At 39.6% G+C, this 144,179-nt stretch overlaps 6 protein-coding genes across 6 annotated transcripts in view; 3 read left to right on the top strand and 3 right to left on the bottom strand.

Moving 5' to 3' along the window:
• Positions 1 to 10,395: 10,395 nt before the first annotated feature.
• Positions 10,396 to 12,132, top strand: LOC149300733 (protein O-linked-mannose beta-1,4-N-acetylglucosaminyltransferase 2). The gene has a single exon (XM_089484943.1). It carries the CDS (start codon positions 10,396 to 10,398, stop codon positions 12,130 to 12,132), a length of 1,737 nt encoding a protein of 578 aa, XP_089341069.1.
• An 18,416-nt stretch (positions 12,133 to 30,548) lies between these two features.
• On the bottom strand, positions 30,549 to 50,271 carry LOC149300732 (uncharacterized). The gene is made up of 5 exons (XM_089484783.1): positions 50,074 to 50,271; positions 43,626 to 45,017; positions 33,838 to 33,960; positions 31,928 to 32,031; positions 30,549 to 30,753 (listed from the first exon to the last, which is right to left on the bottom strand). Exons 1-5 carry the CDS (start codon positions 50,269 to 50,271, stop codon positions 30,549 to 30,551), a joined length of 2,022 nt encoding a protein of 673 aa, XP_089340909.1.
• A 21,027-nt stretch (positions 50,272 to 71,298) lies between these two features.
• LOC149300731 (large ribosomal subunit protein eL14-like) lies at positions 71,299 to 76,535 on the bottom strand. Its single transcript, XM_089484781.1, has 6 exons — positions 76,371 to 76,535; positions 73,255 to 73,356; positions 72,987 to 73,081; positions 72,229 to 72,328; positions 71,674 to 71,727; positions 71,299 to 71,361 (listed from the first exon to the last, which is right to left on the bottom strand). The coding sequence occupies exons 1-6, from the start codon at positions 76,533 to 76,535 to the stop codon at positions 71,299 to 71,301; spliced, it is 579 nt and encodes a 192-aa protein (XP_089340907.1).
• A 7,809-nt stretch (positions 76,536 to 84,344) lies between these two features.
• LOC149300730 (ectonucleoside triphosphate diphosphohydrolase 3-like) lies at positions 84,345 to 91,441 on the bottom strand. The gene is made up of 9 exons (XM_089484898.1): positions 91,316 to 91,441; positions 90,536 to 90,653; positions 88,397 to 88,547; positions 87,992 to 88,151; positions 86,579 to 86,809; positions 86,024 to 86,296; positions 85,589 to 85,699; positions 85,029 to 85,166; positions 84,345 to 84,533 (listed from the first exon to the last, which is right to left on the bottom strand). The coding sequence occupies exons 1-9, from the start codon at positions 91,439 to 91,441 to the stop codon at positions 84,345 to 84,347; spliced, it is 1,497 nt and encodes a 498-aa protein (XP_089341024.1).
• Positions 91,442 to 105,729: 14,288 nt separating this feature from the next.
• LOC149300729 (gamma-glutamylcyclotransferase-like) lies at positions 105,730 to 121,120 on the top strand. The gene is made up of 5 exons (XM_089484780.1): positions 105,730 to 105,867; positions 107,967 to 108,112; positions 108,441 to 108,573; positions 109,362 to 109,514; positions 121,022 to 121,120. The coding sequence occupies exons 1-5, from the start codon at positions 105,730 to 105,732 to the stop codon at positions 121,118 to 121,120; spliced, it is 669 nt and encodes a 222-aa protein (XP_089340906.1).
• Positions 121,121 to 131,571: 10,451 nt separating this feature from the next.
• LOC149300728 (nucleotide-binding oligomerization domain-containing protein 1-like) overlaps positions 131,572 to 144,179 on the top strand; it is a 24,801-nt gene continuing 12,193 nt past the window's right edge. The window contains exons 1-3 of the mRNA XM_089484779.1: positions 131,572 to 131,748; positions 139,534 to 139,708; positions 140,380 to 142,168. Of these exons, the coding sequence (XP_089340905.1) occupies positions 131,572 to 131,748; positions 139,534 to 139,708; positions 140,380 to 142,168 (2,141 nt within the window). The remainder of the gene's footprint in view (positions 131,749 to 139,533; positions 139,709 to 140,379; positions 142,169 to 144,179) is intronic.

Raw genomic sequence — 144,179 nt, 5'->3', positions numbered from 1 at the left:
AAGTTGCAGGTACTGGGATGTCCTCACAAATAACTTGCAGATTAATTAATCTACAATTTACTTTGTGAGTGTTGGTATGCAAGGGCATGCAACCTCAGTTAAGCATGTTCAGACAAGTTAACCCTTAACTCGACTGTCCACCCAACCTCTTACTGAAAATACAGCACAAACTATAGTTAATTTAAATTCAATTATGCTAAAAGCTGTGACTGCAACAAGTCCTCTTAAATACTTGAGTGTTTTGACATTTCTTTCAGTGTAGGAGCTGCACTTTGAGATTGATCGATACGTTCTAGTATAATGTATTCTTTCAGCTTATCATTGTGTTTTAGCATGCATGCATAGTAACATCCAGCACTGTCTAGGCAGAACTGATTAGCTAACCTGTCATTGTCTGACATGTCACATTGTTTAGCAAAGTATATCATAAACTACTTAACCAGAAATATTATATATTATATATTATAAGTATAGCAAGAAACTAAAACTCTTTTTTATCAGCAAATATATGGTGTGAGGTTTTTAAAGAAGTCTTATGTGAAGATATAGACTTACATGTTGTGTACATTCTTAAATGATTCAGGATTTAGTCAGTTGATAAGTATCATAAAGATGTGTTAGAGTAAGAAAAGGGGCAAGATATATTGGTTTTAATATAACCAGAAATACACTGAGTGGCTGGTCTGAGGCAATGACAAGGATGTGCTGTCATCAGTCCTCTGAACTTTCTTATCTTGCATATAAAATTATATATCGGCAATCAGCTGGGGAGATCTACTTGCAAATGTAAAAAGTCCATTATTATGGTGATTATGTCTGATGTCTGGCTGTGGCAGAAGCACTGCCAATATATTCCTACAAAAGCCTGATTAAAATGGACAAGTCGCTTCCAATTTAATTAAAGAAAGACATCCTTGACAGTCTGCCTATTTTATTTAATTTTTACCAAAGGAAGGATTATCTATTTTCATGAAGGTTATATCAGTACATCAGTAGAAAACTGAAGTAGAAACTGAAAGGAATTCTGGAACTTTAGAAAATCAATACATATGCATGAGAACTGGGAGCTTCTATCATACTGGTCACCTAAGTGACCGAGTACAGACTGCACTTCCACTTCCACTCACACTGTAGGCCTGCAGCTCACTCAAGTAGTACTGCAATGCTGTAAGTGGACTTGTGTGCAGTACCTCCACTGGTATAGTGCACTAAAGGCAATGTCTGGATGGGTGAGGGAGATACCAGTGGGAGTACCAGGTTAGGTGTAAGAGGACACTGAAAACCAGAAGACCCAGCAACCCAAGAGGACACCAACTATAGCCCTCAAGATTGTAAGCTTGCGAGCCGGGCTCTCTCCACCTAATGTATCGGTTTGTCTTAGTCTGTCAATTCTAGTCTTGTCATTCCCCTTGAATATATGTATTGTATTAAGCGCTGCATACATTGTTGGTCCTATATAAATAAAAGATAATAATAATAGTCCTCAAAGGAAGACGATTGAAAGTTTTGCTAGTGTGAGATCAAGAGAGCACTAAGGATTCTTTTTCTGAAAAATCTCATATTATGCATGTAAAATTATGGCAGGTGTTGAATAAACACTGAAGAAATATTCACAAAAGTACTTTTTTTTACTAACCGGTTGTTAATTGCCATATATACTACCAGTTCCTTGCAAAAAAAAGTTATTTTTAATGCACATGTTCCCATAATGTAGTAAAAAGATTCTAAAGAGGTAGATGTTTTCTATACATTCCCTTTTCATAAATATGACCTGGAGACGACCATATAGTAGTAAGTACATTTAGCGTTTGCTTTCTTTGGGCTGCTTTATTACTGGGTCTGTTGGCCAGATCAGCCTAATTCTAGTTCGGGTTCAAAGGAATTGAATGCACAATTTTAGCTTTTTGTCTTCTTGCTGTGGAAGATGCCACTACTTACTGTGACGTATAGTTCAAAAAGAAAACAAAAATTCTGCAGGGGTCACAGCGGTAACAGGGAGTGTGAACTTCAGTGAAGGCACATTCATTCATAATTATTATTAGAATACACTGTGACCTGTTGTTTATTTCCTATTTACTATCAGTGCATGCACTTACCTGTTTTTTTATTGCAAATATTCTCACTCTTAACCACCCGTAAGGCACTCCTTTCATGATCTTTCTGCCCTTCATAAACTGGGGACTATGTGGGGATTGTGTGTAATGAGAATAGAGAAGTCAATTTTCTAGAAATTTTTAAGTCTTTAAAAAAATCAGAAAAAAATTTGACATTTTCAGATTTTTTTTAAAAAAAATGCAGAGTGGAGTAGTTTTTACAAATTTTAATTTACACTGGGAACATGAAATGCAGTGTATATAAAAGTATCATGCCTGAAATAAAAGTACAGCTTATTTATTAAAGAATAAACTAAATTTGCTTTTGAAAACTTTGTTTTTTGTTGCAAATGGAACAACTAGATATGTATATGTTAAGAACATTTCAACTATACGTGAGAACAGGTAACCCCACCTTTCCCTCAAATGCAACAAAAAAAAAATTAAACCATCAACACAAAAAACCCAAAAGATCTCCTCTGATCCACCTACATTAATTGGACTGGGAGAGCGATCACAATCGTGAAAGTGCCACTGCATAGTTATTGGCCGCTGGCCTTAAAGTGCCTAGGATGATTTAACTTTGCACTGTACCAGTTACATTTACGTTGCCACTCTTCTGGTATTTTTAAAAGCAGACTAGTGGAAGAAATTGATTAATGCAAATCACACTATGGAACCACATATTTGCCATTTTTTCCTCTTTCTCCTAGCAATAAAAAAACCCCAAAAACATAAAGATAGTTTTATTTGTACATATTAATTACTATATATTCATTTTAGGGAGGTAAAATTTATATTTATTCACCCACAATTCTTTATGATAAGCAGCTAAAAGATACACACATTAACTTCAAGAGAGCTATACTGACACCTACTGGATGCAACATAAGTGGCTTGTGCAAGCTGGACCATTCTTTTAGGTTTATTCACTAATTCAAGAGTTGTGGGTATAACACTTCACTTCACTTAACATTACGAAGGGTTGTCACTCGCTAGTTCCACTGTTCATTCATGCCTGTATAATGTATACTAACTTTCAACTCCACAGAATGTATTTTCAATTAGACAAATCCAGAACATTGAGACTTTTGGGTTTCCAGATGTTCCTATCCGGAAGCTATCCCGATAGAAGATAAATAGACCTGGGCTGGTCAGCAGGTAGCTCCCTCTCTGCTCTGAAGCGAACAATTCACTAAATGTTCAGCTTTAATCCGAAGAGATCATGCCTGTATTTGGCTGAGCGTCACAGAATTCGAAGTGCTACCAGTCATAATACCAGAAATCCACATTAGAGATTTTGTTCTTCTATAAAAGCCTAACATCTGTTTTCAGAGAACAACGTAATAGGTATTTTTCTCTAGAAATAAAATTTTCCACGGTACTTTCGAGATGGATACTGAGATTACTATAATAATGAGATGATAATAATAATGTGATAAGGAGCTTTTTGTATCGAAGAAGGACATGACAGCTGTCTTAGTTCTGCATCAGTTTAGCAATTTGCTATAACAATCATTATTGTTTGAAGAAAAAGAAGATCGCTTGTTATGTATATTTAATCGCAAGGATGATTGAGCCAGCGTGAAACCTTCATTGGGAGAACTCGATATGGACACTGGGCATATTGCCTCACTGTGCACAACGTTAAATGATTAAATAATGATGTAATGTTGCATTAATGCCCACAGATCTAACAAATGACCTCAAGCAGGCAATTTCTGAAGCCGTTACAATTTAACAAAGCTGTTTCATGTGTTTGTACGAGATGCGTAAAGACAAAAACATTATCATTAAATGAATTTCAAATGACTACAGTGCAATTATTTAGCAAAAAATGGAGTCAAATGTTTCAACTCTGGTTACCATCTTGAAGCAGTATATATTATATATATATATATATATATATATATATATATATATCAGCGATATAATCTTAATTTGGTTCAAATGTGGCCCCAGCGGACTAATTCATAGGCATTCGGAACAGATCTCAGAAAGGTCTAAGGATGTGAGTATCCAATGAGCTTCTTTGAGGACAGAGTTGTCATATTAATGATTCAGCACAAAAAGCCAAGATAAAACTGTTCTTGGACAGGGGTGTCAAACTGCAGGCCAGAATTTTAAGATATCCTAAATTGAGGAATGGCAGCTTAATCAAAATGGTTGTAATTGATGGATATCAATTGTGTTCAAGAATTTACCATAATTCTGATATGGCTTGTAGTTCTTGATCCGGACTACAATAAGACCTGTTTTATGTTATTGTTATTGTGGTTTGAATGTGTATATTAAAACACATATCTTTTGTATATAATTCCTATAATGCAATAATGAAACAACAAACTATGTGTATTTGTCTGACTGGATCAGCCTAAACTGACAGACACCAAGATCCAACAGCTGCAAAGAATGCATGAATCTTGTTAAATTGACAAGCTTATCCATTCCATCAAGTGGCGCATTTTAGAGCTACTTAAGTGATCTCACACTATATGTACATCATACACATTCAAACCTTGTTGCATTATGTCACATCCAGGTACATTACAATCATTTCATTGTACCTATCCTGTCATAGTTGCTATGGCATTTTGTACCATAGTTTTCTTGGACTCTGTACTCTGCTATGAACTGTTTCAATTTGGCACCATAGCCCCACGCAGCTGTATCTATTTAACTGCATGACTATTCACACTGTACTGTATAATATATATATATATATATATATATATATATATATATAAATACTTAATATGAGGGTTAAGGTCTGTGTGGAAAATCTACTAGCTCTCTGTGACCTATAAAGATCGATAAAGCACTGACACACAGCACAGCTCTCACACAACTTCGTCAAAATTACACTACTGCTCTGGGAGCAGTGATTGCCTGTGAACCTTTAGGTGAAGACGTAACATAACCGTTACAACGACTTTGAAATGTAAAGTGACATTTAATTGGCTGGCACGGTACAGATGGGCGGAATCGAGAATCAGGAACTAACAGATGCTGGAACAGACCATATGTATTGCAGGGGGATACACAATCACACTGGATCAATAATGCAGTTCATAATGGATTTGAGGTGATAATAAAATGATGTTATACTCAAATAACAATATGTTATAAAACATATTTGCCTCACTGGATGTTTAGACTTTTGTGTTAATAATATGGTTGTTGAGTGTAAGTGGTAGAATCTGCTATGGGGACTCTTATCCAGCATAGAATATTTATTTGTTTGTGTTTTCCTTTTCCCGTTAAAATTCATTTTTTTGAGTTATGAGCAATAATGAGGAAGGATAATTTTGTTTCAATTTTCTTTTTATGTGTAAATTATCAAATTTGCTATTAGTTGAAGCTTGTAGTGATACAGTAGATATTAATTACGACTATTCCCGAAAACGAATACGTTCAAATAAAAAAAAAAGTATAATTGTCGTATCTGATGGGATTTCCTCATTCCTTTTTCATTTTAATACGAATAATGTATAAAGATGGCTGTGATACTCCATTCTCTAACAGGGGATTCATTTCTGAGACCATTTAATGTTTAAAAATAATCACTTTTATTTTTTTTTTTATGGCAGGCAGATTATAATCCACAGCTGATCAAATTTGGACCTCATCCTGAAGACTGGCGCATTGCCAAATGATTAAAACAAAAAAATAAGGTTACCTTTACAGGTAATTAATAACCTGCGTAGATTGTAAGCTTGCGAGCCGAGTCCTCTTTACCTAATGTATCGGTTTGTCTTAGTTTGTCAATTCTAGTTTTGTCATACCCTTTGAATATATGTATTGTAAGAAACACTGCGTAAATTGTTGGCGTTATATAAATAAAAGAAATAATTTGGGGGGCGAAGGACGCTGGGGAGTGCCTTCCCTGCTCGTTTCTTTCCTCTTGATCTTCCTTGCCCTCTGGGGATATTCAGGAGCACTGCAGCAAATTATAGTGCATGAAACGTTGACCTCTGGGAGGCTAACAAATCGAGGTGAGCCAGTTTAAGCACTAGGACATCGGTGACAGACGGAGCATGCTCAGTATGCTCTCGGTTGAAAGAGGGTGAGCGCCGGATGACAGCTCAGGCTGCAGATGGTGCACTGAAAACAGCTATTATCATATGAATGAACCAGGCGCGCAGAGCTTTGTTGATAATTCTCCAATGAGATAAGGGACAATAGGAGTTCCCTTCATCCATTTTCTATAGTCGAGGGACAGGGAAGGAAACTCAGAATAACATTTTCTCTCTTTTTTTTTTTTCCAGCAACATGATCTGTGCCTGCTTGTAATCTCCCAGCCTTGGCAGTCTCGCAATCGTAAATCTGCAGATGTAACAGAGCCATGTGCATCCAACCCTTCTGGTGAGTATTAATGACAGCTTTGAGAACGTTCGCTCAGCTTCGTACGGTCCCTGCCAGGGTTTCATAGTTTTATTTTCTTCGTGTGTGTAACTTAATTCATTTTAATGGGACGTTTTTACTTTAAAATAGTTCTGGCCACATCAGATTGTGCCAGTACGGTGACACATGCAATAGCCCAGAGCCCAATTTTGTTTATGATTGGTGCTGTACAATAGGGTTGTGATTGCATGGTCAATATTATTGTAGTTTGCTTTTGTGTTTCAAATTAGATGGAAAAAATGCAACGTTACATTGAAACAAATTTGTTTACTTTGTAAATCTTTCATAGTGTAATTTGCTCTTTGCCCCCACTTATGAGAAGCTTAATGGGGTATATCATTACTGGTCAAAACTGCTGGGAATCTATACTGAGCTTACATAGGAAGAAGAGCTTCTAACGCTTTGTCGGGGGGAGGGCTGTGTGAATTTATTTACTATGCCTACCGCAACTCCCATAATAGTCAGCCAGCCTTTTTGTTGGGTCCTCCACAGTTTCTTGGGAGGGAGATCAGGTTTGTGTTACGTTTTAAAGCTGCGCTGATTTAGTGTCTATACAGTGGTAGTCCACAACATGGCACTCACTAAGCATTATAGATGTCCATCTGCCATAGGCGTCAGTGGCCGCCCCTTCCTTGGTCTAAATAGTCATAACTTCTTACAGTAAAAATCTAAAACTTTTAGGGTAAGCAAACATTTTAGTAGAATTAATATTTAGTAGATTACTAGGCATTCTATTGGTTTCCATTATTGCTACCTTTTTAGCACCAGAATTGCCCTTTATAATTCCTAGTGCATTCATTGACTAATGATTAATCCAACTACACCTCCATTTTTATTGGGTTAAACAATTACATAAAACTGTGTCCGACGGGAACGCCGACACATAGAGGAGTGCAATAAATAGATTCCATATATGCGCTCAAAAAAATCTTGAAACCAATAAAAAAATAGCTAAAAAAATAATTTTCTGTGCAAAGCACTAATTAAAATAATTTGGTATACTATACATTGGGTCTCAGCAATCCAGCCGTATAATCTGTACGTATAGAGTTAAAAAATTCATTACTTTTGTGCCGGCGAGAAATCCGTTGATGAGGTTAGAAGAATGCTGTATGTAAGATCAAGCTTTATTTTACCCGTTCAGCTAATACTTTATCTCATCTATCATTAACCAAGGTCATGTAGTATTACACGATGAGGATTGTAATGCGACTCCAGGCATGCTGAATATTATATTAGGCTGCAAAGAGTGCATTAATATATGAACATGTGTTGGAGGAGGGGGACATGCTTGGAACCCGCAAGAGATCTTAAATGCTTTACTGCCTATGTGCCACATTATTCCTCCTCTTGCTTGGTTAGAAGTCTTAATACGATATTTTGGATACCCAGTAGCTAACGATAAAATGTTACGTTCTTTAAATACACACCTTGCACGCCTAGAAACCATTGCTGTAACATCATTTAGCATAACTAAAACTTACTATAGCTTGTACATTTTGTTTGTCATCAGTGTCATTGTTTTGGAGATATTTAGCTTAAACATTCATATCATGGAAGTAGGGATATCTATTTTAATGCGGCATAATTAATAATATCTTAATTGATCTCCTCGCCCCACTCTTACTAAAACTGGCTGAACCAATCTTCAGCAATAAGATCGAGATATGTGATGTTCATATTTAGATAAAACATTAGCCGAGTGCTTTATTTTAAAATGTTAAACAAATATGTCTTAGCAGATCAGTAATTTTATATTCAATGGAAACCTCAGTGTCCTATGAAGGATCCTTTTGAGGAAGGAGGCAAATTCGTTTGAGTGATTCTGCAAAGTCCTTCCATGCATTCGCAATGGGGACGCCATGATGGGCTGCAGTGCAACGTCCCCTTCATGGTCCAGTTTTTGTGCCAGAGAAATCAATGTGAGAGATTTCTGTACATGCCAACTAGAGGGACCTTACCTCCAGGATGCAGGTACACAACGTGGGCACAAGCAGCAGGAGATATGTTTCTGCAGAATCGCTCTATGTATTTGCAGTGGGGACCAGTCGGGTATCACAAGCAATAATCACAGAAGAGAGACTAAAAAAGTTAAAATTATATACACTGGAAAAACGTCGTCTTAGAGGATATAATAACATTATATAAATATAGGCAGGGCTAATATAAAGGGCTCTTCAGTGACCTGTTCATTAACTGAAATGTACAAAGAACAAGAGGTCACCCTCTGAGACTGAAAGAGCAGAGATTTCATAGACGACAAAGGAAGGGATTCTTTACAGTGAGTACAATAAAGGTATGGAATTCACTGCCATGGGAGGTGGTGTTATCCAATACATTAGATGCTTTCAAAAGGGGTCTGGATATTTTTTAGAAAGGCATGACATACAGGACTAGAAATAGAATTAATATTTTAGAGCTTTTTGATCCAAGGAGAAATCCGATGACCTTTTGGCGTCAAGAAGGAATTTTTTCCCCTGATGGCAGAATTCAAATTAGCTTAATTAGGGTTTTTTTCCTTCTTTTGGATCAAGAATAGGAAGGTTAGGTTGAACTATGTACTATATATGTAACATTTTAGAAACCTTATTTCAGTGTATATGGCATCTATGCCTTTTGTGTCATATGCCTAGAAAATGTTCTCAGTCAAAAAAATCTGAATGAGGAAATATTTAACACGATTATAAAGTTATCTCTGGGAAGGATATATGCATTTAGCAGGAATTATTTTTCTAAAGCTGCATTAAGTCTCAAAGTGTTTAGCAGAAGAGGTAAGACAGGACCTGTAAAGGTATAGGTAACCATATAGATCCAGTCTACAAGGAGTCTATTTTTGTATATATTAATCACTAAAGACTATTACCAAACAGTTATTTAGCTTACAGGACTGTGATTTGGGGGGAAAAATTACAGATCTACTTTAAACTACAGGGTGGTGTTCCAAAGGCTGTAGACTTGTGTTTGGTATTGTGCTGTATTCTTTGTTAATCCATGGTATCTAATATGGCTTGCCAGCCATCTAAAACTATATTTGCCCCCCTATTATTTAGCTTTGTTATTTTTTTATTCTACTGTAGGGTACTTCAAAACAAAACTACATTAAACCATCCACTGGAAGCATAGCATGTTATACAAATGAATAATTCACAGTTAATACAGTTAAATTCACAGTGATTTTAAAAATTAATATTCCCTTTTATTACTCTTTTTTTTGCCAATGTTCAGCTGCAAAAGGCATAACTGAATTCAGATGTGCAAAGAGATTTTAGAGACAATACTACCTTCAGAAAAAAGTTGGGCAAATTAAGAAACACACAACACGTTTAAAACATTCTGTGCTGCTTATAGGCATATGGTAGTTTATTCATGCATATCCCATTGCTTTTATGTTTAGCTTAAATTAAGCTTAAAGCTTAAATGTCTAATATTGCTGAATGGAGAGACCTTTGTTCACCAGAGCCGTTACAGATAGGGGTTTCTTCAATGAATGAAGAGTTAGCAGGAGAATTTTGGTTTCAACGGCTAACAATGACAAGCTTAGCTGGTCCTGTATAATTCAATGTGTGACGAGACTGACGATATATGGGGCCACCCAAGCTCTTCCTGCAGGAGTCACTCACTGGCGTTGGATCTTCATAATGAATAGTGATGTAGAAACCACAATTATGCGAGGGGCATACTGTCGCTTTAGTGAATAAACTCCATAACCTTATTGTTCTTATTGATTCTATCATTCTCATCTTTGTATATTTTCTATGCTTGCTTGTATTCTAATTTTAAAAATATATAATTTTTTTTGTTTTTAGATACCACCTTCTGCTATGTTCAGCTGAATTAATAATGACAGTCATTTTCTCTGGGTTCCTCCGTGGTGGTCCTAATACAGTGCAGCTACAAAATGAACATATCTGCAGTCTTCAATGCCCTGCTTGTATCAATCTTGGCAGCAGTGTTATGGAAGTACGTTAAGCTATGGGAGCAATACTCTATCATTGAGGAAGAACTGGACCTCACTCGTCAATCTCAAGAGCTGTCTCAGGTTCATATTGACTATCAAGCAGCGCTGTATGCTTTAGTGGAGGATGGCACTAGAATGGTGTGTACTGGCCGGATGCATACAGACCGCGTGTGTCGCTTTGAGTCACTCTGTTATTCCACGGAAGCGGAAGAGTTTGTCTTCTTTCATAGCAACTCTTCAATCATGTTACCTAATTTAGGTTCTAGGCGCTTCCAGCCTGCTTTGCTTGACTTGTCTTCAGTAGATGACCACAATACTCAATATTTCAATTTTGTAGAGCTTCCAGCTGCCGCATTAAAATTTATGCCTAAACCTGTTTTTGTGCCAGATGTTGCACTCATTATGAACAGGTTTAATCCCGACAACGTGATGCATGTTTTCCACGACGACCTTCTTCCCATTTTCTACACAATGCAACAGTTTCCAGACTTATACCTGGAATCCCGACTTTTCTTCATGGAAGGCTGGAGTGAAGGTCAATATTTTGACCTGTACAAGCTGTTGAGCAATAAACAGCCCCTCCTAAAGGAGCAGCTAAAGAATCTTGGTAGGCTTCTCTGCTTTACCAAATCTTATGTGGGCTTAACAAAGCTCACCACATGGTATCAATATGGATTTGTCCAACCACAAGGGCCAAAAGCAAACATTTTGGTATCAGGGAATGAAATTAGACACTTTGCCAAATTCATGATGGAAAAGTTGAACATCAGTTCAGAGCAAAGCTCTGCTGAGGATTACATAGTATTATTTAGTCGAACGCTTAACCGACTTATTGTAAATGAGGCAGAGCTTCTTGTCGCTCTCGCACAGGAGTTCCAGATGAAAACAATAACTGTTTCTCTTGAAGAGCATTCATTTACAGATATTGTGCGCTTAGTTAGCAACGCATCAATGCTTGTCAGTATGCATGGAGCACAATTGGTTACATCCCTTTTTCTGCCAAAAGGGGCTGTTGTTGTAGAGCTCTTTCCTTATGCAGTAAACCCTGAACATTATACACCGTACAAAACACTAGCAATGCTTCCAGGTATGGAACTCCAGTATGTTGCCTGGCAAAACACTAAAGAGGAGAATACTATTACATATCCTAATAGACCATGGGAACAAGGTGGCATCGCCCATCTGAATGCAGCGGACCAGGAACGCATCATGAAAAATAAAGAAGTGCCCCGTCATCTCTGCTGTCGCAATGCAGAGTGGCTCTTCCGTATATATCAGGACACAACGGTGGACATGCCTTCACTTATCGAAGCCATACGAAATGTCGTGAAAACAAAACTTGCCTTTAGAAAGCAAAGGTGGGTTAATGGCCTGTATCCAGGGAAAGTTAGAGAAGCAAGATGCCAGGCATCCGTCCAAGGTGCCACTGCAGCCAAGCTGTCTGTGTCCTGGCAGATTCCCTGGAATCTTAAATACTTGAAAGTCAGAGATGTTAAATATGAAGTATGGATACAGGAACAAGGCGAAAACTCGTATATGCCTTATATCCTTTCTCACCAGAACCACACTTTTTCTGAAAATATTAAACCATCCACTACTTACCTTGTTTGGATCCGATGCATTTTCAATAAAACCCTCCTTGGACCTTTTGCAGAAGTTCTGATGTGCAGCACGTAACAGCAAAAGACAAGCTTGGTTTGAAGTGTGAACGCACTGGTTTCATCTTAGAGTGCAAAAGCTGCACATGCAGGAAGTTTTTTTTGCAGTATTTCTGTATTCTTACAACATATTGTAAACAATGTAGTTCACTATTGTGTTTAAAATTAAATTTATTTTTAAAGTAGTTCAGTGATGTTTAGCCAAGATGAAGAAACCCAGTTGTATATAATGTATGTGTATGCGTATATATATATATATATATATATATATATGTAGTACTTTGTATTCATATGGGCAAAATGTATATGTATAGGTTCTTACTCCAGCAGTAATTCAGTATAAACTAACGCAAAACATGTCCCTTATATCTTAACACTAAAACGTGAAGGTCATGTAATAATGAAAAACAACCAAGTGTTAAGTACACTAAAGGAAGGATTTTTCACAAAATCATATACAATTTTAGGTGGCAAATGAACAGCACTATGTTCAGTATGTTTTTTTTTTTATTACGACAGTTGGGTGGGATATTGTAATTCAAACATATACATGATACTTGTTTGTATTTATCAGAAAATAAAATTCTTATTTATTTCTTTGTAATAATATTAAGCATCCCTTTAATATTATTCAAGAATGTTACATTTAGTGTGTGTTTAGTTTCTTTAGACGACTTCCAGATACATTGCCATGGTTTAAATGAATGTTTCCCCAGAAATTTACAGGAACTGATTTCCATGAGATTCCTTGATTAAGGATTTTTTTCCTTATGCTCTTTTTTTTCTTATTCATAATTTTATTGGTATACATTCCATCGTAAAATACAGTCATATCACGGAAACTAATACATTACATAGTACAAAAACAGGGCCAATAGGAACTCTATATAAATCATTGTTGTATGAACTATGTCCCCAGAAACTTTATCTATATAGAGTTATACATAGCAAGGTACAGTGTTCTTAGGAAGCTGCGGAGAAAAACTATGGTAAACACGCTTAATGGTAGCCCAGAATGGTGGCAAAGTCCCCAGGCAGTCTGTCTCAATGAGGCTCAGCATTTTGTGGAGGAAAGCGACGTTTCCCCCCAGAGTTCGGCCATTGATCCCATATTTTGTGCAATGACTTCATCCTGTCTAGAGCAGTCCAGTATTCCATATCCTTAAAATACTTAATCTTAAATAGTAGTTGTTGCTCTCGGGGTGCCCTTCCAATGGTTACCCAAACATAGTCTAGTTGCAGTGCACACACATGAAACACCAATCTTCTCTCGAGATAGAATGGAGTAATTCTGCAAAATGAGATCAGTGGCCGAGCAATGGGGGCGACTGTTTAGAAGGGCAGTCCAAGGATCCAAGGGCATCTGAATATCCAGAGTTAACCAGCCCAAAATGTAACTCTCTGAGGTCACTCGGAGGCATTGCCCCCAGGCATATGTGTATGAGTCTCTCTGACCACAGACCCTTAAGCATAATCCTGAGTGCCTATGTTCAATCAGAACATTAGCTTTTGTGTATGTAACACTTTCATATTATTTCACTGACTAGCTAAGGGAAGCAGAGTATCGGTACATTGTCAGTGTCCATTAAAACATTTTTTGGTGCCTACGCTTCATTTACTTAAATGTCCACCACAGAGCCTGTTGAAGCTTGCCCCTACAGGGAGTACGTAACTAAACAACTTATGATCAAAAATATCATTGCTATTACTGCACATCTCCAAAATCTTTTAGACCAAGTGTGACCAACCTGTAACCTCAGTCCATTTGTGGTTATTGTAGATCAACAACAGCTGGAAAGCCATACATTCTATCAGATTTAGGTTAAGGATTATGTTGCAGTCTTAATTCTGTCTGGGCTACACTTTCCTATGGGAACATACTGGTGACCAGATGTTGAGTGAAAGCTTCCATGGTACCAAGGTTCAAGCTACAGACAGTAATAAACTCACATGAAATGCCAAACTCCCTACATTAGATTTAATTTAATGTAATTTAAAAGAACATTCCTACCATAACTGTTCTTTAGGACAAATGTAAAAAGTCTCAGATCAGTATTTGACGACTAGATGCTGTTTAATATATTGCTTTGAATGCTTAAAATTGGTTTAAAATAAGAATTAAAAGTACTATAAGGACTCATAAAGGGAAAGAATGGCACAAGGGTTCAGAGGCAATATAGGGACTGAAAAACAGCGTCTATTGTTTCTTGTGCTGCATGATGTTTATTTCTAAGGACAAATAGGGACATTAGGCACTGGTTTTGTGTCTATAACAGACTATGAGTGTTTGCTAATACAATTAAGTATATGCCTCTATTAAAGTATACAGTATTTAATAAAATAGAGACAAGAAAAAAAAACTTAACTCCACAATATTTATGCCTCAGATGGGTGTTTTTTGAGTTTATTCGCTGGGTATGCTCTGAATTCTTGCTTTGTTTTGTGCGCCACAAGGTTTACATTTAATGCACAGAGTTTCTGGACAGCGCTCCAAAGTTTGCTTGGGATGCCTGAATTCACATCGTGATGCATAAATGCTTGCTTCTGGGCTTGAGACCTGTGTAACCCAGCGTGCAGAATCGGCCAACTAAGTCTTTCCCATAAATTTCATCAATGAGCAACTTCCTTCAACGAAATTCTCTCGGCGATATTTTAGAATCCCCAGCCAAGAATTCTGTTTTGATATATTGTGCTGACTTGTCTTTAAACACATTAAATGCAAATGTTGAAACAACATGCTGAGCTCGTAATAAAGATTTAACGCACATTAATAGGATTAAATTCAGATGACTTGTTAAAGCGCTACGCAGATAAATGAATATCATTGCGAGCAGTGAGAGGTCTTTCCTTCACAGTCTATCTAGGTGGTCTGATTAAAGAGCCATCATGCCCTCCCACTGCTGCTATGACATCTTCCTCCTACACAAAGTACTGATATTGCAATCGGCACATAAGCATACATAAATTTATGTATTTAATCTTCTCTGCACTACATTCATTTAAAAAAAATCCAATAAAATGTGGTAAGAACTGCCTGATGAAGCTGAAATTTGCTTCTAGGTGAAGCACCTTTTGCAGTTATGCTTATATTAAGTAAAATATATTCGCATCACTGTGTAGGGACAACTCTGGGATTTTGATGACGCCAGCCAAAAACGATTAATTCCCATAGTTGACATAAATAATTGTGGAATAAGATACTACTTAAATTGTGTATGCTGCCTGGAAACACGGGACAAATGGCCAGTGGAGAGGACACCCAACGTAAATTTGTCAATGGGAACGCAGAAAACCTCCATGTGGTCTGACGCTTCTGAGACAGAGAGATGAGCACAACATACATTTCCGAGTCACCTACTGTATATGGTGAAATTACTGTATGTGTTTCAATGTAACAACAAAAAGAAGGTTAAACACGATACATCCGTACAATTACTGACAAACTCATGGTAGTGTTTTTCTCTACAAAGTGCCACCTGCCATTTCTGGTGCAATTTTATTGTATATTGTACTGCAGCAGTTTAACAATACATTTTTGTTCATATCTGCCTTTTTTTTTTTTTTTTTTTTTTTTTTAACATTCTTGCTAGCTTACTTTACCTTCTAAAAATATACAGCAATGTTCCGTTTATTGGAAGCATTTTTTCTTTATAAGAATCAATAGTGAGTAGGCAACTGAGACATACCATTAATCTCTCCAGTGCAGTTTTCCCAGGTATTCTGTATATCTAAAAATAAAAGTATATTAACACTTTAATGTTGGTTGTGAGTGGAGTGAAAGGTAAAACTATCTAAATGTAGGTTCTATGTAGACACAACAGCTAGATTTTGTAGCATAACATCCGTATTGGTCTGAAAATAATTTCAACAGCAACGCTTTAAAGGGACAGTGTAATGTGAGTACTATGTGAATAAATCCTTACCTTATGGAGAAGCTGCAGATCCAGAGCCATGGTTCAAAGATTCATGGTTTCAGAACACTATGGTAACTCCTTTAACATATCCACATGGGGTGTCATTAGACCCCCCCCCACACACACACACAGCGTTTGCTGATTCAAAAATAATAATAATGTGGGTGGATTAAAGATACAAGGTTGGACTACAATTAAGCCGTTTTGTTCTTGCTTTCTATTATGACTCTAAAACATGGAACTCTATGGAACTCTAGACACCAGCCTTGTCTATCTAGTATGAAATCAGTCTCTGGGTCTGGACCTGGTTCTAGTTCCTCATCATAAAGTGAAGCTGTATTATTAGTGTGTATGTATAACTCCTACATAACACTTACTTAAAGAAGCACTTAAAGAACATTGCCATGGTCAACGTGCTTTCTTTCCGCTTAAAAAAAGCGAGTAATTTGCCACCTGCACGTTTTCAGAGGAAGAAGTTAAATATAGCTGTCTATAGTTTGTTGATTGCACCTGATGGTATATGCCAAAAGTTATTAAAATAGCTTAGTGGTGTCCTAACAAAGCCTTTAACAGAATTATTTAACCAATCATTGTTAACAGAAGTAGTCCCAGAAGACTGGAAATTAGTGGATGTCGTACAAGAAAGTTAGTAGAGAGGAGTCGGTCAACTATAGGCCTATGAGTCTTACATCTGTAGTGGGGAAAATGAATGGAAACTGTTAAAAGGATAGGATTGTTGAACAACTAAAATCACATGGATTTCAAGATCAGAAGATCAAGACTAATCTTATTGATTTTTTTGGATTGGGTGACTAGAATGATTGATAGGTGGTGCAGTTGACATTGCGTATCTGGATTTAAGTAAGGCTTTTGACACTGTCCCAGATAAAAGACTTATCATTTAACTGCAATCTCTGAGTGTGGATTCCAATATTGATGAATGGATTAGGCAGTTGCTGACAGACAACAGAGGTTTGTAGTCAATGGCGTATATTCAGAACAAGGTCTTGTTACCAGTGGGATACCTCATGGATCTGTATTTGGGCTCATCCTCGTTAATATTTTTATTAGTGATATTGCAGAAGGTATTGATAGTAAGGTATGTCTTTTTGCTTATGACACAAGGTAGGTAGGCAGGCAATGCAGTAGAGCAGCAGGTAATGCTAGCAGAATGCTTGGTTGTATAGCGAGAGGTATTAGCAGTAGAAAGAGGGAAGCGCTCACGCCGTTGTACAGATCACTGGTGAGACCTCACTTAGCTTATTGTGTACAGTACTGTATCTGTCATAGTAAAAAAGCCTATTTTCCAGCTTTAAATATGTATGGAATTAACACTAGTGATAGAATGGCTAACTACACAGAGTCCTCACACAATATACTATCCCATTGTATTGTATATGTTACATCATAAAACAATGTGGTAAGGATGTTAAAAAAAACAAAACAATATGCACCAGTATTCAAAAACCATAATGAGTAACAAGATGTAAGTCTGTGTCGGCGATGATGTAAGTGTGAATCGCTGTAAGATAAGTTGTTGCGAAAATGAACAAAATGATAGAGAAATCACGATTGTTACAAAAAGTTAATTGTTACAAGTCATTTTATGCATACTAATATGTAATTGTTATGTAATAGGAATCAGTGAGTTACTGATAAATACTTGTTTTAACGTTATAGACCATATACTAAAATATCCAAATAATATGAACATATGCATCTTTTTAACACAGTGATATGCTCAGACACAAGGGATTGGAACTGTTGAGAAGCAATCTGTTTTTATGCAAACATAGATCACAATCCTATTAAATTCAGTCTGAAAATGAAACTTTTATATTTTCCTGGTAGGCATGTCTCTAATTAGCATCATAAAGTCTTTTGTTCATTATCTTTCTACCTGATAGTTACACATACATGCTGTATCCACCCTCCCGCTATTACGAAGCAGATGTCAGGAAATGTCCACCTGGGACCCATTCCTCTGATGTTTTTTTTATGTATCCTGCAACCTTAAAGAGCATTAACATCTAAAACAGGCTTTTAGCATCCATATTGATTTCAACCGTATTGGCTGGGGAATCAATGAATAGCATTTAGATTGCTGTGATGCAGAAACAAAGGAGTTGTGAAGATAAAAAAACACATAAATTGCAGCAGGGTATTTATTTATAACCAAACGCACAAAGAATTACCTCTTTATAGCCATATTAACACCACTGTGGATTTATTAGGACTATATTACAGTATTGAACCTTTCCGAAAAGATTTAATGTGAAGGTTTATTGGTTTATTGGTATAGAATCTGATGGAAAGTTATTAAAAAAAAAAAGCTCCCCGGTAGCAGAACTTTCTCAATGCTTTTTTCACCCAAACAATGCTGTCAAGACCTACTTGTCAAAGGTAATTATGGAGGGAAATTTTTGGAGCTATGTAGATACGGGGAATAATGTAATGATATAAAACAAACTGGTGCATTGCAGTTTCTGGAATAAGGCACGGAGTCTCCCCCAGTCATAGCTCCGAAGAGAATGGCATCTGGGTTCTAAATTCACAGTAGGCCACTAGGATACACCTTTGCCAGATGTTTCATGTGCAGTACCATAAGAAGTGTTGGGGTCAAAATATAAGAATACCTGAGAACTTCCCAGAGATGCTCCCCTTAGCTGTTCTCTTGCCATTTCATAGGGAGCAGGAAGGGTGTGTGTTTGGGTTAAGGAGGCAGGGTTAGCCTCGAATAGGGAAGGAGCTGGGAGAAGCAATGTATTAACCTTGAGTGTTCTCTGGGCATTCTATGGTGGCTATGTCAGCAAGACACAGTCCTCCATGGTATAAGTGGATCGGTTGAGAAGATCCCTCATGTAACTAGCCTACTGAGCAGTGATGCAGCACTGGGCTGGGAGTAGGTAGGACCACATACCACTCCACCAACCAAGGTATTCATACACAGACCAGTTTTCAGGAGCATTCTTTGTTCTGACTTTAAGATCAGTCTACAGTAGTGACACATAACTAATATGCCTTAGTTTGACAGACACATTTCTTCACACAGAAAGTAACTTCTTTGAAAGTATTATATGGAGAAAACTAGAGTGATTTAATAAAAATAGTGCTTTTCTTCTTTACTTTCTGGCTGCCCAGGCCCATTTTAGCCCTATGATAACTGCTTATTTACAGTTACATCAGCGTTCTATAATGTTATTAATAGTATGTTTTTATAGCTTGATTTGTATAATCTCATCATGAGATTCTCTAGAGTTCCCCTTTACTTGAGGTCCTCTGTGCTTCTAGCTGTATGTCTATGATTTACTCAAATGTCCTTTATCTCAAATCCCTGGCTTTCTAGCAATGCATCCTACCTAGAACAAGCAGGTGTTCATACAGTGCAAACTTTAGTGTATGAAGAGTCAATTTATTCCCTGGTGTTATAATCTTGGGCAACCTGAAAAAATCAATGTAACGTGAAGTCACTATTAGGACCAACAATGAGGCCATCTTTTTTCTGCTGTTTTGTCAAGATAGGCTTTATTGTGGTAAGACATCCTAAGCTCTAAGAATATTTAATTAGTAACGTGAGTGAGAGCAGCATGACATTGCCTCTGCTGTTCAGGGCACTGCATGATTAAGGAATTTGTGGGCCTAGAGCTGAAATTGTGTGGCAGCAAACTGCCACTTCTTGTGTAACTGTGATGTCACAGATTGTAAAAAAAAAAAAAAAAAGGCAGATGCACAATACACTTGAAAGTGGTCAATGAAACTAGAAAGAGACATGGGCCTGGAGTTTTGTATCCATTAGAATAATCAGGGTCAACTCGGCTAAACTGTAGTTAAGATCTGTTCGGAATTACTGGTGGAAAGAGCAAAAATTGCTTACCTAACCCCTATCTTCATCTTCAGAAGACTTAGAGACTGTAGGCTTTGATCTGTAAAAATAATTACAGGATGACCCTAAGGGTAATATATCTCCCTTTATGTTGTTTGCTTTCTTTAATGTTGGGCCAGGTTCATTCCCAAGTTCCTTCACTAAGCAAGTCCACAATACACAGATGGTGTAGTTGATCCTAATATAAGGCTTTTGCTTACAGGTTTATTCACATGACCAAAGGTACCAGCAATGTTTTGGTCTCTCTCTTTCCAAGCAAATATGTTATTAAAGCCATTCCAAAGTAATTTTATTTTGCCCTTTGTAATATCATATAACCTACTTTATATTTAATCTATAAATAACACAAATTAATAATACAATATTCATAGCTAAGAGGATTGGCGGACACATAGCAATTAAAATTTCTAATTGATATTCTTTATTATACCGTAATTTGTAATGTGGAGATGAGATGATAATAGCCTGGCGTCTACCTGTCACTTTAGTAATTAGAAATAATATTTCCCCATTGCTTAAGGGAAGGGCTATATTAAGAATATCGGAAGATCATTTTAAAAGGGTGCTGAGCATATTTACAAGAAGGCTTCATTTTTATGTTCCACCACACTATGGCAAGACGATAGGCTAGTGAAAGAAATACGGTAGCACTCAGTATTGTTAGGACAAGTTAGAACGTTCCACAGTGAATGATGATATACACATTAATCCTGCGAACTGTAGCACACGTTTAGCAAAACAATAAAACCTGACATTACCACATCGATAAATTGAATTTCCACTTTAAGAAAATGGATATAACTGTATTAGCCTGAGCAAATGAAGTATTAAGTTGAAGTTGATACATTTTAGACAAATATGTAGTTAGATTAGCTTTTTGGGATCTCAGGGGTATCATTTTTAGATGAAATCTTTTAATATATTTACCCAATAAAATGTATCAACTCCAACTAAAAACACTTCACTCTTCACTGTAAATCTGTCTTAGTATCTTAGTCAGGCTCTAAGACTACATTCTATTGATTAATTCTGGTGGCAGATGGCTCACAACCATATACTCCCAAACTTTAAGCACAAGGTGTTCCCATGCCTACGGACTTATCTCCAACAGCCTGCAGCATTCTTGGAGCCATTGTGCTCAAAGTCCATAAAACATTGGTTTATTTGGGACAATGTAATATAATGATGACCAATGCTCCCAATTAACCAAAGTTCATGTCCATTCAGTAAAGAACACCTGTATAGCTTTAATGTTTTCTGTAAAAATCCTATGCAGTGTTATAACTCAAGCAATGTTTTGGGTTTTTTTCTTCAAAGAAAAGGTAGAAATCCTGTTTTCAGCATCCTTCATTTTTTGTAATGAAAAAGTGAATTAAACCATTATTTTTAAAGGAAGCATTTTAAACAGTACATATATTGGTTACTGTAAATCAGGTGACATACGGTTATTAGGTATACTGAAAGGAAGATTCTGGAAAGCAGGACTACTTTAGCATAGAGTATTTTTATCTATTAAGTAAGATGTGGGGATGCATGTTTTTCATCTAACCAGTTCTAATGATCTATACAGAGAAGGCAGATGTACAAAAACATGTTATATATATGTTACAGAACCTAATCCTATATAGGATAATGCTGGTTATATCCCTGCTATCAAATACAGTGGTGGGATCTGTTCCTCCTCATAGACGGCCCAAACCACCACCTGGGACACCGACAGAGTCAGGATCTCCAGTACTAGTATAAAAAAGAGAAAATATAATTGCAGGAATATAAATAAAATAATCCCATATTAACAGAACCATGTCCTCCTGTTACAATATCATTAAAATAAATTGCTGCTTAGTTGCCATGTCTGTTGGTGGAAAGCCATCTGAACTGTTAGCTATACTGTTAGCTTTACTTTGTGACGGCACTTTTGAGAAATGGTGCCACACTATATTTATCTGAAAAAATGAATTCCCAAGTCATGCTGTTGGTGTCATTAATTTCTTTGAAACATTGTGAAACATCTTTTTGTAATTTGTTTCGATGAATTACTTGGCCTACTTGCAGCTTAATATTCCAGAAAAGTAATATGCCTGTTCATAATTATTTCAGAAATGCTTTATTAAGAATTTGCCGATTGGAAAACAATTCAAAAAAGTGTTCTTCCTTTAAAATTAGTTCTTAAACATGCAGTCTTCAAAAACCACAAAAAACCACTTACCTGAGGTACAAGCCCTGCAGCTTGTGGCTGTCCAACAATTCTGGCCAATGATTCGCTGCTTGAAGCATCCAATCAGTTGCAGGAAAACATTTCAATGGGAGCGCTTTAGTTGCATGTCCACAGTGGCCTCAATAGTCCTGGAGCTCACTCGCGGTAACTATATCACCTACATGGAGATGTGTTTGACATAACACATCTCCTGCATGGAAAATTAACAGGTGAATTCCTTGTATGTAAATACCCCCAAAAACATGGAAAGTCTGTTGCTCATAATAATCAGACAGCACTGGGTGCGTTGTGTGGTCTTGTACTGTATACCAACATGGAATCCAGCAGGATATGAATAAAAAACAAAAATTCCCTTTTACGGAGATCCTTTAGGTCACTAGAGTGTCCCTCTAACGAGAGTAACTATATACAGACTCCAGCCTCATCCACTTCTAGGATTGGAGAGCATACTGTATTAGTGATCCCTAGACATCTTATCATAGGGTCTGAAATACTATGACAGTGCTGTATCTTAACACTAAAGGTTTAGAGGGGGATATAAAATCTGTGGTTAGTGAGCTCCTGGTTTGCATATGTCGGTGTTCAGCTGTGTTTTACACAGTGTTAGCTCTACAAAAACACATATTGATATCCTGCTCCTCACAGAAACATGCAAACAGTTTCAAAGGCTAGTGCACAGTCTGGACTTGGCCATTGAATGTCACCAGTTAGCCCTCCTTAATTTCATTATTTTGATCTGGTCCAAATCAATTGCAAGCATGCAGAACATCTGCATAAGATTGGATGTTAATTGAAAGAGACATGGTGGTAATTAATGTGGTTTGACACTACAGGGTCACTCACACATTTTTAACTAATTAGTAAGACAGGTATAAAATCTTGGCTGTGAGCTCTACAAGGAAGTAGCATACACCTTATATCTATTTTTCTTTGTATATTTTATTTTTTGTATTTGACAGTAAACTACACAAGTTAGACATGCAACTGCATAGTGTTTTGGGGAATTACCATGACATTCACTAAAAAAGGAGTTGGAAGAAGAGTTTGCAGGAGACACATATTTATCTCAATAACTTCACCTAATATTATGAAGGACAAGTCCAGTAAGCTTCTGTCTCAAGATTAGCTTAGATGGTTCTGTATAAATCATATTTAAATCATTGAGATTTATTGAAAAACACCTCACCGATTGAACTATGCATTATGTAGGGCCAGCTGTCTGTGTGTTGGTGTGAGTGTCTGGGTACGTTAGTGTGAGTGTCAAGGTGGATTTGCCACTGCCCCTGACATTATCAATTTGATACTCCTTAGCAGGATTATCCCCTTCTTTGAGGTCCCCAGACCCTGGTGAATTTTTCATCTTGGCAAAGTTTTATTCTGTTAGATAATTCCTTTTAGGAATATCTAAATGTCTCTGTGACAAAACATGAGACAAAATCACAGCTCCTATGTATTTAAATAGACGTATTTCTGTACAAATCATACAGCACCAAATGGTTATAACGGAATTTGGGTGCAATAGGTTCTAGGTTCTTGAAAATAAAGAAAACATGGCTTCCTTACATATTCGCTTTAGAGAGAAACAAACAGGAACTTGCCCTCCACACGCTTTCCCCAATTTTAACAATTTCTAGAAGATGACTTTAGAACTTTTATGAGATTCATTGAGGTCTGTGTATGTGAGAGACCCTGGCAGTTATTTGTTTTATTGGTAGTATTCCTTTAACTTTCTAAATTCTGATCTATTGGCAGAACCATTGAGCCCTGTCTCGCTTTTAGTAGATGCAATTTCCAGTACAGCAGGGAGACTTTCAGAGGCCTGTCATATGACATATGGATATCTCTGTGTGGGAAGCTTGTTATTCTGGAAGCTTGTTATATTTATCAATGCATGTTTTCAGGACTGGAAAAATATAACTAAGCTTCTCATAGCAGCTGAACATTTTATAGTCAGGAGGGAAAATACGCTTTTACCATAACAGATACTGCAGCCGGGTCAAAGAAATGTCCACAAATTGTTTGCTCAATGATGAGGCATCAACATTCTCGAATGGCCGTTTTCAGTGTTCTGATTGCATTTTTTCAGACATTTGAAATTATTAGAGATTCTAAGCTGGGTTTAACCCTTTCAGTGTGAGGGCCGTGTGTGGTCGATTGTTTCCTGTCAATAAAAGGGTCAAAGTATTATATCTGATGCAGATCATATAAAATTAGACATCAAACCACAGGACTGCTGCTAAAGATATCCCCAGGCGAGGATTGTATCGCCCATGCAAGTTTTGTGGGACTAATTGCTTAAGTCCCCGAAAAATGTGAGTACTCATTCCTTAACTCTTTACCATACGGTGCCAGCCACATATTATACTACTGTGACTTTCTTCTCGTCTATGCGCAACCACTATCCCCTGTGACCTCCATATAACATAACAAGATGACATACAGAAACAGGTGAGGAGGGCCCTGCTCAAAAGAGCTTACAATCTAGGGGGAGTTAGGGTGTATTATACAAGAGGTAAAGCAGAGCGGAGAGACTGGGAAGAAGTGTATTTAGACATGAGTGAGCTTTGAGTAAGAGTCAAAATTTTGAAATGAATCCTGATTATGATCAAGACTTCTTAACCTAGATTGTAGTATCTGTTAATTGCCAGTTGAACACTCGGGAACTTTTCTACTTGATCAGTATTTTTTTAGTTTCCTTTCTATAATCCAGCAGACCTCTTTGTCAGTCCGTACCCAGTGCTGCCCAGTAAATGCTACACTGACTGTCATTTCACCTTCATTTCAAGTACCAGGAGGTCGCTTCCACAAAATGGCAGCCATCGGGAATGGCACCATTATCTTATATCGTAAATAACTACAGCCTTGAAGGACTGAGAATGATTATCGTATGTGTTGAAAACGGATTCACAACTAAGAGAACTGATCAGTAATTCTTCAATTACCACCGCCTATCAAGACCTCAAATCTAATAAACAGGTAGCCTTTCATATTTATGGTTTATCACCATAGACCTGGACAGAGGAGGAGACCACTCAAGAGTTTTACTTTAACCTGAATGCTTCTTGATCAATTATGTCATCTTTTCTCCTCCCCATTGATAAATTTCTATTTTTTTGTATTTTTATTAGTTCTTCGTGGAGTTCAGGAGCAATCGCCTTCACAGAAACTCATTTTATTTTTTTTTATGTTATTTTTGGTCTGTATAAGTAACTCTCTGTCCTTTAAGTCTCCCATTTTGTAATAATGTCACCACAATACCAGCTCTCATATTCTTGTTTCCTAGTATATACATGGTTGCCTAGATAGGAGACCATAAAGGTTTAAACTAATTTATATGTGAGTACAATTTTTGGGTCAGTAATAGTAACACCAAAGATTTACGTATTCACAGCTTTCTCTACCTAAGCAGTCATTCACTGCTGTAGTTATTTAACGTATACAATATTGTTGCCATACTGGCGTCAGTGATTTTGTTGGATCTGATTTTCCTTGCAGTCCCTTCAGTGAGAGACTTTCCCCTTCCATTTCTCTCGCTTCCAGTTTTGCGCTAATTACAGGGGTGTGTAATTAGTTTTAGCACTAAATTTACGGGGGTTGTGATACATGATGTTATCTTGATAAAGGACCAGCTCCTGAAGCACAGTTGATTGGATGTATCAGTACTAAAGAAATTTACATTTGTGCTGAGGTGTCAATTTCTTTATTACTGATACATCCAATCAAGTGTGCTTCAGGAGCTGGTCCTTTATCAAGATAACATCATGTATCACAACCCCTGTAAATTTAGTGCTAAAACTAATTACACACCCCTGTAATTAGCGCAAAACTGGAAGTGAGAGAAATGGAAGGGGAAAGTCTCTCACTGAAGGGACTGCAAGGAAAATCAGATCGAACAAAATCGCTGACGCAAGTATGGCAACAATATTGTATACGTTAAATAACTACAGCAGTGAATGACTCCCCTATCTATCTATCTATCTATCTATCTATCTATCTATCTATCTATCTAGGTAAGTGGGCTGGTTGAGGTGATCATAACCTCAATAAAGTTGAGATTGATGAAAAAGCCTATGTGTTCTCCCATTCCTTCGGAACAGACTTTTTCATCAGTATTCCCCTGCAGTTCTTGTTCAGCTTAGACTTGTAGATCACAACCTGCTGCTCTGCATTATTATTTCCAATTAAACATGGATGTAAAATAAAAATAAAAACATCTACATTCTAGGCTAAGCCTCAAGTCTAGGGACATGTGAGGTACCATCTTATTCTCCATACAGGTAGGTTTTTGAACAATCACCAGAGTCCGGTGGCGGTGTGCTTTACACCTCTCCAGCCTGGAGTTGTGCATATTGTTCTTGAGCTTGTGTGCACTTCTTGGCCATGGAAACTCATTTCATGAAGCTCCTGAAACACAGTACTTGTATTAATGTTGTTTCCAGAGGCAGTTTCTCTAGTAAAGAGATTTTTACACACAATACGCTTCAGCACTCAGCAGCCCCACGCTGTGAGTAATGGTGGTCTACTGCTTTGTGGCTGAGCTGTTGTTACTACTAGATGCTTCAACTTCACTTACTCTACTGCCAATATTTGTCTATGAAGATAGTATGCTTCTATGCTTGATTTTATACACGCAACGGAGAGGCTAACACACTTAAACTCAATAAATAGGAGTGTCTGCATACTTTGGTCATATAGTGTGTGTATATGTACTCTTTTTCCCATTGCTTTTCTCTTCTATCTTTAAAATGCAAATTAAACATTTTTTTCAGTCTTTATGTAAATTTAAGGATCCGCTGTGAAATATCTGCTTCTATTTTCAGAATAAAGGTGTTTTCACACCTCATCACAAAATAGTGAATTGCATATTAAAATCAGCAGATTTTGTGATTGTTAAATGCTTTGCATCTTTTCAGTAAACAAATGTATACGTTTACTAACATTAATTGGGCAGAAGTCACCTGTCACGCCAGTCCTTGTTGGACTCCTTCATAAAAAGTTGTTTAATCTTTTAAATCTTTTACACCGTGAACAACATGGCAGGGCAGATTGTGTGTTGTATCATACACTGCTTTTAAATGAAGTCCTGAACTAGACAGAATGGCTTTGTGGCTTCCCAAAGCTGTAAGCAGATGTTTTAGAAAAAAGTTGATTTGTGTGGTGATGACTAAACATAATTGAAATGTGAGGTCACACAAAGTGATTTAGGTCACATGTCATATGACATAAATGTGGTGATTATTCTAGATGTAAGACTACATTTAAGTGAAGGAGAACTTACTTTTTTATCTGGAGTGAAAAAACTCTCTGCTGGACTTTGCCTCTAAAGACGATTATTTGTTGTTGGTCATAAGCAGGCCTGGACTGGCCATCGGGCACACCGGGCATTTGCCCGGTGGGCCGGGCCAGCCCGGGCCGTGGCAGGGCCGGATTGACTTATGGGCTAATGGAGCTGCAGCTCCAGGCCCCTACCTTAAAATAGACCCAGCCAGGACCGGACTGACTGGGCCTATGCGGCCATCCTTAACGCAGGGCAAAAGGGGTACCTGCCCCTTAAGCCCGCAGCAACTGCGACTGGGCCCGCAACTCTAGCAGCTGGCCGGCTACTTACCTGGCAGACACGAGCGAGTAGCGTCTCTTCTACCGCCAGGGGGACGCAAGAATCCAACAGAGCCATGTGACGTACGTCACGTATGTCACATGACCCTGCTGCGCGTCTGCTTCCCCTGTGCAGATCCGTGGAAGTCTGCGAGCGGCCCGTACATCATCAGTTCAGGTAAGGGGGTGAGGGAGGCTGTATGGAGTATGTGAGATTGAATGAAAGAGTGAATTAATGAGTATCTGTGAAGGAGTGAGTGAATGTTTGTGAATGAGTATATGTAAATGAGTATCTGAATGAGGGAATTAATGAGTATCAATGTATGAATGAATATCTGAATGAGGGAATGATTATCTGTGAATTAGTGAATAAATATTTGTGAAGGAGTGAATTAATATGTGTCTGTCATAGCATGGATGTGTAAGGGGGGGCAAAGATGCAACAGGCAGGCTGTTTTGGTGGCAAAGATGCCACAGGCAGGCTGTTTTGGTGGCAAAGATGCCACAGGCAAGCTGTTATGGGGGCAAAGATGCCACAGGCAGGCTGAGTGAAACGTCCGTGGAAACCCTCCGGATGCAGGTGTCAGTGTGGCAAAGCCTGTCCTGGTGTTTGTGGTTGGGTGTCAGTGTGGCAGAGCCTGTCCTGGTGTGTGTGTGTGTGTGTGTTTGGGTGTCGGTGTGGCAGAGCCTGTCCTAGTGTGTGTGTGGGTGTCGGTGTGGCAGAGCCTGTCCTGGTGTGTGTGTGTGTGGGTGTCAGTGTAGCAGAGCCTGTCCTGGTGTGTCCTCAAGCAGAAGTTGTCTACGCGAATCGCGTACAGCTCTACACGCTGCCCGGACTAAGCACCGGGGACTCAGAAGCACCGGTAAGTTTGGAGGGAGGGAGGGGGAGGGAGTGTAAAATGGGGGGCATAAGGCATTTCTGGAGGCAGAGTGCTCTGTGAAATGCCTTTTAACCCCCTTAATGCCACTCTGCCTCCAGAAATGCCTTTTAACCCTCTATACGCCACTCTGCCTCCTGAAATGCCTTATACCTCCCTATATGCCACTCTGCCCCATAATATGCCTTTTAACCCCCTAAATGCCAGAGTGGCATAAAGGGGTATAAGGCAATTCTGGAAGCAGAGTGGCACATAGGGGTCAAAAGGCGTATCATGGGGCACTGTGGCATTTAGAGGGTTAAAAGGCATATCATGGGGCACAGTGGCATATATATGGGGTATAAGGCATTTCTGGGGCACAGTGGCAAGCCTGGGGGCAGATGTGCATAACTGGGAGGGGGCAGGTTGAAAAAAAGGAAATAAAACCAAAATATTTTTCTCAATCATAGATTTTATTAAGAAACAATTGTTCACATAGTTTACATGAATTAACATTTACTGGTAAAACTTTTTTTCCTATAGGGTCATCTTATATTCAGGCTTTTTCTTTTTTTTCATAAATTAATATTCAGATTTTGGGGTGTTGTCTTATAATCGAGCAAATACGGTACTAAAACTCCATTTTCATAATAAATCAGCTGGAAATAATTATCTCCAGTTGGAAAAAAACCAAAACCAAATAGCACAAACAAGGAACAATACTATATTTTCCTAGAAACCATTTATTATAAAGATTTTAAATATACAAAATTTAGACCGTCTGGGCATTGAGCCAGTACACAGGGAAATAATAAACAAACAATATTTTTACAGGTTTTGAATTAAAGTATGTTTAAGGCTAGAAATGCCTTGCTGTTGTTTGATTAAATACACTTTATTATACATTTTTATTATGAAACACATTTATTTTTCCACTTTAAAAAGCAATGTACAATGCAGTGGTATATTAACTAGAGATGCTATGATTGTTCTTTTTTAAAGCCTGTTATACATGTAATGGCCAATATGTTTTTTCCAAAGCAGAACTGATTGATTACACCTATAGACCACAGGCTGAACGTATCCTACAAAACCTTTCATATGCCCTGAAAATATTGTATAATTCATGAAGTTACATAATTTTTTAAACTGGTATGGCCCATTAACACAATAATCTAAAAGCTATATGTCACACACAAGACCAGATTCTCCGCAGGGCATAATACAAAACTTTACATGGGAGACATGTAGAAAAATAGGTGTTTAGCTGAAGCTCCATAAATTTTTACCCACAAAAGTTATCCATAATCATCCATGCCTGACCACCTACTACCTAGTCTACAAAACATTTTATTTATTTAATTTGGCAGGGGTGGACACTACTACTCTACATGCTTAGATGTAAACTGAACCTTCAGCTTCATGAAAAAGTTTGACTAGTATATTTTTACTCCATTTATTATTCTTGATCCTCTGAGGTATGATATTATTTCAATAGTCAACGATAAACTAGTATGAAATACGTTGCTTCAACATTTAATAGAAAACATGAAACACTATGTATCCTGTTTCCTTCCAGAAGCACATGTCAATTCTGCTTAAATAGCCTAGGTACCTGAACCAATCAACTTCTAAGAGCATTTCTTTTTCTGAACCAAATTCATTCTTCTGTTTTCTATATAAAAGGAAAAAAAATAAAGAACAATGCAGGCAAAGATAAAACAGACTCCATGATCATCCCTGGCTGCTAAACCACATTTTTGCACAAAGCTGATTCTGGTATTTTATATGTTTGTGTAAAGTTAAAATTGTTTTGCTGCAAATTTATTTTTTTACTTTTCAAAAATGTAATAAACCAGTTGTTTTGTAAACAGAAAAAAAAGATTTTTTATGTTGTGGAGTAAGTGATTCATTCATTTCCAGAGTTCTGAACCTATGCATTTCTACCTTATGCTGACAATTGAATTGTTAAAGAGAATTAAAAAGGGGTAAATTGTGGTCTTCTATGTAGTTAGCAAGGATTTTTCCTCTTCGGTTTATGGTTTCAACCAGTTTCTTCACCCCTTCTAAACCTCCTTGGCTTTCCCAGAATACATGATCCATCTGCAATGACTTCAGCAGCATGTTCTCCAAACATCCTGACTTAAGTATTCGAACCGCCAATCCAGGAAACCTAGTTGGGTATAACACAAATAAAGCAACTTTACTCTAGGTTGTACACTGCTAATTGGTACTAACACAGTACCAAACGGCTCTTATAACCAGAGACTCAAAGTACATGTATTCTTCTGAGCAGTAGTCCCTCCATGGGACAATCTAATAACCATGTCCTTTTTGAAGTACACATTGGTAGCCCGCTCTTCTATTGTACTTGCACAATTAGAGGGTGAAAATTCATAATCCTGACACATCATAAAATGGGGAAATACCGTATTTGCTTGATTAAACGATGACCCCCCAACATTTGAGTATTTCTTTAGCGAAAAAAAAGAAAGCCTCAATATAAGACTACCCAAAGGAAAAAAGTTTTACTAGTAAATATTAATTCACATGTAAACTATTTTTTCATATTTAATAAAAGCTATGATTGAGAAAAATATATATTTTTTGTTTTTATTTCCTTTTATTTCCCAACCTGCCCCCCAGGTATCTGTCCCCAGGCTTGCCACTCTGCCCCCCAGAAATGCCTTATACCCCCCTATATGCCACTCTGCCCCATGATATGCCTTTTAACTCCCTATATGCCACTCTGCCTCCAGAAATGCCTTATACCCCTATATGCCACCCTGGCATTTCTGCATGCAGAGAGGCATATAGGGGGTTAACAGGCATATCATAAGGGCAGGATGGCATATAGGGGGTATAAGGCATTTCTCGAGGCAGAGTGGCATATAGGCTGTTAAAAGGCATATCATGGGGCACTCTGCCTCCCAAAACACCTTATGCCCGCTCATATAACACCCCCCCCCCACCCCGACTTACCAGTGCTTCTGACTCCAGCTGATGTCATGCCGGCGTTCGATCATAGAAGCCCCGGTGGAAGTGCTGGCAGAAGCGGAGGTAACCAGAGAGGAGGATCCGGGTCCCCTGCAGCGCTGCAGGGGATCTGGATCTTAGTCTTGTAGTGAGACCTCTATTTGAGGTCTGATTATAAGACGACCTTGATTATAAGACGAGGGGCATTTTTCAGAGCATTTGCTCCAAAAAAACCCTTGTCTTATAATCGAGCAAATACGGTATTAATCTACTAGTTGTCCAACCAGGGTCCTATTACAATTGAAAAATTACCTTTGGAAAATAATATATATATAAATACACACAGAACAGGAAAACATGTACCATCTTACCCATCTATGCCTTCCAGAAGTCTGAAGTTCAGATTGTTTTCAGGGTGTTCAGGTCGCCCAGAATTGTCAATGTATACTAGCCGTGATGGGTTACTTTTACGCACCTTTATAAACCAAAAGGAGATCATCGTTATTGATGTTTGTGCTAATTTCAAAATGATAAAAAAGTTGTATTAACTGGAATTTGGGTACACATTAAAGAGATTATAATTTCCTTAATGGGTAGTAAGCAATAACATCATTACCCCTGATATAAATTTTGGCCTAATAACTTCAAATTTTTTTCTCAGTGTTCTCAGGGCATAGGGGTCGTGCTAATCTGTACTTTTTTTTGTCAAAGCATTTAATTTCCCTCTGCTACTTTTTTTCATATAAAATGGTAAATTGGGAGCTCTACGGCCTAACAATAACAATCACCCACTAGGTGGCACTCACAGAGGATAATTTCAGTCTGTTTGATTTTATATATGAATGCCAATTTTGTGGTATTACTATTAACGGGATTGAGGAATCACACCCAGCTGTCATTTGTAAAACTTTTCTGTTTTTAATTAATTTAAACTTCAATCTCCATATACCACGTACAGTCTAAGTGTTAAACCACAACATCTCAAACCATCTGTCCCCAATACCAAACAGCCAACATATAGACATATAAGTAAGCACAGCACAGCTATATATAGAGATTGAAGTTTAAAGTCTATACAGCATATATGTTGATTTCCGTGGTCCTTTTCTGTTGTTCTAAATATAGCATTTATTCTGGACAGATACTGGCCACCTTAGTTATCACACAAAAGTCATAACTAGTTTGACATCTATCTTTTCTGCAAAACATATTTGTAAAGTAATTTAATTCCATTTAAATTCCCAGCAAGCTACAAATATACAATTATAGGCAACGTATTCCAATTTTACTTTTCAATAATTGTATCTATTATTCAGTATGCTGCTTTTGCATTGACCACGTTGGCCGGATTTATTTAATCATAAGTGCGCTTAAATTATTTGGTCATTCTAAGCATTTGTCATTTGGACGGTTCACTTGGTGCTGTAACATCAGCAGAATGCTACAGATCATAGGCAGATCTGATCAAAGCATATCGCCCCAATATTTGAAATGGACAAATAAGAATACCATTGTTTTAGGGGCGATTAGAAATGCGGCTAAGCATTTAGAAGAAGAGTAATGTATTTTTTTTGCAAAATGTCTAGACACATTTTCTGCTGTTTTTATACACCTTTTAGCGATGTACAATACTGGGATATATTCATACCCACTAAATGTTTGGAGACAATAGATAAGAGGACCATCAGGGAGGAAAACAGCGAAGAGTGATGGGGATTTAGGAACAAAAGAAGAGCCATCCCTTCTAAAGAGGGCCATTTGGGATAAAATTGCTAAAGATGGACACATCAGTGTATTCTTTTCCAGCACACTGGCCACTTCAATTTGCAGAGGATTAAGGTATTTGTATTTGTTGGCTGAAGAAAACAAACAAGCTATTGTAAGCAGATCACAGATGTTACAGAGGCTGTGTGCAGCAGTTATTGTCTGGAAATACTATAAGGCAAAAATTTAAAGTAAAAATAAAAAGTTAAAGTGACCCCAACACAAAAACTATACATCCAGCTATCTAGCTTGGTTCAGTATGATAAATATTATGTATTTTTATGATGAAATGTGGCACATTAGGTGGAAAGTTGTTGTTTTTTTCCTGGATCGGTCCCCACATGCAAATTAAGAGTTCTGAAACTCAGAAGCTGATTTGCATGTGATGAGTTACTGAATCAGAACTAAGTGTACACAATTCCCCTTAAAATATGTATCAGCTGCTAATTCAGCTTTTTGCATTGTAAAATCTAACAAATGTTTACATCTTGCAAACTCCTCCATTAAGAATACTTACTAGGATGTGCACTAGGACAAGTTCATTTGGGTTACGACATTTGTCATGCAGCAGCTCTTCTACACAAGGCTCTGAGGGATCGGGGTTAAATCCACAGCAGTAGCGGTCGAGGCGATCCTGAACCTGGGAAATTAATATTTATAATTATATTTAGAATATATATTATTATGCTGTATGTACACCTACAACTACCAGGCATGCTTCAAAGATACATCACTTCATTCCGGAGATTATTATTTACATAGCACCAACAGTTAACGCAGCGCTTAATACAATACATATATTCAAGTGGTAGGACAAGACTAGAGTAGACAGACTAAGACAAACTGATACATCAGGTAGAGAGAGCCCTGCTCACCAGCTTACAATCTAGAGGGACAAATACCAATAACCTAAAAGTAAATCTATTATAAGAGCATGTTACATGTATCTTTCTTTGGCGTAGTCAAAAAAAACCATTTTGTGTTTGATGAAAAATTTGGAGTGTTATGATTCTCTTGATGGCTGTTATAGAGACTTGACAGGTAATGCGATGCCACATCAGTCCCTTTTTAGGTCTGCAAGTTTACGGACGATGAGAAGCTCTCACATTGAGAAGATCACTGACTGCCAACCCTGCTTTAAGTTTGTTGTAGAATGCAGGGCAGCCATCAGGAAGGTACAACCATTACAGTTGCAAGAGGCCTGGTGGACCCGCTTGGACCACTAATTAAAGGTTGTTTAAGGGGGAGCCCTCACTAGGATGAAAGAGAGTTGAGAAGCCTCTGCTGAGTGCTCTGTGGAATTGTCTGAGACTGCTCATGTTTGGTAATGGAGGGGGTTAAATGTCTTAAATGACTGCTCTATCACAGGGCCAGGCTAATACTTTCGTGTGAAGTGTAGCTTTTATAAGGTGTTTTATTTTATAACCTTCAAAGGAACAATCATGTAACCTGGCTGGAGCTCTTAATCGGTCAGCGCAGCCCTGTCTGCCCAGAAGCCAGCATCTCTAAAGGGGGGATAACACAAGACTGCGCATGTTTGGTAATCCATATATAAACTATGGGAGTTTTAATTCTTTAGGTCAAAATATTTTGCAATCACTTTCCCCATCTTCACATTAACCACCTGCAACTGATAAGTGGGACCTAGTGCCAGTGACTTCTTAAAACATCAGATGGCTTTAAATGTGGGTTGAGCGTTATGTGAGTTGTCTTCGAACAAAGAACCTTTAAAAGCTAACTAATCTTGGATAATAACCACAGCAGACGATGGGGTTCTATCCAGCAGTGATGTGTGTGCAGCTGTAGTTCTTGGAAGAAGGCAGTGTGAATGTGCTCATACAAATATGTCACACTTTCCTGAAACCTAACCACTGCGCGTCAAGACAACCAAAAAAGAAATCATAGAAACTGACAAATGTCCCACAGAGGTGAAGAATTAAACCTCACCGATATTGGCATAAAGCGAGATACATTTTATTTACAGGGGAAATGTTTGCAGCAAACAATTTGCACGATAAATGAAAATAATATTTGTACTCCTGTTCCATTGTTTCTCTAACAATGCACGAGACATAGAGAATCCACATGTGACACTATTCATTTAACAAGACATTATGAATATTGCACAAGCAGGGTACTCCCTACAGCGACATTTGTGAATAACGTCAAATATCCAGATAGGTGAAGGGAAAATGGCAATCAAGAGCGATTATTTCTTATAAGGTGATATTTCACCTACATTGCTTAACGTAACACTTTCATAAATAAATGAAGCATTAGAACCCTTTCCAGAAATAATTCCTTAAGCATGTAATATGTTGCCTTCTTAATATTTTTTGCCAGGAAAAATAAATAAATAAATAAATTTATATATATATGACTAGTGCATTCAGATTCTTACAAATTTACAGAATTTTGATAAGTTTGTACAAAGCCACAGAAACAAGATCAGACCCTCCCTCCTCCACATTCACTCTTTCGTATTCACTTTCTCTAAATGTAACCTCTTATGCCGACCACTTTTGCTTCTGCATCTTCTTCCTCTTCTATCGTTTATCTTCTCCTGTCTCTTCTATCTTCAATCTGCAATCTTCGTCCGCATAACCAGGCGGGAACTTCCAGGCGGGAACTTCCGAGGGAGAGGACATCGCCAAAAGCGCCATCATTTAGGATCAGGGAGAAGGCATCACTGGAAGCACCGCCATATTGGCCTGAGTTCAAATTAAGACAAAATGGCAATGCTTTGGGTGACGGCCTCTCACCTGATTGAAGGATCACGTGAGAGGACATCACCAGAAGCAACGCCATATTGGCCTGAGTTCAAGTTAGGGCAAAACGATGGTACTTAGAATGTAGAATAGAGATTTATTAAATAAAGTTCAGTGAGCTTACATTTGTAAATAGGTTTATGCATTAGACCTCACATAAAGTATCCTGTACAGTTCTGAAGATCCCATCTCCAGCAAAATATAGACAGTCTGTAAAGAGTTCAGAGATGCTTGATGTGTTCCAAACAAACCTAAAGCTTCTGCCAGGACTTCAGTTTCAACTAATTTTAATAGTAACTGAACTCACAAGCTCAGCCCCTGGAAAAGCATGATGCTCTTCAATGGTGTTTGTCATGATTCAGATGGAACCCAGGGATCAACCTCCCATTTTAGGAAACACACTAAATTGAACATTTTGATGTTAATGTGTAGGTATGACTGTGTGTATGGGTATGTTAGCGTGTGCTTCATATGTTGGATATGTTAGTGTGTGCCTCGTAGTAGTATCTGTGACAGTGTCCAACGGAGTCTGTGTCTGCAAGTCGATGTAACTGGCTGCTGCATAACTGTGTTGTTTTGTTGAATTAAATTACTTATTTTTAACTTCTTTAATGTAGAGCCAATATTTTAATATTTAATGGTTTATATTAACTAGTGATATGCTGGGATTTAATGCTCAGCTAATGCCCCTGAATAATTTCCAGGTTATTATTTGGATATGCGATATGCCCTCCATACCTGTATTCTCTTCCACATTGATTTTATATGACTCATTTTTGCCATTTTTATTTGTGTGTGTATATACAGTATATGTGTGTCTATATGTGTATATATATATATATATATACTGTGTGTATATACCGTATATATATATATACATACATATATATATATATATATATACACACATAGAATATTTGCCTTCAAAACCAGAAAACCAGAAACACAGAGGTCTATGACCTTATGGTCCTGGATAAATGTTTAAAAACCGCCAGATGAGACCATAATTCCTCCTATTCCCATAAACATCTTCGAATACTATAAAAACTCAGGCCAAACACTGAAAGCCTGACAGAAACAGAAGCTTGGCTCAAGCGACATCAACTATGTAATCTTGTTGTTATTTTCCAGGATTTCACACATTTCTGTATCTTTTACATTGTAGACTGAGCACTGCTTTCCACGTAATTGAGCATACATAATTACCTTTCATTGAATCTGTTATGGGCTTAATTAAAATGATTCTGGATATATGATTTACAGATTGTTTTGCAATAATTAGACTACAGCTGGAAATATATGCAAGTATAATCTGTGATAATTTTTGCCACACTTTTGATATTTTTTTTATAAGTACCAAATTGTGTGCTGTTCCCCGGGATCTAATAAAAATGTAGATAAACCCAGCTGCAGATGAAATGATATCAAGAATAATTTACTGTGATGTTTTAACTACAGCATGTGTGAGGTCTGCGCGTTCTGCTTGAAAATGCATCCCTTGAATATTTATTAAATATAAATAATTCTATTTATGAGGGTATTAATTGGGTAATATGAGTCAAGAAGGCACTTGACAAGGAAAGTCTTATTAGATCCCCCTACATCATCTGCGTTGCCAAAGCTAGAGTAGACTAGCGGTAAGTGTATCCCGTGCAAAGGAGATGTGTTGGGCCAAACACATCTCCTGCCCAGAAAAATAGATGTTAAATTGTGTAGATGTAAATTTAAAGGGACCGCATTAAAGTGCATATGAACATGGTTCTGTATCTTACTCCTTGGCCGCTACTACATTTTACAAATGTCCTTGGACATTCATTGGTAGGCCAATGATGTGCCAGGCACGTCATTTGGTCCTTAACCGTATGTTTTTCCCTGGCATGCTTGGCACATCATTGGTCATTAAAGGGTTAACCCCTTAAGTTTATTGGTTGTTAAAGGGTTAGCCTACCACTCATCCTCACAGATACAGTCACATAAACAGAATAGCCCAGGGAATATATACTGTAAATTTGTACAATATTCTTAAATGTTATGTCTCTGCACGGTCAGTGGATATTTAACAGCAATCCAAGTCTTCCAATTGCTCTCCTTAGTTTGTGTCCATTGTCTTTAACCCCTTGCTGACAATTGCCGGTCCGGGCACGTCACCGAAAATCGTGACGATTATGACAATTGACGTGCCAGGACCGGCACGTCTTTAAACGGGTGAAAAAATCGATCCGTGATCGATTTTTTCACTCAAACGGTGTTGCTCTAATGCCTCGACATCGAGGCATTGAGCAACACCCAAAAAAACATTCCCGGCCCCCCCCGATCGCTCCTAGGAGCAAATAAAAAAACATGTTTGAAAGACTGCACGTCTTTCAAACATGGCGGCGCCCGCCGCCGAAAAACGGGTTTAGGAAGCGATCGCGAGTCGCTTCCTTTGCTTAGCTGGTGTTGCTAAGATGCCTCAGTATCGAGGCATCTTTGCAACACCTGTTTAGCAAAGGAAGCGACTCGCGATCGCTTCCTAAATGCTCAACTTACCTTCCCGGTGCCGGCGTCTTCGAAACACATGCGGTGTTTCAAGATGGCGGCGCCCATCAAGCCGGGGGCGGAGCCTGCTGTCATCATCGGGGGGGGTGTTGCTGGATGTCATGGACATCCAGTGAATAACACCCCTAGTGGTCAGATCACTCATAAGAGTGATCATGATTTGATAAATCAAAGGCAATGTTTTCTAAACATTGCCTTTGATCAGTATTGGATCTGCCTCCCTCCTTCACTTGCTTCTAGTGAGGGAGAGAGACAGATCAGTGTGTTTTTAGGTATTCTCAATAATATATATATATATTGATCCAAAGGCTCTTATAAGAGCCACCCATTTAATATTAACCCCTTCATTGCCATTGATCACTGCATAAACAGTGATCTTGCATAGTGGCAATTGTTTTTGGGGTTCTTTTTTTTTACATTTTTTTGTACTTTTTTTTTTTTGTACTTTTTTTTTAGGGTTTTTTTTATTTTTTTTATTAGAGCCATTAACCCTTTCCTTCCCCACTATTTTTGCTGCAATTGTTGCCATGCAGCGGTATACGGCTGAGGAGGCATGTTCCAAATTTGGCCCTTTTGCCCCCAAACAATCTGACAAACCCATGCATGTGGGGTATCAATGTACTCAGGAGATGTTGCTGAACACATATCGGGGTGTTGTGTGACAGCAACAACATACCAGGAGCTGTAATTTTACACCTGAAGTACAAAGTATGTTTAAAAAACAGCAAAAACAATTACTATCACAAACTTTGACAAGGGTTGGTGGTAGGATTAGTGCATGGAAAGGGTTAAACTATCAGCATCTAAAATACCCTGGGGTGTCTAGTTTTCAAAAATATATGGTTTGGTGGGGTAAATTTAATTTGCTGGCTTCAAAGATACCCCAAATACCACATGGAGACAGAATTACCAGATTCAGAGAAAAATGGTTTTTAAATAGCAAAACGCTACTTGTACTTATTGCCCCATAACGTGTAGAAGAAAACAAAAAAACATAAAAACATTGGGTATTTCTAAACTCGGGACAAATAGTAGAATCTATTTAGCAGGTTTTTTCAGTAGTTTTTTATGATGAATAAAAGATTTTTCAAATAAAAGTGAGAAATTATTTTTTTTTTTCAATTTTTCGTCATATTTTATTATTTTTATTATAGAAAATTACATCATATATAAAAAATTATGGTGTCTGAAGAAAGCCCTTCTTGTCCTGAAAAAAACAATATATAACTTGTGTGGGTTTAGTAAATGGGTTAAGAGAAAATTACAGCTAAACACAAACACCGCAGAAACGATAAAACAGCCATTGTCACGAAGGGTACAAAAAATAGAATCAGCCTTTGTCACGAAGGGGTTAATCATAGCAGTAAGGTGTATTGTTATTGTGAAACTGGGTCAACTTATACGAAACAAGAAAAAAACCTAAAAAATAAAGACTTCTCTTAGGATTTTAAGATATTATTTTTTAATTCCGTTGACTATAATTACATTTCGAGTAGACCAAGCATATAGGTAAATGTTAAGAATTTACAGATTTATTGCCGACAGGTGGCTGCCGTTAATTTCTTAACATCTGTGAATTTGCTCAAGGGCCATTATTAGCATTCCATGTGTCTGTTTGAAAACACTGAGAGGCCAATAAGAATGCTGCTCTCATAAATGTCAGGTAGTTGTGTATTCCATATCTTCCAACTTCTACCTCCGAGAGGAAGGCAGTGGATGGAGCTTGGGAGGTCACTCAAAAATGGCAGCGCTACTTTGCATGCGCACAATTCTGTGGACGCACAGTATACATTCTCCGGCATAATCATCTAGACATCTGAAAAGCAGGACAGAGGTAGAGCTTGGTGGGACAGAGTGGCAAAATTGAGATTGTTCCACGCAAATTAGTTTTATTATTTTGTATTTAAATAAAAATCACTTTATACTAAAACATTACTAACCCTTAAACAAATAACTACACTAAGATATTATAATTCTAGATATAAATTACATATAGGATACACATATCTAAATGATATTACTAGGACAAACCTGATGGTCACACATAAATTTATTGTATCTTTGTTTTTTGTTTCATTTTATTAAGGACATTGATACTAAGGACATTACTCGTTCTTACAAATGTATGGACAACTCCACGTCTTAAAACAACGTAATTTTAAGTTTAAAAAATACGACATTTGCGACAGAACAAATGGCTAAGTATTTTCGCACAAAGAAGCCTAATTAAACATTTTTGGACAGTCCTCAGCAGTATATGTCCAAAGTATGGTCAAACACTCGAAGAATGAAGGTTTGATTTACTTGGCTGCAAAGTGCAAGCCAGGAAATAGATGTGGCTTGGTCTGACAAGTCTAGACAAAGGATACTTGCTTCTCCAGAAAGATCTCTGTTTAAAGAGCGGTTCGCATGCAAATATCGTCTGCTGGTTTAGGACAGAAGCCATAATTCAGGGCAGCAAGCGTACAAACTGTGTGTTCAGCAAGAAAGTCTCTCATTCTGAGCTTCATTTAGAAAATTACTGGTGGATAGGATTATTTGAGATAATTTGAACAATTACATTTACGTGTGATTACAATTTATTTGTAAATAAAGAAGACCATCAAATCATATTTTAATTCTCAATTGTATACTCAATTTCCTTACAAACCTAAAAACCTGAATAATGGACTCACTTCTGGACTGAAGTTTTGTAATGGGTAAAAAAAAAAAACACCCAACATTTCAGGGGTCCAAATCAAGAAACCTGTGTTGGGGTTTGTGGATCAGAAGCATGACCACCTTGCTCGAGGAGCCACCTCACAGCACAAGTTTGCCACATGGGAACAGCAATAACCCTTTCATACTGTGTGAAATCCACACGAAATGGAGCAATCACTGAAAACCAGAAGACCTCATTCCAAAAACAAAATAGATCAATATACCGTATTTGCTCGACTATGAGACGACCCTGATTATAAGACGACCCCCCAAAATCTAAATATTAATTTAGGAAAAAAACAAAAAGCCTGAATATAAGACTACCCTATAGAAAAAAAAGTTTTACTAGTAAATATTAATGCATGTAAACAATTTTTTCATATTTAATAAAAGCTATGATTGAGAAAAATATATATTTTTTTTATTTCCCAACCTGCCCCTCCAGTTATGCACATCTGCCCCCAGGGTTGCCACTCTGCCCCCAGAAATGCCTTATACCCCCTATTTGCCACTCTGCCCCATGATGTGCCTTTTAACCCTCTATATGCCAGAGTGGCATATAGGGGGTTAAAAGGCATATCATGGGGCAGAGTGGCATATAGGGGGGTTAAACGGCATTTCTGGAGGTATATATATATATATATATATATATATATATATATATATATATAAAACTGCTAACAGCAATCACACTCCTATTAAGCCAAGGCAGCCAGTACATGCTGGAAACTGGGGATGATAGGAGTGTGAGTACAGCCTCCCTATGCCATGCTACCACCACCACCCACCTTACACATCCATGCTATCATACACACACTCATTCACAAACATTTAAATACTTATTCATTCCATTAATCACACATACTTGCTCAAAAATCCTCCCCCACCCCCTTACCTGAACTGCATATCTCTCACTCGAAGACTTCTGCAGGGTCCCGGCCGTGCGAGCAACTTCTCTGGCCCCGCCCCCAGAGGAAGGAGGGGGAGGCAGAATTATGTGACACTCTACTAGCTTCCTGTTCTCCTGCTGCTAGAAGAAGCCTGGCAACCTAATCGAGGTCTGATTAGAAGACGACCTCGATTATAAGACGAGGGGTATTTTTCAGAGCATTTGCCTCGTCTTATAATCGAGCAAATACGGTAACTAGATTTTAAAGTGCTTAGTGTCGCTTCCATTTCCATTCACAATGAATATCCAACATTTTTGCATCCAGTAATACTCCTGGCGGATCAATCTTTATTCTTTTGAAAACCCCTCAGAATGCATCCTATAAGAAGCACTCAACGCAAAGCTTAACATGTGGTCTCATTTTGCAATAATTTTAGTATTAAACACCCACACATGGGTTTACTTCCCCTTGTAGATTATACAACAGGAAACATCATGCAAAGGCTGGAGGCAGAGCTGTCCATCGTGGATGGTCTGGAGTTTGGAACTTTATCTTCAACAGAAACACTGCATCTTGGGCAAAAAATACTTTAAGAAGGAGAAACACTTGGTCCTCTGGCTTTACGGTTGAAGATGGATGAAGCACACGGCACTGCAGAGCCCCCATATATATATAGGTGTGACTCTCCGGTCCTATTCTAGGTGTGCTTTATGGTGTTTTAGTGAATAGTTCATCAGACATTTGTGACAGCAAAAGTATGCATACTGTTCAGACTTCAAAAAATAGGGCTCTGTTTTCCACTGTGGCTCTTGTAGAGTTTGGCACTGTACCTCACGCTTAAAAAAAACAACTATATATAGGTGTGACTCTCCGGTACAAAGCAGCAGGTTCAGTGTATGGAAATGTCCCATGTAACTATGGCTAAGGAATTGTGCATTGGATACTTTGTACATTCTGGAATTTATAGCAGAACTGTTTTTAGATTAAAGATATTTCATTATTTTATATGGTCTATTGAAACTCAAATTTGCACCTAAGGTCTATCAGTTACAGAATGTATTTGAGATAACACAATACATGTAACTTGCATGTGGAGATGAGCAGACTTTCCATCATTCGGTTCACAAAGCATTTCGTCGTACTCAATTGGAAACAAGCATTCTAAAATGTGATTTTTTTTTCTGGTCTCCCATTGGCTGTAACACTTAAATCCATTAATGAACTTCCACGCCCCCACTACAATCAAATGTTTTCAAATTCTAAACTTACATAAAACATTTTTTTCATGCATACAAAGTTAAAGATCTATTAACGCAAATCTGACAATCATGGTGGTTTGTAGTTACTGCAACCATCCGGACATTTTACAAGAGTTTACTATATACAACCTTATAATAAGTATATCTTACCTGCAGGAGAAAGTCAAAAAGAGCCAGCTTTGCCCATTCTGTATGCTCAATGCCAAAACATGGAGGATCAGTAATATGTCCATCAGAGTTCTCCATGCCACACCTGTGTTTCAGCACATGCTGATAGTCCAACCACCCTACTGCATGGGAGTTCTGATCATTATTGGAGTCATCTAAGTGCTCAATGTCAGGGGCCCACCATATCATTGGTCTTGCAGCACCATTGGTATACTTGTAAGGCAATATGTCACTAGTAAATTTGCGGGCTACAGCTGGAAGACTTCTGTTCAGACCTAGGATCCTGTCAAGATGAAATGCAAGAACCTCATATAAATCATTGGGACGCTTTATCAATCCACAGAAGCCTTGCTTACAATGTTTCTCCTGGTAACAACTGTTAAGCAGTGGGTTCTGACACAATGCAACTCTGAGGACCTGTCCATGAGCAGGAATTCTAGACTTTGAAACTATCTGTGCCTGCGACAAAAATGCCATCTTCTGGACATCATCTGAGGTAAACCAGGGTGTTTCAGATTCCGGAAGCTCTCCAATTTTCACTTGCTGAGTTTCCAGGTGGTGAAATTTTAAGCATTCTAAACCTGATTGTTTTTTATTTTTAGCTACCATTTCATGGACAGTGGGCATTTGGTTATCTCCTACAGTCTTCCTGTTAATCATAGACTGTTTCCCATCTGCCCGTGCCAGAACAGAAAACATTTCTGAAAGAACAGTGCGTTCAGCTAGCTCCTGGTGGAGAAAATCAGTCAGGAAACTTGAGTTGTTCCTAGATTTGAGGAGCATTTTAGAATTTCCTTTGTGCATGGAGTCATTTTTCATCACAGCAGGTTTAAGAAGAATCAATTCTTTTTTTTTCACATTCTTACCTGCAAGAATAGCTACATGACTTTCTGAGAGCATGTGTCCCACTTTCTTTATTGGGGTTAAAAGAAAAACATTGCTTGGTTTCATATATGTGGTGTTTTCCACAGTTTGGTCATTTTTGGTCAATGCTCTCCTCTCTTTGGTTTCTTTGTGTTTATTTTTCCATAGAGAGTGCTTGCTAACCTGACCTAAGTTAATTTGCTCCTTGTAATCATGGCTAGTGTTAATGAAAGGCTGTGTTCCATGCTTGGGAATTTCTAGGCCTGATTCCCATCTCCTGTGGTCAGGGATTTGAACCAGCTTAGGGACGGAGTCTGTGGTGCTGGTCCACAACCGTTTGTGTCGGACAGCTTTCCTGTGTTGAATGAGGTGAATAAATTCAGTCTTTCCATTGCTGTCTGTAGGGAGTGCAGGAAAGCTATTAATTAATACTACAGTCAAAGTACACAGGAAGCAAAACCCAAGAACCGGACTTCTCTTCAATCGCATCCTCAGCCATAATTTCAGGGCCTGGGAAAAGGACAATAAACATTAAAGTTTTAATAACTAGAACTTACTACACAATATCATTACCATTAGAATAATTAAAAATACAATTTGAATATTTCAACCAATTTTTAGCCTATTAATTATTTGTAACATATAAAATACTGCAATACTTTTTTTTTTACTATACTTGCAGCTTTTTTGTAAAAATTTTTAAAATAAACTTTTTTTATTTCATTGACAGGCTTGAGTTAAATGTATTTCTTTCATATTCCATGAACATGCAGCAAAGCTAATTTGTTAATTGCATTGTAATTAGAAGAGTCACTAAGACCTATCAGGTCATCTGCCCTGAGGGGTAAGTAGGACAACCTTTTTGTAGCCTAAAACAAGCATTTAATTATACATTATATAGTAAGCAGATTGAAGTGAGAGTTCCCGGGGAGTTCCCAGGTATGTATATGACTAGCAATGTTCACACTGGACATGTGAGTACTGGAATCTACAGTTGTGTGAAAAAGAAAGTACATCCTCTATGGTTTAACATATCAGGACATAATAGCCATCATCTGTTCCTAAGACGGTCTAAAAATTAGGTAAATACAACCTCAGATAAACAACACATGACATATTACACCGTGGTATGATTTATTCAACAAAAATAAAGCCAAAATGGAGCCAAATCAACACACATTCCCTTTAAAGAAAATCATATATATAATTACTAATGTATTTACTCTCTTGTTAGCCTTTTCACATGTCATAATTATCAACGTTTCATTCTATAACCAAATATACCAGTAGGCTGCACAAACAGACTATAGCCTCAGGAAATCTGAACTGTGAATGTAAACTATGAAAAGTATATTTCCAATTTCACAGCATATTTTTACATCACCCACAGGTCTGAACTGGCATTCACACTTCACAAAGATTATAAATCTATATAATGTTATTTCATGATGTATAATGTGCTGAAGTCCAACAGATCTGCTGAGGAACGATGGGCACTGAACGCTGTTACAGGCTCTGTTCACTATCAATTAGTTATCTAATAAATATCCAATGCAACATTAAAGCACTTAACTCTTAAATTATCTATGCAATAATAGAGGATAGCACAACATAAAAAGCATTACAATTCAGATGCCAGGTTGCTGCTAGAATAATAAAGACCAATAAGAGCACAACACAAAGCAAGAATTCAGCATATGCCCAATGAGTACCATCCAAAAATCTGTAAACAGTAGTTGTAATAGTGTAGCTACCTAAAACTAGACTTGGGCACCAGGGGGCTCTTCGTCTTCGTCTTCGGCAAAAAAAAAAACTTCGTATTCCGCGAATATTCGCCTGGTCCTGTCTTCTCTTCGGGCGAATATTCACGGACATTCTTCGTGTTCGGGTTTTCTTCGTTTTCCCCGGTTAAGGGGTTAAAACGGGTTCAAAGCCGCTCTGGCGCCAGGAGTTTAAATGTCTGTATGAGCAACTCTATTGGTCGTCAGCAGGGGGCTCGTCTGCCAATAGGGTCGCTCATTCAGACTGTTAAACTCCTGGTGCCGTAATTGTCCGGCAGATCCCATTGGCTCTCTGTTCTATCTTTATTAACTGATAGAACAGGGAGACCAGTGGGATCTGCCGGGTAAGTTGCAGCATTGGGATTTTAAAAGTCTGTACGAGCGACTCTGTTGGTCGCTCGTACAGACTTTTAGGGTCCTGGTGCTGTAACTTACCCGGCACATCCCACTGGGATTGATGCCAGAGGAGGTCCCTGTAGGCGACCAATAAGCTCATTCGCACTGCCCTGTAACCCGTGACGGCGAACCTGCGGATTTCCACTTCCGGGAACTGCCGCGAAGCCGCGAAGACAAGGTAAGTTAGAAGAGGGGGGGAGAATGGTAGACGAAGACGAAGACAATCACGAAGATCTTCGTGGTGTGTGTCTTCGTCTTCGCCTACGTTTTACCGCCGCCGTCTTCTCTTCGGCGTGTCTTCGGAACGAACACGAAAACGCACTCTTCGTGTTCGTTTCCATGTTCGCCCGAAGACGAATGCACAACTCTACCTAAAACACAACTATGTCATTAACGGAACATACATTACTTCACCCTTTGATATGTATTGTTATTCTTCTAAACACAGCTACAAGGCAAAAAGAACTTTGACATAATTCTTCCTTTAAGATACCATCAATGGCTGACAGTCCTATTTGTAACGTATTATGGTGTTTGCACACGTGTTTTCATTTTGGTAATTGCTCTGCTTTATATTTCAGCGTCTGTGTAGCTTCCAGTCCGTCAATGTTTACGTTTGAGTTGTGTCAGACAGTTGCAGGCCATGTGCAGGGTTTTTTTGTGTTTATCATTGTCATGTCCTCTGACGTAAGTTACCCAGAATACATATTTATTAAGTAGTCTGGCTTTGTATGCGATGGCAAAATACTTTTTCCAGTAAAACCAGTGAAACTCTTAGCAGCGCCTCAGCTGCCCCCCACCACTCCCCTATGTGGTCGCCATGCTCTATGCGGCATTTAGAAGATGCACCGTGTAGAGTAAGATCACTACAGAGCTCCAATTGGAACAAATGCTTTGGGGTATTTGTTTGTGCATTTGTAGATAAGAGTCACAATTTGCCAAAAATATGTGATTCCTGAGTCTTATTGCCCTAGGACAGTGAAGAGACTAACCCCAGGGCATTTATTTCAGTGTGTTGCCGAGAAACCTGAACCTTTACACTTCTTCACCATTTACTGCAGGTGCTCTACACGTTCTAGCTCGTTCTACAGAAGAGAAGCGCACATCATTTCAGGAATTCCATCTGTACTGCACCAGGGAAATACAGGGGCAAACGCTCATCTAAACATTAGTTTATTAACTAAAATACATATACTGTAGGCTCAAACTGCCAAGAAGGGCCACAAGTCTCAGCTGTATCCACCGTAAACATATATTTTGCCTACAGGCAAAACAAATATTATTTCATGGCACATGACATTTGGAAGCAGACACATTTAGAAAGGGGCAGTGTGACTAAATGTTAGGGCATACAGGGCCTTTACAGCCCTTATATTACAGACATTGAATAAAAGGCAGCTGTACTAGTGCCCCAGGGACCTTAATGTTACTTATCTTCCTCAATATGGTTCAAGTGGTTAACTGGGGAGTTATTGGTAAGAACGGTAATTATTATTATTACCTTTTATGTATTGAGCACCAACAAATTACGCAACGCTGTACAATTATAGCAAATATACATTAACACATACAGAGAACCCTGCCTGTAAGCTTGCCATGTACCCTTATGGTACTTTCACACAAAGTTCCTGCCAGGAATGGTGGGTTTATGAGGGCCGCTACATGAGGTCATAAAAAAACACAGAGAAGCAACCTTAGTTGGCTCTGTTCAAACTTGACATAGTCTGTTTACAATGGAACCAAAGTAACCTCCCTGAATATTCCAGACATGATGATATCAGCGTTCTGTAACCACATATTTAAATATTTATTTCCCTAAAAAGGCAGTGATGCCATTTGTTTTTCTCTCTTAAGATATCAAGAGCCTCTGCGCAAATAAACCAGTGTACATAAGAGTTAAATCCAAACCTCGGTTTCCTCCTTTAGGAACACTGGATGAAGAATGATTTTAATTGGCAAGATTGTATACGTTTCCAAAAGCTCCGTTGAATGTTCACTATGGGCGCTAGCCATGATACTAAGGCTTTATCTTTAAGTTGTAGAGTTTTGTTTATTTTTTTGTTTATCATCAATAAGATTTGGCCTTCCGACAAATTTAAATGTTAAATAATAATGTTTTGCAGCAAAAACAAAGTAATTCTTACACTGTAAATAATAATGATACGTGAATATACTTAAGACCGTTATATCCTTTTTTTTAAACTCCACATAAGAATGGTTAGTAGAACGTTTGTGATGTCTGTTATATTTATTAAAAGTATTGCTCCACCTAGGAGGCCTCCTATAAGTGCATTTATCAATACTTTATGTAATATATAATATATATATATATCTGTATTATTTATTAATACTTGTATGTAATATATATACACACACATACATACAAATCCAGGTACATCTATTCCTGCCTTGATATGGTGAGACACTGGATTTTCAACGTTGAGTTCTTACTTCTTCTTCTTATCATACCTGGAAGCACCGGGTGAAGCACCACTTCTCCGGTTCTCCGATTCTGACATTTTAATGCTCCTCAAATCCAAATAGTACAGATCTGGTCTATACTACTAGTTGTTTTACATTTAATTATAAACGAATGAGGGCAAATGTTTAACTTTCCATCCAGAGAGGTTATTGTGCATTTGGGATAATGAGCTGTACTAATGTTTAATAGGGAGAAAAGTAATTATTTTTCCAGCATGTATAAAATAACCACAAAACCAAACATGAGATGAGAAACTTAAGTTTTCTTTTCTATACGCAGAAAGCTTAGCTTTGACCAGAAGGTTTATGGCTGAACTACCTGAGTATTATATTATGACTCTATGAGGCATAAGATAATTCTTTACTACTACTAGTTATTACAACTACTTTTATATGCATCAGTAAAAGGAAACGGTCACCCTGTTAACTGACTGGTTAAAGTAGTCTCTTGCCAAATTTTTATTGGGATTTCATAGTTTATTGTGATCAGTAACTGACTTGAGAAATGCTTTTGTAAACAAGCAATAACCCTGCCATCTACTTTTGGATTGGGTGAAGAAAGGGTCATCAACATGCAAATGTGCTGAAGTGAGTGGAAAAACATAAGTGATCCCAGGACAAATGGAGAGGTGATATGAGTGTGAGTGGAAAACCAAGTGTCAGTTGTGCCACTAAAGCTATCAACGTGTCTTCTGTAGTAAATGAGAGACTGAGTACTACTGTGTAAACATACCGTAATTGTAAGATGTGTGGACAGACTGACCACAAACCCAACTCAGGTTTGAAAGATACCAAATGTATTATTATTGTTCTTTTATAAAAATTCACATGTACACCATTATTCTGTGTTTGTTTCTGGTGCCAGCAGTGTAGCCTGTTTAAGAGGTGTTAATGCCAATCGCACAGACCTCGAGCTGCATATGATTTGCAGACCTATATCTTTCCTGGATGTGCCAATGTGTTCCATCTCCACTGCTCCACAAGCAGATGTCTCCTATGAGCACATCCACCCCAACGGTATTCTCACGCCTCACTGTCTCACGCCTTACAGTGGTAGGGGAAAGTAACGGGCCAATGTCTGTAGAATTTAGGAGCCAAGCAGACATACTTGGTAGTCAACCTATCCCACTGGTGCAACTACCAGGGTCTCAGCTGCGACTGGGCTCGTGCCTCTAGGGAGCCCACTGTGACCCCTTCTTCCTGTCTCTTTGTACCGGTTCAAAATTGTATTATTTCTGAAAGTTAATTGCATAGTCCCATCCTTTTGAATGTACCTGATGTGATATTTTAGTTTGGTCAGGTGCTGCTGAAGGATGAGATTTTTGTTTTTTTTTTAAAGCTGTTGCAATCATTTTTGTAAAAATTTAAATTTGACTTATTCAAAAATAATAAAAGTTAAGGCAAAATGATGCATGGAGAAGAATGGACCTGACTGCCCCTTTAAAAAGACTGCATCCCTACCCAAGGTTGATGTGAAAAACTACAACACATTTTGCAGTCTACTGACCTAAACAGACCATTGTCTATAGACCGATGATGCCTGCGTGCGGCCGCATATTACATTTTTATGCTCACATAGCGTGCGGCCGCACATATTCAGATGTGCCCTCCAGCACCTGATGCGGCATTGGAGCAGCAGATACGGCGAGTCTGTGGCGCTGTCGGCCAGCGGCCCAGCTGGCATATGCCGGTGTTGTAGATGGCCAGGCCAGTTTTCGTGAGATTTTCAGGGGATCTAATGAGACTACCTCTGAATTGCAGCCAAAACTAGTGGGAGGGCAATTTACGCTGCAGATGGGTTTTAACAAATTTAACAAGTTACAACATCAATACTAAAGTACTTACTAAGTATTTTAACGTGCGTTGTCAGTGAGATTGCGGCAGTAGACTACCCCTTTAAGTAAATCACTCCAGGGTTTCTGAACAGAGTTTAAAGTGCTGTTCCACTTATAAAAAAATACAATTCTGCGCTCTTAAGCCTGCTTAGCAAAAAGCATAAAAACTGTTTTTTTGGGCATCCAACAGTACAATTCAGCATTTAATAACATTAAGCATATTTTCTATTGATTAAATGCATAGCTTTGTTACTTAATTTCAAGTTCATTAGAAAAATTATAATAAAATATACCATATTTTTCACGATATTTATCACAATTTTTTACCATCTGTGAAGCGGGGCACTTACTGTACCTTAATGAACAGAAGTTTCTTTAAAGAAGCAATCACGGCCATTTTGTTATTTCAGTCATCAGTGAAGAACACACCGTTGGATTCACTCGTCCTTTTGTAAGTGAAATCTGAGAACCATTTCACAAAAAGTACTCTGAAAGGTATAATGGGGGCTAAGGGGACTTTATTCTATAAACAAAAAGCATTCACTTTTTTATTATGTTTATTCTCGAAAAATAATGTTTTTCTTTTAAATTAAAAGGCCTGGGTATTAACAGTTCATAAGAGTAACTACCTTGGCAGACTCAGCTGTGCACACACCGTAGTTTGATCTTTGCGCATGGTCATGGATGGACAGTATTGACTCAGAACCGATAAGGAGAAAAGGAATGCAGGAAGGTTGGACTATGGTTTAGTAAATCTGATTACAGCAAGGTGTTGGTACATGTAGGCCAGACCCCAGCGCCAAATGTTCTTGAAACCCTTTTCTTCTGTGTCATGTTTAGATTTTAGATATCGCCTTGGAGTGTTTCTGGGATTACCTAGTACTCCTAAAGAAAATATTCTTAAAATAATAATGTATATTCTACCAAGATTTTTAAAATGTTATAGTGTTAAAATTCAAATTTAGGGGTCTCCTTGCTTAGTATACACCTATTATTCAAGTATTGGGCACTACTTTCTCCTTTAGCAGGATAGTAATCTGAAAAAAAATCAATTTATTATAATGACACAAATTTCAGGCCTTCAAATGTATAATACTGATGACTTATGCACGAATAGGCACTTTAAAGATGTTAAAAGTACTGGAATGAAAAGGAAATAAAGAGGGACCCTAATCGTTTAAATACTCGCTAGAGGAAAAAGTATCAAATTTCCACAAAGGCATCCAGGAGCTCAGCTAAACTGTAACGTCTGCAAGTTCAGTTTTCCAAATTACTTTTCTTTTTGTAGCCAGTGACCTGGAAAATGCGTTCATGAAATTCCAGTCTTTTCCTAGACAGGAAAGTAAACAATACTTTCTCAAAACTATTTTTATTAACGAATGTGCAGGGGGGCAGAAGACTGTAGATCAGAGACTGCAAACTTCTAAGAACCTGAGGGGTCAGTGGGTGATGGAAGTTGTAGGGGACATCAGATGGTTTTATAGATGTTACGAACACGTGTCCTAGAAGGTCGCTATAAGAGGCTTTAATATTTTTGTTTACATGTGCCATGTTCTTTTAAAGGTCAGAGGATGTGTATCTATGACTTATTGGTAAGATAGTGTTATTTTGATTGCCCAGATATTACAGTTGGATTTTTGGAGAGCCTCAACGTGCAAGCTTACGTTAGGACTAATGGCAGCTGAAAATGTTACAATCCCTGAAGCAAAGAAGGGTACATTGCATGGGTGGACTCAAGAGTAACCTCAAGTACCATGGGGATTGGGGATGCCCCATCGCTAGGACACAGCATGATCGTGAGTATACAGGCATAGTATTCCAATGTCTATAACCCTAGTTCTCAAAGTCCTTTGTATTTATTTGCACAAATGCCCGTTTTTTACCAATGGTGGGTATATCAGAAGGACTGGCTGCACAGCATGAGCAGACTTGAAAGAATAAAAGCCTCAGCAGTTTGGAAGCCTTGAGCACAACAGTTGTGGACCAAGGCTCTGGCCCACGCCTCCACAAAATCAAAATCTTTGGCACTTTCTACAACATAGATTATATGACAATAAGGAACATACTGATCAATACCATGAGGGTACAGGTGTCCGCTGGGCAGCACTGGTGCACAGCCCGAAAGGTTTTTCTTGCATGCACCGTGGCACAGACTGTAGAGGTGATCTGACACATAGCCTCTTGTTCTGTCCTGAACAAAAGCATTTTGTGTGCTAGAACATAGCATGCACAATGCACAGACTGTTTTTCGGCATTGATGAATATCATGGCTTATCACTCTAGATTGGTATATGGTTTGTGAGTATAATTCATGTGCCATAACTATCTACAGCTTGATAACTTGATAGATTCAGCTCATGGAAACTGAGATTAGCTGTTTATGACACAGCCAACCTTATCTAATCAACCTCCTGTCAAGAAGTTCTCTCTCATCTCCTCACCCACCACTACAGATGCTGCCTGCAACAATCAATGCTGAGTTTGTCTTGTACTAAATATTTTATAGGTTTATTTAGTGCACAGAACTGTACAATATAGGATGTAGAGGTGCATATAAGAATGAATAGTGTTGCAAGGAAAGAAACGGTTGTACTTTCAATATAAACTTTGCTTAGTTGTCCCTAAAACAATCAATTTTGTGTTTAAAAGCAACCTGGCATGACCCTTCTGAAAATCAGCCAACTTACAAAGTTTATGCGCAGGGTGCTTCTCCAATTTAATGGACAGTTTAATGTCCCAGATACCTTTATTAAAGAATGCATATTAAAGTATTTTGTCGGTACTTTAATGTGGATTCTTCAAAACAATATATATATATATATAAAATACTTTCCTGACCTAGAAGCTGCCATCCTGTTGCTGCAGCTGCCCTCCTCCTTTCTTGCCACTGATTAGGTGCTTGGAGGAGCCAATTGGTGGCAGGACAGTGCTCCCACAATGGGAGTGCTTGCCATGCAAAGGGAGTATATCACACGCAGCTGTATTGGGGAAAGGGGTATATGGAGCAAAAAGACAAAGCAGCTATCATATGCATTAAAGTGCATATAATGGCTGGAGTGTCCCTTACAAGTGCAACAAAAGTGCTACAAAATGTAATAGTGTATCTTTATGAGCTCATTGGAATTGCAAATAATGCTTTCATTGAAATATTGTTTTTGTGCGCACATGATAAATAAATAACCACATCAAATTAAATGTTTTTTAAAAAATCGAACACAATGGAAATTAATGCCAACATGCATATAAACAATAGCAAAACAGAGACGTTCCATGGAAAACAATATACTGATCATACTTATTTGCGATTTAGTCAAACTTTGATAACTCCAAAGTATCGGTAGATAGATGTAGCTACACTATTAACCCACCGGCACTCAATGAGTTAAATGACATATGTGACAAATGCTGCAGAACCAAGTCCACCATGGCTGCAGCACCATTCACTCACACTAACCCCCAGTGCAGGCAGCAGGCACAGAGTCCTACCATGTCTTAAAGTGCAGTGTGCAGGACAAAGCAGCCATCCATGAGCCCGTCCTCTCCAGGAACCTCCAGACCTCCTTTCCTTAGGATCCTGCAAGTGCTTCATGAGCTGGGAGTATCATATTCACATGGCTTCTGCTTAGGTCCAGCACTGAGCTGGCTGTTTTCCTTTTCAGTAAATGCTCTCCAGATGCTTCCACCCCTCACCAGCGATCTGCTTCAATTTGAAGTTCACTTTTTTTGTGCTGAGTTTGCATTTTTGTTAAAAAAAAAAAAGTTTTGCTTTCCCCAATAAGCTACTGTAAAAAAACCTTCAGTCCTTTAAACATCTTCCTTCATGTATTATATTCCCCTTGGGCTCCACATGTGCAGCGATCATCTGGGTTCATGCAAGTGTGTAGTATGTGACAGTCACTGCATTTTCACACTGCACTGATCTTTACAGCCAGCCCAGTCCAGCCCCCAGCAGGAGAAGGAGAGGGTGGGATTGAGGTAAAGCAGAAGAGGGGGTTGGTAAGGTTTCAAAGGGGTCTGGCACAGGGAAAGAGAAGAGGCTCCTTCATTTAATGAAGATGCTTCCTTTTCTGGAAACAGCAAATTAGTGAAAACGTTAGTTAAGATGGTACTTATAGTTTTGCATGATGATCAATGTTGTGATTTAATATATTTTTTGGATATCCTTTCTACCAGGAATGTCCAAGAGATCATTCTAAAGCTGTTGTGGAACTACTACTCTCATAATGCTAAGCCAAACAAAGCAAACTTTAAGGATGATATTAGGCATTATAGGAGTTGTAGGCAACCCATGCTTGAGTATAGGTATGCTAAATCACTCAGTGGTACCTAATATCTGTCCATTTAGGTTTTTGCATTATTTTCAGGCTCTGGTAATTGGGACTGATAAATTAACCCCCTAAGGACAATGGGCGGTCCCTAAACCCATTGAAAACAATGCATTTTAAGCCCGTACATGTACGGGCTTTGTCATTAAGGGGTTAAGTTGTTCAGCGTGTAAAATGATTGTGTGTATTTATAATGCCTGACACATGCTAGCTTCTCAGCAAATATTTTTGTCCTGGTATGTGTATAGTCATGTTCAAAATGACAAGCTCAAATATGTGGAAGGATGGAGGATAATAACTTATATAATTAAAGGGACACACAATCCGTCGTATACAATTTAATGTGTTTCATAGCTAAGTGGTCCCTTCAAATATCCACAGTCCTCCCCATGCAAATACATGGATTCTGCAGAATCGCACCCACTATATATTTGCCTTCCCAGCTATTTGCTGCCACATTATATACTTATAGTCAGCTCCAGCTTCTCCAATGAGAACCCCAAGCACATGCATAGAAAGTGGTGTTTTCCTGCCGCTGGATAAACCTTTTATTATTTGCAGGTTTAATCTTGCGAGTGGCCCCATTCACCTGTCCCATGTGTATCACAATCCTTCAATATATAGCCGTAAATGATATTCGCTAAGGGGAGCATACGCAGAAGAAGCAAAAAATAAAAAGTAATATTTAGTAACCTTAACACCAGCACAAGTTAAAATAAAATACAGTTCCATACATATATATATCATAAACCATTCTCCCAGTGCAGCAACAAGTATGTGCGTCCACATGTGTAAGGGCAGTATATATGTGTGTAAGGGCAGTGTATATGTATGTGTATGGGCTTCCACTGGGCAACATCATATCCCTGCCTGCCGGACTGCAAGCAGCTAGTGCTCCACTGTTCCCTTACATATGCATATTTCTGTTGTTGTTAAGGCGGCCCTGCTCTTGACCAGCCTGATGTTAAAAACCTACCAGCAAAATGTCAGCTCACCTATCATGTTTCCTTACGTCTTCCAGTTAATATTTCTGATGAGAAATATTTTGATTCAATAAAAATGTACTTATTAGAAAATGAAACTTTTAAGGAATGTGTGTGCCTTGAGCAATACCTAATGGAAACCAATATTTTCATTCTTGTTTAATCATGTTTATGAATGAAACTTGCTTAGGTTAGATATGGAATTACAGAACGAAAGAAAAAGTTCTCTTAGAAAAAAAACAATAAAGCTATTTGTTTTAAGAGGTTAAACTGTTGGCTGGTTCTAAGTGGACCACCTGGACCAGACCAGAAGAAGCTTCTTCAGAATAAGTGTTAATACCGTGCATCTATATAATATAAATAGAACTGGTTTATATGTGTGCTTTTGCAATACGTCTTTCTTTGCACTAATATTCGTCTTTCTTTGCACTAATATTTGTACAAAGAATTAAACAAATCCAAAATCAAACAAATTTGGTGTTCACAGACTGGTATCTAGATTTGCTTTTTTCAATAGTTTGCTGTGCATTTGATATGCTACTGGATTATGTAGCTGACCCTCTAGCTAGTATTGGTTTTGTTCTCATTCATTTACATGTGGCAGTGACACAGTCCTACTATAGCATCCATCCCAAGTGCTTTGGATTTTGCATGATAATGAGATTTTGCAGGTAGGGAAGATCATGGGCCGTTTGGGGAGATCAGTAGCAACACTTTCATTGTAGCTCCAATGTGGCCACTTTGTGATGCTATGAAGCCAAGCGCTGCAAGTTGGTACATTGGGTAAAGTGGGTTAGTGGTCTTTCTTACCGCTAGCCATACCCCTACCACCGGTCCTGGTTTGTGCAAAACTACAATTGATTTGACCTTCCACATGGAAAATTGAGCTCCAACCCCTAAACTATGGGAATTCTCAATTGAAGTGATGCAGAAAATAACTAAAGAATAAAAAAATAACCTTGTAGATTGCTGCTGGTTCACTATTGTTTCACTTATAGCAAAGAAAGCAATAAAACATACGTAGGTGCCAAGTGAATGTGAAACCAATGGTGTAGTATATCAAAACAGGGTATATCAAATATAAATGAACGTGGACCCTTACGTTTGGTGGGCATACCCAAGCCCATAATACGCAAATACAGCAAGCAGGGGGATCTTTAAACTCCCAAATTAACTTCTCTCACCCCTTTGTGACGGCAAATCCTTCGATGGGGCGTCAAGCACAGACCGGTAGTCAGAGGTAGTTGAAAACAATTTTAATAAAATCAATGTGGAGAGTTCGGTCTTTCAAATAGTGACCACTCTTCCGTGACCTGTTTGGGGAGATCATCTTATCACCCCAAGTCCAGCCCAGGGAGCTGTAAAATTGATGGTCGTCAGTGTTGTTGCAACACAGACATCCATCACTGCTCCCACGTGGCCACCTTGCAACAGTCTTGAGTTCCGGCGAAGTTGCTCTTCAGTTAAGGTAGACGGGAAGTCCTATCCTTGTCCTGCCTCTGGTCGCACCTGCTAATTAAAGTGCACCAGTTTAGCTATCTGAGATGTTGGGCGAGTACGATGTAGCTCCTTCATAACTTAGAGCTTCTTGCATTGCCTCCTGTTCTACCGGGGGTCTCATTACATATACTCCCCCTCGTCAAATGAGTGAGACATCACATACCATTCAGCTATCATATCCATTAACCCCTTAATGACAATTGCCGGTTCTGGCACGACATGGAAAAACAAGTCGTTTACGACAAATGACGTGCCAGAACCGGCACGTCTTTAAACGGGTGCAGAAAGCGATCTACGTTCGCTTTCTGCACCCAAACGGCGTTGCTGTAATGCCTCGACCTCGATCAGCCAGGGCGTCAACAACCGCCATACATTGTATGGCAGCGGACGCCCGTTTTAAAAGCGTTTAGGAGGCGATCAACGATCGCCTCCTAAACTTAAATGGTGTCGCTGGAATGCGTCGATCAGGAGGCATCCAGCGACACCAAACACTTACCTCTAGATGGACTGTGACCGCTCCGGAGAGCGGTCACAGCCGCAGCTGCTGGTGATCTTCGCCATCAGCAAGATGGCGGCGGCCCGGGAAAAAAAAAAATAAAGATGAAAAAGTTCGCCAGACCATCTCCAGACCCTCTAGAGAACTCTGGCTCCACTTGCAGGTTGAATACAGGTACTGCATTCAACCATGCAAGTCAATGGAGCCCAGCTTTCTAATCACAGTGTGATTAGTAAAAATAAATTAAAAAATAAAATAAAATTAATAATAATTAGAAAAAAATAGTAAAAAAACAGTAAAATGTAAAAATAATTTCCCACTGATGTCACTATCAGGGGAACCTTCAAGTTGAAAAAAATGTTTAAATTTTTTTTTAAAAAAAGGCAAAAAAAATAAAATATATATATAAAAAATATATTTTTGTGAGCAACTCCTAAAATTAGCACATTAGCTTAAAACAATTCTCGCATTGGAAAGAGTTAAAATATTGGCATATTAAATGCCCATGGGGTGTCTACTTTAAAAAAATGTATGATTTGATGGGGTAAATTGAATTGGCCAGGTTCAACAAGGTCCCAATTAACACGGGGGGAAGGATGGCCACACATCTAATTTCCAATTAGAAAAATGCACACGTACCAAATGTGGCCTTTTAGTTCCCCCAAAAAATGACAAACCCATGCATGTGGGGTATCACTGTACTCAGGAGATGTTGCCGAACACATATTGGGGTGTCGTGTGACAGCGGCATATACCAGGGGCTGTAAATTCATACATTACATAGGTGTGCATGCAAAGAGTTAAAATACCAGCATTTAAAATACCCTGGGGTGTCTAGTTTTCAAAAATATATGGTTTTGTTGGGCACACTGAAGTGGCCCGGCTCAAAGATGTACCAAATAGGGCATGGGCAGTAGATCCCCATATGCCAAAGTTCAACATTGAAAAATGCGCATGTCCCAAATGTGGCCCTTTTGCCCCCAAACAGCCAGGCAAAATCATTCATGTGAGGTATCGCTGTACTCAGGAGATGTTGCTGAACACATATTGGGGTGTTTTGTGATAGTGACATATACGAGAACCTTTTAATTCATACCTGAAGTAAAATGTGTGTGACAAAACAAATGCAAAAAAATGACTACCACAAAGTTTGACAAAGACTGGTGGTAGATATGGTGCATGGAAAGAGTTAAAATACTAGCATTTGAAATACCCTGGGGTGTCTAGTTTTCAAAAATATATGGCTTTATTTGGCATACTGAAATGGCCCGGCTCAAAGATGTACCAAATAGGGCATGGGCAGTTGATCGCCAAACGCCAAAGTTCAACATTGAAAATGCGCATGCCCCAAATGTGGCCCTTTTGCCCCCAAACAGCCAGGCAAAATCATTCATGTGAGGTATCGCTGTACTCAGGAGATGTTGCTAAACACATATTGGGGTGTTTTATGATAGTGACATATACCAGACCCTCTTTATTCATACCTAAAGTAAAATGTGTGTGAAAAAACAAATGCAAAAAAAATTACTACCATAAAGTTTGACAAAGGCTAATGGTAGAATTAGTGCTTGGAAAGGGTTAAAATACTAGCATTTGGAATACCCTGGGTTGTCTAGTTTTTAAAAAAATATAACTTGATGGGGTAAATTGCATTGGCCGGCTTCAAATATACCCGAAATGGCACATGGGGGGAAGAATTACCGGATTTGGAAAAAATGGCTTTGAAATAGCAAGACGCTACCTGTACTTATTGCCCCATAATGTGTAGAAAAAAGCAAAAAAACATAAAAATATTGGGTATTTCTAAACTCAGGACAAATAGTAGAATCTATTTAGCAGGTTTTTTCATTACCTTTTCTAGATGAGTAAAAGATTTTCCAACTAAAAGTTAGAAACAGTCATTTTTTTCAAAATTTTTCACCATATTTTATACTTTTTTTAATAGTAAATAATATGATACAATCAAAACAATGTCATCTAAAGAAAGCCCTTCTTGTCCTGAAAAAAACAATATATAATGTGTGTGGGTTCAGTAAATGGGAAAGAAGAAAATTACAGCTAAACACGAGCAGCGCAGAAATGTTAAAACGGCCATTGTCACGAAGGGTACAAAAAGTAAAATCAGCCTTTGTCACGAAGGGGTTAAAGAACATATGATGGCTGGAGTGACCGTATTAAAGATGGTCCTACACTAGATTTATCCTGCCATACCTTTCCCATCCTGCCTACATTATTGGAATTCAATCTAAATAAAGTTATCTTTTAAACTAAAATACGTGCCATTTTTGTATATAATAACACAATTTCCGTGAGCATGTTTATGCTGCATAAATAGATAACATGAATCACTTTGGCTGCAGTTGCTGGCAGCTGCCTTTGTTATATCGTTAAATGATTTCAAATAAATCCTGGAAGAAAAATATGTTTTGCTGAAAGTAAGGTTATATAACAACATAAGAATTGTGTTTTTATATTTTTTATACTGCTAATTTAATCTCTAACCAATGCTTTATTAAAGCTGGGGATGTGGAACATCTATAACAGAATTTGACGTTGAAAGATGATGTGTCCTGGGTCATCAATGCTGATTTAAATCATTTGAGAGAAAAAAAAGAATGGGTTCCTAATTCACTTCATAAAGGGAGAGCAAATCATCTTTAATGTCAATATTGCTGTCACGTCCACTCTGGATCATACATATGTCAGTAATTACATGAAGAGATTAGTAAACTATCGTCAAAGACACATTCACAATGGGCTATTTGCCCTAGGGCCACTGGGGGCAAAGGACTCCCACTTACTATTTCACTATGTGTGGACATTCACTTGGCTGATTAACATTCGTGCAGCTTTGTGGGAACAAAAACTTGCTTTGTATGATAGCCTGGCTTTGTCTGGGGTCCCCATTTTGTCCCTAAAATATGATTTCTGGGGATGCTAGTGATTATGGCTTGCTAATGCACTATATATATATATATATATATATGTAATTTTAGGCAGGTGTGAAAAAATACTGTAAGGTTCTTAGTTAAATTATGTGTGCGCTGAATGCTTGTGCAAATGTTAACCTCAAATTCTTTCAAGATAATTACTTTCAAGATAATTTTGGCACAGCTTCTCTCTCTCATGGCTAATAAGACTGTATTGCCATGTTTTAATATAATACAAAGGATATTGAGGACGAGACACATATAGATACGTCTTAGATCAAAAATGTCACACAATCACAAAAGCACTGCCGTTTCTGTTTGATGGACACATTAAAGTCCCATGCTAAACCTTTTTTCCCTATCTTAGGTAAAATGCAGGCCACAGAAGAATACTTGAATACTAGAATCACAAGCTTTTCATGCAGCTAACCCAATTTTCATTGCTTTCTATACGTTCTCTCATTTTCAATCTGATCCTGTCAAGAATCCCAATTATCCTTGGCATCCACGCCTCTTGTACTTGGCATCATGCTTGCATTTTGTATAAATATGGTTATGATTTTGCTAGAACGTGAAGGCATTGCAATGAAGATTGAAAAATGTAATAATCAGAGTTATATTCGGAAGAACTCAGCCTTTATGTGCCTAATCTTTGAGCAATGACAAATGCCTGTGTAAAGGAAGGAATCTAGACTGGGGATGTAATAAAGTCCTTGCTCAAATATAATGGCTTTATGTAAATTAACCTAGGATATAAAAATTCCTACAATACAAAATGTAGCGCTATGTGCTCCTCCAAAAGATTCTTATAGCTATATAGCTGCCAATAGTTCAAAATCTCTTCAACATTCCTGAAACTCAGACTTACAACCAGTGTTCCCTCTAAGCTGTGCGCTTTCAGAGGGAGCGCACACGAACAAAAATTGTGCGCACAACCAGTAGCGTACCGAAGGGGGGGGGGGCGGTCCGCTACCGGTTGTGTGCACAGCACCCCTGCAGAGACGGACAGTAATGTCCGCCGCTAGAGGAGCAAGCTCGGTTGGGGAGATCAAGGATCTCCCACCAACCGGCTTAAAATCAATCAAGGGAGTGGGAGGTCTGTTAATACAGACCTCCAATCCTGCTCCCTTGTGACAAACTGAATGTTTGTGAATGAGTGTGTGTGTGATAGCATGGATGTGTAAGTGTGTGGGGGGGATAGCATGGCATAGGGAGGCTGTAATCATATTCCTATCATGCTCAGGTTCCAGCATGTACTGGCTGCCTGGGCATGATAGGAGTGAGATTGCTGGTAGCAATTATATATTTTTTTTGTTAAATTTTGGTGTGTTAACCACACCTTTATTAAATAAGTAATAAAGTAACACACCAAAATTGGACAGAAAAATTCGATAACAATATTAATTTATATATATATATATGATTGCTAACAGCAATCCCACTCCTATCATGCCCAAGCAAACAGTACATGCTAGAACCTGGGCATGATGGGAGTGTGATTGCTGTTAATCATATATATATATATATATGTTATTGATTTTTTTTGTCTAATTTTGGTTTTACTTTTAATAAAAGTGTTTTTTTTATTTTTGTTTTTAAAGGTGTGTGGGGGGGTCATTTTCAGTTTCAGTCAAATGAATGCTAAATTTTCAGGTCCAGAATTTTCATTTCGGTGCATCCCTATATAGATTTATATAGTATATATATATATATGATACTAGGCCAGACACTAAAGTGGTAGGCCTACACCACATCAATGTTTGGCTTAGTATATAGTGATTGGGGTTATGCTGCATTATTGTTAATGTCTGGCTCAATGTATAGTGATAGGTGTTATGTTGTACCACGGTCAATGTGTGCCTCTCTATATAGTGATAGGTGTTATGCTGTACCACCGTCAGTGCTTGCCTCGGTATATAGTGATAGATGTTCTGCTGTACCACTGTCAATGTTTGCCTCAGTATATAATGATAGCAGTTATGCTGTACCACCGTCAATGTTTGCCTCAGTATATAATGAAAGCAGTTATGCTGTACCACCGTCAATGTTTGCCTCAGTATATAGTGATAGGTGTTATGTTGTACCACCGTCAATGTCTGCCTCAGTATATAGTGATAGGTGTTATGTTGTACCACCTTCAATGTCTGCCTTAGTAAATAATGATAACAGTTATGCTGTACCACCGTCAATGTTTGCCTCAGTATATAGTGATAGGTGTTATGTTGTACCACCGTCAATGTTTGCCTCAGTATATAGTGATAGGTGTTATGTTGTACCACCGTCAATGTCTGCCTCAGTATATAGCGATAGGTGTTATGTTGTACCACCGTCAATGTCTGCCTTAGTAAATAATGATAACAGTTATGCGGTACCCCTGTCAATGTTTGCCTAACGATAGAAGCTATGCAGTTTTAAAGTGTGTGTGTGGGGGGTCCCACGAACAGGATCCGCCCCAGGTGCCAAATACTCTAGGTACGCCCCTGCGCACAACAGTTTTTCCCAATTTTTTTTTATCCTTTATGCGGCCTGGAGCCTCCGCTCGTGATCCGCTCATAATTTACTTATGCAGTGAGAATTTCACCTTTAAAAAAACATTACAGTAAGTAATACTGTTGTGTAACTAATACTACATTATCACACTATAATGTAGTGTTATTAACCATGAGCGAGCTGTTCCAAAAATATAGAATAACAATTTAAATTTAACGTTTGCAGAAGCATATTGTGCGCACAAAATTTTGGCTCTGGGAAAAATTTTGCACAAGAGAAATTTTCTGCGCACACCACCTAAGAAAAATTAGAGGGAACATTGCTTACAACCCATAATCAGGTTGTTTCAGTGTACAATAATTATTAAAGAGTTGTTACTATGATATGTCCACTAATTTTGTCTGCTCAAGGCAGCCAATTACTGTGAGAAAAGCCAAAAATGCATGTGTGCAGAAGGACTTGTTAGACCCTCTGAAATTCTAGTGTGTGATCGCAGGAGCTGGCTGGTAGCTTGAAGTTTGAGTACCGTGTGCTTCAAGTACATATGAGGGCAGAAATGTATCTTAAAGCGCTGCCCATTGTTGATTGGAGGTCCAAATAAATAGGGTCAGTTGCAGTTAGTTCCCTATAGTAAAGATGTCAGTGTTAATTGTGGCTCTGGGTGAGCCTTCAAAATTACATCTTTCCTCATTTCAAAATTAGGTATTTCCATCATAGCATCATGTCTCAGTATGCTTTCCATGCCATCCCTCTATTTCTGTGCCCCTTGATCTTTTGGTAGGTAGTGCTCTCCCAACCTACCTAAAGCCAATGGCATTCCAATACTCTTTTCCAAAAATATAGCAGGAGACCATATGGTAGTAGTTACTCTAGACCTTTCTTGAGAGTTTGGAATCTGAACAGCGTGTTGGACCAAGTCCCCACTGAACATATTGTGGACTCAATGAAGCACTCTCAGTGACTCAACGAAATAATTTACTAAAGAAAATCCCCAATAGGTTTCGTTGTGAGGTAGGTCCATGTTTACCTAGTTCAGCTGCCAAGGGTCCTTTAGTAATCATCAAATCTTAATGTTGTTTTGTAACAATTAGTAGATCGCCCCCCTTATATTCCAAATGCTCTTACTGATTAAGTAAATGTTCATCCTCATTTATCGAGGGAATAGTCTAGAAGGTTTAACTCTTTGACACTAGTAAAAAACAAATGCCTTCTAAAAGTTAAATAGCTGAATCTGGCTTGCTGGTTTGCTAACGTGTCACTGCATGAGAAATTTTGTCTCAAAGCCAAAGCATTTAAAACTTAGACATATAAAATGCTTCTTCCTTGGAGGTCTCACAGACATATACGCAGACTCACAAGAAAGCATGTATAGCCTAATCGTTTTGGCTGGAGCAGCAAATCCCCAGACGTCCGCAGTGGTGCCATGCATGGACGATGGAACATCGACTGGAGAGTTTTATTTATAATGTGTTGGACCAAATTCATTAACAACAACTTGCCTGAAATAATGAGTCATTTATCTCTCCCACCAAATAAATAAATAAATACATATTTTAATAAAAAAGATACAGAGCTGAGAAACATTTACAGAAATTTCATATTAAAATGACATAGTTTCACATGCTGAAATTAATTCAACAGCATAAAAGTGTAAACAAAATTCTGTAATGCAAGATATCTCATTTCTGTAGCCAAATATATTTGTCAGTTCACCTATTTTTCAAGCGTAGTCTCATCAAGCTCATAAATGTTACATCCCATTCACCTTGTAGACTTCACCAGCGACTAAAGCTTCTATCTCTGTGTCCACAGACAGTGCCTTGCAAAAGCACTCACCGTCCGTTGGCATTTTTCCTATTTTGTTGCCTAATCTGGAATTAAATGGCTTTGTAGAGCCACCTTTTGAAGCAATTACAGCTTTATTATTTTATTTTTTGTTCTTTAAGCTATGTCTTTTCTGTCCACTCTTCCTATGGCCCTATGGACAGATACTCCAATCTCCGCTGAGGAGCTTTGCAGAATTGTCTTTGGTCTCTTTGTTAATGTCTCTCTCTAATTAATGCCCTCCTTGCCTGGTCCATGCGTCTTGGTGGGCCAGGAATATGGTACCACAATAAACCTTTTTAGCTATGAAGAATTAAACAATATTTTATGATGGGCTCATTTATGTCCTTGGAAAAGTGAGTGCATTACTTACCTGTAATACTGCTAAGCTCTTATTTGCATACAGGGGTTACAGTATTTCTTTTTCCCTATGTGGGTGTGCGCCCCATTTGGAAGAGTTGTATAGAGTATTAAGTGTTGGAGGAAAGCTTATTTGGGTGCTGCTGCCTAATTAGGGAAAGTATTATTTATTCATGAACCCCAGTTGTGCGTGTTTGCTTTTCTTGAAAGTTATTGAACTGTACATTAAGAAATGTTTGACAATTATTAAAATTTTTAAATCATGATAGGCTCTTTGTATGGCATGTTAACTATTTTTGTAACTAAAGATTATAATTAAAATATGATACAACTAAAATTGCAGATCTCTATACTAACATAGGATTGGTAGGGCATAGAATAATGTTTATTGGTCCTTCATTTCCTACTTTATAAGGCTAGGTTTCCACTTGGGTTTTTGTCCTGCGTTTTTTTTCTTGATGAAAAACGCCAAGAAAACTGCCACTGCATTTTTCTGCGTTTTGGCGTTTTTTTCTGGAGTTTTTTCTGGCGTTTTAGCCTTTCTGTGGAAATTGCTTTTTTTGACCAGTTTTTCCAGCCTTTACAAGTTAGAAGTTTCACCCAGCTAAAAGGGATTAGGATAAATGGCAAGTATCTGCCCCCTGATGTCATTTACTTGGTAGAGTTCTACTTAAACACCCCGGCGGACCCTTTTGTCACTTTTCTGTGGTTTGTAAGGCATGCTTTATTCCGAATGTCTGCTCCTCTAGGAAGATTGGCCCCAAATGATGGTGCAAATTGTTTGCTGTTGCTTTTGGCAGGCAGGATCCAGTTGGTTTGTTTGTAATGGCATGTTTGTTCCAAATGGTGTAGAATTCAATATGAACTTTGTTTTGTGTGAAACTGTTTGTTTCCAGCCTATTTCTCGTAGGACACACAGATACTGGGTCCATCCTCTGCATTGTAACTGTGGAAAAAACGCCATAAAAAACGCCAAGGCAATAAACCCACATGGCTTTTTCATGGCGTTTTTTCTCTCCCATAGACTTCTATTGGAGAAAAACGCCAAGATTTCCTTGCAAAAAACGCCAGAGTGTCAACATGCTGCGATTTTGAAAAACTGCCACAGAGCCCAAAAAAGCAGAAAAACGCCAAAGAGGACTGAAAAAACGCCGAACAGAAAAACGCCAAGTGGATATGGCATTCTGCGATTTCCTATTGAAGAACAGCTAACATCTGGCTGCAACGTTTTTTCACTAAAAAAACGCCAGGTGGCGCTATTGGTGTTTTTAGCAAAAAAAAACCAAGTGGAAACCTAGCCTAATGGATGAGAAGGTGATAGATAAATCTGAGAGGATGGTAGATAAATGGAACAGCCTCCCATCAGAAGTCATAGCGGCTAACACATTCAGGTAGGGTGACCTTATTTTATTTCGGCCATTCAGGGACACAGTATGGAATGGATGAGATTACACACACAGATGTATAATATATATATATATTATATATATATATATTATTAGGAAGCCTTGGGAACCATGTAGATTTCAGATTTAATTATATATATATATATATATATATATATATATATTTTATTATATATTAGCCCAATTCCATTATTAGAATTTACATAGTCACTACCAGACATGAGCATTTTCAGAGAATTAACCCCTCTATTATCAGACATTAGCAGTTTCAGAGAATTAACCCATTACCAAGCATGAATAGTTTCAAACAATTATCCCCTCTATTACCAGACATAAGCACTTTCAGAGAATTAACCAATCTGTTACCAGACATGAGCAGTTTCAGATAATGTGCCCCTTAATTACCAGATATGAGCAGTTTCAGAGAATTGATCTCTCTATTGCCGGATGTGAGCAGTTTTAGAGAATTAACCATACTATTACCAGACATCACACACACATACACAGTAACACAATCACTCACACACACAATGGGTTTCTTACCTGGTGCTGGCTGAAGATTACACTGAATTCCGTGTGAATGAGCCACTCAACCAATCAGAAGAGACATGTAAGCTCTATAGAGCTCTTGTCATGTCTCCATTGTCACAGAGGCTGTCCCGGACTAGGACATAATGTCCAATTGCAGGACTGTCCTGGGCAATCAAGAACATGTGCTTACCATGCAAGGGAGTTCAAACATGCATGGGGAATGCAAAAAGCTATCCTTAGTCTAAGACACCAGCAAGGACTGATTAAGACCCGAGTCTCACTTTAGGAAAAATGGGCAGAATGGATGGGCCAAATCGTTCTTATCTGCTGTTTATTAAAATAACTCCACCCCCTAGTGGTTCAATTTAGTGTTTTCAAATACGGAACATACATTTCATCTACAAGGCATGCTGAACACATACATCAACAGCTTTACCAAGTCTATACATGCATAATGTGTGTACATTCAGTCAAATTGAAATTATTTTAAATTGATGAAGTAGTCTTTTTGAAAAGACAATGACTTTACCAATTTACACAGGGTTATGTATGGTGAGCAAAAAAATGGCTGATTCAGTCGCTGATCCATTACACAGTTTTGTATAGGCTTCCTACAAATGTGATAGTGGCAAAGAGAGAGCAACAGATTCAGAATGTCATGTGAACAAAAGTGCAAAACTACACAACACTAAAAATATGCATATACCAATATGTCCATGGCTATAAACAACCAAGCTTTAAATGCAGTTTCCAAAGGAAACTCCAGGTGCACTAAAGAGATCTAACTAGATCAAAACACATAGGTGGGAAGTTTAAGGTCATGCAATTCCATGCATGTGCAATCTTTTTCAAAGGCTCAACTGAGTTTATTGAAAGACAGAAGATACATTTCATCTAATCAAATCAATAATCGACACACCTGGGAACTCTCCAGGTTTGACCCGGAGATTGCCGGGTGAGCGTTGCTCCTCCGGTTCGTGGGAGCGGGGTCTTGACACGCCTCGCTCCCCGCCCATTTTTTTTTTTTAAATGGGGGTGTTTCCCGCTGCCATCAGCGGGAAGGCTCCCCGACGTAAGTGGGACCGCCTAACCCCTGTTTCACTATCAGGATTAGGCGGTTCCTGACAAACCACAAATATTCCTTAACATTATACATTAGGAACCAAGATTCTTCAAAGGTACCCTATGGGAATTCCTGGAAAACGCCTATACAGAACATAATATTTTATCTGGTTTTCCAGGGATCTGATCAAAGCCTGTGCTAAAGGACACTCTCGGAACAAATCTAGTCTTGTCTGTACTTCATTTTACAGGGGATTTTTTTCATTTGTGTTTTGTCTTAAGCAGTGTACATTTTGTAAATTTTTTGATGAATGAGTAATTGGCAAGGCCTAGAACCAGCAGTAATCCTATAGGATAGTAGAACCAACTCAAATCACAGATCTACGCACAGAAGGAAACAAGCTTGCAGTACTTAGAAGATGAATGCCAAATCTAAAAGCCTTTTACTTTTTATTTTTTAAAACCAAAATCTTTTCAGCACATTTTTGAAAACATATCTGTAATTGTATACTAGTGATAAAAATATCTAAAAAAACCTCACTTTAAGAAAAAAGAAACTAATATATATTTATGTATATTTTTAGTATACTTTATCAAAATAGTCTATGGCCTAAATGAGGAACAAGAAGAGAACTCAGGGACTGTGTTTATGTACTACATAAAGAGTGGCACAGAATGTGGAAACGTGTTCTGTGGAGTGACTAATCACGCTTCTCGGTTTGGCAGTATGATTGGCCAGTCTGGGTTTGGCAGATGCCAGAACGTTACTCGCCCGACTGCACTGTGGCATTTGGTGGAGGAGGGATAATGGTCTGGGGCTGTATTTCAGGGGTAGGGCCACTTACTTCCAGTGAAGGGAAATCTAAAAGCTTCAGCATACCCAGACATTTTGGACAATGCTATCCTTCCAAGTTTGCAGGAACAGTTTGGGGAAGGCTCTTTCCTATTCCAGCAGGACCCAGTGCACAAAATGAGATCCATCAAGACACGGTTGGATGAGTTTGGCATAGAAGACCTTGGCCCTCACCTCAGCCCCATTGAATACCATTGGGATGAACTGGAATGGAGATTGCGAACCAGGCCTTCTCATCCGACATCATGCTCTTCTGGATGAATGGGCAAAGTATCCCACAGAAACACTAAAATCTTGCAGAAAGCCTTCCCAGAAGAACGGAAGCCGTTATTGTTGCAAAGGGGGAACCAACTACATATTAATGTCTATGTATTTAGAATGCAATAAAAATCCCTGTTGGTGTAATGGTCAGGAATCAACAATTTTGTCCATAGAGTGCATATCAGTTGAGGCCCAGAGGTAACTATGTACTAGAGAGTAGGTAAATGTAATAAGCATCCACCTACTAATGGAACAGTAAAGTTTGCGCTAATTTTTTTCTCTTTCTACATTAGATAGGCAGGGGTTCTTTCTCGGCCATTTTTTGTTAGAAGCACACACTTCAGTAGAAGGATGTTATTTTATACAGACTTGATAACCAATCTGACCTCATTTTCTTCAAACCTTGAAAACTAACTTTTCATTTAATAAATCAGCCATTCCCATAACTTACATATAAAATATCAACACACCTTTAAGATGTAGCAGTAGCATCCAAGTGAATGAAATGGTCCATGAGGGAAACGCTATTAAATGAACACTCTAGAAATGAATACACGCTGTAGTCCATTTTGCACTTTGTGGGGGAAAACCCCACTTGATTATGGTCTCTGTTTCCCGTTTTCAAGCAAATAGTTCAAGAACTTAAGTTGCGAACCTCTATTAAGAAGTACTGGGGATAAACATTACATTTAGTGAGAGAAAGCATACCATGTTTTTGGGGTATCACCTCAACTGGCTTGAAGAATACGGTAATCATAGGAACAACCATGAAGATGTGTTTTCGTCTTTTTTACTAAATAATCCATACAAATTGTTTGACTAGACATAAAAACTGTCATGCTATCGTGCTGTGCTATTCTATATATCTTATTTTAACCTAACAGCAATACAGATTATATTTACTGTACACATTTAACGAACTGTAATGGGTACAATTTGAGAAAGGCGATATAAGTACCCATGGCACAATATAGAAACCTGTCAAACTTGCACCATTACACATAAACAGCTACTATGTGTAAAATGTTATTGCAATCACAGGTACCCAGCCCCACAAGGTAGTAGTGGTAAATTGACCTGATGTAAAGATGTGAGCTTGGCTTTTAAATCCACAGGAGATGAAAAATGTCCTCTAGCATGTGGTAGTCCAATATAATCCCAGTTAAATGATACACTGCAATAAACAAACACCCAATAAAAAAAAAAAAAGTATTAAACACACACACATGATGGTCTATAAAACAGGTTTTTATTCATTGTCCATAAGAAAAAAATTCTTATGCTTTCTGAGTAGCCTGCTTTTGGAGTTTCTTCATTTCATGTCTGATGATCTTGTTTCTCTGTAAAAAGAGGAAGGAAAGTTCATACAAACCATAAATATTACAAACAATCTCTTAACAAGTAAGAAATGTAACTAATTCACATTAGATTATAAAATCAGGAGATAAAGCCCCAACCCCCTCCTAGCTGCAGCTCGTATTACTTGCAGCAACACAAGGATGAAAACAAAGGATATTTGAAGTGCACTCAGATTACTAAACTCTGATACACATACCCAAGAGATCTATATAAAATACAGTTAAAAATGTAAACTACCCTGGCTAACCCATCTTTCCATGAAAAAGATCCAAACAATATAATCTGAGACATACCATTTTCTTTGCCTTCATGACCTTGAAGCGGTCAAAGTCTGTCATCTTTGATTTCTGTAAAGGGGAGAAAAAAAATTAACACCACTTTTATCCTCTGAAGCATGGTTGTCACTGTGTTCTTTATTATCACTAACATAGATCAGTTATCTGCGAGACTCAATATAGAATCACTGACTAGTATAGCCTTGAAACAGATTTAGCAAAGCATATGTTCTTCAGATAATTTAAATATATACATACATATATACTAGGACCACAGGTCCATACATGTATTGTTTGTATGGCATCAGATCTGATCACCAACTCCTTAGGGTATTTGGCATTCTACATATAAGGGAATCACTGAAATGGGTTGAGATACATTCCACCTGAATTTCTGTGACACCACATCCGATAAAACAAATGACGGTTTGAGCGAATCAATCTGGCATTAATCAGCAAGCTTGTTTTATCCTGTTACATTATTAGTCTATATACATGTAAGAGTTCATGCAGTTGACAACCATCCATTGTGGGTAGAAGCAATCCACCTAATATTTTGAACCAACACACTACCTTCTCTCTGGCTTCAATTTTCTTTGCCCAGTTAGTTGCTGCCCATTTCTCGTTAATCTTTTCCTTCTCCCAAGCAACACGAACACACTTTTGACGAGCACTAAAAGAGAAAACAAAAATTACGTTTTTGTGGCAAAATAAGTACAATGCTACAGTGAAATAAGTTGCAGAACACAGAAGATTGTTAAAGATGTGTCTAATAATCTACCGCTTACATAGCTATACTAAGATAACTGACTAACCAAATTCCAGTAAACTCAAGCTTGGGTCTATGGAAGAGCCAACATGACTGCATTTAAAAATGGATTTGTACGAAAAAAACAGATATCCTAGTAAGACCGCATATCCTCAGACTATAAAATGTTAGGAATAGATCACACATTGCTACAGGGAAAAGAGATGCAAAAATTGGAACAATGCAACCCTCCTAAAATATATACCAGTAAGAAAAAAAAAACAGTTTTCATCTAAAGAAAAATCTTTATAAAACTTGGGGGGGGGGTTTACAAACTTCTTAAAGTCTGATCCCCAATAAACACAACCTGCATTCTAAATAAACCATCTGTCATTCCTACCTTAACAATCTTGTTTTCTACATACCCCTGCCAGAGATCTCCTCTCCTACTACCCCATTTCCCATTCAACCAACACCATTATATCAAACTGATAAGTTATTGCCTATTAGATATTTTCAGTGGCCCCTATAGTAACAGTGCTACAGAATCTGCCCCACAAGCAGTCCCATCATACTTTCTTACCTGTGTGGAAACTTAATTACAAAGTCAGTAAGCTGCATGCACTTGAAAGGCATGGCCTGCCTTTTCACACCACTGCAGGGGCCATCTACCAGGGCCTGCAAGGAAAACCATAACCAATTAAGACTCGTATTTCCAAATCTTAAAATGTTAATATTACTTGAAGATGCCAAGAGATCAGAGATTTGAACAAGAACATTAGAGTTAAACTGTTGGTCATACAAAGAAAACAAGAGATGCTAAGATGGCTCTTTAGACAGTTAACACTAACCCTATTTTGGTCTATGACATCAACGATGGCCACTAGTTTGCCAGCATGGGGACCAAAGGAGACATAGGCTATACGGCCAATCTGGACGTAGCGCTTGAACACCTGCAAGACAAAAGTTTACATCCTGTCACAGATCAAACAGAAAGAGTGCCAAGTCCATCACATTCAGAAAAAGTATTCTGATAACATTTCCACCAATGTCAAAACAACATTGAGCATCACGTTAATATATAAAAACCCAGGAAATTAGGACGTTTATCTAATTCTGTATGCTTACTTTACTAAGCACATTCCAGAGCTGATGTCATTTGAATGATTAAAAACTTTATTTAGAATGAACAAGTCGCTGTAGCCTCTGAGTCAGACTAAAGAGGCGCATAGAAGAAAGCTCTCAAAGCTTAAATCTGCACCTTTCTGCTAATGAGGCAGAACAGTAATTCGCATTAATTGAGAGCTCAATATAACAAACCTCGGCATCTACAGAGATGGCGATATTAATGCTGTATATCCATCATCTCAGAGGGTACGATCACAGGCTATACCGCTCATGGCAGCCCTGAGCAGCAACCAGGACACGGAACGGGCAGTGCACGGCTGCATAGAGTGGCCTAAACACCATGTTGTGATTGCCTCAAGCTGGCGGAGAGCGCCGTGTCCAGCTCTCCACGTTTGGACTGCTATAACTAGCGATGTTCTACGTATAGAGGAGGTCCCGTCGGCTGCATTCTCAGCTAGTCTCATAGGCCTGGAGCTGGGCACGGCTCCACGCGGCCCTGGTTGTCGATACCCGTGCAGGCACGTCGGCAGTCTGCTAACTCTCGGAGCGCGACGGATGGCTAATGTAGTGTAAGCGCGATTTTAGCAGCTTTCTAAACGCGTTCCCTCCGCCGACGATGCAAAGCAGTTTCCCAAGCCTTACGGAGCCCGCTCTCACGCTACTCACCATGATGGCGTCGGCGAGCAGAAAGGAAGGAGCAGCTGTAGCGCTTTCCGGATAATCCTGTATGTGTGGCCAATGAGCGCGCGGGGATAGTTCACGTCACACCCCTCGGAGACTAATGGCAGAGAAGGAAAATGAAAGGCTGAATAGAACCTCGGCAATATGATTGGTGAAAAGGTGGAGACAGTCTCCGGACACTAAACACAAGAGACTTAATGTATATCCTTGTCGCAATGGTAGGATGTAGATAGGCAGGTTTAGTTGAGTAAAAAATGAAGCTAATTTTCTATTAGTCTTATTTATGGCACATTTTCATAAAATACATTCGTGTTAGGTTTGTCTATCTCTTTAGAATTGTGGAAAAAAACATTTTCAAAGCTTGTAGTCAGCTGCAGTCATTATTGATGAGGGCAAACTTTAGCAGGTTCCTAACCTAGGGTGATTAATTTAGGATTATTACATTTATTTATGTAGTGCCAGCAGATTCCGTATACACATAATTTATACTATTTATATATCATTGGCATTACTGAACTGTAGAACAACACTGCGGTTCATTCATTCCCACCAAGGATTTCGAGCTCCTAGACAGGAGTAGAAATAGGATTGTAAAATAATGGTGAACGCGCACACAGTGAACAACATAACAAAATAAACGGATGGAAGATATTATATATATATATATATATATATATATATATATATATAAGCTTGGGAGCAGGGCTCTCTCCACCTAATGTATCGATTTGTCGTAGTCTGTCAATTCTCGTCTTGTCATACCCCTTGAATATACGTATTGTATTAAGCGCTGTGTAAATTGTTGGCACTATATAACTAAAAGATAATTTTGATATATATATGCCTTCTTGATGTAAACTTTTCCTCAAATTCTCAAACGATGTGCAGCATAGAAATAAAACACAAATAAAAATGTCTAAACAATCTCATATAAGGAGTAGGAGAGCAGTTTGCTGTGTGTACAGCAAACCCTGCTCTGGTGATTATGTCTCTATTGCTGAGTATCTGCAACCCCTTGTTGATGAGGTTCCAAAAGTGGTGAGTTCAGCCAGACATTTCTTCCAATTATCATGCAGGATGCTGACCAACCCGGGGTTACAGATACTTAGCAATAGAGGCCTAATCACCAGAGCAGGGTTTGCTCTATGCACAATAAGCGGTATTCCTTATATGAGATTGACACATTTGCAGTGACAATATCATACTATTGGTTTTATTTATATAGGTGTTTTATTTCTATGCTGCACATTCTTTAAGAATTTGTGGAAAAGTTTACATCAAGAAGACGTTTTTGAAAAAGGAAGCATATATATATATATATATATATATATATATATATATATATACCGTATTGGCTTGGATATAGGCCGCACCCGAATATAGGCCGCACCCTAAAAGTTTGGTGCTTTTTTAAAGAAAAAGTTTTGTAATAGATATGCTGCCACTCTGTCCCCCCACCCCCGAGATATGCTGCCACTCTGCCCCCCCCGATATGCTGCCACTCTGTTCCCCCCCGAGATATGCTGCCACTCTGTCCTCCCCCCTCGAGAAATGCTGCCACTCTGCCCCCCCCCCCCCCCACTTACCAGAGCAGACTCCCGGGTGTCTTGCGGCACCTGGAGTTGTATACGCGTATTGCGTAGATGTCCCCCTCCGGCCCCGCAAGACACCCTGGAGTCTGCTCTGGTAAGTGGGGGGGGGGGGCAGAGTGGCAGCATTTCTCGAGGGGGGAGGACAGAGTGGCAGCATATCTCGGGGGGGAAACATCTCAAAACCCACTTCTTCAGAGAAGCCGCACCGTCTTAGCTGCTAGAACTTCCCTGTCACTGATACAACCACCTCACTACCTCTCACCCTTTCTATGTGCCTTATATTTGTCACCCCATTGTAAGCTTGCGAGCAGGGCTTTCTCCACCTATTGTCTTAGTCTGTCAGTACTCATCTTGTCATACCCCTTGAATATATGTATTGTATTATAAATAAAAGATAATTATAATAATAATAAATGTTTGGGCGCATCCCAGCCAGCCCCAACTCTGGCTTTTTTTCCAGGTAAAGAATGCATATTAAAGTAATTACAGAGTACTTTAGTATTCGTTTTTCATGGTGGGTCTGTATGGGTACGGCCATCCTTCACCTGCCCCTGTCACCTAGTTACCTCTGCTTCTTCACGTTTTTGGTCTTGCACATTCTCTGCGATACTGAGACCAGAAGTATGAAGTAGAGTGTTAGCCTCGCTTCTCATTCCTAAAGACAAAGAGACCTCTCCTTGCTCCGGACCCAGCACATCCTCAGGGCTACATCTGTGTATGTAGACTGCCATTTGTCGTAAAACTGTTCTCTGTTTGTTAGAAGCTACTCCCATTTGTACCACTAGGTGTCTCCCTACCCATTCATTTTGATTGTACTCTACAGTTAAGCAATGTATTTGTGTATATAGATCAACAGAATGAAAATATTTAAATTACTCATTCTCAAAAAAGTTAAGAATAATAGCTGATTATTCACACATTATATGGCCTTCTACAGTATGTTATATTGTCATGGGAACAGGTCTAGTGTTGGGTGACAGCAATGTGTATTAAGGGTTGAATGAAATGACTTTGATGTGTTTTTAATGAGCATTCCTAATCATCTTAATTTTAACCCCTTAAGGACAAGGGGCGGTCCCAAAACCCATTGAAAACAATGCATTTTGAGCCCGTACATGTACGGGCTTTGTCATTAAGGGGTTAAAGTATTTCTGTCCACCACTTGCTGTGTTCTTGGTGTCCATATTTAATGACGATGACCTCAGGGGCAGATTAACAATGGGCCATTTGCCCAAGGGCCCTAAATGGAATTTATCTAATTCTGTATGCTTACTTTACTAGGCACATTTAACCCCTGCGTGACCTGACCGTCTTTTAATACCATTTGTGACAATCGTTAAAGTACAAGTACCGTATTGCTATTTTATAAGGGAGTAAAATGCCCCCTTAAACAAATGTATTATTGTTAAACTTTTTTTCTTGTAACTGGATAGTTTACAGGAGTCTTTGTGATTTTTATATTTTATAACATTTTAATTTATTTTTTAACTATTTTTAATTTATATTTTACATTTACAGTACTCCATTGCCCTGCATTGCTGATTGTTGTACCAGCAATCAGCCTGCAGAGGTCTTGGAACCTTTTTGCTCTTATCGGTTCCAGGGCGCTGTCATCTTGTTAAAGGCATGCTGCCTTCCAATATGACTCTTTTAATAATACATACCGTATTTGCTCGATTATAAGACGACCCCCCAAAATCTGAATATTAATTTAGGAAAAAAAGAAAAAGCCTGAATATAAGACGACCCTATAGGAAAAAAGTTTTACCAGTAAATGTTAATTCATGTAAACTATTACATTTTTTAATAAAAGCTATGATTGAGAAAAATATTTTTTGGTTTTTATTTCCTTGTATTTTCCAACCTGCCCCCAGTTACGCAATCTGCCCCCAGGCTTGCCACTCCAATATGGCACTGTGGCCCATGATATGCCTTTTAACCCTCTATATACCACTGTGCCCCATGATATGCCTTTTAACCCCCTATGTGCCACTCTGCCTCCAGAAATGCCTTATACCCCTATATGCCACTCTGGCATTTAGGGGGTTAAAAGGCATATTATGGGGCAGAGTGGCATATAGGGAAGTATAAGGCATTTCAGGAGGCAGAGTGGCGTTCAGGGGGTTATAAGGCATTTCATAGATCACTCTGCCTCCAGAAATGCCCTATGCCCCCATTTAACACTCCCCACACACACACACACACACTTACCGGGGCTTCCAATTTCCTGCTGTATACCGGGGCAGCAGTCTTCCTTCTGTCTCCCCCCATTTAACACCCACCCCACACACACTTACCGGTGCTTCCAATTTCCTGCTGTATACCGGGGCAGCAGTCTTCCTTCTGTCTCTCGCTGCAGCCGGAAGGAGATGTGGCTAGCAGCGGGGGTTGTCTGCGTCCATCGCGCAGACCTTCCCTGGCTGTCAGAGATCAGAGTTCCCCACACCGGTGCGGGGAACTCTGATCTCTGACAGTCGGGGAAGGTCTGCACGATGGATGCAGACAACCCCCGCTGCTAGCCACACCTCCTTTCTGCTGCAGCGTAAGTTGTCTACGCGGATCGCGTGGACGTCCTCCCGCTGCCCCGGTATACAGCAGGAAATTGGAAGCACCGGTAAGTGTGTGTGGGGTGGGGGGGGAGTGTTAAATTGGGGGGAGACAGAAGGATCCAGGTCCCCTGGATCTATGAGACTATGAGACTAAGATCCAGATCCCCCGCAACGCTGCAGGGGACCTGGATCTTAGTCTCATAGTCAGACCTCTATTTGAGGTCTGATTAGAAGACGACCCCGATTAGAAGACGAGGGGTATTTTTCAGAGCATTTGCTCTGAAAAAAACCTCGTCTTATAATCAAGCAAGGGGTATGACAAGATTAGAATTGACAAACTAATACAAACCCATACATTAGGTGAAGAGGGCCCCGATCACAAGCTTACAATGTTGAGAGTTGCTGACTTCCTTCCTAAGCTCTTTTCAGCAGCAGATCACAAGGCACCCCTGAAAATTATTTTGCATTGCAGCAACACCTGCTAAACGAAGAAAGTGATCATCTATCACTTTCTAAGCTCATTTAACCCCATGACATGCCAGGCAGATCAGTTGTCCTAAACTGCGTGTTTTTCTGTGACGTGCATGGCATGTCAATTGTTGTTAGAGGGCCTTCTAAGCTATCTGTATTGAAGACATTTTAATTATTTTTCTCTGAATTTGTAAAGACAATATTGTACTAACCATCCGCAGAGGCTCATACATCAATGCTTTTTTTCATTCAGTTTTTCATTGTAAGAACATTATGCTTTTGTATGTCTAGATTATTTGTGCCCGACCTAGCTTCGAAATACATTTATTATTTGTATTGCCCATTTCCTTTTTTAATCTGCAAACATCTAACTGTATCTGACACATGGGAGCTATAAATGAAATGTGCACAGACAATTCTGCTCACAGCAATTCTCAAATTATACCCAATCATATCTTGTGTGTGAAATGCATTAACAATTTTCCTGCTTATCAAAAAAAGCCCTATACGAAAGGTGTCCTACTAGTGAATCACTGGCAGGGATGTAACTAGAAGTCACAGGGCCCCAGTACAAACAATGACTCCCCCCCAACTTCTCCAAGCAACATGTCCCACAGTGCCAGCATTGTCATCACACCGCTTTTCTGTGCTATTTTAGCCTCCAAACAAGTAGCCCCATACAGCTTGCCCCTTCTAACTTAGCCCCCAAACAGCTTGCCTGTGCCATCTCAGCCACTAAACAGCTTACCTGTGCCTTTCTATCTCTGTGCAGACTGATCCAGCATGCAGGAAATGTATGTTATGTTACTTCCTGCAAGCGGGATCAGACTGCGTGCAGGGAGAGAGTGTGAGAGATCATCCAATCGTTGCTGCAACCAGCAGATTTTAAAAGGGTACCCTAGAGTGGCGGGCCCCGATCACTGGATATTTGTATTTTAAGTTCTGCTGTCTTCATTAAATGCACGTGTAAACATTTTCACACAATGTATCCAAAAATAGATGGGCAGATTGATGGGAAATAAAATAACAAACAATATTACAGTCTGTACTTATGTAACTACTTGGTGAATGCTAGTGTAACATTGCTATTTTTCTTGTAAGTGATAAATAGGCTTTTATTATGAATCATTGTGTATGTCATGTATTGTAAATATGTTAACACAAATAAACATCCAGTTTAGTAAGAAATAACCTTTTATTGGCTATATTGTTCCCAATGTTAAAGTGAATCGAAGTCTTGATATGGGTCCTTGCTGACTTTGGCTAGGCAAACGGTAAATACATTTTACGGATACGGCCTAGGGAAAGCTGCAACATATGACATGGTTGCCTGTTCCCTCATGCAGGGCTCGTCTTAGCAGGGGGCACTGGGCAATGGCATATTTTTCCTAGGGGGACAGATCTGAAGTTGTAGCATCTCTGTGCAGCTTTACAAGTGCGAATTGCCCTTTTGTGACAGATATCACTATACCCCCCTTTGCTCTCTGATGTTCCTCCTTTCTGATTAATCAGAATGTGTTATGTAAACATATTATAATTGTGAACAAAGGGTATTCTTGACTGGGTGCTATTTTGTCTACAACAATACCTGCTCTCAAATAAGTCTAATGGTTAACAATAAAAATACACATCAAACCCTCTGTGGAGGAGAGACTTTTCTACTATTACAGGTTGCAATTATAGCTTAGAGAGGACTATCTGAACTTTCCCTGTTCTAAGTTAAATACAATTTTCATTCAAGACCATCATATACAATGTCTTATTTGACCCTATTTCACTCTGGAGGCATAGGGGTTTATTCACTAAACTTGGAGTTGACAGCATAGTTAATTTCCTGAATTCAATATGTATTTTATAGGGACGTCACTGGCAAAGTTCTCTCCAGAAAGGGTTGAGCTGTCTTTGCATTATAGCCATCAGTGTTTACAGCCCCATCTACAATATCATGATGCAGAATAGCTCCCAGTAGTTGCAAATTCTACTTCTAACTCATTAGTGAATAAACCCCCTAAGAGTTCAGGATGGTCCTCTTAAGCGGTTTTTAGCTGGTTAATGAACTTTATATCAGTTTGCTTCAACCAATCACCTGAGTTCCTGCCATGTCCAGCCACAAAATAGATTCTTTAAATGAAGATTACTGAACCTGACATAACATTACAGGGATTTCAGTAATTTGTCAAATTGTCACAGTGCAAAAGAGCTGCTTACAATCAAAAATGTTGTAATATCTTATGGTCTTGTCATTGGGTAATTTGTTATCTAAATCATGAGTACACTTGTGTTCCCAGGTGAGGCATCACCTACCTGGTTTTACTGGGTGTATATGTATATGATTGATTATCTCTTTTACTGTGCATTCTCAAACTTTAGAACCATGCAGACTACACTCTCAACACAATGCCTGTTCCACTGCCGTATCTATGGAGATCAATTAGTGTTGTATTCACAATAAAGTCTGTAACGTATTTATGACATCATAGGATCACAGCTGAACCTGGTCAATTGGAAGCTTTGGGTGGGCAATGGTGCCAATTTCACTACAGCAATGGAAACTGGGATGTTTTTCATGGAAACACTATTCAGAAGAAATTTAGGGGACCATCCATGCTTTTATCCATTAAAAGAATTAGCCAATTAGCCATACCTGATCTTTTAAGCCCAGTAAGCATAATTTCCCAATATCACTACAGTAACTTGATAACAAAGAGGAAGATGCCAATTGAGCATCATTTGGTCGAGTATTAATAAATATGAGATACCTGGAATGTATTTGAAATTGGGATAAAACCATAACTCACATGTGTATAACTTAATAATAATGAATGTGATACATTTAGAAAATGATATTACCTTTCAAGTGTTACTGCTTGAAGCCAGGTGCCCCCTATGGCCTGTTTGCTAATTGAAGTAATTTCTACATTACATTTTTTATGTTTGGCAGCCCTGTAGCTTAATCTATTGTTTTTTTTAAATGCTAGGAAACAAGCTATAAACTGCTGTGCCCAGGCACGCAAGAGCTCGCAATTATGTTCTGTAGCACGGGACACGAATTCAGGCATTGTACTGGTAACATAGATTTTGTTATTTGGTAAATAAAACAGTCTTTGTGGGGCAAATATACATATAGCAAATTTATTAGCAAGTGTATATGTAAAAATGTTCATGGGTGCTGGTGGCTTAGATGTTTAAGTTTTACTTAGTTATAATGTAAGAAAGTTTTACTTTGAGAAGGTAGTAGATGTTCAGCCCATGGTCTGCTTTGGTCTCATTGGTACCTGTTTATTTAATCATCTCCACCGCTCCACCGCCAGGGTTACCTAGCAACACTATGAGTTTCCGTTAATATAGGCCGGCAGTGGAAGTGACAAAACAAACAAATATAATTAATATAACAAACAGTTATAATTACATAATGGGACTTTCTTGTAAAATTGGTGCAACTATTAGATGCTAACAATTTCAATTGACTATTTAATTTCCCTGAGACTTCACAGGTTATCTTGGTATGATCCATTGCCATAAAACCATACTGACTCAAACTATTCATTTTTTACAAATAATATTTTAAAAGGAAAATAAAAGGTCATTTACATAGTAAACGGCCTTTAAAAGTATAATTGCCAGAAAATATTGCACAAGTTATATTTATAATTATATCTTATATCATATATTTAATTTTAGCTTCCTTTTCTGGTCTTTCTCAGTCACATCTTGCTCAGTTTTGCTGGACTGTTTGTAATTACGGGTATTTAACATCGCACTAAGCCATTTTAAGCAGAATAGTCCATCTCTTAGGATTCCTGAATACAGTAGGGCTGGTTGGGGAAATAAGAGGTCCCCTTACTAACCTGCATACCTCCCTGACCTAGGTTTCCTCACACTCATACATCTGATACTGAGCCCTGGGATATGATACAGTTGCTGTAAATAATGTGCCGGAAAGGGGACATGGAAGCCTGTGCCAATGAAGGTACAGATTCTCCCTAGACAACTAGGCTAAGCAGGATCTCTATCTAGGTTGTTGTGTCTATCTGGTTCAGAGAAGCACTTAAGATTTTTTACCACAACCATAAAGAGAGATCATCTGTATGTCTGTGTGGTTTGGCTGTGAAGACAGGAAGAGTACAATGGCTGTATTCTTTCCCTTCATTTATAATTCTAGTAACTAAAGGGCATCTAAAATGTTTCATCATTGGGTTATTTTTTCTACTTAATGATCGTTATAGTTTTCCTTTATGAGAGCAAACATCCCTTTTTATACTCTTTAGTGAATTGGTATACAACCTGAAAAAGTAATAAAATACATGAATGCAACTAAAAACCATATGTTATGGACAAAATCCCTATTTCACAACACCCTAATACATATTTACCACCAATTCAATCTTAGGAAGAGCCTCTTAAAAGGCACTCATCACTCACTGAACAGGGTGGCCCTTTTTCTCACTACAACAGGAGCTACAGATCAAGAAAAAACTCATGGTCAGCTGAAATAACTCCAAACAGTATACAGTACATAGTTTGATAAACATATACCTTGTTGTATTTCTCACATTGATAAACTGCAAAATGTTCCATTTTTGAATTCCAATGTTATTGTAATTATTTTTGGCTGCATTAAAACCATCTGGCTCCAATGAGTTCAACCCAACCCTGTCTGAGCAATGTCTGAATATTTGCACTGGATGTCTGTATTCCACTATAGCTACAGGCATTTATGTTTCATTGCTGTTTTCTATCAGCTTGTTCACATGAGCACTGATGGGTTACCTCTTATGAATGTTGACAGCAGAGGGAGGTGTTGCTCACATGAGCAATATTTCTGGAGACAGGAGCTCCTAATAAATATAACTGTTTGATGTAACAGCCTACAGAAGGAAAGCATCTTCTAAGGATGTGTTTAGTAGCCGATATATAACACCTTTTAAAATTTTCTTTTAAATCTCTCCACAGGATGGAAATTTATTCTGGTCTCAAAATTGGCAACTATAATCTATGAGGCTTCTCAATGAAGCATTTAATCAAAATCAGGAAAATGCCTGCGGGTGGGGGAGTAAGATTTTTTTAATGCGATTACAGGGCACATTCATTATTTTGCTATTAGGTTAATTTACCATCAGAAAATGTACATTGTACCATGACATGAACCATAAAAATACAAATAAAGATAATAAATAAATAAAAAATCTTAACCCCCCGATCTTGGCTGCATGTTTGATAAGCACGGCTCGGTTTGCATTTTTCTTCCCTTATATAAAGATTAGACTGGCTCAAGATTACTCAATGCATGTCCATGCGCCTTCTGTACCAGTGTCCCTGAGGTCAATCTGTACAAAGAAACGTTGCCTGAACACACCTTTTGTAAACACAGAACATCTTCTTGACAAACTGTACAAAGCTTAGAATGCACAATGCTCTTTAGACAGACGGCTGTCGTAGCGTCTCTGTGTACTAATCAAGAAGACATAGGTCCGTGCTTTAGCTTGTTCACAACAACCATGCTTGACTGAATAAATAGACTTAGCGTGCACGGATTAGCAAAATAAAGAGGAATATCAGACACAGTACGGATATCGTTGTAAACAAAAAGAGAAGTCCTGCAAACAAGGAAGGACTCAAAGGCAGAATTATAAGAGGCCTCTCTGCAGGGATCATGTTGGTGAGATTCAGCATGTATCCAAGTGACCAAGCTATGCTGCTATTACCAACCTGCCAATCAGAAAAAAAGAATTAGTGTTGCAGTAATGGACAACCATGTCATGTGCACTTCAATCATGAAATATTATTTAGCAAAACATCATGTAACAGATGTGGGAAGTAATATTGTGTTTTCTTCATATTTATTAAATGAATATATATATATATATGCTAACATATAAGGAATGTTATCCCCAAGCATTGCACCTATTTACCATCATAAATATAACATAATTACTTGCTAACAAAAAAAATATCCAAAATCTGACAAAAGAAAATGAGTACATATACACTCTTGAACTATAAAAGTCATGACCATCAGCCAGCTTATCGCAGCCAAATGGTTATTGACAATGATGAGAGCTCCAGTTAAAATAAAGACAATATACAAGGTATATGCTTTTCTGACTTTTACACCTAGGATAGGTAGAATAACACAGAAAAAAGAGGTTGAAAGATCTGATATTTTACTGTGGTCCTTATTTCTATACTAACAGTCTCACTCACCTCCTTCTGGAAATTAATTTGTGGCCAAGACTCAGTGTCAAATTTATATCCATGAGCCAAGAGATAATAGATGAAGTTAGCAGAAAAACAATATGATCTTGCATATGTTTCATCAAACCTTTGTAAAATTTGTGGGAGCTGACAAAAAAAAAGAAAAGATTAATGGTAGATATTACTCAAATTTATATAACAAACTGTATCACGTATAATTGACGTAACTGAATCTAGAACTAAAAACCATCTATAACCTATGCAACTTTTTTTCTTTAGTTAAGTGTTGAAGTTATTCAAAACAATATACCTATGAAACGCACCGAATTCATAGGCTAGGTATTTAATGCTAATTTTACTCAGCTTCCCATGATCCCTTTGTGCACAATGCATTAAAATCCTACTGTCAGACCAAAGTTGTAACATTATTTTAGCACTTACGGCCAACTTATGGAAGTAAAAGATGCCAACTCTGTCCAAATGCCTATACAATGTAGTTTCTACGTCTTTCTATTGATATAAACCTGTTTCAGCATACACAGTACTTATATTATGAATACAATACGAACCTTGCTCCATTCATGAGTACAGAAAGACCACATACTTGAGTTGAATTCATTTAGTGAAAAATATCCAGTAAGATTTAAGGCACTGGCTGTATAGTAAAATCCTGAGAAGGCCTAAAAAGAAATCCGCAAAGCTATGAATACAAGTAATGTTGGAACTCAAGCAATGAACATAATTTCTATGTTAAAACAACAACAATACCTAAAAATCTAACTACATCAATTCTGTTTGATAATAAAACATCAGCAAAAATCATTTTTGCTATAGGATCTGGCCATTCTTTCTATATTAAGATGCATTTTTTCTTAAACCCACCAAGTTCTAGTTATGGTTGGTGGTCTTATTGTTGCTCAAAGATTACATCCAAGATGGCCGGTTGTGGTAAAAACAAATATGCTCCTCAGAATGTTATTCTGTCTAGTAATTGTGTTGCTTACCGCAAATTTTCCTTTCACCTTGGGCTGGTAAACTCCATCAAATGAACAGTCATGTTCACCATGGCATGCAGTGAAATTAAACAACATGGCCACCTTTTCCATACACATCCCGGGATTTCCTGTCCCTTTAAAACGGATCAGTTGATCTGGGTTGTAATTTGCCGGACGAAACCGAGCAGCACACAGACTTCCAAATATATGCTTCGTTGTTAAATTTACCATGTAATTGAGAGGGTAGCATGGATTTTCAACATAAACGTTTTTAGGGGAATTCTGATGAGGAAAATGACAAGGTACAAGACAGTTCAGTTTCGAGAATTATTGTACTGGGCATGACATTATGACAATAACTGATATCTCAAATGCTAAAATGATCTTCAAAATGAACTTTTCAGGAAGTGGAAAATATAAGTATTGATGTTTTGTCCTCTGTTAGGACCAACATTTTTGAAGTCTCCAAACACATTTTCTATGAACCTTGTGCAAATGGATTCATGTAGCATGCGATAACAAATCAGAAACAGTATAATCTCAAACATATATAATAATTTCTACCTGGGCTAATGATGCCAAAAGTCTTTTTTCTGATTCATCCCTTCCATAGCATGGAAAGCTGTGAGTGTAGACATTATATTGATAGCCATATAATGTCACTTCTACTGTGTTGTTTGGGTTCTGCTCAGACTTCTCTGGAATAAAAGATATTTGTGTAGATGCTCCTCCCAGATCCAGAGCTCCAGTTGTTTCAGCTCCGTGGGGTCGTACCCATGCTCTCCAAATATTTTTCTAATTGAATACGAAAAATACAGTAACAGTCATGCTCCACGAAGAGATAATATTAATTTATTCATTCATTACCTAACTTCACTCATGACTTGAAATAATTTGGTTGTATGTAACCTTTTCTGTGAACCAAAAAATATAAGAGTGTTTTATAAAAATAAAAGTATGATATCCTTTACCTCTATCTATTTATTTTTCCCTCCATCACCTTCTCTCCCACCATCTTCCTTTCTCTGGCTACACTCCTCCACAACAGTATGTACAAAGAGCTTAGGAAGCGATCAACCAGGGGGCCAATGTAAAAGCTCCTGAGAGCAATAGCAAGGGCCACAGTGGGAAGCATCCTGCCTCTTTCAAGATGGCGGCACCTAGTAAAAAGGAAGAGTTTCAGAGGGCCTGTCCAGACCCTCCTGAGAACTGTGAACTATGAGGTACTGCAGCCAATAAAGGTCAATTTGGCCCAGCTTATTAATTACCATGTGATCAGTAAACTAAAAAATAGAAATTTTTAAATAGTTAAAATATTTTTTAAAAAGTAATAAAATTAGAAAATAAAAAGACTCCAGTGATATCACCATGGCACCATACGGGGAACCATCCAGCTGGAAAAAATGTAAAAAAAAATTATTTTTATCAGCAAAGTCCTATAATTGGCAATCTATCTTCCAAAAAATCCTAGCAAGGAAAGTGTTAAAATACCACCATTTGAAATACATTGGGGTGTTAAGTTTTCAAGAAATGTATCGTTTGATGGGGAAAAATTCCTAGCTTCAAAGGTATACCAAATAAGACCTTGGCGCAGTATGACCTGATGTCAAAGTTCCAAGTTTAAATTTGCACACCTCCCAAATGTGGCCTTTTAGCTCCCAAACAACGTGACAAACCTATGCATGGGTGCAATCACTGTACTCAGTAGATGTTGCTGAACACTAATTGGTGTGTTGGTTGGAAGTGACATATATCAAGAGCTGTAAATGCATACTTGAAGTTCAATACACCTACATAACAAAATTACATTTACATATACTGACACTGAGTTGGGGACCCTGCCCTTCTGTAATATATAGGAAATAATAATTTGCTGTTCATTATGTAAATAAAATTAACATTCACACAGAATTGCAACTACTCCTTAATGTGCAGAAGGAACATGTTGGTGAAAAAACTGCAATTATTTGCACCCACCTCCAAGAAGTTTCCCATTAAATAGTTGACAGTGATCCATCCATACACTCCTTCTTCCTGACCAGTTATGATGTGCGCTCCTTTAAAATCAAAGGGTTGTGTTTGGAAGTATTTGTGTATACTGGTAAGAACTCCTTTGGCTGCGCTTTCATTTTTCAACCTAAGTTCATAAGAAATAAGTTGCTGAGAAAATGTAAGAGAGCATTTTAGAATATATTGGGAGATATACTACTATACATACTGCATATGAACTTGAACCTTTTCCCCATCTATTCCCACAATACAAAGTTTGAAGTTCTCATTACGTTTCTCAAAAACAAACTTGTCTTGTGTTTTTCAGAGCTAAATGTCATGATGGAGCCGCCAACATTCTTTTCAGGATCTTTAATTAGATCAATTACTCACCTGAGAAGTCTCATTCCTGCAGTGGCTCCCAAATAAGCTGGGGTGTTATTTTGCTGACTGAGTGGGATAACGTCACTCACTTTCTTCATGCATCCATCAATATTCAGGGTAGCTTTATCAGGATCATTGGCATAGCTGGATATCCCTTGCCCTAAAAACACAGTCTGTATTATGTTTATAATTTCAAAGCAGATTTAAATTTGGTAAAACTGGTTATGTATTTGGCTTCCCACACTTCACCTGACAATACAGACATATAGGCTTATACATATTGTCCAATTTCTCACACAGAAGACACAAATAACCCTACTCATGTGGTCAGGGCCGGCCGAAGACTTAACGCCGCCTGGGGCGAAGTTTAAAATGCCGCCCCCCGCCGACGCCGGTATCTACCCCCCCCGGTACTTACCCTTAAACAGTCCTGCGGCGAGTCTCCCTGTGCTGCCACTGTGCCGGCTTGTAATGCTGAGCTCCGGAAATTCGCGTCACTTCCGGCGCTCTGCATTACAAGCCGGCACCGAGACCGAACAGGTAAACTCGCCGCAGAGGAGAGAGAGAGAGGGGCGCCGAGCGGGTAAGCGAAAATCACTCGGTGCCCCTCTCTCTCTCCTCCGTTTCAAAAAACCCCCCAAAAAAACGCTTGGGGCGGCAAAGTGCCGCCCCTTCTGAAGTGCCGCCTGGGGCAATTGCCCCAGTCGGCCCCATTGTAGGGCCGGCCCTGCATGTGGTAATCACTGCTGTCTTGCAAATCCTTTCAACCTGACAGGCCGGGGAGGGCTACCAAGGGGGTCAGTGGGGCAACTGCCCCTCGGCTTTCCTCAAAGATTATGGGCCACTACCTGAAGCTCTTCCAAGTGTCTTCTAGCAGTTTTATGTATAGCCACCAGGATGTCTAGAGTAAGGAGGAAGTCCAGTGATGACTTGTTGCTTCTATCTTTTAATATTACACACACCTTTTATTTGGTGTTCTAACATGACAATGTTAATTAATTGCTATCTTGTCTTTAGTCTGTGCCAATTCCCATTTTTTAACCCCTTAAGGACAATGGGCGGTCCCTAAACGCATTGAAAACAATGCATTTTGAGCCCGTACATGTATTAAGGGGTTAATATTGGTTTTAAAGGTGCTTTTCCACTTACACAACACAACACATTAAATTAGCTCTATCTTGCATGCTGAACCTTATGAAATGTTTTTATTTTATTATTAGCCTTGAAGGTTTACTCAACATAAATCAAGCAAAATGGCACCAAGTTTCCATGGCAGCAACTTACCAGTGCTTGCTTTTGTGTCACGTGACAATTAAGCATTTAATAAAAATAAATAATGCATAATTTGACATGATTTAAGTTTATTTTAGGGTTTAGGTATTTAACAGCATTAGGAATGCTACAAACGTGTTAATTCGGTAGAGCAGCACCTTTCACACAGAAATTGTCTGGACCAGTATATTAGTAGGTAACGATAAAAAAAGATGTTCTTGGATAGTAGTTTAAAGGTGCATGATGTCAATGTAACTTTAAAATAAACCTGTTATATAGCACCATGTGATCAACGTCATATAAATAGTATACATTAGCACTACAGAATATGATGGCGCTACATAAAACAATAAATAAAAATAATTAGGTGAAAAAACTGATTATATTTTGTTTATCTAGTAGGTAAATGGAATGAATTTACACTAGGTTTTACACAATAAATTAATTTTTTGTATAGCTACAACCACATGGCTTTCTTTATATTACACTAAAATGCTTAGTAGGACATGCACAGGCAACTATATGGATATGAGGGGATATAAGTAGAAAGGGAGCAGCACCTGAACAAAAGAGTAAATCATAAATTAGGTACTTGGTACACTGAAGACCTCCACCTTTGTCCCCCCACACTGTTCAAAAACATTGTATTCTAGTTACATGCCTTGTCTGCCTAATTGAGAATTTCACTATTGATTCCCTTGGCCCAATATTTATTCTGCCGACAATAACTATCATTATTTTTGGAGTAATAAAAGTGGATAATTATCCTGCAGAAAACCAAATGTTGGCTGTGATCAATTTTAATTCACAGCTAGGGATGTTCTGCTGCATATCAACTCAATTAAGGAAATGTCCAAATGAAAGATGTGTTCTTACCGTTCACATTGCATTTGAAGGTCTGGTTCACCACACCAGTATCATTTTCCTTTTCGGCAGGCCACTGATACACATATACGGTAGTTCGAGAAGATCCAGCATCCAGTACTATGCCGTACTGAAGAAAGAATGCAATTAATATTAATAATATATATTAATGAGATCAATGAGCTGTTGAGATCCATCTTCACCTTTATACCAATAATAACTACTTGTGAAATTGTGACAGCGTTTAGCATAATAAAAATGTATGCATTAAAACTATCGGTAAGGGTAATTATTTTGGAGATAATGCAAAACTTTACATCAGACAAGCTAAATCTGGCAGAATCCAACACAGTTAGCATATCTAATCAATCTCTCCTCTTGATAGTATCTCCCTTCTCCTTGGCCACTGAAAGGCTACCCAACCTGGAAAAACAATGGGTAGACTAACAATCGGGAGAGATATGTTAATGGAGTGGAATAATCATTCAGGACTTGAGAACGCAATTAAAAAGGTTTACTTTGTGTGCTGAAATGTAATGTATTTGATTAGGGAAACTAAAATGATTTCTCTAATTACCATCTGGTTAAATAATTAACATTGTGCATCACTGAACAATTTGCTAGCTATCAAACTTGTATGCATGTAGGCCCTGGGTTTACCGTGCTATAAGGAAAGCAATTCCTTTAACTTATGCCATATTCATGTTCTACAAAACCAAACTCAATGGGTCCAGGTGAAATAGAAGCTGTTAGAAAGTACACTATAATCTCAACCAAGTTTTCCCAACTTACCTTGAGACCTGGAGACAGAGCTTGTTCATTGTTGATTTGAACATATGCGATTGCAATGATAACAGACACACTGATCACGAGAAAAAGGACAGAAACTATAAGGGGAACTTTAATTTTCAAAGGCATGCCTGCACCCTACAATAGATAAACAAAGCAAATGTCAATTAAATGCATTTTTTTTTTTTACATGTCTGTGTTATACAAAAGCAATTCATTTTGTTTCCCTTTAAATTGACATTTACAATACCAGAGGTGCCAGCTACACTGTCCCTTTATTTGCAGTCTCTGTTAATGTTGTGATAGCCTGTTTTTGTATAACAACAAATGTGTATGAAACAAGCACTGAACATGTTCAAAATGGCCGACATTGTGTTTGCCTTTGAATTCCTGGGATAGCCGTTTCTATGATGAGTACGATGTAATGTTACTCATTAACGTCAATGGCCTCCTGTTTACTGCTTATGTCAGACACAGTCAACACAATAGGATATAATTACATTAATGTATCATTTTGAGAAAAAAAGAAGTATGTGCTTGTCACAGCTGAAACACTGTATGGTATTATACAGCATATGTCCAATTATATAGTAGTTAAATATTTTTGATGTGCATAAAAGTTAAGTTGTTTTGATTACCTACGGGGAAGAAAGTAAAATTTTTTCCCCAGTAAGTGTTAGATTTCCCTAAGACCAAACTCTACAAGAATCTTAATAAATTGTGCATACTGGTACAATGGTCATTTTAAAACACTGGTAAAATAAATACATCTCAGAATGTTTCTATGTAAATGCCATAACAAAAGTAAAAGTAAAGAAATAAATGTGTCTAAATTTTATGTTGTTCCCAAAACAGTTTAATTGATTAAAATATATTAAAGGAGAGCTTTTTAGTGTTGCTATGGGAACTGCAGAGAATATCTGCTTTCAATGACTCCCACTCTGGTGATGTCAGCTGTACATGGGCTTCTTAAAATACCACACATCCCCACTTCTCTCCTCACACTAATTCTTCTTTTCTGAATCACACAGAAGTGAATGTGTTGCCACGGTCTTCAGATCACAGTGGGTGGCGAAGAGAACAAAGGAGTAAAATCAAAGGGGAGAGCAAAAAAAATTAAAAGAGACTTAGGAAAATAGGAGTCAATGTAAACAGTCACTTCTATGCCAGCATGTAGTAGGTTTACTCAGAAAGTATTTAAGTTAAGCCTTTCCCCCCCTATTTTGCTTGAAATACGATTTGAGGTAGTTTGGGGGGGGGGGTTAAAGTTAAATGTGTAAAATAGTACAAATAAGAATAATGTTCTGGAAGTAAATGCTTAAGTCGTCTGAACTTGGCTGGGGAAAGAAAAACTGTGTTCAGTAGCTATAGCTTATTTTGTCAGAATAGTTCTTCTTTATAATACCCAAAACAGGTGCAGTTGGGTATTTTCAATTAATTTTCATAATCATTCTTATGTTTTTTGTTTCACATTTTATTTGTTTATTTAATTTATTAGATTTTGTATTGAGATGTGTGGGGTCAAGGTGTTATATGAAAACAAAATTGTGGCCTGTTTGCTAACCTCGAGTCTTGGAGTTGGAAAGATTGCTCTAACTGGTAACCCTCAAAAGGAAATAAAAAATAACAATACATCAAATGTCTGTAATATATATACATTTAAATGTTTGTTTTTGTTAATGTATTCTGGACATTGAGCATGTTGCATGTTGCGTATCATGCCTGTACCTCTTCCTTGTTGGTTACTCTGGATTTTTCTCTGTAACAAGATGCCCAAGGAATTTATTGCATAATGAGTTCCACAAAAGTTAGGTTGGGATTAAATGAGCCATTGAAAGTAAATTTACCCAACACACAGGGGGTTGAGTATAAAGATTTAAAAAGTGCTCCCAACTGTGGAAACCAATGTCAAGGTCCATTCAGCAGGACTTGCTATGGCGGAAGGCCCATTTTCCAAACTTAGTACCAGAATCACTTTTCATAGTGAATCCCTCATAGATGTCTAAGCTTGCAAGTAGGGCCCTTTGTAACTAATATAATGTTTTGTCTTTGTTCGTCAATCATAGTTTTGTATCATTTGAATATATGTATTATGAGAAGCGCTGCATAAGTTGGCGCTATATAAATAAAAGCTAATAATAATAATGTTTGTAGGCAACACCCTGGTTAGGCTTATTGCTTATAACATTGCTTTTAGTTATTATCTTTGTAATGCTTATGTTTGATAAGCCTAGTAGACAAAGGACAGTCTTACTTCTGATCTAGTGTTCAAGTTCTGGTCTCATGACAAAACATTATTAGAATACCTATATTGGCATTACACAACTAAATATTGTACTACATAATAAAAGTCAGACAGACTAGACCAATGACCGGAATGACAACGGATGAGAATATCGATCTGTTATAAGTAATGTTTGTAACGAGGGAGAGGTATACCCTATGTTCCATTTTGTTATATGTTGGTGGGAGTGTTACAGGGTCTCCGTACCCAAGGCTGGGTACCCCTGTTTGAGAGCTGAGGAATCAACAGTCAGTACCCTCATACGGATAGCTCCTGCTATCCACGGATCAGTCAGACCACAATTCATGCAGTAAAACAAGAACATAGAATTTATATAGAGCCTTAATTCTATCAACATTCCTTTAACAGACGTTCTCAATACACACAGAAGCCAACTCCAAATCCCATCAGCTCGGGGAGTACACAGGCAATGGATGAGGTGCGGGGATTTAGGGGGGTTCCCCCACCTGTGTTATCCCCCATGTAGTGAGGCTGCCGTCTGGGCAAACAGGGCTGTGCTGGACGATTAAGGGCTCCAGCCAGGTTACATGATTGTCCCTTTGAAGGTCTGGAGCTCCAGCCACATTCACTCTGGCTATTACCGGGCCATGGGATCAGAAACAGGACACAGATGCGCTCCACAACTCGCCTACACCGCACACAAATCCCCAACAAAGACCTCCAAAACTTAACACTTTGTGCAAACTGCCCCCAGACAACCCGACCCAGAGTTAGACGAAAATTTCTCTCGTGGAAGGTCCAGGACAACTCCAGTTAACTTGGCCCTGTGACAAAGAGGTAATTTGTTCTGAAGTTGTTTCAAAATGCAAACCTCTGGCCTGTTTACTGAATATCATGCTCTTTAACCATTTGGATACATGTGGGTCAACCACACTCGATGATAGCCATTCCAGTTACACCATGTTTGGATTATGTTGTGTTATGTAAGTCACAACCATTGCAGAGAGTCGCTGGAAGAAACGGCCACAATTAGATGGTGGAGTTTCCTTTGACTTTTTGAGACCAAACAATACAAAACTTAGCGGTGAGGACCATATTGGAACACAACACTCCCAAGACAAAATCAAAGGGTCCTACCTACCGGTGTTACTTTTGTTTTGTAATAGAAAAATCAGTTTAAGATAACAGTGTTTGTTGTGTAAAAAATGTACCACTGTGACTCATGTTAATCATTTGAAAACAAATGTTTAAACTTAAAAGTGAGACAGATCTACAGTACACATACAACCAAAATGTTGACTCACTTCATTATGAGTAACCAAAACTCAAGAAGTAATGTAATTACTAACATTTTCAAATATGATTGTTTTTTGCTATTTTTCAGCATTCCAATTGTAGGCTTTTGGACAAAATTAGAAGCAGGAGAATTCTGCATGTAAAATAGAAGTATTTTAGAGGTCAGATGTGGGTGATAATATGTAAGGATAACCAGGTTTCAAAATATATGGTCATCCCACATATGAACACAAGACAAAATGTTTATTATGGCACAAAATAGCCTTGTAATGGCTTGACTACAAAAATCTTCTTTGAGAAACATAAAGATTTGTTTTTAGCCAAATAATCCTACCTGTTAACAATGTAGTTTTCACAGCACATATTTTTTGTCAACGTGCAAACATATTCAAAATGATGAATATGTTTTATATTGGATGCAGCAGCAAGAAAATGGAATAGCTAATTAGGAAAACTATGAGAATCCATATATGAATCATAATCAGGTGCTTACAGACATCCGCAAAGACATCCTGTGCCAGGTTTCCAGATATAACAAAATGAACCTGTAAACACCAGCAAATATTGCTTAGAAATTATGAAGACTATAATGCATGTATGTTTCTATTATCACATGGAAAAGATATGCATTCATGCACATCTTCTGGAACATCAGCAGCTATGGACTACAACTCCTATATTTTTTAAACAGGCTTATGGGAGTTGAAGTCTACATCAGCTGGATTGCTTATCCAAAAGCCTAGCTTTTTGGCATATTCTGTATTGCAGTTTCTGTGGATGGCTGATCATAATATGCATTGTGGATTTAACTGTAACAATATATCATAGCTATATCATTTCTAGAGATATTGCTAGCATATGGCTTGCCAGATGTTGGCTGCCCTTGAAATATGTATATTGCTGGCCTCAACCAATACACATTCCTAATGCAAAGAGTATTTTGTAAAGGCACAAAACAATTGTTTTACATTCTTACCAGTCCTCCAGCGTTATGATCTGTAACCAATCTGGAGCTGATAGCTTCTGATGGTAGAGCACTGCAGCTTTTTTTAAGAGAGCTTAGAGATGAAGTGCATTGAATTTCAGCTGGGTGAGCAGAACGACACACAGCAAGCAGCAGGGTAATGATCCTGGGAGGGATGTGGAAATGAATGAGAGCAGTGATGGTATTGTGTTCTAGAGCTGGGGCTTCCTATCTAACCACACCTCCCTCTAGCAGGGGAGTATCAAGACATCACAAAAGGAAGGGGGCTTATAAAGCTCATTCCATAGCAGGTAGGCACAGAGCAAGTCTGGGTAATAAACACATTTATCAACAACATAAATTGCTCATATTGTCAGCAACTAGATGTCTCTTTTAAACAGGGACACTGACATGTAGTTGTGCAGTATGCATGAAACTTGGTCACCATACTAATCTGTCCCAAAGAGATTATAGGAGTTCCAACAGGAAAGCAGCTGTCCATGAGCGGTGATCTGGCTACTGCACCTCTTTGTCTAAAGGCTGTCTTGTACAGCTGGCAATTACTTTCAAGGGTTCCATGTATAAAGTGGATATAGAGGCAAAAGGTGATCATTGTTGACCTTATTTCCATGCGCCTACCCAGAATCCCTTGTGGTTGTGGCCGCACCATGAGAATTCTGAGGGAACAACAAGCCTTCTGGTGTCTGTATATGAGTATTTAATAATACTTCTGCTACCCCCACAATATTACCGTATTTGCTCGATTATAAGACGACCCCCCAAATCTTAATATTAATTTAGGAAAAAAACAAAAAGCCTGAATATAAAATGACCCTATAGGAAAAAAGTTTTACCAGTAAATGTTAATTCATTTAAAGTATTTTTTTAATAAAAGCTATGATTGAGAAAAATATTTTGGTTTTATTTCTTTCCATTTTCCAACCTGCCCCCCAGTTATGCACATCTGCCCCAGAAATGCCTTATACCCCCTATATGCCACTGTGCCCCATGATATGCCTTTTAACCCTCTAAATGCCACTGTGCCCCATGATATGCCTTTTAACCCTATATGCCACTGTGCCCCATGATATGCCTTTTAACCCTATATGCCACTCTGGCACTTAGAGGGTTAAAAGGCATATTATGGGGAAGAGTGGCATGTAGGGAGGTTTAAGGCATTTCAGGAGGCAGAGTGGCGTATAGAGGGTTAAAAAGTTTCCGCGCGGGGAAATCTGATCTTTGACAGCCGGGGAAGGTCTGCGCGATGCACGCAAACAACCCCCGCTGCTAGCCACACCTCCTTCCAGCTGCAGCAGAAGTTGTCTACGCAAATTGCGTAGACATCTACACGCTGCCCCAGCTGCACACCGGGGACTCTGAAGTACCGGTAAGTGGGGCGGGGGGGTTGAGACAGGAGGATCCAGATCCCCTGCAGCTGCGGGGGATCTGGATCTTAGTGGTCTCATAGTCAGACTTTGAGGTCTGATTATAAGACGCCCCCGATTATAAGACGAGGGGTATTTTTCAGAGCATTTGCTCTGAAAAAAACCTCGTCTTATAATCGAGCAAATACGGTATAAGACTGACACCAATGGCAGCCTTCAGATCTGCAGATAAAGGACATTTATTGGAACAAAAGGAGAAAAAAACATGATTTTGTTTATACAGCACATGATTTGTGCCTACCTTGTGATATATATATATAAAATATATATAAACTAATATGCTTGGAAGGAAAAGCCAAAAGTTGATAAAAATAAGGCAGAATCAAGCTTGGATACGTTAAAGTCAAGCCTTTATCATTATAGCCTAGAATTGTAAAATTGGTCACAAATAAGTGAAACATAGTTAAGCTTGATACAAGTGATTTTCTGTTTTAGAATTGTTTGAGTTTAACAATCTTTGTACAAAGAATGTTTATTTTGTAACACAAAGAACTCTAATGCAAATATTTCACTCACCGAGTTAGCATTTAGCAGACTCTTATAATACAATGATGCATAAACATATAAATTGGCACAAAACATACAGAACTACAAATAGAATTTGATTGGCAATGTAACTTGTGGTGTAATGTGTAAAAGTTTTGATTATGTAATGGCAGATAAGTTCTAGCTGCATAGATTGTAAACTTCTCTGAAGAATTGTCCCTTACGAAAAATTACTGCAGTTTTTCTGAAGTAATACTGCTGTTTTTTGGACATGAAAAAACTGCAATAATGCACTTTTACTGCAGTTTTACTGCACATTTACTGCACTTTTTTTTTTATATTGCAACCCTACAGTTGTACTTCAATGTACTGCAGCTTTATTGCATTTGCACTTCCGTACAAAAATAACTGCAGTACAACTGCAGTACAGTGAAGTACAAATGCAGTACAACTGCAGTAAATGTGCAGTAATACTGCAGTAAAAGTGCAGTATTGCAGTTTTTTCATGTCCAAAAAACAGCAGTATTACTTCAGAAAAACTGCAGTAATTTTTTCGTAAGGGGTGTTTTGAGGTTTTTCTAGGATATTGAGAGGGGGAATGAAAGCTGGAGGTTCGGTAGAAGTGAGTTCCAGAGGTATGGGGCAGCAAAGTGAAGTTTTGTAAGCGGGAAAAGGAAGCTGTAATACGTGAGGAGGAAAGCCATAGACAATGGAAAGACTGTAAGGATCGAGTAGGGGAGTATTTTGTTATGAGAGCAGAAATGTATGAGGGAGGAGTATCTTAGATGGCTCTGCATGTTAGGATAATGTTTTTAAATGTAAGTTCTTGAGGTAATAGTGATCCAGTGGAGGTCTTCATGTGGGAAGTGGAAGAAGAGCATACATTACAGTGCATCAATACACTATGGGGTGGCCATTTCAAAATTATTTAAACAGGGCTGGTCCAATAAGGGTGATATAAGGTTAAGCTCCAGGCAAGGTAATGGGGTAAGGGAGTGAGGTATGAGGTGTTATTTATAGGGTGAGATGTGATGGAGTGGGTATGTTTTAGTGTAAGTGTGTTATTGTGGGTGTGTGCCCGTGCACGTGACAGTTACTGAAGGGACAGTGAAAGGGCCAGGGTGACACTCAGCTGTACCTGCTCCATGGGCCAGAAGGTGCAAGCCCTTCCCTGCCTAGGGTTGCATCCAGGGCCATGGTGTTTGAGATCCTTGTGCTATAGCATCTATCAAGAGGGAGCAGTAGGATTTCTTCTCATGGGGAAGTCATTAGATATGCAGACCTTCCATTCTTTTTTCCTGAGGCTTTCTTTACCTTGCCGGTTTTTGGTCACTGTGATTTCATACTCACGTCTGCCAGTCAACTACCAGGAAATTAAGACCTCTTAATCTCTAGTCCCATCACTGGATTAGAGCAGATAGAAGGAAAAAATTGAAAAAGATTGGGGGGTCCTTAGTGCTTCTTGTACTGTTTCTGTTGGCTTTCATTTTCCTAGTAAACTAAGCATTTCAAAATACAACTTTAAAAGACATGTTGGCAATACTATAAGTAGTAGCAGGCTAAGTTAATGTTATTATGTTATATACACCTATAGCCATTAATATCATGGTACACGTCATCTAGGTAAAATATCATCTTATTTAGAGGTATTTTAGATCATTCCGTGCCTGTTTAAACACAGTAGCTGAAGTGTTCATGTTCCTTAATAATTACACTGCCAGCTCATGGCGTATTCTGCTAACTAGCAATGGTGAGTGGGCGATATTCTACTAAGGAATAATTTGGAGCAGCAACTACCATATTAATCTGAATAGAAGAACATTCCAAATATATCTGACAATTTAGTTTTAGTAAAATATTAACTGGTCCTATTAGATGCAAAACATGAAAAGGCAAGTGTATTTACATATGTAGTCCCTGACTTGTTTTGACCAATGATACTTGTTTTTTCAGGGACTAGCAAGCTGTACCAGTTTGACAGTGTAACTGCAGATGTTCCACGGCAATGTCCAATACAGGAATGTGTTTGTACAAATATCACATCTTAAATATGTTTTCCTGATAAGATAATTTGTATTAGGCTTTGCGTTTACCATTTCCAGATAAGGTAAACGAATATAAAGTTGGGGGGGTGCCATCTTGTTTGGAGCTGTAAACCATAATTATGTATAGAACCTCATATGAAGCTTGTAAAATGTGCTTTATGGAAATTGGTAGGGGGTCTGAGGAACACTTCATAAATGTAATGCTGTCAAAAATTGTGGAAGACACAGCTGAGTCAAAATTTAGGGATAAAGAGGTAAATCCCGACAATCGGAGTTACCTTTATCTGCCTAACTTCCAGGAGAAGATGGGGTCACGTAACGTCACAAGCTGCATCAAGCACAGGCTGAGGTGTGTGTGTCTGCCTGGGTGTTTTAGTGTGTGTATCTGTATGTTAGTGTGTTTGGGTATGTAAATGTATGCATGTGTGTCTGCCTGGGTATGTTAGTGTGTGCCTTTACTTTATCTGACTCTAAAAAGCCAGAATACCCCATACACAAAACATAAATACATAAGGACTTTTAAGACAAATGCAAGTAAATGCACAGCATTAATCATATCATCACATGAAATCAACACACTTGATTTGAGATTGAATACAATTAAATTCAGAGCAGATAATTATTGGATTGATATCTCTGATAAGTTATTTTATTGGCACTGGACAGTAATCTAATAATGTTCATAACATCTTGGTTTCTAAAAAAGGTCGATTTGAATGGATGCCAGGAACCATAGTGACCAGTATATGCAGACGGAAGGCGTACTGGCGTGTTCACCAAGCAGACAGTTAAACCAATTGAGAGGGATAACTCCTGTACACTTTAATATTGTATTTCAATAGAGGTCATTGCACTTTGCTGCATTATCCCCGAAGTGCCGGATATATTGAAATATAATTTTGCGGTTTCTCCTGACTGCTACTTGAGAACATACATTTAATTTAATTTGCCTATTTCCTGACATATCACTCATGGGATATCGATGCAAAACTATTATTAGAGTCTTGTGCCCCCATGTGTAATTGGATATCCAAGAATCACCCAAGCATTTTTCTATTTACAAGGGAAAATCCCCTTCAATGTTTTATCAACATTAGTATTCAGACTACAGAATGATTCCAATCTCATCTAGGAGCTTTCATGATAACAAGCTGCTGTTACTACAACTGACCGCAGCAATGATCTTCACAAATGAACAGTTGAATAAGAGATGTTTGATGTTTCAGGAGGCGGGCTGCATTTTTATTACAGATATGTTCAAACACAAAAGGGATCATGTGGCTGTATGAGATATAACAAATTGTAAGAAACAGTTACAATAAGATAATAAAACACTTCACACCACACCTTAAATTAAATCCGACCAACTGCATCTTACTCAGTTCACCCCATGTTTAGCAAAGGTAAGGCAACCATCAAGAAAAAAACATGTAATTAATAACATTTACATTACTTTTCTCTCTTCTTTTTTATAGCAGTTAACAAAATGTATTCTTACATTACTTAAAGGGGAACTCACACAGTTTTTTTATTATGTATGTGGCATATTTACATTGTCAGTTGGACCCACAGAAATGTGTGCTAAATAGGTATCTTGCAAGAAAACCAACAAACTTTTGCATGGGTGTTCCATTCTTTTTGGATTTATATGTAGTATATCCAGTGTTCCCTACATTTGTACACAGGGCCGGATTGGAGATGACTAAACAGTCCTGGCACTAAGGCCAGAAGCCCCCTAATGGTATATGTGTGGCTGCCACCTGGATATGTACAGCTACACACTGCAGGACATGATCTGCTGCTGGTGTAGCAGTATGTGCCAGATGGCCAGTACACACCTGGTTGTGTTTTGCCTTTCCTAGGGATGGTATTAGCTTGAGCTGACATCACAAACGCTGCACATGATGCCACAGTATTGTTGCAAAAACAAATTTTGCCTCTTCTGTGACTTGGCTTGTGTAAGGATGCGATTTGTAGCATAAATTGTATGTGATTAAATTCTGATCTTCCTAGAATTTGGGGTTCAAAACAATTGGGTCCGGCTCATCCACTCATACCCACGCATGGCCGGATTGGGGGGGGGGGGTGAATGCCACAGGGAAGACAACATATGCTATTAAAGGAGGAGGTGGAAAGTGGGGTTGACCGAGGTTACGTAACATTACATGACCCCGCGGGGAAGCTTGCACTGCGAGTTGCATTGAAGACAACGAGTGAGTGAGTAGCCCATGCGTGGATGTTTATGTGTGTCTGGGTATATCAATGTATGTCTTGGTGTTTTGGTGTGTGTGTCTGTGTTAGTCTGAGTGTCTGTTAGTGTGCAACAAACATACACATTTCTTACAAACATAGGACAATCACAACATTATATAAAATAATAGTGGGATTTCCCATTGTAAGTAGGAAAAAATCCACTCATCTCTGCGCCTGTGTATGTCCAGGGGTACAAGATTAAGCTACATCTGATCATAGGCTAAGTATAGTATAGATTAACAAGAGCAAACTAGGCTTCCTATAATAAAGAGCAGATTCAAAACCATATGCAATGGTCAGTTTTCCATTACTGGGCAAAGACTGGTGGTTTTTGGACTCCTAAATGGATTGGAAGTCTATGACTCCCGCATCACAGGTATTATTAGTTAGACTTACCCAAATTATCTATTTGATTATTCTTCTTTACTTCATTCCATGGGAGTCTCAAACATGTATATTCTGGGGTCTCAGCTGCTTCTAGGTATACCATTAATGTACTAAGTGTACTTTTATTACATAGCATTAGATTAAGTAAAAAAAAAAATATACATATTCTACAAATATTTCAAACATTATATGTCTGCCTTATAAAGGCCTTATTTATATGAGTTTATCCTTCAAGGCATTCACTACTCTTGTATATGCTTAACTAGGTGACTCTTAGTCAGTGGAACAATGGCACCTTATTGTACTATTTTAAAATCTCTTGTTGAACTGAATCAAACTAAAATCTATCTGCAATATATTCTATATTATATATAATATAAACCAATATTAAATTACCTACTTCTCCTTTTGAGAAATACATTGGTGTGCATACATGTTACATATCGCCACTTTCATATACTACTAATAGGAATAAATTGACAGTATTTTATATCCTCAACACACAATTATGTTAGCAATCCAGTAACAGCTCACACTGTAACTTCCTTTTCTTTGTGATGTGTTTTATTTGTTTACCACTAAAAATCTGAACGTGAATATGAATTACAAACATAAAAAAAATAGAATCATATTTTTCCAATACTTGCAGTCATAGAAGAGAATCACCGTATTTGCTCGATTATAAGACAAGGTTTTTTTCAGAGCAAAGGCTCTTCTTATAATCAAGGTCGTCTTCTAATCAGACCTCAAATAGAGGTCTGACTATGAGACTAAGATCCAGATCCTCCGCAGTGCTGCTGCGGTCACTTCCACCGGGGCTTCTATCACCGAGCGCGGGTGAAAGCCCGATCAGCAGCGGAGGTTGTCTAAGCGCATCCCGCATATCTTTGCTTGATGGACACAGACAACCCTCGCTACTGCTTGCACTTCCGCCTGGGCTTCTATGACGGAGCACCGGCATCACATGACCTTCCGGTGCTCCGTCATAGAAGCCGTGGCGGAACTAACGCTGGCCTCCACCCGCTGCCTCCACTAGACACCAGGGAGTCAGAAGCACTGGGGGTGGGGGAGTGTTATATGGGGGGGTCATAAGGCTTTTCTGGAGGCAGAGTGCCCCATGATATGCCTTTGAACCCCCTTTATATTTTTCTCAATCATAGCTTTTATTAAATATGAAAAAATAGTTTACATAAATTAATATTTACTAGTAAAAAAAATTTCCAATAGGGTCGTCTTATATTCAGGCTTTTTCTTTTTTCCTAAATTAATATTCAGATTTTAGGGGGTCGTCTTATAATCGAGCAAATACGGTAGTTCCTTTTCTAAACAATTGTGGCGACATCTAGTGGAGAGGTGGATATAAAACAATATCGGATAATATACTGTACAAAAGTCAGATACCTCCCTGATCATAATTTGGTACCTAAATGGCATATAATAGGTGTTACAGTATGCGGCAATGATTTGGCAACATTTATTGCATAATTTCAGAGTGCTCTCACTGACCCACATCTTCATGATACTCAAAGTAGCTGTAGTGTATCTCCAGCTGAAAAAAAATCTGATATTATTTCAAAAAGTACAAATAAACCTTTGCGTTTGTTACGTATTGAGAAAAAAAGCATTAAAGGAGCAGCTTGTATTTTTTTTCTCAAGCATACGGACACTGAAATATAAAAGATAACCTCAATGGTAGTGTTACTATTGTTTTGAAATTGATCAAAGTTATTGAAACCTATTAGAGTTATTTAAAAGAGAAGTCCCACAAGTTGTGGAAAGCAAGCAAACATTTCACTTAGATAAGGCAGACAGCTTTGTGCCCTTATAGGACTTCTGTCAAGATGTACCAATAGGTAATTTGTCCTTATAGTACTTTAAAAACTAATGTTGAAGAAGCCTTTAAAGTTTCAAAATACCAATGCTTTATTTTCTGTTGCAAGACAAACATTCCCTAAACCGGGGGTGTATTTAAAGTATTTGGCTCGCGGGGTGGATCCTGTATGTGGCACCCCCCTACACACAAAAAAAAATAATGTTGGCAAGAATCTCTGCCCTTGAAACATCCTACCGGTGTCACTTCTGCCCTTAAAACAGCCTGCTTGTGCCACTACTGCCCCTAAAACAGCATGCCTGTGCCAACTCTGCCCCCTTAACAGCCTGCCGGTGCCAACTCTGCCCCCTTAACAGCCTGCCGGTGCCAACTCTGCCCCTTGACAGCCTGACTGTGCCACCTCTACCCCCCCAAATAGCCCACCTGTCCCATTCTGCCCCTAATCACTCTCTCTCCTGCACGCACTGGTCCGGGGGCAAGCCAAGCAGCACTTGGGCTGTGAAGACATCTATGCGGCCCAAAGACCTCCACAGCTTAACATTAGATTTTTTTTAAAATAAAAAAATATTTCTGCTGCTGTGGAATACTCTTCCAATGATGCTCAGCCAGCATCATGGTGGATACCTGGCTGGCTGAGAACCATGAGAATTGTAGTTCACAGCTAGCATCTGCAACTTTACTGTTGATTCCACTAACCATGATTCTCAGCCAGCATGGTGGAACTCAATTCAATGTGTTGGTTATTTTTAATATGCATAACTGTGCCGAAAAAAATGAAGCGTGTTTTATGTGGCGATGCAAGTGCGACATTATAAAGTTCAATTGTTTGTATTGGTAATTTCCGCGAGAGTGATTAAAAAAGTGTCCCTTTCTTTCACATTTTGAAATGTTGGGAGGTATGCTGTGGTGGGCAATGTAATGATGTTTCATGGACCTTCACAAACCTTGTACGGACACTTCGTCTATCCCTAGCTGGGGCAATAGTGTTAATAAAAGGGTTAACTTTTTTACAATTCGCCTCTCACTGCTGTGGGGACCCCCCTTTGGGCATTCTGTTCCCTTCCTTCACTCAAAAAAAACTATAACCATCAGCATCCCATCACAAAATACATCAGCAGTTCCTATTTACTGTGAGACAATAAGACCAACGGTATTTATTCCGGTTTAAATTACTGCTGCGTGCGCTTTAATAGCCATACAGCGCTGGTGACGCGCATCACACAACGGACGCCCTATTTTGCCGCCTCGTTATTTCCTTTCCCTGTTAGTTTCTGTCACGCGTGTCACGGCAGTCATCTGAGCTGCAGGCGGTCCGCGGGTGACCCGGGCAGCACCTTCCACTCTATTCCTATTCACTAATCACCCTCCCCGCCGTGTGCACAAGCTGCGCGCCCCCGGGACCCGTCTCTATGACAAGACTGCTGGTTAGAAAGCGCTGTCCATCATATTGCGCGCAACTGGCGACATGGAAGCCAAAAGCAGTGCCGGGCTCCAGCCCGGGGGAGACACCTTCTATTACTTTGCGTACGGGAGCAACCTGTTAAAAGAGCGGATCCTGCTGGACAACCCGACGGCATCCTTCCACTCCGTAGCGTTGCTGAAGGTGATTCAAACTACTCAACATACATCACAGGCTCCGTAAGCCTGCTCCTGGACCATGCGGGGATAATGTGTGGGGGGGGGGTTATTCGGGGCTATATACATTCCCAGCCTTTACATTGCAGTAATAAGGGCGACCTGTCACTTATGGTGCAACGTTTGCCTTAGTGCCAGGCACTTCTTTGTATTTTATTCTCATATGCACTTTATATGCTGCCTGGGACTCTTGGAGCAGAATGACTCAGCACTAGGCTGCACAGCCTATTCTTCTACCTAACAGTAAAGCGCGCATCACACCTTTTAAACGCAAGTATCCTGCCACTAGCTAACTGCTGCTTAAAACTACAACTCCCATGATCCTCTAGTGTTTTAGCTGGTTATGTGAGTAAACTATGAGTAAGGCTAAGCACAGCCTGTCCAAACACAGAGGTGAGTCCCATTAATGAAGTATATTTAAATTCACACATATTTTGAATTAAAAAATCAAGAACACTTATTAGTGCTAATCTCATATAAATAAAATTATATCACTATACCGATTCTATTTGTTTAGGACAATATACATTGTTTTTGCTATAGCTACATTTAGGTGGCAATCCTATACACAGCTTAAAGCTTAAACTTTCAGGAAACATACCTGGTATATTGTTTCATATATTGTTGCTTTTTCTAGATACTTTGTTTCTTGCATCCAATCACATGATATATGGGGGGGAGCACATTTTCCCCTCCGATATTTTATCATAAATTCCAAACCAAACAGTAAAGTAACTTTGTCTGAATAATTTCATATAAGCCCCTCTTAGTAAATGTACCCTATAGATGTGGCAATAATTCACTATGGAAGCAGTCTTTAAGTTAGGGCCACCCAAGATCTTCCTGCAGCAGCTCACTGGGGTTGGCTTTTCATAATGTATAATAAAGTCAATGAGCTTAACCAGAACTATCCTGGACATTCATATAGGAAGGAGTTTAATTCCATAATCACGCTAAAGACACAAACTCTAGTTAGAAGATAAGTATGCCCATGAGTATGCCAATCTCTTGCCGCTTTTGGCGCACCTGCTTCTGGGGACTATAACTCCAATCACTCTCATCAGTTCTGTATGAGAGTGATGGGCGTTAATGCCAACAAAGCTCATTGGCCCATTTTTGTTTTAAAAAATACATTTATTTCAATAAATAACTGGTATTTTTTATTTCTATCATTTAAAAAAAAAAAATTATTGGGGCAAAATACTTTTTTGGTGGGGGGGGACGCTTTTAGCCTCACTATGCCTGACCCCAGCATGGTGATCAAGCTGTTTTACCAGCATGCCAGCCGGCTGGCAGCATCCTGCATTGTAAATCACCGCCCCCCTACAGCATCTGTTATCACGGTAGCAAGCAACGCTCCTCCTGGAAGGGAAAAAATGGCTGCCAATCAACTCAGGAGGGGACCTTACAGTGCCACCATCTGTGGTACATAGAGGGCACTCTAAGGGTTAAAGCTGAAAAAGCATAGTTTAGAATTAAACTTAAGTTAGATTAACCTTTGAAGTGTGTTGCTCTTTGGCATTCAAATGGACACATTGCCGTAAATCTTAAGTCTTTGTATGAATCGTATGCTTGTAGAGTTCTTAAGACAGGGAACTTTAGTACAATATACTTCTGTAAAAAAAAGAAGGTTCTCAACACCCAATTTTTGGGCTCTCTGGCCAACAGAAAAAACCGATTGCTTTAAATTTGCCATTCTTGCATTTTAGAATATTTGCTATAATTTAAAGCCAAATATCTCCTTTACATTAGTGGAAGCCATACGGGAAGCCTTGGTCTCACACTCTATGCACCAATGATTGTATGCTTTAGTATGTAGAGATGTGAATTAAACATTTGGCATTGGACCTGCACTGTTATCTCTCCCCTTTGCTTGCCCTGATACCCCATTCTGTCCAACAGGCTGCTGTGCACGTGGTGTCCACTGGGCACTGCTGGGACATGCTTCCAATGCCATGTTCATTCATGCACATATACAGACACATAGATGAGTAACGGTAATTTTGGGTGGGGATAATGATGTGTTGTGTGTAGCTGAGCATTAACAGAATATGTTTCCATTTTCAGAATTTCAAGCTTGCTTTTGGCAGCCACATGGGCAACAAGAACTCCAGATGGCATGGAGGAGTGGCTACTGTAGTTGAGAGTGAAGGAGAAGAGGTCTGGGGAGTTGTGTGGAAAATGAATATTTCTAGTTTGAATTCTCTGGACATGTAAGTGAAAACCTAATAGATTCTAGGTGTTGGTAGCTATAACTGCCATCAATGACATTGGAGTGCACATCCAGCCATAGGTGTCGAGATCCATCGACTCAAAGTATTTAATACAAGGTTAAAGCTATGTTTCTATTGTTGTTAAACAATAATATGAAATACACACATTAATATATCCATAGAATTACATATTATTTGAAGGAATCTGATGCTACTGATACCTAAGGCTTATGGTAATTTAAGGCTGTGGATGCTTGTCATTCTTATACAAGTCCTGATATCATTTATCTCTTGACGTTAATATATTTGTGGCGTTTCTTTTATTCAGACAAGAGGGTGTTCAAGAAGGCATTTATGAACCAATAGAGATTTATGTCAAGACAGCAACAGGAGATCTCACCTGTCGCTGCTATCAAATGAACAAGTGCGTTTATGGACTCACTTCCCCCCAGTATAAACAGGTAAGAATATAGACAGCGAGAATCTGGAACAATATCAAAGGAGAATCAGCTCCTAACGATAAACAATTCTACAATTCATTATTTTGTATGTGCTTATGACAGAGATAATTATCTTAAAGGAATGTGAGTAAATAACACGGATCCAGTATAATCACTTGCTGCTGATGTGTGGCTCTGCATATGCATAGTGTATATGTATATATATATATATATATATATATATATATATTCTTTCTTTTGTAAGACCTTTGAGTGCCATGTTTTGTGGAGATTTATATAAATAAAGTAGGCTCTTGTGAATGTTGATACCCTCTTGACTTGTAACAGCAATTTCATACAATGAAGAAATAACCCAGTATGATCAGACCATTTATTTTAATCAGATACAGTCATATTGGGCTCTTCTATTAAGTGTCCCCAAGTATCACATCAAGTTTACGTTTGCCATTTAGTTATGAGATTCATTTTGTCTTTGTTGAAATTCACGCATGATAGTAGATGGTATTGCTAATGGCAAACAGAGCGGCTTAGAATAAAAGTATTCTGATGAAAATGAGCCATGGGCAACGACGAGCACGGACTGCCATGAAAGTTTACCTATGTGTAGAACTCCACCAAGCGACAGTTACATTGCTAAAACATCTGTCTGCAAGCAGGCATTGCAGATAAAAATATTAAAAGGAATGAAAGTGGCATTTAGTTGTGCTAAACTGCATCATACATTGGTGCAAGGCTCAATTACAATCATTTCATCATAATGTATTTCTTTGTCTTTATTTTAATAACAGGTCATGTGTATGGGAGCAAAGCAGAACGATTTACCATCACAATACCGAAAGATGCTGGAAGACATAGAAACCAACAATTATTCAGGCCCTATACCCATCATGGACAAGTTAAAAGATGCAATCAGCAGAATACATAACGAGGGGTCACGCAACGTATAATGGCAAGCTTTAATGGAAACCCCAAACAGATCTTTACATTTGGACTTTTTGAGAATCTAGTACAATGATCATAACTGATGCAAACCTTTTTTAATACCACAATCCAATTTTATAATGCCATAGAAACATAAGACATCATTCTAACCCCCGTAACACTTTCTAAAATTACAAAATCTGTTATTACCATAGTTAGCTTCTGCTATATGGTAACACTGTACAGAATGGTCTTTCATTTGTACCGCACCTGGACAGGTTGCATGGACTGGCATCCTGCACTTCAAGCCCTATTAGCTATGCATATTTTATATTTGCTATTTTTACAGTGAGGAAAAAATAATTTGCTTTTACATTGTGTACACATTGATGGACACTGCACCTTGAAAAATTTAAACGCAGATCACACATTGTAATCAGACAAATTTAGGTGATCATTATAAGGCTTAATTATACGCAGTCCACTGCAACCCTTGTACCTTGTGATGTTGAGATCACTTAAAGATTACATAATTTACCCTCTTGAGGTTTACTATAAAAATAAACGGTAAACTATGATCCTCTGGTCTTACATTTTCATGGACGATGTTAGCAGCTATACCGAACAAGTAAACGACAGAGCTACATTTGAGCCTGCCTTGGTAAAGTAGAATAAGGAACATGTAATAACTTCTGTTTGTTACCCAAGTGGTGGTGGGGATTCCCAGGATTTGTCTATCTGGGAATCCAACAATTGATAAGTACCCAGAACAAACCATGGTTATCCTAGGATCTATAACTGGGAAAACAGGAAATACCCACCTATGTTTTCTTTGGAATGTTACCATTAAAAAAATTCTCACTGCCACATCTTTGACAATTGGCTCTTGTTCCCATCACGTGACTAAATGATCCTTTTTGGTGACCTACTGGTAGGAACAGTCTGGGAAGGACATTCCTGGAAATATGTGAATGACTATAGTCCCATTATTGTGCTATTTGTGGAGTCCTAGCTTTCATATGTGTTTCATTCACTCCTCCCCATGATAACCACCCATCAGCACCAGAATAAATGCCCCCACCACATTTATCATACTTCCCCAAATCATTATATTCCAACAAAAAAATCACCCAAGAAGGTTGGAAGAGCAAAGCTGAAATATAGATTAAGCATAACACAAATTACATTTTAATTGACAACCTCTTAAATGCATATGTGGGACTCTCCAATTCTCTCCTAAAAAAGATATGCAATGTGTCAACCTTTCCATGCATGCCTCCTATATGCTTCAAGGGCTCAAACACAGGGTCATTCGTACTGACCATAACCACAGTGCTGCTTCCCCAAAGCCTAACTGTCTAACTGTAACTGCAGTAGACCTTGCTGAGGCAGGGAAAGGGCTTTCAGTGATGTCATAATACTGATCATATAATGTTGGCAAATAAAACATGTTGTTATGCAGCCTCACATGTACCAAAGATGGATCTTTATTTCCCCAAAGGCCTGGTCTTATGTTCAGGATAGTCTTGCGTCTCTCTCAAACCTGTTTAAATTCCTTTACTAATTACCATTATGCACCACCGTCACAGCAGTGTAAAGTGACCACATTGCTGCTTTAACCAGAGACACTTATGTATGCTTTAAAATCAAAAGCATGTACGATGAGTTATTTTAACATGCGTGTTCCCTGTTAAAGCAGCAGTCGGGCCTTCCTATAATATTAAATTAATGCTGCCCTACATAACAGAATGCAAGGGCACATAGAAAGCATCGATAAACAACAGATGTGTAACCACACACTGCATTTTAAATCATATTGTTCCATGTTAAAGGAAGCTGGGAAGTGTTGGGGGGGCTTCTAAAATTTTGACCGCTCAATAGCTTTCCAGCTGTCGAATGATCCTCTGCTAAAACCTGCCTTCCTCTAAATGCTGGTTGACAAGGGGGACATCATGAAAATGTTAGACCACATACCTATCATATGCATGAAGAAGTATCTGAAGGCTGACGTGTGCCTTTTAATGTCAGCCGGTGTGGTGGGAGCACACTACTCTATCTGCCCTAGACTGGAAATAATGATAAAATGTCCTCTTAATGCCACCCACACTTAATTATAATGAAAGAATGAATATCATAACGCTGCTGCCACCACCAAGAACATTTATAAATGGGGTGTCTTGGTCCACCAAGCAATTCAGATTAAAACCCCACAAACTATGGTTTAACGCAATATATACGTGAATTCAAGTTACCAATAAATCAGTCTAATCAGCTAACGCAAGTCTTTACCAGACAAAGGCAGAACTTAATAAAGGAATATTTATTACAAACGAACGAACGAGTCCCATTCCGTCCTGCGACTGCGCGTTGCACAGGACGCCGGCGCATGCGCACTGGACAGAACCCTACGGAGGTGTGACCATGGCAGTCTTGGATGCTGTTCTCCAAGCACTGCGTCGGTTTTATTATGTTTCGCTAAGGCTGTGTTAATGTTAGGAACAATGACTTTTCGTTTATACGAGTTTATACCTGGCACCCCCTGTTCAGTTTTGGGTTGTTATCAGTGGCGTCGCTACAGGGGGGCAAGGGGGGGCGATTGCCCCCCCTAGGTTAATCCTTGCCCCCCCTGTCGAATTTGGAATAAAGTCGCAATGCGACTTTTTTTTAATGCGGGGGAGAGAGAGGGTGCGGCCCGCGTAAGATCGGTTGCCCTGGCCGCACCTCGAGCCCTGCTACTTACCTGTAGGAGGGTCTTCTGTACTGCATAGAGGAAGCGGAACCTAGCAGAGTTCACGTGACATCACATGACTCTGCTCCAGTCCTGCTTCCTCTTCCTCTGTGCAGTACCAGAGAACGCAGAGGGAGGCCGCGCCCTCTGCTGAAGCCTGTGAGCGGCATCGAGGAGCTGCAGTGCAGGTAAGGGGGTGGGGAGGGTGTTTGAATGAGTATGCGTGATTGAGGGAATTAATCTGTGAATTAATGAGTATATGAATGAATGAGTGTGTGTGCAGGGCCGGCCCTACAATGGAGCCGACTGGGGCAATTGCCCCAGGCGGCACTTCAGAAGGGGCGGCACTTTGCCGCCCCAAGCGGGTTTTTTTTTGGTTTTTTTGAAGCGGAGGAGAGAGAGAGGGGCACCGAGTGGTTTTCGCTTACCCGCTCGGCGCCCCTCTCTCTCTCCTCTGCGGCGAGTTTCCCTGTTCGGTCTCTGTGCCGGCTTGTAATGCAGAGCGCCGGAAGTGACGTGAATTTCCGGCGCTCAGCATTACAAGCCGGCACCGTGGCAGCACAGGGAGACTCGCCGCAGGACTGTTTAAGGGTAAGTACCGGTGGGGGGGGGGTAGATAATGCCGCCCCCCCCCGGCGTCGGCGGGGGGCGGCATTTTAAACTTCGCCCCTGGCGGCGTTAAGTCTTCGGCCGGCCCTGTGTGTGTGTGATAGCATGGATGTGTAAGTGCTGGAACCTAGGCATGATGGGACTGTGATTGCTGTTAACAATCACACTCCTATCATGCCAAGTCAGCCAGTACATGCTGAAACCTAGCTAGCTGCCCCCCTTGTGTATTGATGCTGCCAGCAGTATGGGGTCTGCACATCACTTACAGCCACCCTGTACCAGCATGTACTAGCTGACTTGGCATGATAGGAGTGTGATTGCTAACAGCAACCACAGTCCCATCATGCCTAGGTTCCAGCATTTACTGGTTGGATGTGTAAGTGCTGGAACCTAGGCATGATGGGACTGTGATTGCTGTTAGCAATCACACTCCTATCATGCCAAGTCAGCCAGTACATGCTGAAACCTAGCTAGCTGCCCCCCTTGTGTATTGATGCTGCCAGCAGTATGGGGTCTACACATCACTTACAGCCACCCTGTACCAGCACGTACTGGCTGACTTGGCATGATAGGAGTGTGATTGCTAACAGCAATCACAGCAATCACAGTCCCATCATGCCTAGGTACCAACATTTACTGGTTGCCTGGGTATGATAGGAGTGTGATTGCTGTGTGGGCAGTGTGGACGCCAGGGCTGGCTTTGGGGTGTGCAACCTGTGATCTATGCCTGTAATTTAGGGGGTTTTAAATATACCTTTTAATGACGTGTTTGATCTATACCTGCGCTGGGTTTTTGCGTTATTCTGTAGATCCATATCTATATATTTCCATACATTATTTATGTATACCTGCAAATACAGTGTTTGCATGTCTTATTCAGTTGATTAATACCTGCAATGCTGTTTCCATGTATTTATTTGATCTATACCTGCAATGCTACGTTTCATATACCAGGTCTCGACAAATCCCAGGCGCCAGGTCGCCATGGCGACAGATAATTTTGTCCTGGTGCCTAGGTGTTTGTCAGCCTCTTACAGCTACAAAAAATTGCCCCCGCATCACCACGCGGGGGCGCTGCTGCTGCTGCTGTCTGCCCAGGAGTCTGGGCAGATAGCACAACCACTTCGAGCCCGCCCCCACGGAGTGATCCTGTAGGCTGAAAACGCGGTTGCAGGAAAACCAGCAATCATGTTTTCAGCTGCCATAGGCAGCTTCAGGGAAGGGGGATGTGTGGACCTGACCCAAAACACCCCCCAGCTGCCTGATCGCTCCATGAGAGCGACAGTGCAGCGTTAACCCCTTCAATGCCGCGATTGCGGCATTTAGGGGTTAATTCCCATTTTGTAAGGGGCTCTGCTGCTGAAAGAGTTAAAAAAAATAAATCAAAAAAATAATAATAATAAAAAAAAAACAGCACTGACCTGGAAGTCCAGGGTGCTTCCAGGTCAAATGCTGTGAGTTTAGTAAGTGGGCTGATGATGATCAGATCACTCCTGACCAACTGTTAGTTTAAAAAAAATCCTGGCTCCTAACTTTTTTAGCTGGCGCCTAGATTCACAACAAATTTGTCAAGCCCTGTCATATACTATTATATACCTGCAAATACAGGATTTGTATGTCTTATTCTGTTTATTTGATATATACCTTTGGTGCTGAGATCACAAGTGAATTTCAGTTGATCTATACATGCAAAGCTTGGTTTGTGTGTTAATGTGTTAATCTATACCTGCTATCGGCAACTGGGGCTAATAATAATATATATGGGCAGCAGGGGCATCAATACACAAGGGGCAAAAACACTAAGGGGGGTATAAATGACAATGCAGTGTGAAAAAATCCATCCTGATGTAGACGTCTGTGACGTAGATTGTGTCCTGCTGTTTGTGTGTTTTTGGTTATCAGTGTAGCAGAGCCTGTCCTTGGCTGTGTGTGTATAGGTGTTGGTGTGGCAGAGCCTGTCCTGGTGTGTGTTTGGGTGTTGGTGTGGCAAAGCCTGTCCTGGTGTGTGTGTTCGGTTGTCAGTGTGGCAGAGCCTGTCCTAGGGTGTGTGTTTGAGTGTCAGTGTGTCAGAGCCTGTCCTGATGTGTGTGTGTGTGTTTGGATGTGGGTGTGGCAGAGCCTGTCCTGATGTGTGTGGGTGTCTGTGTGGCAGAGCCTGTCCTGGTGTGTGTTTAGTTGTCGGTGTGGAAGAGCCTGTCCTGGTGTGTGTGTCTGGATGTCGGTGTGACAGAGCCTGTGTTGGTGTGTGTGTTTGGTCCTCTGTTTCCTGGCACTTAACTTACAGTAGGAATTATTGAATTTATATTTATCCAGAGATAAAATGCCCTCCTGAAGTTGTAGTGACTTCAGGGGACAAAACGCTCAAGGCCCTGTAATCATTTAGTGGAAAAGTTACTTATTGTGTTATAACAGGGCTCGACAAATCCCAGGTCACCATGGTGACTGATAATTTTGTCCTGGCGTCTAGGTGTGAGCCAAACCTATAATTGGGTTTAGGATCCAGATCCCCCGCGGTGTTGCAGGGGACTTGGATTCTCCTTTCCGGCAGCAGCGGGCGTCTGTGCGATGCAGACAACCTTGCTTCTGCCAGCGGCTTCGCCCACCCTCCTCACTGAACGGGGCTGGCACCGCCCACGAAGGTCACTGAGTCTCGCTGGTCAGCTGACTCAGTTCTATTTCGGATCAACGGGGACGGCGTATTAAAATGCCGCCCCTGTCAATTCGAAATAGAAGTGAGTCAGCCGGTGCCGCTCAATAACTTTCGCGGGCGGCACCAGCGCTGCTCAATGACCTTTGTGGGCGGCGCCAGCCCCGTTCAGTGAGGAGGGTGGAGCCGCCGGCAGCAGCAGCGGGAATCCAACATAGTGCACATCGGGGTCAGGTAAGTGGAAGTAACTGGGGGCATGCTTTGCAGTGGGAGGCTGGGACAAAGATGCCTATGGGAGACTGGGGGCAACTCAATTGTGGCTTCAGGCTTCCCATGTTGAATGATCAAGTATTATTTTAGCCCAATAACAAAAGTATAATTCCATAGAACAATTATGAATGCCCCCCCAGTTTGACTGTGGTATCTTGTGTGCCCCCCCTATATATTGTTTCTAGACTCACCACTGGGAGATAGGGGAGTAACTATCTCATACAACCGCTCTCATGCTGAGGAGTTGGCTGGCCACATTTACCAAACCTGTATCCAGAACACAACATTAAATAAGGGACACAGGGTCCCAGGATACCGCTCATTCCGGGCAGCAGGTGTTCACTTATCGGTGCTTTAATGAAAGTATTGCTGGATGAAGGGGTTCTGCGAAATACACGTCCCCAAGTCTGCAGACCGAGGCTTAACGTCGGCTTCATGGTGCTTGAAGCTATGCACGAAGAAGCACGTCTCATCCCGCCAGAACCATCTCATGGATTGCACTGGGCATGCGCTGGCGTCCTAGACGACAGATCACCTCATTCTGCGCATGTGCAGCTACGTCCGCTAGGCAGACTTGCTAATTATGTATTCTAAAAGTCGTTACAACAAAACAATATAAATAAATAATAATTACTACCACGTCTATCCGATAGGTTACCGTATACCGGTTCCTTTACGGCTGAGGTTACATAAAGAGGCAGGAAGACCTGTGCTTGCTCACTGCTGGCTGCCAAGTGGTTTCCTGGAGATGGAAAGAACACTAGAAGCTGTCATGTGAATCACGATCCGGTTAACAGAGAAAAGTTATTTTAAAAAAAACGACTAATGTATTCCTCCTGGGATCAATGCTCAGCATTCACTTTCAGAACACCCCACTCTTCATTGCTCAGTTTCTATTTGGCCTAAAGTGATTTTCCTGTCTTGGTGAATAAACCAAACACTCTGTTATACTCCATTACTAAACCATGGATTCCTTTGATTGATCTGTTTCTTCCTCAACCATCTCATGGGTTTCAGAGAGGTAACTTTCCAGAGGCCAACCATTCATTTGAACCTCCCAACTCCAGATCCTCAGCAGATACCAAATTATATCAACAGACAATCCCTTTCTCTCCCGATTATTGCATTGTTTGGGTTGGACCACATGTTCAGGGTTGTCTGCTGTCAGCCTGTCTTCAACACCTCACACCTTGTTGATATCTTACTCTAGGGGAGTCCAACCTGTGGCCCTTAAGTTGCTGTAGGACTACATCTCCAATAATGCTCAGCTAAGGGTGTAGAGGAGTTCTTTCTACGGGGCGTTGACATATGACATCATATCCAAGCACCCCACTGGTAAAGCAAATATGGTGTTGAAGGAAACTATGGCATAATTACGGTTGACGGCTGGATATTAGAGGCTGCACAGCCTGCACTGGAACACCTGATGAGGACAATATGTGCTAATGAGTTCAATCAGTGTGGCAAAGTGTGGTCTATATGAGTGGGTGCCTTAATAGGAGGTGAAGGGTATTATGAAGGTGGGGTAGATGACGGTGATGAGGGCATGGTAGTGGGATGTGTGAGAGCTTTGAATTGGACAATTGCCTGTGGGGAACATGAGGCCCCTCTGATAAGCTTGCAGGGGGTAAACCACATTTCGTGTCTCGCCTCTGCTTAGGCGATACAGAGACGTGATGTCTTTTTTCTGACAGGTGCCTAGAACATGCATTCAAAATTGTAATTGTACAAAAAACCCACACTTTTTTGCCACAAACTTTGGAAGAGTTTAGTAGTAAAATGGATCGCATCAATAGTGTAATACCCTGGGCTGTTTATTTTCAAGAAACATAGTTTTATGCAAGTAATTTAAATTGGATGGCTGACCAGATGGGAGACGGCCAGTAAATCTAAGGAAAAAAATCTTAGTTTGAAAACTGAAATGCGCACGTTCCACTTTTGGTAAATTATGGTTGAACATGTGCATTGTAAAAATGCCAAATTAACCTCTTGTGCACATACTCGTACTGACAAGGCTGTCTACACACTCAGAACTACTATTTGCACCCCTCTAAATACAACTTATGACCATCATGATTCTGATTCTGTAATTTGGACTCATACTTTACCAACAAGCTAAATTGCATGGACTAAATACCACAATGCATTATTTCCCCTGTCTGTATGCAAAATCTAAGTCTATACAATGCTGCTCTTATTTTGGGACACTAGGGGAGGCACAAAGACTATGGTTGTCCTGCAATAAGCTGAACTTCTGTTATGATCAAATTATCTGCTTTCTAATAAAAATTATGTAAACAACCACAAATTATTTTGACTTTCACATCAAAATGTAATAAAAAATATAATAGCCATAGTTTGCTGCTTTCAGTAACGGTGACCTACTTATTAACACCGACACGTATTGTAGAGGTTCCTGGGCTGATAACTCTGCTCATCTTAACATTCTTTTAAAAGTCTGAAATTACAAAAAAACAAACAAAATCTGGGGCAACCTGGAATGCCTTCCATTTTTTGTGTTTGTCTAGACTCTACCCGTTCCTCAAAGTAATGCAGTCTTCCTGTGCTCATATGAACGCTCCTATTTGAAAAACAGTCACTCAGCCCTCATCCTCTTCCACTATAAGGCACGCTATCTTATGGAACAGCCTGGCAAGTCTACAGCTTGAACCCCAAACCCTAAGTGAGGTATGGCTCAGTGATTACAAGTGCATACTAAAAAAAGGTCAACATTACAAGAACTGTTTAAAGTTTTCACTTTCGAATACTATATGAATCTAGAGCTGAAAACATTTCGAAGCATTGTACCTAAAAGATAGACCTCCGAAGTCCCAAAAGCTTATGAGACTTTACAACAATAAAATGTAAAAACATCGAATAAAGCCTCCATTATTCAGAAACCCTTAGCAAAGACTGCACTGGAATTCTACTGTGAGTGCACTTTTCAAGTTGAAATAAGCTTCTAGGACTTAACTTGCACTAGCATAGTAGACTGTAGATCTGTGCAAATGGACCAAAAACGCCGGATAATTTTTTGTTTAGTTTTTTGGAGATTCGTTGTCGGGAAAATTATTTAATTAACTGCCCTGTCAGTTTCAGATGAAATTCAGAGGGCTTTTTGCATTCAGAAACAAATTCATTGTCACTCACTCATGCTCTCTCATACTCTGAAGACCACTTATGTGCCCCTGTCTCTTTTTAGAATGATCCGCTTCTTCTCTTGCTTCTTCTTGTTCTTCTGTCTTCTTTCATTGTCTGCTTCTCCCTGGTATTAACTCCGTTAACTAGGCCTTCCCGGACCGCTTGCGCAAAAGGGTTGAGCCTCAGCAACAGTTAGTACTAAATAAAACACATTTAGTAGTATACTCAATGTGCACTAACCAGCCCTGACCAAAACTTATAAAGCTCATAAAAATGAGAACAGAGGATCCATTCATCATGTAAATACTGTCTAAAGTTCGTGTGACTCTGGTGGTTGTATGTGGAACTGCAAGTAAAAACTGCATATAGTGCCCCTATATCAGAGGAACCTAGCAGGTATTTGCCCCATTTGTAGCCTTCTCATGTCATTAAAACTTTAATTCTAGATGCCAATATATTTCCTTTAAGCAGCAGTGACATTGCTGTTAATTTGTACTTATAATACAAGAGCCAACATCAACAATATATTCAAACAGACCTACTTTTGTAGTAGTCCATACAATCTAAAAGCCTTTAATAGGTAACGAGACATACCTGCTAGTACTTGAAATGGCAAACGGGCAACATTCTGTTGTGGCCAGAGCTGTGGGTAGAGGCTTTACCAAGACTTTTGATGTGACTTCATGACCATACCTGGGAACTTTCTAAATGAGCTTACCCTGAGACTATCCTCATGGAAACTTTGACTTGTCATTTGCCAGCGATATACGCATTCACACAAGGATATAAACCATGGCATACTTTTGGCAAAAGCACTAATTAGGAGTGTTAGTTATCATTAGGTATCATCAGATCAATGCGGGGTATGAATGAGTCAGCTCCTGACTATGTGATCCTGAGATTTTGCCTCCTCATTCCGAGACACTGAGATTGGAGCAAAAACCCTGAGACTCTGGGTCAAACCCCTAGATATTTATGTAAGTGACGAAGAAGTTAAAAACAAAAAGTAAGAAGAACAGTAAGAAGAAATATATTATATTTATTAGCAAAATTGCATTTGTAAAGATAATTCTTGCTGCAATATATGAAGGCACAGAGGGATTGGGGTCCCAAGGAGGGGCTGACCCTCACAATGAAGGATACTCGGGAGGTATGGAATTCATACAATGATCCAAATTTACCAGTAGGTGAGGTGTACGTGTGCGCGCTACACCCCCCCCCCCCTCATATCCTATACCACAGTGGAGGCGACAGGACGCGCACTGCGTAACGTAATGCACAAAGGACGGGGCTTTGTCGAGCGGTAAGTTTAAAAGTTGAGTGCTCGGCTGTTGTATTGGCTGGGCTCGCTACTCTTTGCAGTAGTGCATCTACAATTACTTCTGTTACTGATTGACTTCGTTTGACCTCTCTGCTTCTGACCCAGCTTGTCTGACCATTCTATTGAATTTTGGTTACCTGATTTCGACCATCATTACGGTTTCTGCATATTGGGTTCCTCATCTGATTCATTCCTAACACCCAGATGTGTAGGAATATATACTAATTTTTTACATGCTTTAAATAATAATAATAAAATTAATAATAAGAATGAAACTCAAACAGGCTTTATAGGAGGGGTATAGACATTTAATGAGGTTATGAGGGTATGATAGACTTGAGCACCTCCCTTTGCACCGCCGGGGAGGGACCTTTACGTACAGCTCCATTTTACCAGTCGTATGTTCCAAACGGTTTGTTCCAAAATATAATAAAAATATGCATCTAGTAATTGCAGAATCTGCCCTAGAACACGAGACTGCAAAACATGATTACATTGAGCAAAATGTTGATGCTTTATTTATCACTGTCTTATGATTACTTATCAATGAAATGTTAAAAATAATACAGGGGAGTATCTGGAGTGACTCATTCTGAGCTGTGAATTTTGTTATTTCCAAAAACTCAGCTACTGGAATTCTCCACAGTCTGAGGCATTTTGGGATTACAGATTTACCTACTGCTTGGAATAATAGTAGCTAAAGTAAAATAGGTAGAGGAGGGTTAAGAGGATAAGAATTGTAAACACAAACGCCAGTTGATAACCCGGTTTGTTTTATGAATAACTTCACAAGCTTAAGTTGTATTTACAGGACATTCGGTCATTGCCTTTGAATCAGGATCAAGATATTCATGTTAAGTGTCCATCAGATATCTACGAGCAACCAAGCACATCATCATCAAGAACCTAATACGTGATGGCCCAAAATGGGTGGTGTGGCATCTTTTATTTGAGAAAATCAGTCCTTGTATGGAGTAACTCTGTGCTTATCAGGTAAAGTTCAAACATCCAGGCTGTGAGCCAAAAGGAAGCTGGATGACTGTTCAAACATCACACAGAAATAAAATGTTGGTGGCACTTTGAAGAATAGACTCCTCCTGCACATTCTTCAAGCCAATTCACTAGGAAATAAAGTGATAAAGTCATATGTTTTGACATCATCGAAACCCATATTTTTTTTTTAAACATCTTTTAATTGAAAACTTTATATGGGTACATGTGATAACAATACCAACTTTATATCACATGACAATGATATGCAACCTGATTGATCACCTCCAATCTCCTTAACCTTTTACACCTTTATCTTAAGGTATTCAGCCAAGGAGGGATAAGGTATCAGGTTTATGATGTCATGTGGTGATTATGTACAGTTGCTTGAAGAAAATCCTATTTGAGACTTTGGGACCAAAAGCCACTTGTTATTTAGCATTATGATGTCATAGTTGTTGTCTGAAACTGGCGTTTGGAAAAACTTTTATACATTTCTCTAAAGGGAAATATTTATACTGAAGGATATACTACACAATATGAATGCCTATTCCTTCAGTATGCTTACACCTGGTATGAGTTAGCAAAACTGTGAAACCAACTTAGGCTGTGCTATTTTAAGAAGCTAAAATGTCCAGCCCTGATTAGAGACAATATATTTATTAAAATGATAAAAAGGTTTTGTACCGTGTTAGCCGTTGAGAAAACAGGAGAAAAGTATAGTTAAAATGATACCATTTATTAGCTAACTGAGAGTTTGATTGCAAGCTTTCGAGACCAAGTTGTTAGGTCTCTTCTTCAATTAATAATTAATGCCTGATGTCAGGTAAGGGGGTGCGGAGCGTGGCGCAGGCACCACTACACAGAGTCCAGGAGCGTAGCACAAAGAGGGGCAAATCCAGGAGAATAGGTCACGGTCCAAAGGTCAAGGCAGGCAGCAGACAGCATAAACGGAATACGAAAGCCAAAAAAGGTCAGGATACCAAGGATACGAGTACTATAGATAGGGATAAGCAACACTTGAAGCTTAACAAAGAAGCACTGGTGCTTGGGGAGTTTATATAGGGGCAGGTAATTAGGCTTCCACCCCCTATCACCTGTACTCCTCCCACCCAAAGTGCCTGTCTCCCTCCCCTTTGCTACACCTGAGTGGAGGGAGACAGAGCTGGGTCTATCTCCTCCCCCTCCCTCTGGTGGCTGTGGGAGAGAGAGGTTGCATCAACGGGGTTAAGCCCCGCCCCCTCCTCTCCGGGTGCGCGGCGCGTGCTCGGCACTTCGTGCCCGCAGACCGGGAGTCCGGGAGCGCGGCCTGCCACGAGGCAGTGCCGCGCCGTGATCGGGAGGTCCGCAGGCAGGATTAGACCTCCTGCCCGACGTCTCCCGCGACGCCGGACCCGATACTCTGCGTGGCGCACTGTCCGGGGACTGTGCGGCCACGTCGCGAGGAGGTCTGCCGGTGGGCATCGCGCTCCGAGGCGACGGCCCCCGCAGCGAGGTAGGTGTTCCCGGCCGGGCCTGACACCTGAGGAGGAGACCTAACAACTTGGTCTCGAAAGCTTGCAATCAAACTCTCAGTTAGCTAATAAATGGTATCATTTTAACTATACTTTTCTGCAATATATTTATTAAACAGATCTTTGTGTTTTCATATTTGCTAAAGTGGCTTAGCTTTAATAATTAATTCCCGCAGGTCATACCAGGGCCAGAGTGGAGATAACATGGCGACCATGGCTCTTTGGGTCCAGCAGCCACCTAATGATGTAGGTGCAGCTGATGTCTGGATATGTAAGGACTACACTCTGTTTTTATGCTAATGTGCGTTGGCTGCACACTACTGCATGGCAGATCGGTCGAGTATGGGGCACCCATGGCCAGCAGCTCACAAGGCATTTGGCCAATGTGCTGGATGGCCAATGTGGGCCTGGATCATACAGTGACAGAGGCAACCCCAGGGGAGGGCTGGCAGGGGAAGCTATTGTATGGAGGGTTCATACCCTGTGAAATTCTTATTATTATTTATTAATTTATATAGCACCATCATATTCCGCAGAGCTGTACGGTAGAGGACTGCATTGGGAGGCGGGTCCTGCGGGCGCGGGCGGAAGGATGCCTTCTCGCTGCTCCATTACAGTGTCTCCTATCTTGCTCCGGCCATGAACAAGGCGGAGTCACGTGATGTGACGTCACTTCCTGTGACTCTGCCTTGTTCCTGGGCGGAGCAAGAGAAGAGACGCTGTGAGGGAACAACTCGAGGGCAGCCTTGCGGGACTGCGCGGGAAATCAGGTAAGGAGGCGGGCGTGATTGGCCACAAATGTGGCGGGAGCGGGCAGGATTGGCCACAAATGTGGCGGGAGCGGAACACCCACATTGCGGGAGCGGGCGGGAGCAGGATTCAAAACAAAGGGAGCGGGCGGGAACGGGATTAAAAAAGCAGTCCCGCGCAGGGCTCTACTGTACGGTACCTCTATATTTAGTTTTAAAATTTGTATATGCAACTAAAAGACCTCTTCACAGAGTAGTCAAGAATGAAAAAAAAGCTCAGAAATTATGTAAAAAAAGGTAATTTTCAACACGATACTTTTCTGTAAAAAAAAATGTGTTTATTCAATTAAAGTTTAGAGAAATATTTACAGCATGAGAAAAATGTTCCATTTGAGGCTTTGGGGGAGAGTGCCAGGGGATGGCCCTCTCACCCCCATCCTTGAAATTACGGAAATATAAATGGATCTTAAAATACATTCATAATTGTAATTGCTACATTTAACATATTGTTTTAAAATTGTATTTTATTGTGGTAATTTGACACTACAGTGTCTTGTCTGTTATTTAAAGTAAATGGTGAATTAGAAAATGTAAACAGACCTGTGAGCTGTATTATAAGATAAGGAACCCAGGAAGTTTTCCGTGCGTTGGTATCACTTGGCACAAACTTATTTCAGTGCCAAGGGCTGTCCGTTCTAACCCCGCCCATAATGACAATGGAAGGGCGGGGACAGTGTTGAGCTTTATTTGGAACTTTCGCTGTCACGTCGGTGCGCGCTGCTCTCTGGACACGTTACTGCAGTACCGATCGGGACAATCAGGGAGGAACGCGGGCGAAGTTGGCACCGGCTTCTTCCGGTCTGCTGCTTTTTGGGGAAAACCCCTTCATCAAAAGCGAAACAAACTCTCTGAGCATGGACTGAGGATGGACTTGTTGACTGAGTTCTGCTGTCATCGTTAGTAACGGCAGAGGACAGCGCTCTGTATCTCCCGTCGTTTTGGGTGTGTATTCATTTTGGTTAACATTTATTACACTGGGTTGTATAAAAATGTATATAAAATGTGTTTATATACATAGATTTTGAATGGCTTTCGTACTGGGCGAATTATGCACTTGTTGATGCGCAGCTGGGGTTGAGATTGAGACACTCACAGAAGTGAGCACTTGCTTCCCCAAATACGGTATTTAGCTTCTTAGTAAAGTTGGAGCTACTTTCGATTTCACCCCCCTGTTACAGATGCGCTGTACAATGGGCAGACAGGGCAAAACGAGTAGTGACGTCACAGCATCACCAACCTTAGACAACAGTTGGTGATGACATGTTGAGTCTTTTTCCATAATTCATCTACTGTAATGTACCTAAAGCATTCAGATTCATTTTTGGAAATGTTTATATATACATGTTCTCTAGATAGAAGTGAAATGATGCGTAAGGGTCAAGTCTGTGACGTCATGATTGGTTCTCATCAAGTTAAGGCTTAACCCTTTGGGGTTCCCTACACAGTGAGTTGTAGCTGAGTTTAATGCCTTGTCATTGTATTTATCTTTATTGTTAAACTGGGCCAGACATAATGGGGGGCCATGTATGAAAAAGTGATCCTGGTTCTAATTGCATACAGTTGTCTCATCAACATGGCAAGCAATTGGGTGGCCCAGCCAACAGCAAGATTCCTCTGGTTGCCTTTTGAGCCACAATCACTTTTATACATAACCTGCAAATGAATAGTATATGTGTTGGGGCATTTATTTTTCTTCTTTACCCCAGTGTCCACCCCCAGGTCATGGTTTAGTAAATATGTTTTGAGGTGGTTGGTGTCATAGATGTGAAGCTGCGCTCCAATCTTAAGGTTTTCAGTGACCTCTAGTATCAACAACTGCATTTGTATCACCCCAGTAACATAGTTGTTGGAGCACCTATTTGGCTTTATGTTGGTCCATAATTACTTGTGACTACTTGTTAATGGGGAGGGGGAAATAAATGCACATTATATATATCTGTCACATCTGCAAGATATTTTATTTTGCAGTTCATTACGCTAAATAAATCTACGTAATGGCATTTAGAATAAAGTACCGTATTTTCCGGCGTATAAGACGACTGGGCGTATAAGACGAACCCCAACTTTTCCAGTTAAAATATAGAGTTTGGGCTATACTCGCCGTATAAGACTACCCCTCTACCCAGTATACAACAACCAGCCAATCAAGGCAAGCGATGTACCTTACTGGTGATTGGCTGGTTGTTGTATACAAAGCCTGCTTGGATTGGGTGGGTCAGCTCTCCTTAACATATGCCTGTCCACACACACACACACACACATGTATAGACATACACTGCCCTCACACACCCCTTCCTTTACACACATATACACGTACACACCAGCTTACAAACACACACACACACACACACACACACACACACACATATATATATATATATATATATCTACACATACTAACATATGCCTGTCCATACATACACATTTATACACTGCCCTCACCACACACCCCTGCCTTTACACACACTGCCACTCTGTGTGTGTGTCCCCCGAAATATGCTGCCACTCTGTGTCCCCCCCAGATATGCTGCCACTCTGTGTCCCCCCCCTCCCCGGGAGTCCCGGGTGTCTTGCGGGGCCTGCAGGGGACATATATTCTACGCAGAACGGTGCCGGAAGTTGTATACCGTTCTGCACTGGTAAGGAGGATTGTTAAAGCTTACCGCGCAGACGTTCACCGGCGAGCGTAAACAACCTCCGCTGCCAGCACGTCTGCATGTGGGAATTCCCGGCAAGGGAGATTGTTAAAGCACACCGAGCAGACGTGCCGGCAGCGGGGGTTTACGATCTTGCACCTACCTCGGCGCAGCCCTGAAGACCGGCCCAGGGGAGGCGGCTTCTCTGCTCGCCCCACCCCTAGAGATTTGTAATTCTCCAGTCCGGCTCGGTAAGTTTCAGTACCCGGCATATAAGACGACCCCCGACTTTTGATTAGATTTTCACGGGTTAAAAAGTCGTCTTATACGCCGGAAAATACGGTAAGCAATATGTGTTCGTATCAAAAACCCACCTTATGCTTTCAGTAAGCACCTACCTTAACGTCTTATGTGCATGGTTATTCTCCACCTTATGCTAAATTAGGACACTCAGGTACACGTATAGGTCCACTAAAGAACAATTCATAATACTGTATGAATAAAATATGGTGAAAAATTAAAAAAAAACACTTTTTTTCTCACTTTTATTTGGTACATCTTTTACTCATCTAGAAAAGCTAATAGGGAAAAGCTTGCTACATAGATTCTACTATTTGTCCTGTGTTTAGAAATACCCAATGTTTTTTTTGCAACTTATAACAATAAGTACAAGTAGAGTGTGAAATGCTGGTATTTTAACCCTTTCCTTGCACTAATTCTACTATCAGCCTTTGTCCAACTTGTCCAACTTGTCCAACTTTGTACACAGCTCCTGGTATGTGTCACTTCAAAACATCACCCCAATATGTGTTCAGCAACATCTCCTGAGTACAATGTACCACCCATGCATGGGTTTGCTTGGTTGTTTGTTTTGACATCTGGTCAGTCTTCACCCATGTCCTATTTGGGACATCTTTGAACCTGGCCAATTCAATTTACGCTATCAAGCCATACATTACTTTTTAAACTAGACTTTATGTGACACATTGTGATTAGAAAGCTTGGCTCAATTGGCTTGCATGGTTGAATGCTGTACTTGTTCCCAAGGCAGTTTTCAGTGTTGCTGAATGCCACAACATTGTGGTGCGCAGTGAAAAACAGGATGAAAAGCATCAAAAATCAGTCCTTGGTCTTGTCATAAATTCAGGATAGCTTGATGCCTTTCCCATTATATTAAATCTAAGCCTCTGACTACGACTAGGACCTCTTTTCTCATCATTTGAAATAAACTTTCCTCCTGTACTTTGTTAATGTGTTATATATGTTTATATAAACCGATTAGCCATAACATTATGACCACTGACATGTGAATTGAATAACATTGATAATCTTGTTATCATGGCACCTTTCGGTGGAATATATTAGGCAGCAAGTGAACATTTCATCCTCAAAGTTGATGTATTAGAAGCAGGAAAAACGGGCAAGTTTGAGGATCTGAGCGACTTTGACAAGGACCCAATTAGGGCTGCAACTAACGATAGTTGGCCGATTATTTTTTCGATTAATCGGATAAAAAAAAAATGTTTTGTTCCACTGAATAAAATGGAACTTTTTCATCCAAAAATGTTTGCAGTAGCAAATGTTTTGATTCCATTATGTCTAATCTATTTCATTTATTAGGGCCTTTTTAACACTTTTGCTTTCTGGCATTTTTGTACAAATAATGTGATAAAAAGAATGTTATATAGTTATTTGTATGGCAAATAGTGTGACTCGGGTATGTATAAGGGGTGCGTGTGGGTACAAGAGGTCAACCGCAAGATAAACTATATGGGGCTGGTTTCCAAATGTTTCCAGGGCTGCTTTTCAGTTCCAGTCCAGCCCTGCATAAGGCTTGTTATACAAATGGGCTACTTGAAGTAGGCACTAATTACATCAGCTGCTAATGACTTCTATAAAAACACAAAAAAATTGAGTAAAAAAATTAATAAACTGAATAACTTAATCTTGGCTCCTCAACTGTGCTCCTGTAGGTTTCCATTATTTTTTTAGATTCCACAAAATATTTAATGACAATTATGTTTTTTTATAGGTTTATTTGCAACATTTGCACTTTTCATGTATTAACTCTATTATAAAACCACACACAAGCTTATTGTCTTGGCTGCATTGATCTTTTCTATGTGTATTTTTGGTTCTCTGTAACAAGAGTTTCAGATTTTTGTAAACTATGTAACTGTTTGTTTTCATAACAGGTTTTTCCTGTTAACTGTTGTGACAGTTTCTTGAAAAGTGCAGTTCTCATAGAATAGGAACTTGGTTAATGCAGCCACAGCCCGCAAGAAAGTTTATTCCTGCAGATCCATACACAAACGTTTAATAGACTTTTCATTGGTATACAGTATATGATATTAGCACAAAGATATACTTTTGCCGTTTGTTGCCCATAATCATACCTGGGAACTCTCCAGGTTTGTCACCGGGATCGCCCACCGACGTCAGTGTGCAGTCCTGTCCGCGTCCCGCAAGGGTAGCTGGAGCTGAGAAGTTCTCAGGTATGCCCATAAGGCTAGGTTTCCACTTGGTTTTTTTACGCCCATAAAAACGCCAATAGCGCCACCTGGCGTTTTTTTAGTGGAAAAACGCAGCAGCCAGATGTTAGCTGTTTTTCAATAGGAAATCGCAAAATGCCATTTCCACTTGGCGTTTTTCTGTCTGGCGTTTTTTCAGTCCTCTTTGGCGTTTTTCTGCTTTTTTGGGCTCTGTGGCAGTTTTTCAAAATCGCAGCATGTTCACACTCTGGCGTTTTTTCAAGGAAATCTTGGCGTTTTTCTCCAATAGAAGTCTATGGGAGAGAAAAAACGCCATGAAAAAGCCATGTGGGTTTATTGCCTTGGCGTTTTTTATGGCGTTTTTTCCACAGTTACAATGCAGAGGATGGACCCAGTATCTGTGTGTCCTACGAGAAATAGGCTGAAAACAAACAGTTTCACACAAAACAAAGTCCTGGACTGGTTCATATTGAATTTTACACCATTTGGAACAAATATGCCATTACAAACAAACATACCCGACGCATCAACTGGATCCTGCGTGCCAAAAGCAACAGCAAACAATTTGCACCATCATTTGGGGCCAATCTTCCTAGAGGAGCAGACATTCGGAATAAAGCATGCCTTACAAACCACAGAAAAGAGACAAAGGGGTCTACCAAGTAAATGACATCGGGGGCAGATACTTGCCATTTATCCTAATCCCTTTTAGCTGGGTGAAACTGCTAACTTGTAAAGGCTGGAAAAACTGCCTAAGGTCAAAAAAAGCAATTTCCACAGAAAGGCTAAAACGCCAGAAAAAACTCCAGAAAAAAACGCCAAAACGCAGGAAAATGCAGTGGCAGTTTTCTTGGCGTTTTTCATCAAGAAAAAAAACGCAGGACAAAAACCCAAGTGGAAACCTAGCCTAATAGTTTCTATTAGTTATTATCTTTTATTTATATAGTGCCAACAATTTATGCAGCACTACTTACAGTACATACATTCAAAAGGTATACCAAAACAAGAATAACATTGCCAACACTGGAAAACAATTTTCAGGGACACTTCCTAACAAAACGATCAGTTCCGTGCTTGAAGATTTACCACACTCACTTCAGAGCATGAACGACTTTGCCCAACCTACATTGTTAGCATAATTTAGCTAGTTATTATGGCGCACAACGATTTTCATTATTGATCATTACCGATTAGTTTTTGCAGCCCTTCATGTAACCAGTAATTGTTTTTCCAACAGATGGAAATGTCTATAGTGGATGTTGATTGAATCAAGCAGTTAAAGTAATAATATACTAAATATTTGAAAATGGCACCCCTATTGTGAAATTAAACAAAAACACCAAAACTAATTTGGTTTAGTAATAAAGAGTCAGATTTTAAATTACAATTAAAATGGACGAGATAATAGATTTTAAAGCTGCACCTTTTAGACCAGGGGCGTCCAACATGCGGCCCGCAAGAGGTCGAGGTGCGGCCCACATAAGATCGGCAGCCAGGGCAACCGATCTTTCCTGTGGGAGGTTCTTTTGTACTGCACAGAGGAAGCGGAACCCAGCAGAGTTCATGTGACATCACATGACTCTGCTCCAGTCTTGCTTCCTCTGTTCAGTACCAGAGAACGCAGAGGGAGGCCGCGCCCCCTGCTGAAGTCTGTGAGAGCGGCATTGAGGAGCTGCGGTGCAGGTAAGGGGGTGGGGAGGGTGTTTGAATGAGTATGCGTGCTTGAGGGAATGAATCTGAATGAATGAGTATATGAATGAATGAGTGTGTGTGCGATAGCATGAATGTGTAAGTGCTGGAACCTAGGCATGATGGGACTGTGCTTGCTGTTAGCAAACACACTCCTATCATGCCAAGTCACCCAGCACATGCTGAAAGCTGGCTAGCTGCCCCCTTGTGTATTGATGCTGCCAGCAGTATGGGGTTTGCACATCACTTACATCCACCCTGTACCAGCATGTACTGGCTGACTTGGCATGATAGGAGTGTGATTGCTAACAGCAAGCACAGTCCCATCATGCCTTGGTACCAGCATTTACTGGTTGCCTGGGTATGATAGGAGGCCAAGTCATATTGCTAATTTTTTTTGTCCAATTGTGGTGTGTTACCTACTTTTTTTAAAAAATGTGAGTTTTTATTATTATTTTTAAAGGTGGGGGGTCATTTTCGGTTTTGGCTAAGTGAACCGTGAATGTTTTGGTCCAGAATTTTCATTTTGGTGCATCCCTAGAATAAATAGAACTATTTCATTTTTAATTATCCTGAATTTGTAGTCACAAAACTTTCTAGGCCCAGAAATCAGTGAGAGGAAAATAAAGGTTTTGTAGTATTTACTTTATTTTAATCTGCATATTTTATTAAAGGCCATATTTTCTCACAGTGAAAAATGAGTGTGGCCCGCGCACGTATACAATTCTGATGAAGTGGCCCACTGCAGAAAAAACTTGGACACCCCGGTTTTAGACTGTATTTACATACAGTCAGGAATATTTTAGAGATGACACCATCACTTAATAATAAATTATTCATTAGCTTAAATTGAATTCTTGTCACTAAAATGTTATTCATGTTTGGTTACTAATTAAAATGCTTCCAATAAGCCAGCATTGTTTTGGAAAGTGTCATGCATGAAAAAAAAGTTATGTCCTTAGTAACCTTAACAATGAAGGATGCATATTAAAATATTTTTAGAGTACTACCCCACCATGTGCCAGAAGATGTTTCTGCTGGGAGGTGGGGAGAGGGGAAAATGCATATGGAGGAATTCTAAAGAACACCATGCAAATTTGGCATAATCTTGTTTTTCCTTCCAGTATTTCAACTCGGTGAGTGAAAGTTTAACTAAAGCCCCCAGTAACCGCACACCATATCGATCTCAAATGAATTCAATACTTGAAAGCTGTGATACCCAACTATGACAATGGAAATTCAACAGGCAACGCATCAATCCTATGTTAACTTGATTAAGACAAGTCGAGAGATATTGGTTAACCAGATCACCAACACACAGTGCCTACTTGACAACTTGAGTAAAAATGAATATTTTTCCACGGAAGATAATGAAATTGTTTTGCAGTTCCGGACACGAGCAGATAGGGTGAGTTGGCGTTCATGTTCATAACTACGAATGTTGTGTTCATTTTAGTTTTCTCTTATAATTAGCTAGGGATAAATAGCGGCTATCCCATTTCAGTGCTCTTAGTAGTCCTATTTAAAAAGGGCAATGCTTGTGTGTAGCACTAAAAGTAGTGATCTAAAGTATTATCTGGATTTGCATATATATTCCAGTCCATTGATTTTTTTGTTTTGTGTTTTTTTTTCAACCACAAGTAGCCAATTTGTCCAACTACCCCTGTCACAGGCTTTTCTTTAGAGTAGTTTAGATTATAAACAGGAGCTAAAGCACAGACCTTCTCCATCATTATACCTAGGAACTTTCAGAGTTTTGCCCAAAGACTCCAGGTGAAGCACCGCTTCTCCGGGTCAATTTTCCCTCTTTGACCATGCCCCACCCATCGATGTCACCCCAGCCCACCCCACCGATGACACCAACCCAGCCTACTGACATAATTAGGCTATAGGGAGGGCTCCAAGGAGGTGAAGCCTGGAAGTTCCCAAGTATGTCCATCGTATATTTCAAGGCACATATACCAGTTCTATATAAAAACAAAACTGTTCCAGTTCATTATGTAATCCACTCTCCCATAATGGAATTTGAATTGGTGATTCAGTATTTATGAATTTCTTTCAGTGGTGGCAAGTTGTCTATTTACTGATGCAGCATGGCATCCAAACCATGAAAGTCCTACCATCATGTTTGTCTGTTGCTTTACTTAACCGTTTAGTGTCTTGCGCAGCTTCACCATCAAATAAATTATGGAGTACTTAATAAGTACTTTAATATGTATCCCCCAGCCTGTTAAAAGAAAAATAATCTCCCCTTGTCGGGGCTGGCTGCTTAATCCTGTGCACCTATGTGTCTCTGTACACACACGGAGATGTCCTTGCAGGTTAGCCCTCAGGCGGCGCACTTTCTCTTTACTTGGCTCTCGCCTTCTCGGAGCTTGCTCCCTGCTCACACACGCACACTCACCCGCCTGCGAAGGTTTATGTTGCATGTGCGGTACCCTGGATATTTACCCTGATAAATGGATGGGTATACTTTAATTTATGTACCCCCCCTGTTTTTTTTTTTATTTACGGTGGTTGTCTATGTTTATTTGCTCACATCGCACGTGTCTCTGGGCACGCACAGGGTTGCCCTTGCACTCTTTCCACTTACCTGTTCGCTGCCCTCCTCTCTCTGGTATTGCCAGTACCCCGACTGCTCAATTCTGTGCACACACGGGGATGCCCTTTTCTTTACTTGACACTCGCCTTCTTGAGGCTGGCTCCCTGCTCACACACATGCACACGCACACTTACTCACACTTACTGTGTATACTTTAAGTTATGTACCCCCTTTTTTTAATTATTGTGGTTGCATATGTTTATTTACGCACATTGCACATGTCTCTGAGCACACACAGGGCTACCCTTGCGCACTTTCCACTTACCTGTTCACTGACCTCCCCTCTCTGATACAGCCCAGGGGTGCTGCCCTCTCCTTGTCGGGGATGGCTGCTTAATCCTGTGCACCTATGTGTCTCTGTACACACACAGAGATGTCCTTGCAGGTTAGCCTTCAGACGGCGCACTCTCTTTACTTGGCTCTCGCCTTCTCGGAGATAGCTCCCTGCTCACGCACACTCACCCACCTGCGAAGGTTTATGTTGCCCGTACACGATCTCTTGCACGCGCGGTACCCTGGATATTTGCCTTGATAAATGGATGAGTACTGTGTATACTTTAAGTTATGTACCCCCCCCCCCTTTTTTTTTTTTACGGTGGTTGTCTATGTTTATTTGCTCTCTGGGCAAGCACAGGGTTGCCCTTGCACACTTTCCACTTACCTGTTCGCTGCCCTCCTCTCTCTGGTATTGCCAGGGGTACTGACTGCTCAATTCTGTGCACACACGGGGATGCCCTGCTCTTTACTTGACACTCGCCTTCTTGAGGCTGGCTCCCTGCTCACACACGCACACGCACACTTACTCACCTGCGAAGGTTTATATTGCCCGTACACGCTCTCTTGCACATGCGGTAACCTGGATATCTGCCTTGATAAATGGATGAGTACTGTGTATACTTTAACCCCTTGGCTGCTAAGCCGTTTCCCACCTGGGTGCTAAGCTGGTTTTCGGCATTTTGGCGCATCTCACGTTTAAATGCGTTTAGAAGTACATTTCTTGGGAATAAACTATACAAACCATATATTGTTTTTTTCAGCACACCCAGCGGATTCCAAATATACCATTTTTATATGTGTATGTCTCATTAGATTTGCAAAATAAAGCCAAAAATGGGAAAAAAAGTGTATTTTTTCACTTCCAACTCAATAAAAATTAGTTTGTAATTTTATTTTTCTAAACTCTAATATCAAAAGCTGTGTTGCTAAATATTTGTAGCAGGTAACCGGTCTAAAATAAACAGAAATTGAGAACAGTAGACTGTGTTTTTCTAATATTTTATTGCTAAAAGTTAAATTTATTAGACTATCACAAAAGACATCTTTAAATTGAATGCGTGGCTGCCGTCAATTAAACAGCTCTAGCTGCCCGGGATGTTAAAATATGCCAACAAAACTATATATTTTTAGAAACTACACCCCCAGCTGCAGCAAATGAGGTCTTGTTTGTATTTGTATCACAAATCTGATGTGCACAACAAATAAGTGAATATCACACTTATAAAAAATAAATAAATAAATAAATTAAAAGCGACAAGTTCATTTATGTCTTGCGCACTCCAGTCTTGTGCTACGAATACATGCAGGCCCTCATTTGATGCGTCAAGGGGTGTAGTTTCTGAAAATATATACTTTATGTGCCATAATTTACCTTCCTAGCTGTCTAGAGCTGTCTATTTGCAGGCATCACCCCTAAATGTTTTAAGACAATTTTTTAACAAGATTCTCAAATCTGCCATATCTGAAGTTAAAGTGGTCTAGACATCTGGGAAGTTAAATTAGGGTACATAAAGTACACATTTCAAGAAACTACACCCCTTGGAGCTTCAAATGAGGGGTTACATGTATTTCTAGGACAAAAGTTGAGTGCACAAATAATGATGGAATATGTCGCTTTGGCTAGAAAATATGTTTTTTCTAACCATAGCGACATGTTCATTTGTGTCTTGCGCACTCCAGGTTTGGACTAGAAACACATGCAGCCCCTCATTTGATGCGCCAAGGGGTGTAGTTTTTACAAATGTGTACTTTTTGTGCCATAATTTAACTTCTTACGTGAGCAGTAATGCCACGTTAAGGCTTCAACCCTAATTACTGATCATTCACACGCCTTTCATATCTCCATTCACTCACAGAAGCACACACCATTCTTTCCATACATTCACTCACAGATGCACACACCATTCTTTCCCCTTACAATCCGAAAGAAATGATGGTAAAGGGAGAAAAAAAAAAACTTTTACAGCAAAAATAAGTTTTGCAGTAAAAATGCAAGGAGCTCCAGGGATGAGATGGTTACTCACGTACCGCACAGGCTAAATGGCTGATTTTAATAATATTTACAGTTCATCAGGATTTCAAAAATTGCCCTCCTCTACCATTGGCTAAATTTAACCCCATGATCAAAGGGATCATGGAGTTAAAATTTAGTATCGGCCATTTTTAAAAAGGGAACAACATTGGCTACCACAGTGATCATTTAGCTAGAATACTTAAACGTTATTTTTTTTTTTTTAAGTTAAACTAGTTAATGTTTAGATAATTTAATTTGGGGGTCTCTAGGCAATTTTGATCTTTATTTATCTGCCTTTAGAGACCCCCAAATCATTTTTTTTTACTTTTTTTGTACATTTTTTTTACTTAATATTTTTTATTCTTTCACAAGCACCTTTCCAACGGTATATGTTGGGGGTCTGTAGCTGCTTAGATGCCTGAGATACAGGCATCTAAGCAGCATGCCCCCATACCGCTTTAACTGACAATTGTCAGTTATTAATAAAGTTGCGCGGTTAGCAGTCAAGAGTTAAGTTATGTACCCCCCCTTTTTTTTTTTTTTAAATACGGTGGTTGTCTATGTTTATTTGCTCACATCGCACGTGTCTCTGGGCACACACATTATTTTTCATACTACACCCACACGTCTCCTTTAGCACCTGGGGGTCCTCTGTCTTTCTGGCCGCTCTGTTCTCGCCTCGGTGACTTGCTCTTTCTACATTGTAACTGCTCCCATTGCAGTCTTAACTTGTAACTATATTGTTCTGTATTCCCAGGTTACTTTGTGCTCTGTTTCACTCAGGTTTCTACTCCGCGCACATCTGTTTTGCGTGTAGCGGCAGGGTTTTTTCTTCCTTGTTGGTTGCTCACCTCCCTGCACATATCGCCTCTTTTTTGCCGATTCGGCCCCACTTTCCCTTTACCTGGGAGGTGGTTTTTCCCCTTTTTTGCCGTCTCGGCAGGCGTTTCGTGTGTTTCAGTCCCCTGTTTGGGGCTCCCACTCTTCTCCTTCCTTTCTTTTCTTTTCTCTCCCTTTTCCCTCCCCCTAAGGCCCTTGCCCCTCCCTCTTTTCTCCCCCCCCCCTTTTTTTTGTATTTTTTTTTTTTACTTCCTCTACGGTGTTGCCCGCTGCCATGACGAAGGCCCTCACGCTTCTCTCTATCAATGCTCGGGGTCTTAATATCCCGGAGAAACGTTCGCATTTGCTGCGCGATTTGCGAAGAGAAAAGGTTGATGTAGCCTTTGTACAGGAAACGCATTTTTGCGACGGTCGAGCCCCTAGGCTTTCTGACCGGTTCTATCCTACTGGTTTCTTTAGCTCTAACACTGCCGCGAGGACGAAAGGAGTTTCTATCCTTCTCTCTAAATCTCTCCCCTTTCGGGAGCTGGGTGTCTGCGTTGATCCGGACGGGCCTTATTTGTTTCTCAAGGGGACTATCGCGACCCAAACATACTTTTGCTAACCTTTACCTTCCTAACCGGGGGCAACATCTATCTTTGAAACGGATAGGCCTTTACTGAGGGTACTCTGGTCTTGGGGGGTGACTTTAACGTGGCTCTTCATCCTTCTATGGACACTTCCTCTGGCCGCTCCCGCGTTCCGCGCCACGTCCTGCGCTCCCTTCTTTCTCTTCTCTCCACTTATCGTCTTGTTGACTGTTGGAGGGCTCTTCACCCCTCTGATAGGGACTATACTTTCTTCTCCACCCCTCATAATTTCTATTCCCGTATTGACTACTTTTTCCTCCCCTATGATCACGCTGTCCTTCTACGTCGGGCTGCTATTGGGCTGACGACGTGGTCTGACCATGCCCCGGTGATACTCTCCCTGGCCTCGCCTCTGACTCGCCCCACGGAACGCTCGTGGCGCCTGAACGATGCTGTCCTGTCTGATGAAGTGGTGTGTGCTGACACCTCCCAAGCTTTATCCCTTTACTTCAGTGAAAATTCGTCCCCCGATGTCCCCAACCTCACAGTCTGGGAAACCCGCAAAAGTGTGATTAGGGGTCACTACATGCGGCTCTGCTCCCAGCGAAAGAAGGCGACAGGGAAGGAGATCAGCTCCTTGTGCGCACGCATTCCTGAGTTAGAATGGGCCCATAAGGCCTCTCTGGCCGGAGACATCTTGCAGCAGCTTACGCTTCTTCGTGGGGAGCTGGCCAAGATCCTTAACGATAAACACCACTGCTCATACTTACGCAACAAAGCGCTGTTCCGTGAACACGGCGATAAGCCTGGCAAGTATCTGGCTCCTGCCCTCCGAGGCTCCCGCCACCTCACGTATATCCCGAGGGTTCGGTCGGCTGATGGTCATCTGCACCTTCTCCATTTCGCGGAGTTTCCTTGATTACTTTACGGGCCTCTACAACCTCCTGCCTTTGCAAGGTGTCCCCTCTCCGACCGTTGGCCGCTCGGCGTTGCATGATTATCTGGACCGTACAGTTCGTACGGGCGTCTCTTCTGCTGCTGCGGAAGCGCTGGATGCTCCCATCACACTGCCTGAGTTCGTTCAAGCGGTAAAAGCCTCTCACACTGGGAAATGCCCGGGGCCCGATGGTTTCCCTTTGCGGTACTATTCTCGCTTCCGTGACGTCCTTGGCCGGTTCTTTGTCTCTGCCTTCAATTCCATCTTAGAGGGAGGCCAGATTCACGAGCATACTTTGATGGCTACTATCTCCCTTATACCCAAGGAGGATAAAGATCCGGAACAATGTGGCAGCTACCGCCCCATTTCGCTCCTTAACTCTGATCTGAAGCTCTTTGCGAAGATCCTGGCTATGTGCCTGAAACCGTTGCTGCCCTCCCTGATCCATCCGGCTCAAACCGGTTTTGTGCCGGACCGGGAGGCTCGAGACAGCACCATTCGCGTGCTTAATTTGATGCACTATGCGAAACGCACCTCGCTGCCTACCATCTTTCTCTCAACTGATGCGGAGAAAGCTTTCGATAGGGTTGACTGGCCATTTCTGCTGGCTACTCTCCGCCACATGGGGTTCCTCACCTGGGTCTGCTCACTCTATACATTTCCCTCCGCGCGTCTCCGTATAAACGGCTCTCTATCTGATGCCTTTCCCATCCGCAATGGGACCCGTCAGGGCTGCCCTCTATCGCCGATGCTGTTTATGCTGTCCCTGGAGCCCTTGATGCAAGCAGTCAGGTTGAACCCCGATATTATGGGCCTGCAGGTGGGTCGCACATCTCATAAACTTCTGGGGTATGCGGACAACCTCCTTTTTGCGGTTTCCCAGCCCCGGATCTCTCTTCCTTCCATTATGCGGGAGCTCCAGTTGTACGGTTCACTCTCTCATTTTAAGATAAACGTGACCAAGTCAGAGATTCTTAATCTCACCTCCGCAGGATTGCAGTGCCCTGAGTGCTCTTTTTCCCTTTCAAATGGTGTAGCTCGAAGCTGCGATACTTGGGAATCTGGTTGTCTGCTGATCTTCCGCAACTTTATGCTCACAATTTCCTTCCCCTTTTGACATCTTTGAGATCTGATCTGCGGAAATGGTCTGGGCTTGCGATCTCTTGGCTTGGACGGATAAACACCTTAAAAATTAAGTTATGCCCCGACTATTGTACTTATTTCAGACTCTCCCTATTCACGTACCTCTTCCGTTCTTTTCTGCCGTCCGCTCTGCTTTTCTTCGGTTTGTGTGGTTGCGACGTTACCCCTGCATTCGCTTCAGTACTTTGATCCTCCCCAAAACAAGAGGGGGCCTTGCGCTCCCCTGCCACCGTACGTACTATAGGGCCTGCCACCTCCTTCGGATCTTGGAATGGGTGCATAGCCCACCTCAGAAACAGTGGATTGGCGTTGAGGATGCTCTATTGGGCTTTCCAGCCAGGTCTCTGCCCTGGTTGGCGATTCCTACGGCCAATAAATCCATTCTGTATTAACGTTGCCTGCCACCACTGGGGGTCACGGTCACGTGACTGTGCTCATTTGGAATGTCTTGGCTGTGCTTTGACTGCCTACTGGTCTCACAGGTTATTGTGCTATTGTATGCCGCCGGCTGTAACCCCCCCTTACGTGCTGTATTGGTGTATGTGTTCCCTAATTTCCCTTCCCTGATTTTTCTTTCTGTACCCCTGCAAAATTTGAAAAATTTCAATAAATATTGATTTACCCTAAAAGAAAAATAATGAAATACCTTAAGAAGAAGCTGCAGAGGTCTGTACCAAGGTCTGGACGGTCCTCCCTGTCTTCATATCCTATGTGTGAGAAATAAGGGGTACTTATAAACGGTACCATTTTTGTTTTTTAACGTACCATATTGTCAGTAATTTTCAGTTATATTTCACATCCTTATGTCACAGGTTCGTCAGATTCTCGATTTGGTGGAGAGCAAAGGGGAGGAGGCTTCTGAATATTTCCTAAGCATCATTCAGCGGATTCCAGAGGCTTATTTTTCATTGGGGGCTTGGCTACAAAGGATTGATTTTCATGCCTCAGAGCAAGTACAGAATTTACCAGTGATAAACACAGACCCAGGTTTGATTACTCTAGTTTTAACCAAAAATCTATTTTTTTTATTTTATTTTTTTTTTATGCTGGAGGTCTAATAAATAAACCCTTTCTTTGTAGGGTCTGTTAACTAAAGGGAAAGTTGCCAGGACACGTTGCAGCAGAGTTGTATTCCCAACTCCTTTAATTCTCTATACAATATATAGGCCCACTGCCAATAAGCATCTGCTAGAGGAAGAATGTATTCAACCCTGTATAATTCATAGTTAAATTGGTGAGATTTCTCCAAATGAGCTTATCATTTGTAACTGGAGGAACTTGCCAGTGTTGGCCCTTCATAATGAATGGTGAATTATGGGTGTTAAAACCCCAGCTCTCCCTTTTGTTAATACATCTTGTGTTTGTATTACAAGCAAACACCACTGGAAACAGATGTTGGCTGTTTTCAGGTTTTAGCATGATTGAGAATAGGACAGAAATTGCAATATACATTCACTTTACTTGTGCCTTAATTTATGAATTTGAATTGAACTAGGTGTAACCAATGGAAGTAGCACATTTCTAAATTTTATATATATATATGTTCCTACAAGCATCTAACATAACAGAAGATACTGTTTTATTGTTTACTTTGCATTGATGTCTTCTTGTTAGCCTTATTATCTTTCAATAATCAATGTATTATTTTCTTTCTGTAGTTACACGGTATAGCAAGAAGCTCAAGCAGGAACTGCGCAGTGATTCCAAAATTATAATGTCTTACAGTCAAAAGGAAGAAATGATGCTCCAAGAGTCATATGTCAATGGAGTCATGGAACTATTAAATGCATCACATGAAACCATAGGAAGAGTAGAAAGTCTAAATTCACTTTTTGATGACAATGGTGTGATCAATAAAGATGGAGAAACTATCTTCATCTTTGGTGATGCTGGCATGGGAAAATCTCTCTTAATACAAAAAATGCAAAACCTGTGGGCCAGAGAAGAATCATATCTGGACATTAAATTCCTTTTTAGGTATAGATGTAGAACATTTAGCTTTTTTAAAGGAAACAAACAAATATCTCTAAAGGACCTCCTCTTTAAATATAACTGCAATCCGGATGAGTATCCTGAGGATGTTTATGACTACATTTTGAAGTTTCCAGAGTCAGTATTGTTCACCTTTGACGGTTTTGATGAAATACATTCAAATTTTGACTTAAGCAGTATTCCAGAGGTGTCTTCTCCCAACAATGCTTGTCATCCAGTTGCACTGCTCAACCACCTCCTCAGTGGAAAGTTGCTGAAGGGATCAAAGAAGGTTTTGACAGGAAGAACAGGATGCCAGGTCCCAGGAAACATTATCCAGAAGAAGATTATGCTGAGAGGATTCTCTGCAGGCAACCTGTTTGAATATACCAATTTGTTCTTTAAGGAACCTGATATTAAGAGGCATGTTATAAACCATCTCGATGCAAATCACAACTTTAGCAGTCTTTGTTCAATTCCTTTATTTTGCTGGATCATATTTAAGTCATATGCACACTTTCATTCCATGAATGAAAGCCACAGTTTTTCAAGCAGCTCAATCACACTTACAGACATATTTATACTTATAGTTGAGGTGTATCTGAACCTTTCAAGTAAAGAAACCAACAGAAGCCAAGCAGAAACATACAGCTGTTGCAGAGACACCTTGCTGTCAGTTGGAAGACTTGCATACAATGGAATGGAAGAGTCAATGTTTGTTTTTGACCAAAAGGCCATAAATTCTGCCAAAGTATCTGAGAAGGACCTTAAGTTGGGGTTTCTAAGAACAGTAGAAGACTGTGGAGACCTGGGTGATATTATGTCATTTGAATTCTTTCATGTTACTCTACAGTCATTTTTTACAGCCTTGTTCCTTGTGATAGACAACCAATCTGGTACCACAGATCTTCTTACATTTTTTAGTCAGTTTACTCAACCTACAGATATCGGGCATTGCCAGTCTCTTTTATCATGTGTATGTCCAAAAAAAGATGCTGTTTGGGACCCCTTTAAGAACACTGACCACCTGCAGTTCATTAATCTTTTCCTTTGCGGCTTGCTTTCAAAACCAAAACAGGTACTTCTAAGGAACTTAGTCTCTTCTTCAACTCTCAAATTAAAAAGAAAAGCCTTGAAGCAAAAGCTGTTTCAAAGTGTGAAATCTCACTTAAAAAGCTTGCCCCGTTCTTCTTTTATGGGATTTAATCGCGTTCATGCCCTCAGTCACTTTCTCTGGATGGCACGGTGTATATGCGAGACGCAGAACAATGAGGTGGGCAAAATTGCGGCCAAAGGCATATGTGCAGATTACATTAAGCTAAGTTTCTGTGGTGCATCTTCCTCTGACTGTGGTGCTATTTCCTTTGTGTTAAATCACTTCCGAAAACAACTTGCTCTGGAACTGGACAACAACAATATAAATGATTATGGGGTGAAGGAGCTCACTCCATGCTTCAGCAGGCTTACTGTGATTAGGTGAGAAGTCACGTCTTAACTTAGGTCATTCAGAAGTTATTAGAATACCTCTCTTGCACTAATTAAAAAGAGTACAACTGGCTGTAGTCGAAAAAAGCTGGTTGACATGTCAATTTAAGAATAAAAAGATTACCACATAGCAACAATGTATGGCTCCTGCAACAGAGGAGTCATAATAGTCAGGAATTAATACTGCTGTTTTTGTTTTGTAACAACACAGGAGGGTAGTTACTCCTGTCTCCTTATACCGTTTCAACATTGTTTAGAAAGGGCCCTTCCGACCTGGACCATACCGATCCATGTCGGAAGGGCCCTTTCTAAACTATTTTGAACCTGCACAGGGAGACAGGAGTATATCAGGGTCACGTTATGTCACATGACCCAGCGGCGAAACCGAGACTGCCCGCACAATGTGTGAGCAGCCGGAAAGCAAGATGCATGAGCAGTAAGAAGTGGGGGCTGGCAGGGTTATGTATGTGTTTGTGTATATATGTATGTGTGTGTGAGCATGGATGTGTACTTTGTGAGCATGGATGTGTAAGTCGGGTGGGATGGAGTGTGTTTACATATGTTGGAAGGGGGGCAAGGGGCAAAGAAGGCACAGGGAAGTTGTTTGGTGACAATGATAGCAGAGCTGTTGAAGTTGGGGGGCCTCAAGGCAATTTTCGCAACAGGACCCGTGGTTTCTAGTTATGCCCAGTTTAAGTAAACAGGAGGTCCCACATAATTGCTATAAAATGTAAGTGGGGAAAAAGAAATGACTATGGAAGTATATTAATTACCACACATACAAATGAGACCTCTTCCTTTTTCTCTCAAGCTAGAAACGTGTGTCTAGTACACTATAAACAATGTTTAGGTGACAAATGAGGCAGAGAAACATAGCAGTAGCCCTACATCTAAAATAATTCATTTCAATCTCTGGCAACTAATATTTTGAATGTAAATATGTGTGTATTGTTATATAATATAACTCCTATATGCACAGTATTAGAGGATAAAAGCAGAGGGTTTAGATGCTTTATAGTATTTCCATCCACAGGTAGCTCGACTCAAATTCATTAGTTTGTTTTTTGAGGGGAAACCAATTGCGAACGTGTTAGAGAATTGCAGTCCCTTCATAGTGTTTTGGGACTTCTTCTGGAAAGTTCCTGTATCCCTTAAGTATATAAAAAAAAAACCCTATCAAGTATATCAGTCGTAACAAGATAGCATAACATTTCTTAATATACTTATTCAAAAGTTTGCATACCCTGGTAGAAGTTGTGAAATGTTGGCATTGGTTTTGAAAATATGACTAATCATGCAAAAAAGAACCTGTCTGTTTTTATACCATAGTTTTTACATCATAATTATAACAGATATGACATAAATGGTCCTGTTCAAAAGTGTTACAGACACACAAGGTGACACACACGGGTTAAAATGGCAATTAAAGGTTAATTTCCCCACACCTGTGGCTTTTTAAATTGCAATTAGTGTCTGTGTATAAATAGCCAATGAGTTTGTTTCAAGGAGCACAGTACAACAATACTTGAACAAAAAGGAGCTGCGTGGCCAAGTTGCCAGAAAGAAGCCTCAACAAATGCCACAAAAAAGCCTGGTTACAATATGCCCAGCAACACCCTGACATGCCTCACAGCTTCTGTCACACTGTACTTTGGAGTGACGAGACCAAAATAGAGCTTTATGGTGACAAGCATAAGCGCTATGTTTGGAGAGGGGTTAACAAGGCCTACAACAAAAAGAAAACCATTCCGATTGTGAATCATGGTGGTGGCTCACTGATATTTTGCGGGTGTTGGCTCTAAAGGCACAGGGGATCTTGTGAAAATTGCTGGCAAGATGAATGCAGCATGTTATCAGAAAATACTAGCAGACAATTTGCATTCTTCCGCACAAAAGCTGTGTCTGTGGCACTCTTGGACTTTCCAGCACAACAATGACCCTAAGCACAAGGCCAGTGGTTACAGCAGAAAAGGTTGAATGTTCTGGAGTGGCCATTACAGTC

Source organism: Sceloporus occidentalis, unplaced genomic scaffold, assembly GCF_023333645.1.
Source record: "Sceloporus occidentalis isolate IW3139 unplaced genomic scaffold, rSceOcc1.0.p SCAF_23, whole genome shotgun sequence".
Lineage (NCBI taxonomy): Eukaryota > Metazoa > Chordata > Lepidosauria > Squamata > Phrynosomatidae > Sceloporus > Sceloporus occidentalis.
Note: the sequence above shows the minus strand (reverse complement) of the source record. Positions and strands in the feature narration are given on the sequence as shown.

Bases quoted from the DNA above. Each gene is read 5' to 3' on its own strand.
- LOC149300733 (XM_089484943.1), top strand. From the start codon at position 10,396: ATGAACATATCTGCAGTCTTCAATGCCCTGCTTGTATCAATCTTGGCA.
- LOC149300732 (XM_089484783.1), bottom strand. From the start codon at position 50,271: ATGTCTGCTTGGCTCCTAAATTCTACAGACATTGGCCCGTTACTTTCC. The intron at 32,032-33,837 runs GTAAGTATTCTT...TGGTTTATAAAG, and splicing joins TTGTCCTAGTGCACATCCTA to GTGCGTAAAAGTAACCCATC. The intron at 30,754-31,927 runs GTAAGATGGTAC...ATACCCAACTAG, and splicing joins CTTCTGGAAGGCATAGATGG to GTTTCCTGGATTGGCGGTTC.
- LOC149300731 (XM_089484781.1), bottom strand. From the start codon at position 76,535: ATGGCAGTCTACATACACAGATGTAGCCCTGAGGATGTGCTGGGTCCG. The intron at 71,728-72,228 runs GTAGTGTGTTGG...TCCCCTTTACAG, and splicing joins AAATTGAAGCCAGAGAGAAG to AAATCAAAGATGACAGACTT. The intron at 71,362-71,673 runs GTATGTCTCAGA...CTCTTTTTACAG, and splicing joins TCATGAAGGCAAAGAAAATG to AGAAACAAGATCATCAGACA.
- LOC149300730 (XM_089484898.1), bottom strand. From the start codon at position 91,441: ATGCCTTTGAAAATTAAAGTTCCCCTTATAGTTTCTGTCCTTTTTCTC. The intron at 88,152-88,396 runs GTGAGTAATTGA...TTATGAACTTAG, and splicing joins GCAGGAATGAGACTTCTCAG to GTTGAAAAATGAAAGCGCAG. The intron at 86,810-87,991 runs GTGGGTGCAAAT...GTATTCAATTAG, and splicing joins TAATGGGAAACTTCTTGGAG to AAAAATATTTGGAGAGCATG.
- LOC149300729 (XM_089484780.1), top strand. From the start codon at position 105,730: ATGGAAGCCAAAAGCAGTGCCGGGCTCCAGCCCGGGGGAGACACCTTC. The intron at 108,574-109,361 runs GTAAGAATATAG...TTTTAATAACAG, and splicing joins CTTCCCCCCAGTATAAACAG to GTCATGTGTATGGGAGCAAA. The intron at 109,515-121,021 runs GTATAATGGCAA...TTGTATTTACAG, and splicing joins ATAACGAGGGGTCACGCAAC to GACATTCGGTCATTGCCTTT.